The 144,179-nt window shown below is 36.5% G+C and overlaps 1 protein-coding gene across 1 annotated transcript; it reads left to right on the forward strand.

Annotated features, from left to right (window-relative positions):
* Nucleotides 1-799: 799 nt before the first annotated feature.
* klar (klarsicht) lies at nt 800-89,499 on the forward strand. Its single transcript, XM_090154512.1, has 22 exons — nt 800-996; nt 9,362-9,582; nt 12,031-12,431; nt 12,717-13,069; nt 13,141-13,317; nt 13,381-13,582; nt 14,864-14,988; nt 65,285-65,677; nt 69,847-70,786; nt 71,227-71,525; nt 71,595-71,914; nt 72,232-72,532; nt 73,010-73,183; nt 73,248-73,364; nt 73,509-73,715; nt 73,788-73,922; nt 76,676-76,793; nt 77,330-77,523; nt 79,306-79,457; nt 83,036-83,156; nt 84,808-85,073; nt 87,427-89,499. Exons 1-22 carry the CDS (start codon nt 952-954, stop codon nt 87,842-87,844), a joined length of 5,679 nt encoding a protein of 1,892 aa, XP_090010638.1. The 5' UTR covers nt 800-951; the 3' UTR covers nt 87,845-89,499.
* The last annotated feature ends 54,680 nt before the right edge of the window (nt 89,500-144,179 follow it).

A 144,179-nucleotide genomic window follows, 5' to 3' on the forward strand; every position in this document is an offset into this window, starting at 1 on the left:
CAGTTAATGGAATTTATTTTTAAAAAGAAAGTGAAGCTAATTTTAAAGCGAAAACAGTGACGCACGTGTCGGGCAGGTGTTTGGTTTCTCGGCCAAAAAAATCCGGGTGGAAATATTGAATACCAATAAGGCTTTTTGCGGTATCTCCATCGTCCGTACGCTTATTATTAAGCACTCAAATTTGGGTGGAGTCTCTCTCTTTTTTGGTTGCGGAAGGCGCGAAAAGGGGCCCCCTGGTTTTTTTGCAAAAAAAATTACATCCTTTTTAAAGGTCTTAATAATAGGAAGGTTAAAAATAAACCAGAGACTGAGATAGATCACGCGTAACACCTTCGTGTATCATTGGCCGCCAATGCGTTCGAGAAATTTTTCACCAATTCGTCTTAATCAATCAAGTTATTATTCAATTCCTCTGTCAAGAAATTTTACATTGTTTTTTTTGTACAATTTGTTTCAATTTAAAATTCGTGTTGGATTAATTTATTTCAAATCCAAACTATAAAACCTATCTATGGTCGAAAGTATTGGGATTAAGGAGTTGAATGGGGGATGCTGGAGAAACTGGAGCGAACGGTTCTCGTTAAAAATTCGAAAGAGGGAGAGAGAAAGATTTCCGAAATAAAAAGTTGTTTTAAAAGGAAAACGGCGTTTTGGCCTACTTTGTTCAGACGTCGTCCACCCGCGCTCGTTTCTCATTGGCTGGACAGCGTCGTCTGCCGCACTCTCTCGTTATAGCCGCGAGAGGATTATATTTTAATTGGCTCTCAATGGGTCGAAGATGACTCCCCGCAACTACTCTTTCCCCGAGCCGCCAGTCGAGAGGGTTGAAAGAAAAATCTCCGCTTTGATATAATCGGGTTTTCGAACGCGCTTGTCGAATGTTGACCTACCGCGTTAGTGTTGGTGTATTATTCGCGCTCCTCGTTGTGTTGTTAGTGGTCAAGTCGGACTATGGTGGCCGTTGATGTTCTGCTTGGGATTAACCTTTATGTTGAGGTATGACTCGCTTGCTATGTCTTTAGTATATTGAAGTGCATCTTTAACACAAAGAATAATCATTCTTAATTAATTACGAATTAATTCCTTTTCGATTTTTTTAATTAATTAGTTAATTATTCATTAAATTAATAAAAGAGTGGGTGTTAAAATATTTTTATTAATTTTTTTTCGGATTTAACTAATAGTTTAAATTTAAACAACTTTAATTTAAAATTAGACTGAATTAGTTAATTGAAATTAATTAATAATAATTAATACATTATTTACTTAATAAAATAGAAAAACCACTATTGTACAATTAAACATTATTTAAAAACTGCTGCAGCCGTTTCGACGCTATTTATTTATTTATTTATTTATTTGACATCAACAAAGACCACGAAGCCACAACAGGCTTATGTACGGTCTGAAAATGGTTACTTGTACTTTTATTTAATTAATTTATCATTAAATATTGAAGTGTAGCTATATCACTCTAAAAATATTGGTAAAGTGAATATATTTAATTTAAGTGTGGAATTTTATTTTCGGATTTTATTGGTTTAACTAATAATCTTAACTTAAATTTTTACTTCTGTAATTTCAAAATAGAGCGTAAAAGGTTGGGTTCTCTAACTTTAAATATCTTATCAAAATGTATCATTAAGTTTACAATCAATTATTCTAGCTATTTAAATTAATTGTCTCACGTTAAATAATTTGTGGGCCTTCTTCTGAATTCCTTTCGATTGATTATTGACTCGATTAAAAATCTAATCAGAATCAATCTATTAGTAATTGGTATTATCATCGTGCAAGTATGGCGTGTAAATTAACAGTGTAAGCTCTAACCCTAACCACTGTCCAGGGTTCTTATTGAAACATTCAACGGAGGAGATGATGGATGAAGTCGCTCATGGCGAACATCTGGTCGTCAATCACTTTAAATTATCATTTTCACTTCAAATTATCTAGTTACCTAGCTTAAAAAAATTGTCTCTTTACTCGGTTACAAAACCACGCCTCGGGTGTGATATATATCTGGGACAGAAACCCACGTTCGAATATCTCACCATTATTGTGTTTGAGTCTTTGTCAACCTCACACATGTCGTAAAGGCAATTGCGCTACGTCAGAAAAGACGCCCCGTATTTTGGTGTGGCCATAGGGGCTATGAGGGCTTACTCGTTACGGCGATGGTCGTAGTATTCTACGCTATCCAAACACTTGTGGCCAAATTTCGAATAGTGCGTGCAAAATATAGTTACTTTCTAAAACTATTACATCAACAAATATGATGTATAACGCTATACAAACACTAAAACTATTACATCAACAAATATGGTGTATAACGCTATACAAACACTAAAACTATTACATCAACAAATATGGTGTATAAGTAAGAAATATTCCTACGCAGTGTAATGAGCCGTATACATCCACATTTTGGCGGGAAAGGACCCCGCACACCGTCTATGGGAAAATGGCTTTCGGCCAATTTTTATGGAATTTGGATATGTTGTCCTCCTGATCATGCTGAACGAAAGTGTTAAAATGCCCAAAGTCGCCAAATCAATATCTTGGCCGCTACTGACCCTCAAAGATCGAAATAACCATAGTAATTCTCTATTGTTTTTCTAAATAAGCTCCCATTGGAAGCCTGGCGAAGGTGCATGTTTTAGCCGTTTATAGCCTCCGATAAGTTATATTTCATGTCCAACTAACGATGGCGTCGGAAAGGATTTACATAAGAACAATTACAGTTGAAATGCCTGTAATTAACCGCTACTTCCTTCCAGCGACCTTCTTGAGGGTCGTATAGTTAAAGTTGAAAAACACCGATGAGTGATTATTGAAATTTGCTTATCGATTATTAATGATGTATGGTCTTTCCGGTTAATTGTTAACGCGCGTTAATTGAAAAATAATAAAATAATATAAAGAACTTCCGATAAATACTACATAATTGTATATATCGTAATATTTGATGGTGCTTTCTCCGCCATTAGCGTAATGGTCCGTATCGTTTCAACAACAAGAAAACGCCATTGCCAGTAAGGATAGAGCAACGACCGACAAATCAGTGATTTTCATTATTTTATAAAGGCCGCTTCTCTCTCTTTTCTGGTACGTTATCAAGATGTCGATTAATTCTCTTGGTCCGGAACATGAGCGAGCTATTTTTCGCCAACTCAGGCTCTCATTCTGATATCCCACCCAAATAATCGAGCAGACTTCACTCTCCCCTCGTGCTTGTAATAAACTGCCTAGTTTGTCGTTTCTAGTTGGTTTGATGTATAAGATTGCTTATATATATAATCTGCCGGAGGCGATAAATTCCAAAGCTGGCAGTATTTGTAAATGGTTGGCAAAATGAATGTTATTATCAACACACGGACGCTTCTTATATCGGATTCCACCCCTGCGCGAAGGTGCGGTTATGGCTCGAATTAAGCCTCTAATATTTGACAAACGAGCCATCTTGAAAGGGTTCTAGGCCGCCATTTAATCTTAAGGTCGATACGTTTTCTCACGTTCGTTCGCGTTTTTTGGGGGGTAAGTGTCACGGGCTTTGTATTCTATGTCAGGATCTTTTTTTCTCATTCCCCATTTTTTTTGGGGTCTGAAACAAAGAGTTTCATTGTTTCTTATACTGTCGAATTTATGCTTTCGGGGGGGACCGGTTTGGAGTCGGTATCTCGCAACGTCCGTATCTCGTTTCGTTCGCTTATTTATAGCCCCTTCTTTTATTTTAACAATTGAAAATGTGAACCGTTTATTCGGCGATATTAACGGTAGATTTGTTTTGACTGTTGGAAAATACGTACCTCCGTGCACGCGCAAAGGTTTTACTCAACGGGGACTATACTACGATGAATCGTAATTTAGTTTTAATTATTTCCTTTTGCGAAGTGGTGGAAAGTTGAATGAATGTAGTTCTCACAATCTTATTTCCCGTTGGGAAAATTAATTTATACTTTTAGTCTTTCAATTATTTCATTTAATGTAATCTATGCCTGTATGAAATTTTTAGCTCTTGAAAATGCTAATTAACCTTGATGAGGAAAATAACTCCGTGAATTTTGGAGTGAGAGACTTTTATCAGTAATTTTTGAATTCAGAGTAATTACAAAATACATTAATCTATACGTTCTGGAATAAGAAACGTAGAATCTGGACGTTCTGGACAGTTGTAGCAATAAGCTTGACTTTCTGGACAGTCGTGAACAGAATCTTGACATTCTGGATAGTCGTGACCAGAATCTTGACATTCTGGATAGTCGTGACCAGAATCTTGACATTCTGGAAAGTCGTGACCAGAATCTTGACATTCTGGAAAGTCGTGACCAGAATCTTGACATTCTGGAAAGTCGTGACCAGAATCTTGACATTCTGGAAAGTCGTGACCAGAATCTTGACATTCTGGACAGTTGTGACCAGAATCTTGATTTTCTGGACAGTCGTGACCAGAAACTTGACATTTTTGACAGTTGTAGCAATAATCTTGACATTCTGGACCGTTGTAGCAATAATCTTGACTTTCTGGACCGTCGTGACAAGAATCTTGACATTCTGGACAGTTGTAGCAATAATCTTGACATTCTGGACCGTCGTGACCAGAATCTTGACATTCTGGACCGTTGTAGCAATAATCTTGACTTTCTGGACCGTCGTGACCAGAATCTTGACATTCTGGACAGTTGTAGCAATAATCTTGACATTCTGGACCGTTGTAGCAATAATCTTGACATTCTGGACTGTTGTAGCAATAATCTTGACTTTCTGGACCGTCGTGACCAGAATCTTGACATTCTGGACCGTTGTAGCAATAATCTTGACTTTTTGGACCGTCGTGACAAGAATCTTGACATTCTGGACCGTTGTAGCAATAATCTTGACTTTCTGGACCGTCGTGACCAGAATCTTGACATTCTGGACCGTTGTAGCAATAATCTTGACATTCTGGACCGTTGTAGCAATAATCTTGACATTCTGGACCGTTGTAGCAATAATCTTGACTTTCTGGACCGTCGTGACCAGAATCTTGACATTCTGGACCGTTGTAGCAATAATCTTGACATTCTGGACCGTTGTAGCAATAATCTTGACATTCTGGACCGTTGTAGCAATAATCTTGACTTTCTGGACCGTCGTGACCAGAATCTTGACATTATGGACCGTCGTGACCAGAATCATGGGACCTGGCTGGGATGTTTAGATATCCTTGTTTTACATTTGGTTTCGAGTGCTTTGGGTCGGTTCTTTGGTTGTGACTATCGTAACATCATTTCACTTTTTATTTCCTCTTCCCGCGTACGTCATTAACGCCCTTATCTTTAGCTGTGGCGATAATTGATGTGGAAACCACGTGAATCCAGCAACTCCGATGAAAGTAAACGTCTTTGATAATTTCGAATCCACGATATGGCTCCGGGGCAGATATTGCAGCTCGTTTCGCGTTTCCTTCGATATGAATTAATAAGGTTATACTCCGGACGGAATTCGGTAATTGATGAAGCCGCCAAACCAGCCGGCATTCGTCATACAAGGTGCCAGCCTCTGCCGTTCCCCCTTAATCCCCCTCCCTAAAATTCGATGCGCCGTGCCCAACTACGCCCTCTATCCAGAAATAATATTTTCTTTTATTAGCCGAGAAAAATAATATCTTTTCTCATTGTATGTGTTTTAGTTCCGGAAGAAGTGTGTTTGTGTAACGTTATTAGCCGTCAATGGATTCATTTTAACGCTCAATTTCGGGTCCCCGTTTTCCAAGTTGCAATAATGACAGAGAGTCGCATTATATTTGGAAGTACCGGTTCAAATCTATTTCACACTCTTGGCTTTTTTTCTTATTTCCTTGTCTAAGTTGTCTTCTATTCAAAACCGCTTTTCCCCGCGAAAGAAATATTGGCTACAACGGGATGTTGGTGTCCGTTCGCCGGTGATGAAATTTCAAATGAGTAACGACGTAATTTTTATTTTCTTCTACCAGCTGAATTAACTAGATTTAGTTTAATCTTCAGCATTGTTAATAATTTCAACTTTTACTTAATTAAATTGTTTAGGGAAATGATTGATGTGGCACGTTCGAAGGGATGTTATGGTTGTTGCTCAAGTTTGGGGAAATTTTATATATCCGCTTTCTTCTAAATTATACTTGTCTCTTAGAACCTGATTTATTTCATAACGCGTGGAGCGAGAATTAGCTACGCATTGTGTAATATTGATTATTACCTTAACGGGGGAAAAACGTTATTGTTGGCCATTTTTTTTACTTTTTAAAGTTTGAATAGATAATTTTGAACTACTTGCAATCGCCCCGTTTGGGATATAATTCTACCATATTTAGATTTTACTATTACCTCATCTTATTACCATAACAATAGCCACGTATAGTACGAAAATTGGAATCAACTTTATTCTTAAAATAAACCATCCAAACTGTGGGAAATATTCTAGGCACTCCAATTTAAAACACGATAACTCTTGGGGTAAACATAAACAGAACGGAGGGAGCAGTTTTATTGGGGGAATGGTTACGTTCCTGTAACCTTCGACCTCGTCCAATTTACCGTGGCATTCAGACGCCGGTATCGTCGTGTTACGAACCGGTAAATAGGCTCCGGTTTAAAGTATATTATTACGGTATAGAATAGGACGCAGTTTCTAAGAATCATCCGAAAAACCTTAAAAACGCGATGTATACTCACCCGTCTAGATGGCACATTCCAAAACACCATTCATTTCGTCATTTTCCCATAGAGTTCGATGAACCCTATGCACCGCATTTATGACCTCTCGAAGGTTACGTCTATTAGTAGGCTGCGCGGGTGCATCTAGTTAGGCCTTCTAATGACCACTAGACGGAGTCGCATTACGCCACCCATCATTGAGGACCCCCTCAATAGAAAAAAACGGACATAGTATTTTCGCGTAAAAAATATTTATTGAGAGTAGCGAGTACGCGAATTATCCCGGTTTCTTACCCGTAACAGTACCGTCAAATAGTATTGACTTCGTCTCGGGTAAATAATCGTCGTGTCTTTCACTGTTGTCCGTCACGAAGAAACGTGTAAAAGTCTGTAGTATAATTTTATCAGGATACGTATTTTTCTTCCGTAATTTTGTATTCGCGGTATAATTTCGATATTTATTGGCAGCGGACTGTTTTGGGTGCGGTTTTTTTCTCTTCAAATTTGTCCACAATCGAGGCGCGATCGGTAATTTCTCCTCGTCAGAAAAAAGTTGCCCCTTGGAATAAGTGATTGTTAACTCGAGTAAACCGAGCGCTATCATCATCATCCAATCCTTTCTGCTCCGTTTCGAGTTATTTAAAAATATACCGCGGAGACGGCGCGCCCGTAAAAACGGACTACGCGATATTCATCTCTCCAATTTTCTTCATTCCTCTTTTGTTAACTTCTTAACAACGTGATTGCTCGACGTTTTACTTAATATTTGCATGAGCCCCAAATCATCTCCCCGTTAACCTTAATACGTTATACGCGCTTGGCAGGGTTCAAAGCCCTTCGTTGGATGGCTAATTTTTTCATACTGGTTATATTTATTTGTAGGTTATTAAGTTCTCGGGTTACGTTATACTAGTTCCTTCTCGAAAATCTTCCTATTGTTCGAGATATTATTTTTAAGTAGCGTCTTCTTTCGCTCAAATTTGGCTACCCTAGAAAACTGACGTCTTGAGGGCGGATAAATATTAGGCCCAGCTTGGAAAAGGTCCATTTTTCACTCGGTTCTCCGCCGCAACTTCTTAACGTCGCTCATTCTGTTCGTTTTAGAAGAGGATACGTTTGGGAGTCGCGATGGACGCCGGGAGAACCCGGAGAAGTTGACCGCCACGACGTGTCTAGCGCGAAACGGTTAAAAACAAAAGCTAGAAACCTCCCTCAACGGTTGTTCGTCTTGTATTAAGAAGAAAGTGTGTTTTTGGAACGATTCGTAATTTAATCGTCTTTTTATTTAAAGCTTCTTCGGCACGCGGCGAACTCTTTTACAAAAAACATTAAAAATAGAAGAAAAAGACCTCCCTCCAAACACGATTCATGACTACTGATAATGACTGCCTCTAAATTGTCTAGGTGTAGTCTTGAAAAATAATAAACCGCTGTCATTTTGTTTAAAAAAAAACCACGAAGGAAACTTAAAATAATGATCTACTTTATACTATATAAATCAAAACTGTTCTTGGACCAATATCCTTTTCCGTGTACACCGTATTTCTCGTTATTTTTAGTACGGGGTATCGTAGTTGAAGTCGGAGTTATATCATGGTAAAGTGAAAAAATTAATAAATTTAGTTTTGGTTGAAACTGGCTACCAGGGTATAGAGGGGGAGTACCGCTTTCGCTGTTTGTCCAACTTTTACTTGAAATAAATGAAGATTAAAAATTTTAAACTAAAATTAGGAATTAAATTAATACTTACTATTAAATTAATAAATAAATCTATTAAAATATTACTTATTATGTGGAATAAATTAATACTTACTATTAAATTAATAAATAAATCTATTAAAATATTACTTATTATGTGGAATAAATTAATATTTGCTATTAAATTAATAAATAAATCTATTAAAATATTACTTATTATGTGGAATAAATTAATACTTACTATTAAATAAATATATTAAAATATTACCATTATTTATGTGGAATAAATTAATACTTACTATTAAATAAATAAATATATCAAATATTACTGTTATTATGTGGAATAAATTAATACTTACTATAAAATAAATAAATATTTTAAAATATTAATATTACTGTTATTATGTGGAATAAATTAATACTTACTATTAAATAAATATATTAAAATATTACTGTTATTATGTGGAATAAATAAATAATAAAATAATATTACTGTGCGGTTCTTACCGAATGTTTGGCTTTACGAACCTAGATGGCAACTTAAGCGCCGAACTATATCTTGCCTTTTGGCAACTTGTTTGGAGCAAAATTTAGTAGTCCAAGGTTTTACGTTGGCCGATATTACACTCTCAATGCGTGGAAAATTCATATTTCAAACCAGTTAACTATATTTGCGATGGCAATGAAATTTTTAATTACCAAGCCGCACGCTTCGCCAAAGGCTTGAAACATCGATTCGTATCGAACTGTGCCTTCGATGTTTACCGAAATAATTTTAAAGAGTTGGAAATTAACCCGGCCACCGAAATTGATCAATCGACGGCTCCCTTGGTAAATTGGTTTCTGGTCCGATTAACCAGGTTGGGGTGTGAAATTTTAATTATCTTCGCCTTTTCAATTTGTTCTTTTTGGATGAAAATTACGTAAATTCTTACGATGAGGTCTTTTATACGGAATTCTTTAAGATGTTACAAATTGGTTTCTTTTTGCAGGTTTGGGAGCGAAGAAACAGGCGCGTACTCCGAGGGAAACTCGGAAGACGACGCCATGTTCTCCGGAAGTGCGCCAACTGGGGATCCAAGTCAATTACTCTCCTAAAGAAGCGTTTGGCGGCCCAACCTGTCCACTGCCACAAGAATAACCCAAATTACCTCTCTAAAGAAACTAACGAAAACGAATACTACCGAAAGACCCTAACTACCATTTCTATCACGTAAGATTAACCTTATTTATTTATTGATTAACAACTTGGTTAGCTGTTTACGAATCCTTTATAGACTTTACATGGGTCTCAAAGCTAATTCGGTAATTCGAAACTGATTTTGAGATTTGCCTTCCCCAAAATTCGCATTTAGCACCATTTGAAGTTTGCAAAACTATGATTTAGTGAATGAACCAAATTTAAATCCCAAATTCAACGGTAAATAGTTATTTTAATAACTCTTTATTTAAATTAATGCGCATTTTTTTGTAAATTTAATTTCGATACGTAAAATATTACAGGGTTGCCACACGTCAGGGAAAAGTCTGGGAATTTAAAAATGGGCCTAAAAAGTCCGGGAAAGGTCAAGGAATTTAAGAATTTGTAAAAAGTCGGGAAATTCAATTTTTTCTTGACACTTTTTGTAGGTAATTTTACTCTTAGTTATCGGACAAATTCTATGATTATTATTTAGTTCCTTTAAAGTTTTGCTATTTTTTTAACGTTGCAATAATACTTGTGTACTGAAATGTAGGTTGATTTCAATTTATAAACTTCTGATAAAAGTAAAATATAAAGCTAAAAATGGTCTAATTTTGGTTTTTAAAAATCAGGGAAAATCTCTTAAAATGGTCAGGGAAAACAGGGAATTTGAATCTGAAATTATTGTGGCAACCCTGTATTATTTTAATTCGTTAATTCTTACCCGGCGGATCCGGTATTTGAACCAAAATATTCAAGGTTTTGAAACATCATGCATATAATTATTTTGCAAAGTATAAGATCTTAGCAGTCGGAGCTGTAGTGGTATCGTGTAAGGCTCTTAAGGAACTAAATACTTTCTTGATTGTAGGTATTTAGTACAAGCGTGAATATTATACCTAATATCAAGAATGCATTTGGTTATAATTATTGATTATGAATGTATAGGGGTCTACGTCACCAATGCTTTTTCGTATTGAGAAACCCGCTCAAAATGGCGACCATTACACTGCCAAAGCTAGGGAAAGCAGTCTAAGCAGACGACGTGAAATATCTCTATTGAGACTCCCATTATATATCAATCAAATCAGTCCGGTTTCTAATTGGTTCCCTAAAACTTAATTCTTCTGACGCCATTGTGCCAGGAGAAATCTAACTACAAAATTGCTTTAGGCTTAGAGCTTAAGAAATATAGCGCCATCTGCCATAATATCCGTGAACTAAATGTGTAGAAATAGCAGACGACTTTTCAATTTCTATGTTTTTAGGTTGAAACTTTCTTTCAGCTGTTGTGCAGAGATAATTTTGAGCTTTCATATATTCAATTTAAAACTCGGTCGGTAGGCGGCCATACTTATTACCAAAATTTAAACTACGTCGAAGCCTATTATTTATTTATGAATAAATTGTATTTTACTAATAGAACTTGGTACGTGGGAAACTAATTTAATTGAATGATTTGTCTAGTGTAGCTGTAACTGGAGCATGGCGCCGGATTGACTTTTGTCGGCGGTGGCGCGGCGCACCGATTTTTCTGAAATCCTTGGCAGCGTCAATTTTTTTGCGGCGGCGGCGTCGAGAGGATAGAATCCGCCTTCGTGACGTAATTCGGAAAATGTTTTGGAAAAAAGGTTACTTATAAAAAATCGGAAACTTTTCGGCAGCGGGAACAAACATTTTGCTAAATGAAATATCGGCGGCGCATTGTCAAGGAGTAATTGGAGGTATTTTTATCAAGTCGCCAAGCATATTTGACCAGTTATAAAGTTCTTTGCGTGCACTTGGCGCGCGCCTTGAGCACCCCGACTCGGGAAGAGGGGTGAGACGGATGCCAAATGGGCCCCAAAGTCAAGTGGTATATAGGCTTCGTACGTAGTTTCAATTTGGGTCAAAAGTATCACCTCCTACCGACCGAATTTTTAATTTAATATATGAAAGCTGCCTATTGTTAATAATTATCTCTGCACAACAGCTGCAGTTTGAAAGTGTAACCGAAAAACATAAAATTTAATAGTCGTCTGCTATTTCTTCAGATATTAAGGCGCGAAATTTGAAAACCGAGGTCAAATAGACACTTCAAGCTATTCTTTATATGGTCCTTACAAGGGTTGGTTTTCGAAAAGGCAAAAACGTCTGTAGTGAAAGCCTAGACGCGAAATATTGTCTTAGGCCTAACTGCCGCAATAAGGAGAAAATAGCTTTTAAAAAGGGAATGTGTACATAGTTAATTTAATTTGACTTGAGTATGGATTGTACTTGGCTTTATTGGCTAGCCAGACGAATCGGCTAACTGGCTACCTGAAAATGTTTCCTTCAGTAATCCCATGGATTAATTATCCATGGTAATCCCCTTTTTATTGAAGCGGGTATTAGAGTCGCGTAAGGACCATGCCTTCAGTATGGGAAGTATTGAGTTTTGTTCATTTACTTTGGTCATCAGTATTAAGAAAATTAACATATTGTAATTTACTTTTCCAGATTTAATACCAACTTCGACGTGAACTCAAATTCATACCAACTTAATTCATTGGAAAAGAAAACCATTATTGCAAATTACACAATATTATTTATAACCGCTAAAAGCGACTCATTCCTCAAGTGCAACCAACAAATTGAAGAACCATTCTTCCGAAACTCATCACTAAGATTCGTTACAAACCACCCATGGCTCAAGTTCTCTCCTCAAACTGGGGATATCTATGCAATTGCACCTCAAGCAACTTATTTCCAATTTATCGTGCCAAATGATTTCTCCGCAAATTTTTCTGGTTTAATCAAAATAATTCCAATATTCAGTGCCAAATTATCAAATATGGGTTCCAAACGAGAAAGTCCAACTAAAATTGACATTTCCAGAGAAAGCCAAATTAAAATAAAACGTAAGAAATTATTAATTTCTACGAACTTGTATTTTATTAAGCTAGATTATTCAAAATCTTATCGTTTAGTTTAATGACAAATTTATTCCCTTGAAAAGGGGAGGGGGGTGGGTTGAAACTTCGGCTGATAAAAAGGAATTTCTCCACACTCTTTGCTCTTTAGATAAGAACTGAAACTGAACCCCGAAAATGATAGGCAACGGTTTTTAGTTTAAATTATGTTAGTTCTAAATTTCAACAGTCTTCTTTAAGTTAACTTTCATGAGTTTCTAATTTTCTATGCAGCCAAAATGTCAAGCCCAAGTCATCTCCCTTTGCCTCAAAGTGGAGTCGAGACAAGGGAAATGTTAAATGCCAGTTTCAGCAGCCTTTTGAAACATTTGGAGCCGTTCTCCCCATCTTGCCGCGATGCAAGAATGGATGAGAAAGCAACTCCACTCAAGTCTCAAATCTTTTCCCCAAAAATACAACTGTCATCGAGTCGACTTCCCCTGGAAAGTCTGACCAGCAACGTCCCTTTGGCAGACAGAATTCGGACTCCCCAAAAAAGTTATTCTTCGGGCAGAGACGATTTCTGGGAAGCCTTGAGGTCTCATTACAATTACTTGATGGATGAAGGCCTTATTGCGACCTGCCGAGTATGTACTTTTAATTTATCATAAAATAATGTATCGGAATTGGCTTTAATAAGTCGCATTTATTATTGTAGGAAGCTAGTGACGAATTATCTTGGGAAGATGGAGGTGTCAACCAGGCTTGCTGCTGGACATTTACGGAATTCATCCAAAAATTCAATGAGCTCCACGATGCCTTGCACAATCTCCAGTCTGATGTCTTAGCCGCTTCGGAACTCATTCCAAATAAAGCGAATGCTGAAATAAGAAAGGTTAGTGTTTGCTTTTCTTATAATTTGATCGGATGGTATTTAATTCTTGTTTCTATTTTATAGGCTGTTTTTGAGAAACTACAATTGGTAGTTTTTGGATGTAAATCTTTCAAAGAACAAGCCCAGCAACTTGGTCGTCGGTACCCTGATATGAAAGACGAAATCAACCGTCGCGTGAACCTCTTGGCCAACAAGTGGGAGGCTGTGGAACTAGCGATCAATCCCCACGAACCATCACTGCCCAAGGAGGAAGGAGTTTTTCAAGGTATGCATTGTTAAAATGTTTCCTGCGGACCAATTTACGGAATTAGGTAAAATTATTTTAAAATGGTCTTTAACACTGCCTAATTAGCAGTAATAATAATAATAATAATTTGGTTTCATATTTGTTCTTTAAAATGATGCACTGGTGTCAGTCATTCAGTTTATTTGACAAATAGGAGTCTTGGGTTCCACTGGTCATATTGACCAGTTTATTTTTTAATTTTTGGAAATAGTAGTTTTATTTAGCTAATTAATGAACTGGCTATAGTTAAAGACAAGCTCAATTGACTTATTTTAACTCCTGAAACTTATCCTGGAATTATGGCAACTTGCAGTAGTAAGATAAGAAGTTAAAATTAAATCTTGTGGTCATGACCAGTTTTATAATTTTTAAGTAGAAATCTGTAATGGTCATATTGACCAATTTTATAAGTAATCATATTACCAAGATCAAAAATAAATAGACAAAAACCTTTGCTAAGATTTATGGAGGTACCAATAATTCCTTACATGAGATAAAAAATATTGTAACTTAAAAAATCAATTTTGGGGGATATCTACCTTGAAGTTTCAAAGCTTTTCACAAATCAGTAATGCCACATAGGTCTATAATATTGTAACTTAAAAATTTATATCAAGAATGTGTTTAAAAAACACAATTTCCAATCACTTAAAAACCTAAAAATTAAGTTTTTATAATAATAGGTAATTTCATACATTAACTTTCAAAATATTCAGAGCTATGATTTTTTTAAACGAAAATATTTCCGCGAAATAAGTACTATATTCTTATCTTAACGTCACTAAGTCGTTCATATTAAATGGGGAAGATCATATTTTATGTTATAAACAGTCACGAACTCGCGATGTCTTAAAGTTTTAAACTCACAAAAATCGAAATACAGTAAGATAGCGCCATCTAACAGGGTTATTTATCCTTACAAAGATTAATTTATTTAATTCCCCAGTAAAATTGACCCTTTTCTAAACGATTTGTTTCTTGAGAAGCAGAACAGAACGAAAATTGAAATTTAAAACAAATTTAATTAAACTTACGTTAGTTATAGAAAACGTATTCGGAGATGGCGCCAGTTTGGGAAAAATTTGGTATTGCTTCACCTGGCACCTAGATGGCGAAAGTGTACTTGAATTTTGGAACGGTGTTGCGTTTGAGATTTGAAATTTCGCGGAATACGGCGGAACTTTCAGTACAGTAGCGCCGTCTAGTGGGTATTTAAAAAACTAACGCTAGTGTTAATAAATGTTTCCTCTATTTCTCCAGAGATCGCGCAAGAGATGCGGTGCCTTCGCCGTTGGTTGCGAGAACTGGAAAGCCGTTTACACCCCCTCAGCATTTGCCCCACCTGGACTCTGGATGAATTGGAGGAAAAGTACAAAGAACAACAGGTTCGACTCAGTTCGCTTTTTTGGCGGGAAGAGGGGGGTTGGGGAGGGGATTAGAATGACGTTTGGTGTTTTTTGGCGTGGCAGTTGTGTCACTTTTTAACGCAACATAATAAACTTGTGCATGGTGGAGTTTCTTTAAAAACTACCCTATGTGTATACTTTTCGTTTGTTCGGGAACTATAAGTGTACACTTTCTGCTCTATATCGTAACTAGTGACGTGTTACTTTGGTGATTATTACTCTACAGAGCAAAACTATAGGGTCTTGGCAGCATGACGTATATAATACGTCACCCATTATTTTTCCAATTGGAAAAAAGATATTACCAGAAGTAATTAGATTTGATCGTTTGTAAAATCATAGCAGTCAGTTTGGGAGTTGTTTCTATTGGTGTAGCAGGTGAATTTGTTTTTATTTTAGAGTAAAAGGTGTACACTTTTAGTCAAGAAAAGCGTCCATCCAACGCTAGATACAACATGGTTGCCACGGTACTTGGAAATCCTGGGAAAAGTCGGGGAATTTGAATATGGGTATAAAAATCAGGGAATTTTAAAAATTGGTCTAAAAATTAGGGAATTTAATTTCGGTTGCCAATAGGAAACTTTTACTAAAATATAGATAAAAAAATACAAAATCTTGGCAAAAGTCAGGGAATTTGATTGTGAAAAAACTGTAACAACCCTGTACAATAAATTAGGGTTGTCACAAGTCAGGAAAATAGGCATAAATGGTCAGAGAATTTTAAGTTTGCAGGGCCCCCAGAGGTCCTATAATTCCTATAAAATGCTATATTTTCAAAAATGTCCTATAACATCCTATATTTTAGCAAAATCCCAGTAGTTAAATTGCTATTTTAGCTATAGGATAAATTCCTATACCAAGTCATTCTATAAAGTGAGTTGCAGGCTAAGAAAGACAAAATATATAGTACAATCGGCGCAAGGATGCCTCAGACCGTTTCCGGCCATTCCACCGCGCGAAATTTGAATTTGGCCATTTTACGGTCAAATTCGAATTTTGCTCTTTTTGTCGTCTTTTGGCGCCATCTAGAGACGGAAATTGGAATCTTTATTTTTTAATTTCATAATTGTGGTGGCGAGCAAATTTAAAAGATAAGGCATTCCTATCATTCTTAAATTTAAAATAGTATGTATAATTATTTAATTTTGTAAATTTATTTCTACGTCTTACCAGTTAAATCGGCAGTTTCTTTTAAAATAGTTACCACGCTTTCTTGGGGGTAACGTTGTCTTAATGAGCTATAGACGTTTAAAATTATATTTTTCTCTTTACTTGTTAACAATAAACCTTTATCATGCTTTTTATAGTAACCTCTTGGGCAATTTAAAATATTTGGAGCTTCAATTATCGAATTTTCTTTAGCTGCATTCAGTAATTAAACTCATGACAACATGAAATTAAAAAATAGATTCCAATTTCGGTTCCTAGATGGCGCGAAAAAATGATGAAACTCACGAAATTTGAAATTGACCGTAAAGTGGTCAAATTTAAATTACGCGCGGTCGACTGGCCGGAACTGGTCTGAGGTATCCTTGCGCCGAATGTACTATATATTTTGTCTTTCTTAGCCTGCAACTGACTATAGTCTATACTTTTGTTATTGTCAACATGGTTAGCTACTACTATATTTTCTGATAAAATGCCATGGTTAAATAGTTTCTATTTTTAAGTGAAAATCAAAGATTTATTTATCTAAATATAGATTTCGTTTTTATATGCATAAAGTTAGTAAATTAAATAGCATATATAGTCCTATAAAATCCTATAAAGTCCTACATTTTTATAAATATAATCCTATTTTTCCTATAAAAAATTGAAGATTTGAGTGGGGGCCCCGAGTTTGTTAAAAAGTCAGGAAATTTAAATTTATCAGTAAAATTTAATTTTTACTAAATTCTGTGTAAATTATTTATTTCCTTAAACGGTTTTGTTATTTTTTAAACGTTGCAATAAAACGTGTTTTAGTTCAAACATAACCTTAAGATCAAATTAATACTAAAATATATGGAAGTAAACTCATCAACCTCTGATAAAAATAAAATATAAAGTTCAAAGAAAATCTCTATATAAGGTCAGTGAAAAGTGAGGTAATTTAAATATAATTGTGGCAACCCTGTATAATGCGCTTTTATTTACATAGCCTTGATTCTTTTCCAAATTGCTATTTTCTTTCACTTTTTTTTTAACGAAAAGATGGAAATTCTGAGTCTGCTCTCCGCCTTTTCCCATTCCAGGGTATTTCGTTTTTGGCTTTTAATGGCTATTTAATGTTAAGATAGGTTTCTTTTTCGGGAATTCGGCGTGTCTTTTCGGGCACACGCGAGTTCACCATCCTTTTCTTCTTTGGGCGAACAATTGATGCGCTTTTAATGCTCCAAACATTAAACGCTAGAGACCCTTTTAAGTTTGCCGCTTTTTTATTGAATCCGCGCGAACCTTGACCAATTTGGCGCAATTTTTTTAAATCGTCCTTTTTAAATGAGCGAAAAACGCCCAATTCTCAGACATCATTAAACATACAGTTTCGAAATTTACCTAGCATAGCTGCGTTTTTGTACAAGTGGTAGCTTTCACGTGTCGTCATCATCCCTTTAGTGAAGGATAAATTCCATCCATCTTTGAAATTACTCACGATACCAAGATTCTATTTAGTTCAGGGTTGCCACACGTCAGGGAAAAAAGGGAAATCATGGAAAAGTCAGGGAATTTCAAAATGGGCCTAAAAAGTCGGGGAATTTTAAGACTTTGTAAAGATTCAGGGAAAAGTCAGGGAATTCTATGATTATCATTTATTTCCTTGAAAGTTTGGCAAATTTTTTCAACATTGCAATAACCTTTTTACTGGAATATAAGTCCATTTAAATTTATTAACTTCTGATAAAAGTAAAATATTAAAACAAATTGGCCTTAAAGGGGAACGGCCAAGCTTTTCCAAATATGGCCTTATTTCCGTATCAAAAGATTAACAAGACGATCAATATACTAACACGTACCTTTTTTTGTCTTGAAAAAATAGCTTTTGGCCCAAAAAGTTGAAACGAAAAATAACGCCAGGTGTTTGGGTTTGAATTTTCGCCGCCATCTTAGGGGCTGCCGCCAGCGCCCCTAACCCCGTATGAGCGATTTGCGAACTATCCTAACTTTTAAAATGCGCAATTTAGGCTTAAGTCTCTTATAACTGGAACGCGCGGCGCGTGCAAAACAAAGTTTTTGCGTCTTCAGCAGCGCGCGCTTTTACGTTGTTTTTCTGTCTCACTGACTTATCACCAGGTGTCGCGGCAGACGCGCGCTTTGCGATTTCCCGAAATTTCTTTATTTTATTAAAAATTAACCACTCAATATTTTTTGATGCGGTTTTCGCCGTAAATTTTAGTTTTTAATGGGCTATAAGGCTATCTAACTGGTTAAAGCTTGACCGTTCCCTTTTAAGAAGTTAGGGAAAATCTCTTAACATGGTCAGGGAATAGTCAGGGAATTTGAATCTCAAAATTTTGTGGCAACCCTGTAGTTAATATTTGTTCCCAAGGCCCAAGTCCAGGACCCACAGATGTCCTATAATTCCTCTAAAATCCTATTTTTTAAATGTCCTATAACATCCCAATTTTTTTGCAAAAATACCCAAAAAGTCTCATTTCAAATCCCAGCACTCTGTTAATTTGCTAAATTTAGCTATTGGATCGATTCCTATATAAAGTAAATCTAGTCTATATTGTTGTTATGGTTAACCTTCTTAGCTACTAGTATATTTTTGTGATCAAATGGTTAAATAGTTTCTATTTTTTAAGTGAACATCAAAGATTTATTTCACTAAATATAGATTTTGTTTTTAAATGCATAAAGTTAGTAAATGAAATAGCGTATGTAGTCCTGTAAAATTCAATCATTTGGAAAAAAATAGTGCTATAAAGTCCTATATTTTTATAAATATAATCCTTTTTTTCCTATGAAAAATTCAGGATATGAGTCATCAAGTGATTTTTAATGGTGGGTGGCGGAGTGGTTAGCACTTTCGCCTCGCAGCAAGAGGAGCCGGGGTCGATTCTAGCTTGTGGCACAGGGTGAAAACTCGGAACAACTCATTCCGCGTTGAGTTTGCAAGTGCTCTCAGCCTCTCCACATTGGTTTAAGGGGTTTTCCGCCGAGCTCTTCGGTTTCCCCTTCCATAAAAACTTGTTGAGGTTAAAGGTAATAGTTAGCTTAGGGGGCTGTGGCATGAAGGGCTGGTCACCACCCTCGTACGCATTGTAACCCGGCCACCTGAATTAATGGCTTTAAAAGTATCTTGATGATTTAGGCCTACGGTGGTGCCTTGGGTATTAGCCTAGCTATTGTTACTATTATTAATAGCCTAGCCAACAGCTCCCTACAACTTTTTATGGAAAGGGGAAACACAATAACTCAGGGGGGGGGGACCCTCGAACTCATCGAAATATTGTTTAAACTTAATTTTTATGAGATACATCTTGCAGTGTGACCAGACTTCCTATATTTCCTATATTTTCCTATATTTTTAATGCCTTCCTATAATTTCCTTTATTCTTACCTATTTTCCTATAATTTCCTATAATTTCACGGTCTTTTGAAAATGAAAGAAGTTTTTGTACGTGTCATCATGTAGTGTAAATACTGCCATTTTCGAACAAAATCATGAAATGTACGAGCTTTGTAAATCCGCAAATCCGCTAAGTGATCCAACAATGCAAGAAAGCAGTGTACAAAACATTATCAATATTCTAGGTGATTCGAGTCGAAGTATTCCGATATGTAATAATTACCTTATTATTTTCCCCATATTTTTCTTTGTTAGTTTCCTATAATTCGCCTATTTTAAATTTAGCCTATTTAATTTAGTATATTTTCCTATAATTCGCCTATTTAGTGTCCTATAATTCACCTATTTAGTTTCCTATATTTTCCTATAATTCGCCCCTAAAATTCCTATTTTTCCTATAACATTTTCAAAGCTTTTCCCTGGTCACCATGATCTTGAACAAACAAATTTAAGGATCCATGTTATTATTTTCCACATCGCTCTGATGCATCGAAATAGAACGGTAGAAATTATTAAATCTCTGTAATAAAAATACTCGTGTAAAAAGGCGCAAAAACTGTAAATCTGAAGGTCTATTATTCCGCCAAATGCACTTCTCGTATGTAAACATAAAGCGAGAACGGGTAATATCCTTTGATCTGTATAAACAAACCCGCGACGAGGAAAACAATGAAAGGCCAGAAAAAGGTATCTACTTTCGATATCATCGCGCGCTTTTTCTTAGGAAACAAAGAGCCGCTTTATTGAGCAGAACTTTCCCCCATTAGAGTCTGTTCTACATCTAAAATAATTGACTCGAATTGGGCTTTTACACGGGCTGATGATAATTTGGGTTATTCAATAAATTTTACAAGCTTCTGGACGTAATTTGTGGCCGTAAATACAATGAGAAATTGGGGTCTAGGATAACGAATTTCGCCGTGGTCAAGGATGAGAAACCACTAATAATTAAATTAAAATTTTGGATTACTTTGGGGACGCTACTTAGCTTTGTCTCTTCTTTTTGGACTGTGAAAAGCGCTCGATCGTTTGTTCTCATATGCAAATTTGGATATGGTGGTATTGAAAATTTTTTTAAACTTTCTTCTTTTATATATGTCAAATCGAGAACGTATTTACTATTTAGGTCAAAAATGACACAAATAACTGCTAAATTAATATTAAATTATCATAATTCACAAATTTTTCCGGTTGATTAGATATACATTTTCGTACTATAAGTTTATTTACTTTTTTTAATAAGCTACTTAGTTCACAAATAAGGTAACTCAAAAAAAAAGAATTATTACTACTAGGGCTTTTGCGTTTTAATTAACTAATTAAAAAATTTAATATATTACTTTTTTGAAGAATTACTTTAATTTATATCTTAAATTTCCACGCACAAATGCAGTTTCTAAAAATACTACTTTTTTCGCAAAACATACCATTGGTAAATAAGGGAATTTAAAATTGTGCTTTATATTGTATAATATGTGAAATCAAGAAAATTTATTCAAAAAAGGAAAATATTAACTTCATAAGATCTTAAACTTTATTTTCATTACTCTACAAGTCCGTTCTAAATTTTAAAGTTTTAATCTCCATAAATGAAGGTTTAAGCTTTAAATACTGTATATAATTATTGTAAAATTATTCTATGCCATTATTTACCACTTTCATTTTATACCATAACGTTATTTACCATTATTTATAACTGGTTAAATACCACTTATGACTTGGCTGTAAGGATTATATAGATTATATTTATGGTAACTTGAAGCTACATTATTTTTACAATTACGTTTTACTAATAATAATTTTACAGTATTTTAACCAATTCAACAAAATATAATTTTTAGTTAGCATATTTTTGTATTAAGTGGGTGTGATATTTTCAACAGTATATTTTCCATTGCAATAGAATCTTTTCGAAATATCACGAGAATCAGTTGGGAATCAGTCACGCTTTAAGCGCTATAAAAATTGTTGGTTGCTGCGTTGGGAAAACGGGGGTGGTATTTTGACAGTTGGGAATACGCCATGCATGCGAAATAGACGTCCTTGGACGTGGGTCAGTTATTCTGGTCGCGGTAAGTTCCATTACATACTCCAGTATGGGAATCTATCTCGTAGCCTCGCTCTAATCTTACCGAAATAATACCACAATTATATTGCGCTGAAAATATCTGGTCAACTTAGAAAAATCAAAAAAAAATCGGGGTTGTTGATTTAAGCCAGGCGCTCACGTCTGCGTGCTACCTTTCACAAGCCTTTGCTTCGTCACGGAGACAATGCCTTGTGGAAGGCAGGACGGATACGAAACGGAGAGCCAGTGGGCGCCTAGCCTTACTGGGAAAAATGGACGTATTTGATTTAAATATGTTTCTAATAGATTTTTGAACCTTAATATTGATAATTTGAATAGTAATTTGCGTACAGCCGTTATGTAAACTAAAATTAAATCTAAATTAGATTTAATTCTTTCGATTATTTTGTCATAAATTTTCATTGCAACAGCATAAACTTTTGTACGTTTTCATAAATGAATATACAAGTATAATAGGTGGTAAAAAATTAAATTTTATAATTATTATTTAATACTTACAAAATTCAGATTTTCTTGGAACAATTGACGTATTTGATTTAAATAATATGTTTCCAATTGATTTTTAAACCTGAAATGCCTCCTTAATATTGATAATTTTATTAGTAATTTGCATACAAAATTAAATTAATTTAAATTAGATTTAATTTTTGAAAATTTTAATTTTAATTTCAAAAATTAATATACAACGATAACAGGAGGTAAAAAAATTAAATGATATAATAATTATTAAATGATTTAAACCCTTAAAGTATACAGTATACGGAAAACGATATGACGATTTGTCAATTTATGGTATTATTTTAAATAATTTGGGTTAACTCTATTGAAACGTCACCGTATGGCTTGGATTACGTCAATCAAGTCGATACTCTGAAATTAAAAAGGATTTAATTTCAACGAAGCATCCGACACTTAGATATTTAATATTCGGTTACGCGAGAGTTATGGAAAAAGTTCAAAGCTCGCGTTAAAAAAATATCGCGAATTATGTTTGAATCTTGCCAAAAAATTCTTGAACTTTACATTGAATGTATTGGGTTTCATTCACCTTCTCTCTGGTACCCCTCGTTCTTCCTGGTCCCCCCTTGTCTGGGGTTCCGCTTAGTAAAAAAATAGCCCGGCGAAGAGGGGGTTTGGAAAGGTGCTTTTTTTGGGGTCCTAAAGAATGAATATACGCGCATGCGTGTAAGGTGGGCTCCTTTGTTGACCCTGGCGCCGGTAAACTACAGCCCGCGTCTGGCGCCAAGGGTTCAGTTAACCGCTCTCCAATTTGGCATAGTTTCGCGCCAGAAATCATCAAAACAACGCGGTAAAACGAAACGAAATGTAAAATTCATCGTGGCCAGGTAGGACCAAAAAACCCATTTATACTTCTCATTATTAGAAATAATTTAACGCTACCTTTAGTTGGGTAAATAAAATTTTTCTCTTTGTTACTTTAAAAAGCTTTAAACGCGGCCGAAGTTCCCTATTCCGTGTATTAAAATGGGAAAATTACCTAGAGTTGAAATACCATCTTGACCCTAAGCGAGTAAAAACGACTCTTTGTTAGTTAAAAGCTTCAAAAGCGGCCGAAAAAAGGATTTTAAAGTTTACTATTCATCGAGTTGAAATACCATCTTGACCCGAAGCGAGTAAAAAAGAGGGAATAATTTATACGTATCTATTTGGTACGTGTATAAGGTCAGTGTTTGAGGTTATATTTCAATTTAATTAGCGGGCCAGAACCGTGTAGGCGTTAATGGGATTTTTGACTCGACTTTGAACCGTTTCTACGTTAGTCTTTTTTCGCACGTTCGCCTCCGGCTCTAGGAAAGGGTTAGGTTTAAATCATAAACGAATTAGAACACACCGTTTTAGAAATCATCGGGTTATCAAAACGTAGATCAAACATCGCCCCGGGAAACCCGAAACCTTCGATGTGGAGCTATGGTATTTTAATTAAACTCGTTCTTACGGTGTTGGAAACGGGTAAAAGTTCTTGACCGCGACTAATAAGGACATCACGATCTGTATACCGTGTTTTTGAACTCGATACCTGGATGTTGTACGTTTTGAAACAAAATTTATTTATTATTTGCATATCTTTATAATATCCATTTCGAAGAAACTGAAATTTCATTATATTAATTATGGATATTCCAGTGACCCACTTCAAAAATCATCTTTCCTTTTATAAACCGCCTGATTTGCTTGACTATAGTGTAGAGTTATAGTTTAAGAAATGTATTTTTTTTTCTTCGGTATAAGGGGGGCTAGTTTTGGGCTTATTTGTAAACCGTCGTCATCTTTAAATCTCTTCGTTCCCGTAGGCCTGCTTTTTGTCCAAATTATTCGCGGATGATCTGCCCACGCTGGCGTCTTACGAATTTTTCCAGGTCAGGTTTTAGCAACCGGATCTATTTTCAAAATATTTTTTTTCTGTTATTCTTTATACATTTTTGATGGTAAAATCTGCTCTTGAAATAGCTCGAAAATTGTCGATTTGGGAACTGGTATCTCGAAATTTTCCCTCTCCTAGTAATGACTTCGATTATTACGATGATATTATAATTTTTTTTTACAAACCTGGTACTCTGATGATTAATGTCCATTTATTAATAACTCTGTTTATCGCCCGTGGCCAGTTGTTCTATCGGCGGGTAGGCTTTTGTTCTTAATATAGCTTGTTTTCGTCCCTCTTATAGGCGGTAAATGCTTTGTTAAATTATTTGGGAATGGGGTTTGGTTTTCTCTATCCAATGTTATTATTCGAAACAAACCGTACTAACTAAAATAACTGCAGGCGCTTTAAGTTTTCATTATAAGGCCCCTATTTCTAATGTATCAGTACGCGATTGAAAGTTATTTTTGGATATTATTTGTACGTAGACTCATTATTTTCAATAGCTTTATTTTCGAAAGACGAGAAATTTCGAAACTAACTGAAAAGTGACCTTCGTACGAAATACTTTTGAAATATTTATATTTTTCGACAGTGAAATTCTGAGTTCTGGTTGGTTTGTAAAGTTTTATTATATTTGAAATTCGTTGTAATTTTCTTTCAATTTATAAATACATTTTTTTGATATTATGGTATCTCTGGGGTAAAAAAATCCAGTTCGAAGTTGGATATTATCAGAAGTAAATGAACAGCAGTTATCGAAATAGCGCTCGGAATCGTACGGCGGTTTTCCTTATGAAAATCCAGTCAAATAAAAGCTAATTTCCACCCCCGTCTTTTGACGCGATAAATTGCACTTGGGAATTGTGGGTATAGCTATTTCTATGTATAAAAAATGGTTTCATAAAAACAAAAACTTTTTTTCGGCAAAATTTCAAATTCGAGGTAAAAATGTAACTTAATATTGAAAACGCCTCCAACATGGGGAGTATAGCAGTCTGATAACTTCGGTTTATTTACTTATGGTATTATGTACTGGTTATCCCAAATACGTTCTTGGTATAAGCAAGAATACATTTACTGCTAGTATAAATTGGTAAATTTCGTAATACGACTCGTGTACACACGCGAATTTAATAATTTCTTCGTAAAATCAATGGGAAATACTTTTCCCCCAAATAGTCGTTCTATTTCGAAACTCTCATTGTCTTGCCACGATCCTAGCAACAATGGGTTTGCGTGCCAACTCTCAATCAATCGCGGTTTTAAACTAGGCACATTTTCTTCCCCATTGACTTCCCCCCTTTTTTGTAGCAATCTAATGTTTATCCTATAATCTTTAAAAAAAGAGAAAACGAATATTTAGAGCGGAATCCTCCTATCTTTTGGATAAATCTCCATTTGGGTCTGTGTTGACTTCCCCCGTGCGCTGGGTGGCGTGCCGGGAAGAGGCCATTTTGGGCGTTCGATTGTTCTCTCGGGATCACGGGGGTCATCCCGAGTGGTTCCTCTCGAGCTCCGAGGTCCTTCGACGTCCCGGTCACGGGATAGGGGGATATTTATTAATCCGCGCAGACCGTACCCGCTTCCGTAGTTGAACTCGGAGGTGTCAGGTTCGGCGAGCGCGTTCAACACGGGAGTCGATTAGCGCGTTCGATCGGTTCAACCTGATGAACGTGCGTGGACCGACGTCGCGCCGGCCTACTGTTACGATAGTGTATTTACCTTACGCCGTTGTTTGAAGGTCGATTGTTTCTACTTCTGCTAGAGTACGTGTCCGAGAATAATGTTAACCAGCCCGCCGAAGTCACGAATCTTCAAACTCGCTGCCATGACAAAGTTAATGGGCCTTGACACTATCGTTTTTGTCTACAATTTTACCCTAACTTCTGTTCCAAAAAATAGCATTAAGGTATACCCCCTTTTTTAGTTTTTTTTTAGTTCAATGTCGTGGCGATCGTTTGCCCTCATCCGTGTGGGCGGTTATATTTCAATTTTTATACGATAGTAACTTGGTTTCCGTTATAAACCTAATTTTTATTCCGTTTAATGATAGTTTGATATACACACGTAGCCCGTTTTTGAATCGCGTGTTTTTCTAAGTTTTAAACCAGGGTTGACCAAAACTAGTGTTGTTAATTTTCCGTAAATAGGAAAAATAGAAAAATTAAACATAAATTACTTTTTAAGGGTTTTTACCGAGGGGTCGGACATTTGTACAAAATCCCGTACACTTCGCAAGAAATCTCCGACGAAATCTCGAAATCTTTGACGAAATCGCGAAATCTTTGACGAAATCGCGAAATCTTTGACGAAATCGCGAAATCTTTGACGAAATCGTGAAATCTTTGACGAAATCGCGAAATCTTTGACGAAATCGCGAAATCTTTGACGAAATCGCGAAATCTTTGACGAAATCGCGAAATCTTTGACGAAATCGCGAAATCTTTGACGAAATCGCGAAATCTCCGATGAAATCGCGAAATCTCCGATGAAATCGCAAAATCTCCGATGAAATCGCGAAATCTCCGATGAAATCGCGAAATCTTTGATGAAATCGCGAAATCTTGGACGAAATCGCGAAAAATCTTTGACGAAATCGCGAAATCTGACGAAATCACGAAATCTTTGACGAAATCGCTAAATCACAGAGATTTCGAATTCCCGTACGCTTTTTTTGGGAATGTCCGACCCCTCGGTTTTTACTGTTTTTAACTTTTTATCGATATAAATTGTTTAATAGCAGTAAACATACTACAAAATATTAATAGTGTTACATTGTTAATCAGATTAAAGCTAGTCTAGAGGTTTAGTTTTACTTTGAGATTCGAAAAAATGAGGCTAAAATGCCGCTTTATTTCAATTTGCAAACAATATATTAGACTAATCATGGAATGAAAACTTTTTTTTTTCGGAAAAATACGGAAAATTTTCCGGAGAAAAGGCCTGTGTCATTTTCCGGAATATTTTCTGACTTAAAACACTAGGCAAAACAGTTTTTTCCCGGACATGTGGGAAAACATGGAAGAAAGTGGAAAAAACTCTTTTCAGGTGAATTTAATCATTGATATATTTATGAAGTGACTAATTTCGCAAATAGGAGAGATGAAGAAAAGCCAGAAGAAGAGTGAATGGAATAGAAGAATATCACTGCTTTTATTATTTATAATTTAAAGAATTTTGACACTAGATGTGGATAAAACCATGGAAATACGTTTTTCCACACAGTTTTTAACGGGAAAACAACAGGTGGAAAAAACTACCCTTGGCAAAATCGTTTTAAACCAAGAATATATTTAGGTTAACTGTGAATATGTAGCGACAATTACAGCATCTGTTTTCATGATTCCCGGAAGATAGTCTCCGCCTACACGAAAAGAGAGCCCCAGTGTCTTGCCCCCCTTGCCGATAAAGGGGGAAATTTTACGAAAGGAAAGGCGAAGGGGCGTGGTTTATCTTTAGGGTATCACGAGGTCAACCGCGTATTCTTTGTACAGCTAAATACATTCTCGATTAAACATAACAGTGTATCGAATTTGCGTCTCCAAAGGTCCTCCGTTACTCGGGTACTGTGATGACGTTTGCGGATGACGGGACATCCTTCAGCGGCATCGGGCCAATTTCTGCCCCGGGCAATAGAGGGACTTAATGCGTACTGTGTGTGTGTTTAAATAATGGCCCGTTAGTTTGATCGCGTTAGTGAAGTGAAGTCGTTAGTCAAACACCCCCGAGAGCAGTTTGTCGGGATGAAAGCCCAGAGCGTCTCTTTTTTCCATTATGCGTTTTCGACGGCTCTCTGGCCATGTCGAATTTAGGATTATAACCTCGTTGCGTGATATTTTCGACATGAAATAGGTGTGGTTCTCAAACAGGCACGAACATTTAAAAATATGGCGTTTTACGTACACTTTTCTCCAGGTTTTTCGCCTCCCCACCCGACCCTAACTCGTTATAGATGGCGGGAATTCTATCTAGGCTATCTTTAATCCTTTTGATAAAGTTAGTTTATAGTCAAGTACAGATAACATTCAACGTACTCGTGCTAAAATCTAAAAATGGCTGTGCGAGTACTCGAACATAATCGAGTACTTGGTCCTCAATACTCGACCTCGAATAAGTAATTGGAGAATACTCTTCGACTACCGAGTACCAAAAAATTGCATATTCGGGTACAAAATTACTCGAATAAGCTGCTCTCTAAACTCGCCCAGTATTTGTTTTTTCTATCCTCGTTGCTTCAAAGTTCAAAGAGGGGTTTTTACAACTTTTTGGGGGGAAATAAACGGTACCTACAAAGTTGTAGAAACTGTGGTTCATTTAAATTAAAGGAATATTTTTCAGCATTGAAAGTTACTTTATATTCCTTTTAAATTTAATTTCATAATAACTTGAATAAAACCAGCTCCTAATCAAGTACTCGATAGCCCGACTCGTTAAAAATATTACTCGAGGTTTTTTTTAGTTACTTAACTCGAATAAGAGAAAGTTTCCCCTTAATCAAGTACTCGATTACTCGACTCTGACTTCAATATTACTCGACTCGAATACTCGATTAAAAACAAATTTGATACTCGATAACCGACTCGATTGCCTAAAACCACTATAATCGCACAGCCCTACATTTATAACTAGTGTTGTTAATTTTCCGAAAAAATAAATTCAGAAAAAAGTCCAGAAAATTTTCCGAATTGCGGAAAAATAAAAAATTGGAACTAAATTTACTTTTTAAGGGTTTTTAATGTTTTTAACTTTTTATCTATATAAAATGGTACTACAAAACATTAATAGTGTTAAATTGTTAATAAATTTAAACTAGTCTAGAGGTTTAGTTTTACTTTTAGATTCGAAAAAATTAGGCGAAATGCCGCTTTATTTAAATTTGCAAACCATATTAGACTAATCATGGAATGAAAACTTTTTTTTCGGGAAAATACGGAAAATTTTCCGTAAAAAAGACCTCGGTCATTTTCCGACTTACAACACTATTTATAACACTATTAAGATTATTTTAAACAGTTTGACTATTATTACTTTGTTGATTACGCCTTGCATTAAAAAAACAAAAATACGATTTAGTCGGTTTTGAACCTCGATTTAAACAATAAGACTTCCAGGAGTTGATTTTTTTTCGTTTATAGACGTTGTCCCTCTCACGGACGATAATGACCAAACACAATGCTCCTGATCATTACACGCTCGACTTGGCCCGCGTAGACTATAATATAAACCACTGTTTTCTTATTCTGGCCCGAGCGGGATTCCCGCCCCCTCATTCGTATTTCTAGGCAATAACAGTAGTTGGTCCAACTGTAATGGTCGATGAGACCAGTCGTTAAGTCACTTTACTATCGGTCGTTAGTCCCTCGGACTTTCGTCTATTACAACACGGACTTTTAATTGCGGGGTCTCTTTACTTTTCCCCAGTCAAGATATAATCATATCCCCGTATAATAATAAGGGAGCTATTATAACCAGGGTCTCCTCCTCGAATGGAGCGCCGTTTTCTATAGCTAACGCCTAATTTCCGGATAGTGATGGTCCCCCTCTATCGACCTGGAACCCGGTTCCTTTTTGGGTTGGCGTTAATCAGTCGCGACCACTGGTGCAAGAAATAAGCGGGCCGCCTTTTTTACTGAAAAATACGAGTACTTCATTGTCAGCTAGTCGTGGCGTACTCTTCCGACATCGGCCCATCCCCTTAAATCAACACTGCCCATTACGTGTTTAGCCAAAATCTAGGTTGTTAAAAAGATTGGACGACGTCAGATGTTTATCCGGGGGATTTGAACCCGTCTTATTCGGGAACAATAATATATTAGATTTGAAACTAAAAGTCCCTATTTTTCTTCAAGGTACTTAATCCACTCTTAAAATCGACGTATGGTCCCTAACAAGGGCTACCACGGTACCTGGAAAACCTGGAATTCCTGTAAAAGTCAGGGAATTTACTTTTACTAAAATATAGGTTAAAAATTACAAAATCATGGCACAAAATAAGTCGGGAAAATCTGTAAAAGTCAGGGAATTTTATTGTGAAAACAATGTGGCAACCTTGCTAACGTACGCTATTTTCCAGAGGTTTAAAATATGTTTATACCGAGGGGCTAACCACTTCCTCAAATTATGTACACCAATTACAGCGAGTACGGCCTTTGGTAGTGTTAAATCTGTAATCGATTACGTAATTATTAGTACAGTCAGCCCTCGGTTTATACATCTGCTCAAAGACTGTTTACTGAATAATCAAAGCCGAGGATTCACGTTAGAACCTAGTCCACACACTTGGTTACATAATTAGATCTTAGGAGTTTCCCTGCATGGACCAAGAATCTAAGGGGACTCACTGTTCCCGATATTTTGACACGGTAGGCGTGGCCTAAATCGGGGGGCTTACTGAGGTACGCCAGTCGCTTTTTAGTGCCTCAAGGTGTTAGTGTTATCTGTCTTGGGGATCTAAATACGCTCTCGATTGTAGGTTTTTAGTACAATCGCGAATGTTCTTCCTTATATCATAAGTAACATAATAAAGTTACTTATGCTTATATTAATGTAATTACATTTAGGAAAAATTACAAAATTAAGTCGATTTTTAGCGTTTGTCCCAGTCACTGTCTGCCAGTAAGATCCTCCTCATTGGTTCTGTAAAGCTAACTTCTGCCTAGCTTTTGAACCCCCAGCGGATTATGAATTTTCTTACGAATAAATACATTATCGGTTGAATGTTTAAAACGTTTATAATTTAATAGGAAACTGGAAATGTAAGCATCGCTATCAAGCATCTAAATATTCCGACATTTATAGCCTTGTTTTCAGTCAGCGGTGTTTTAACAATGGTGGTTTAGGGTGTATTGGTTCTATCGCTTTTTTTGTTATTGTACCCAAAGCGAAATCTCGATATCTCGGGTGTCTAATCTAGGCCGACCCGTATCGAAATTTTTTGCGCGTTTGGTCTATTTATAGCGGCGCCCAGTGTGAATTATATCATCGATTTGATTTGGCTCATATTTCTGATATGATACCACCTTGGTACTAGCCGCACCATCGGCAAATGAACCGTATTTTTACGCGATGATTCGTTTAAAACCGTGATGCACGAATTGAATAATTCCAGCCCCCTTCAACCACTAATGACCGCGTTATATCTTAATATCTTCCCAGCAGCCCAATTTCTTAAGTCGTGTAAAGGAACAATACAAGGCGGTAATTACTACCGTACTTTATTTCTAAGAATTTTCACCAGCGTGATTTCTATTTCGAAAATAAACAGCCCAACTTGAGCGAGAGCCGATTTTCACTGGCACTGCCTTTGAGACAAGGATGATATATTAACGTTCGCGGTGGGACTAACTAGTAGACCTAGTTTTTGGGAAAAGATAATCGAAAGAGACAATGGCGCTCCGGGATTCCAGGTCGTGGAAAATATAAATTACCACGTTGAAGGAAATCGAAATTTGACCTTTTTACATCCAGAGGTCATTCCACAAGTTTTTTTCACTTCCCATTACTTTTAACTACAAATTACCACCAGGAAGTTTGCGAGCGCTTACATACAGAATCTGCGGATAAATTTATATCTGTCCTTTTTTCTTAGCGAATTAAATGTCGTTGTTGTTTACTGTATTTTTTTGCGGTTAATGGGAGAGGGTTTGAGGATTTTTTTTCACTATTAATTCGAAGTTTTATTTTACTACCGTAAACAAGTTTAATCACTAGTTTCGCCAGGCGTATCGCGAACTTAGCTTTGTACCATAATAGACCCGTTCATTTTTAACGGCAAAGATATTTCTTCTATTTTGGTATTATTTATCCAGCAGTTTTTTTTTATATACATACGCGGTTTGTCTCTAGGGTCTTCCTCGTACTGGAATTCTTGACGTCTTCGTTTGATATATTGGTTTAAACGATGGGCAATAACTTAATTAAACGGTTGAATTTTGTAAAAATTTGAAATCTTTTCGACAGGTTAAAAAAAATATTTTTGATTTAAGAAAAATTTTACCCATCTTTTTAAAATAACTACTTGATTTATAAATATACTCGAAAATAGCTTACATTTTATACATTTATAATAAAAATTGAAACATCAACAATTTTGAACTCCGCGAGACCGTGAAATTACGGTAATTATAATCTTAGAAGCGTATTTACACTTAATTTGTAGCAGTTTATATATTTGGTAATTTTCGGCTGTAGGGCTGCGGTAATGTTTTGGCCAAATTGAAATTTTTGTTTTAAAAGATTCGTTAATTAACTACGTTCCGCCTACTTGGCAAAAGCATTTTAAAAGTAAGAGGTTTTCGAATTCATAAAAGTTGGCATTGCTACTATTTACATATCTAAGCTGGAATAATTCCAAGGTTCCTTTAGGTACATGGTGTTAAGGCCAACAACCTTTGCAAAGAAAAGGCGACTACCGCCAAAATATAATGTCAGTCTTGCCCGTTGTTATCCGTTTCCATATCACAACGAATTGTATCGATTGTGGAAGCGATACCTGTTTCTATAAGAGTTAGTCGATATTCGAGATGAGCGTATAACACCGTATTATTGAGCGTAGTGTATTATATTTCTGGGACTGGTTCAGTTCTCTAGTTTGACAATCGACGTTCTAACGCTACTCGAAAAACAAATTGCTTCCATCGAATGAGTACATCTCAGTTATGTTTGACGTGAATCGAAATGAAGTTGGGGGAATCCGGGGCTAACATGGTGGTCTTCTCAATTTTATAGTCATAATAATTCTGGCAGGAACATACTTGTCTCGAAAAATATTGTGGCCTTTTTTCAAATGACCTTAATCAGGGTTGCCACACGTCAGTGAAGGGCCTAAAAACTAAGGGAAAGGTCAGGGAATTTTAAGGATTTGTAAAATGTCAGGGAGTTCGGTTTAATTTTGAAACTTTTTAGCTAGATCTAGTGTTGTAGGTCGGAAAATTACCGAGGTCTTTTTTTCGGAACATTTTCCGTATTTTCCCAAAAAAAAATTAAAAACGTTTTTATTCCATGATTAGTCTAATATATTATTTGCAAATTTAAATAAAGTGGAATTTTCGCCTCATTTTTTCGAATCTAAAAGTAAAACTAAACCTCTAGACTAGTTTAAACTGATTAACAATGTAACACTATTAATGTTTTGTAGTATGTTTACTGTTGTTAGATAAAAACATTAAAAACCCTTAAAAAGTAATTTATGTTTAAACTTTTCTGGAAATTTTCCGCATTTTATTTTTCCGGAAAATTAACAACTCTAGCTAGATCTATAGCAAATCCTGCTATTATTGTTATTTTTATCCTTGAAAGGTTTCTTTAACGTTGAAATAACTTTGGTACTGAAATATAAGTTGGTTAAATTTATTAATTTCTGATAAATGTAAAATTTAAAAATTGACTAATTTTGGTCTTGAAAAGTCAGGGAAAATAACTTAAAACGGTCGGGTAATTTGCAGGGTTCGTACAGAACCTGGAAAACCTAAATAAGTCAGGGACCTGTAAAATGGAGGAAAAATGTCAGGGATTAAAATAATTTCGTAGAAAGTCAGGGATAAGTCAGGGATTTTAGTTAAGTCAACCATACCACACATTCACAAAGACTTTTTGAACTAAAATAATTCAAAAAATGTCCAAAAATATAACCAAAAAGGTCAGGAATATTGGCAAAAAATTGATAAGGGATAACCGGGAAAAGTCAGGGATTTTAGATCGGAAATTTTCGTACGAACCCTGATTTTGTGACGTAATAAGGAGTCACTCAGTTCGCTTCCTTTTCTTTTCATAATTTTGAGCGTATTTTTCTCCCAACCCTTGCCGTCATTATCGGCCTTTGTAAAACGGAAAATAAAGAGAGAGAAAAACGTATCATTATCCGGGTACACGGGCATTCTCGACTGCAAAGAGAAACGAGTGAAAAGAACGCGCCTTGTCTATTGATAGAAAGGTAGCGCCGCGGCGTAGAGTGCGCTCGTGACTCGCGTCACTTGCCGAACAGTCGAGGAAACAACTTTTCAATTTATATCTGGCCTCTAAATTAGACGTTGGATTCATTGTTAGCGGGGAGAGCGACCAAATCACACCTTTCCCAACAACAGTTTGCTTATTTTAATACTAACCCCGCGCTATACTACTGACATATGTCTAAATAAACGTGATAAAATTGCCACTCTGATAGATTATTATTTTTCTAGCGTTCGATTTGCCTATCCGCTATTGTAGTTTGTCGGGACTCGATGGGGTGATTCAACTCTTCCATCGAAACAACATCTGCAAATTCGTGTAGCGCGTCTATCATTCTCTCTCTTTTAGTGAACGCCCTTCGAGAGAGGCTTCTCCTTTCTACCACGAATTGATTGAAAGCTGTTCGCGCCACCCTACTCCGTTTCGTCTATGGTTTATTAAAAATAGGTATCGGCTAAATCAGGGTGGGAAAAAAGCCGGCTTTTTTTGAAAAAATCCAGACCAGTGGTTTTAATTGGCTATATCCGGTTTTTTTCGGTTATAACCGGCTAAAATTTAAACAGTACCTTTTACTTATGTAAGTAGAACTTGTCAGCAGTTATTGTCGTAAATAAGAATCTAAACAAGTAAAGCGAAATAACTGTATAAAATAACTGAATTATTTTGATTTCCTCGGAAAATTCCCCCTAGTTTTTGTGTATGACAGAAGCGAGGCAGCGAAGTTTGGAACTTTAAACCTACCGAAAAACTGGTAAAAGTAAACCGGTTTCTAAATATGAAACAAAAATAAACTAAATTTCTAAATAAAAACTATTAATTTACTAAAATATTCGTATAGTATTTTTTTTTTAAAAGCCACAAAAATCTGGATTTTTTCAAGTGGCTATAACCGGATTTAACCAGGTGGCTATAACCGGTATGGCTGGTTCTATGCCAACCCTGGTCGGCTTGATTATAGGTGGTTGGAATTTCATTTAGGTACGCTTGCCAATGTTGTTTTTGCTTTGTACGCTTTGCACTTTGAAATTTAAATGAGTCCGTTTTTTGCATATATCATTTATAGAGTATTTTAAATTTTTAAATATACTGAGTGAAATTTAGATTTTAGTCTAAGACTTCAAATGTTGTTTTGCTTCGAACGCTTTGCACTTTGAAATTTAAATGAGTCCGTTTTTTGCATATAACATTTATAGAAAATTTTAAATATACGGAGGGAAATTTAGATTTAGTTTACGACTTCAAATTTTGTTTGGCTACAAACGCTTTGCACTTTGAAATTTAAATGAGTCCGTTTTTTGCATATAGCATTTATAGAAAATTTAAAATTTTTAAATATACTGACGAGGAGACGACCCGAGGTGTAACGCACCGATTTAGTTCAAAGTCGGGGGATGTAACTTGAAAACCCCTAAAGGGAATTTATTCAATGGGCAACCAAAGATGTTTTTGACAACACAAAATGGAAATTTTCCAATTGAAAATAACATGGGAATCTGACCAATTTTAAGGGTTACCCCCTGTAAAAATTTGATCAATTTCGAACTTTTTCATTATTTTTTTATTTATATTTTCTATTTTAAGCATTTTCAAAAAATTTAATTTTTTACAGGGGGGTACCCTTAAAATTAGTCAGATTCCCATAGATTCCCATGTTATTTTCAATGGGAAAATTTCCATTTTGTGTTGTCAAAAACATCTTTGGTTGCCATGGCAAAACGGTTGCCCATTGAATAAATTCCCTTTAGGGTTTTTCAAGTTACATGAAGGTCTACCAAACCCCCGAGTTTGAACTAAATCGGTGCGTTACACCTCGGGTCGTCTCCTTGTGAGTGAACGTTAGATTTAGTTAACGACTTCAAATTTTGTTTTGCTTCGTACGCTTTGCACTTTGAAATTTAAATGAGTCCGTTTTTTGCATATATCATTTATAGAAAATTTGCAATTTTTAAATATACTGGTTGGAATTTCGTTTTTGTTTACGACTTCAAATGTTGTTTTGCTTCCTACGCTCTGCACTTTGAAATTTAAATGAGTTCAATCTTTCTAATTAGCATTTATAGAAAATTGCAATTTTTACATTTACTGTTGAAAGTTTTGCTTAGTTTGGAAATTAGGGCTGTGCAAGTACTCCGCCTTTTTTGAGGTCGAGTACTCGAATTCGACCTCGAATATGTAATTGTAGAATACTTTTCGATTACCGTTACCAAAAAATAGCATATTCGGGTACTTGAATAAGCTGCTCTCTAAACTCGTTAAGTATTTGTTTTTTCTATCCGTCATTGCTTCAAAGTTCAAAGAGGGGTTTTTACAACTTTTGGGGGGGGGGGGGGAATAAATGGTACCTACCAAGTTGTGGAAACTGGTTCATTTAAAGTAAAGGAATATTTTTCAGCATTGAAAGTTACTTTATACTCCTTTTAAATTTTTTTTCATCATAACTTGAATAAAACCAGCTTCTGATCAAGTACTCGATAACCCGACTCGTTAAAATTATTTATCGAGGTTTTTTTCTAATTCGAGTCAAAAAACTAAAAAAAGTTTCCGCTCGAATATTCGATGAAAAAATTTGATACTCGATAACCGACTCGATTGCTTAAAACCTCTAAATCGCACAGCCCTATTGTAAAAACATATCGTTTTGGAATACCTGTTTCCTACCAGTAAGTTTTTCCTAAATTGCGGGTTTTGGCGTCATATCTAGGCTACCATAACCACTCAACGATTTAAGCGTCAATTTTTCCGACTTGTGTAATGACTAAATATTTTGTTTACGTAGTACGTGAAACGGAATCACTATAACAACAGTGAATATTTAATTCAGTATTAGCGTTGCTCTTTTTAAAGCTCGTAATGGAAAGTTAGCGCATTAACCATTTGAAAAATAATCCGATTTTTGTCGGGACGTCGTGCCCCCTGGTAGGGAAAAAGGCGAGGGGCTGATCACTCCGCGTAATCGGTGTACAGAGCCGTACCTTTGACTGTACTAATGGGATTACGCGTAATCTTTGAAGTCCCTGCCTTTGGCAGTGCTAATATAAGCGGAATCCGGTGTACAGACTTTCTAAGAGTGGTTTGCCCCTCGGAAAAAGGTAATTAGATGATCCATTAATACGACGTTATTATTCCACACCCGGCTTTCCAGTTTTTTTTTCTGCGGGAGCAAACAGTGTTTAGAGATTGAAAGAGAAAACACCCCTTTTCCCTAAAAATCCTAAAGGATTACTACATAGCTAGTCTATTACTCCATAGCTAGTCGCGCGTCTCTCGTGTGTATTTGAACGGCCGAGTTTACTCACCCAAGTTTTGTCGCATCGATTGATTTTTGGAGTACGCGCCACACGCGAGGGTTGCCGGACCAGCCCACTCCCCCTTCCCCTTCTCGACGTAACGTATTTTGTCCCTCCGTTTTTAGGGTCCAAACGCGCTCGAAGGAGGAGGCGGAATTAAGGGGCGTACGTACTACTTCGGCGTTACAGCACCACCACGCGTGCCACCATCCCGCGAAACCTCGCATTTAAGCCGCGACCAGGATACTAGACGCCACTTTTTCTCTCGATACATAACGCCGACTCGAGTGTGGATTAATCGGGCATTATGGTCGAGACCCTTAAGAGGGTACATTTCCGCTTGGTTTTAGGATGGGTGGCGCTGACAGGTGAGGTTGCAACGGGTGGTTTTTGGGTGTTCCTCTCCCCCATTTCGTTGTCGATACCTTTAATGGTGTAAATGAGATTAAAAATGGCCATTCAGGGTTTTAAGCTTGCGGAGGTTCGATGCCGTGATAATGGCTACTTTCATTATTGATGAAATTAGATTGGATTTTGGTGTAATGTTCCGCGCGATAAGCTGACTTTTTGTTATTATTATATATAAGGGATACTGTTTATACGCTGTTGTTATTCCCCGTGATGGGTGTGTTAGTTATTTTCGAATGCTATTTTGGAATTGGCAATCTTTCGTTTAATTACTTGTTGGGGATGGTGGTCTGGAAATTCTATTACCATAATTACCGTATGTTATGTTCGCATGTTTTTCTTTTGAATCGAAATTTAAAATGTTTTGTCTTTAATTTCCTTGAAATGTTAAGAACAACTATAGTGTTGTTAATTTTCCGGAAAATAAAATGCGGAAAATTTACCGCAAATCGAAAAATAAAAAATTGAAACATAAATTACTTTTTAAGGGTTTTTTTTTAACTTTTTATCGATATAAAATGTCTAATGTATAATAACAGCAAACATACAACAATACATTAATAGTGTTACATTGTTAATAAATTTAAACTAGTCTAGAGGTTTAGTTTTACTTTAAGATTCCAAAAAATGAGGTGAAAATGCCGCTTTATTTAAATTTGCAAACAATATTAGATTAATCATGGAATGCAAACTTTTATTTTTTTCGGAAAATTACAGAAAAAAGGCCTCTGTCATTATCCGACAATTTTTCCGACTTACAACACTAACAAGGAGAGTACCCGAGGTGTTTATTGCCGATTTGGTTCAAAGTCGGTCGTAATGTAGACCTATACGAGATATGAAATTTCCCAAAAGGAGACGTTGCACTACCCATTCGTTTTGCTATAGCAACCGAAAATGTTTTTGGTCACTTAAAACGATGAAATCTCCATTTAAAAAAGCATGGGATCACGAAATGTGTAATTTGGACCACATTAAGGTAAATTTCATCAAGTTTGGGTAAATTGAAACATTTTCAGGGTAAATTTGTAACAAATTTTGGGTAAAATAAGGGAAAATCTTATTTTGGTTGTAAGTGGTCAAAAACATTTTCGGTTGCCATGGCAAATCGAATGGGTAGTGCTATGTCTCCTTTTGGGAAATTTCATATCTCATATAGGTCCACATTACGGCCGACTTTGAACTTAATCGGAAATAAACACCTCGGGTACTCTCCTTGTAAGAACAATCTTTTATTATTGAATTTGGCCATACATTTTCGAATACACTTCTCTCGTACGCCAAAGTTTAAAATATTGTGTCTCTAGTATCTTTGAAATGTTAAGCGTATATTTTACTAGCAAAATTTTATGATTAAAATTATATATAATTATACTTTTTACAAGTGTAGTACGTAATCACTTCGTAAGTTTATTAGATATAAATTTCTTAATTTCTGGTCTCGTTAATTTTTCATTTCGTCGTTCATGTAGACACCCACTTTCGACTCTATACACCGTAAGGCTTATAAATTAAATCATTAACATTTTACGTAAGAGCATTGTGTCGAGACTACAGGTATTATATCAACCATTCGCCATCACTCGTTAAAAATGAAATCGTTTAAAAATATCCTCATCACGAAGTATTTAGGAAATTACGATCGTTTAAAAAAGGGAGGCATATTTTTCGAATTAGGAAAACGGCGCTCCGCAAATCGTGTTCGATAAAGATTTAAAAGCCAAGTACCAGATCGGTAAAGCTAATATTAAAGTCGCCCGATGCAAAGTTCTCGAAAGTGGATTATCCATCACGGTAATTGTAAAATTCCCGCTTTAAAACGAAGTGTACTTTTTTGCTCATTTCCATTATCTACTTTGTAAAAGCACGCTTCTAGATCGTGGCCAGAGAAAAAAAAACCTATTCGTAAATAACCAAATAATAACGATCTGTGAAAAATGGCAAGATTTTGCAGAGATTAGATTTTGGCGAAATCACGCGCGCTAATAGATCCATTTTAACGCGGCCATTTTGTTTTTAACTTGGTAGCCGCCATTCGCGAATAATTTCCTTTAAAGGTAATAGTCGCTACCGGGTAGCTACGTCATAATGGATTCCATCGTAACTCGTCCAAAGGGATAAGCGTATTTTAATAGCCCCCTCCATATTTTGATGATGGTTATGTACTTTTTGTTCGCGTTGAAGTTGAATTAGCAATTACAAACGCGATAATCTTTTTATCTCGGCCGTAAAATAGGGGAACTATGTAAATAACTTTGCACGATTGCCTGGTAGCCGGGCCGTAAACCCAATTATTTACTATAGCTTCTTCTTGGCTACAGAATATTACGCATTGTAAATGAAACATTAACGGATGCTATTTTTTACCATCTTTTGAAACCAAGTATTTATTTATACCTAGCGAGAATAACTATCTCGAGACTATTGAAGGGTTGGGGGATGTCACCGGCGTTAGCTTCAATCGCGTTAATACTGTTAATTAATCTTACCTGTAATATACACGTTTTATATCTGGTATCCCTGCAAGGCTGTACGTAAGCTACCCTCACTTCGGCATTGGAAAAATATTGCAAAAGGTCAGGGAAAAGTCGGGGCATTTGAAAATGTTCCCAAAAAGGTCAGGGAAATGTCAGGGTATTTGAAAATGATTCCAAAATGTCAGGGAAAAAAAAAGGAATTTGAAAATGATTCCAAAATGTCAGGGAAAAAAAAAGGAATTTGAAAATGATTCCAAAATGTCAGGGGAAAAAAAGGAATTTGAAAATGATCCCTAAAAGTCGGGGAATTTGAAAATGATCCCTAAAAGTCGGGGAATTTGAAAATGTTCCCTAAAAGTCGGGGAATTTGAAAATGTTCCCAAAAGGTCAGGGAAAAGTCAAAGAATTTGAAAGTGTTACCAAAAGGTCATGGAAAAGTCAGGGTATTGGAAAAACGTTCCAAAAGGTCAGGGAATTTGTAAATTTTCTTAAAAGGTCAGGGAAAAGTCAGGGTATTTGAAAATGATTCCAAAATGTCAGGGAAAAATCAAGGAATTTGAAAATGATCCCCAAAAATAAAGGACATTTTTAAAATGACTCCAAAAAAATCCGGCAAATAAATTTTTGAAAGAAAATCTTTTCCAAGATTTGTACCTCAATTTATTCTACAACAATGGTCATGGAAAATTTTGTAATTTGGTCAGGGAAAACCTGGAAATATCAGGGAATTTTAATTCCGGAAATTTTGTACGAACTCTGCAGGAAAAGAGCTATTAATTGTATAAAAATCAATAAAATCCGATTTAAGTAAAAAACATCAAAAAAGTGCCAACCTGGTCTCCAAGTAAGAAATATCAGGGAAATTGGGTTGCCAATAGCTGTATAAACCCTGGTTAAACCAAATGATAACATTTTACTATAGCATAGGTAGAGTAATATAAGAAGGCTGCCGGGTTCTTGCAACGGTATTAAACCCCTTCATTACAGGTGTACGCCTTTGGGCCGTTTCTTTATCGAGCTCGTTCTGTTTTATTCACAACGGCGCCTATTATTTTTCATTCTCTCTCTCTCTCTCTTTCTTCCGAAGACGGGTCGTTGCCATGCGTCTATGAGAACTGCACTCTATACTATTACTTTATACTACTCAAAAAAAGCCTTTTTTTTCCCCCGAAGACCGGCTGGTTCTTGTTTTACATTGAAATTTTTTGGGCAATATTTTTTTCCCAACTCGGGATCAGATCTGTTCCATCATACGCGAGCGTTCGTTTTAACCTGACAGGTCTATATTCATCTTGATGATGTAAAGTTTCAACCGCGAACTGCATTTTAAAAATTTTACTCGTGGTTTTTTATATATAGATGAAGGTTAAGATAATTTTTTTTATTTATACCCGTGAATTTTCGTATGTTAGGTTTGTAGGAATATTTAAGTTTAATTTATCTGGTTATTTGTGATAAATTTTATCTAATACTTTAAAAAAAATAGTAATCTTGCCATCATGTAGGATTACGGTAAACATACGAGTGTATGTGAGATCTCTTATATAAATTTTATTTATATAATCAGGCAAGAAAGCGATTTTTATTTTCTATCCGGAGCAGGTGTGAATGCTTTTTTATATAGCCTTCGATAATTTTATGGAACCATTTATTTTTTGAGAGAATTTTCAATGAATCTATCGATCAAGCCGAACTATATAAGATAAAATATACTGAGGGTGTAAAACCTCGATCCGATCTGCTGGAATATCGCGTTTCAGAGACGCGTTTTAAATTTAGCCGCGAAGGGGCATAGTGGTTCCTTTTAATATTTTGGGTTCTGCACCTGCTTTGAGGGGCGAAATTTAAACAAATGCGGATGAACTTTGTCTAAAAATGGGAAATCGTGCTTCGTCAATGAAACCCCCCAAAATACCATAATGGTTTTTATTACTTGGCGTATATTCGAAGGTTAAGGATGAGCCATAGAAAGAGAAAATGCATTTTTTACTTCGTTCTTTGTTAATTATAATTAATGAGCGTCAAAATTGCGTGGGAGAACGTTGAAGTGTTTTTTTGTTTCTGTCAGGGTTATTTTCGCACTTTTTAAAAAATGTCTTTTGATATTTCATTTTAGAGCGTATTTTCTGTATTATAGACAAGTTTGGTATTACAGGATTCGTACACTTCCTGGAAAACCTGGAAAAGTCAGGGAATTTGAAAATGTTTCGAAAAGGTCAGGGAAAAGTCGGGGAATTTTAAGATGTTTCGAAAAGTCAGGCAATTTGAAAAATATTCCGAAATGTCAGGGAAAAGTCAAGGAATTTGAAAATGATCCCAAAAAGTAAGGAAGTTTTAAAACGACCCCAAAAAAATCAGGCAAATAAATTTTTGAAAGAATATATGTTTCTCAAACCATTCATTTATTCTACAACAATGGTCAGGAAAAATTTCGAAATGTCAGGGAATTTTATTCCGGCAATTTTGTATTAATCTTCAATTAGTTATCGAAAGTTAGATTCTGTTGATGTCGGAATTTCTTAATTTATTAGATCAATCCGTCTTGTCAAAAAGGTCTTATTTATCTGGCATTGTTTCGAGGGGCCCTCTTGACTTCTCGCTCGTGTTTTGTGGCTGCAGCACTCCACCTGGACTTAACATATCTTCATGGTGAGCCATTTCGTAGATGGTGAAATGAGAAAATCACCTGCTGTCAGTTTGAGACCAACGAGCTTTCGGTTTTTGAACTTTTGTCAAGCATCCGTGACTGTATTTGGCGTCCAAATATTGCCGTGTTTAGCCTGTAATCACGCTACACTTTCGACGTTAGCTAACGACGAATATTTTCCTCCGTCATTTGCCGGATATTTAGCTGAATAAGTGGTGTGGAAACCAGTTTACTAGCAAATATACACCTAAATAGCGACCGTTCTACGAAGTGGCGAAACTTACCGACTTCTTGGGTCTATTTTTGGCCTACGTAGTGCCGTAAGAGTTAAGTAGTGACCGCCTAAGCCTTTTAGCAAAACGTATTCTCCTGGTACAGTCTAGAATAGAGATATATTTTGCTTTGGTTTCCGAACACTCAAAGAAGCCGTATATATCACTGCCCCTCGTACAGAAAAGCATATTTGTTCTTCCTCTCTCTGCAATGGTAACGTTCCTGTTGGCCATTTTCTGCAGATAAAACTTTGACGTGTTTCGATAATAACTTGAGCCCTGTAGCGTATCACAAAGTTGGCTCTGTTTTCCGCGTACAGAGCCATATATACTCGTTGATAAGCTTTGTTTTCTCACGTTTGCCTGTTTCGGAGAGACTCGTACGTTATTAGATTAGCGGTACCGAACAAATAATCCACAGGGCCCCCAGAGGTCCTATAATTCCTATAAAATCCTATATTTTCAAAAATGTCCTTTAACATCCTATATTTTTAGCAAAATCCCCCAAAAGTCCTATAAAATCCTATAATTTTGATATTTTGCCCATTTAAAATCCAGCCACTCAGTTAAATTGCTAGGTTTAGCTATAGGATAAATTCCTATACCAAGTCATTCTAGTCTATACTTTTGTTATTGTTAACATTGTTAGCTACTAGTATATTTTTGTGATAAAATGGTTAAAGAATTTCTATTTTTTAAGTAAAAATCAAAGATTTATTTCTCTAAATATAGATTTTGTTTTTAAATGCATAAAGTTAGTAAATTAAATAGCATATATAGTCCTATAAAATCCTATAATTTTCTAAAAAGAGTCCTATAAAGTCCTATATTTTTAGAAGATTTGAGTGGAGGCCCTGATTCCAACCTACGCTGTTCACCAAGCTAACATTCATTACTTAGAGTAATAGTTCTTCAATTGTATTTAATTTACTGAATGTATTGTTCCTACTAAAAATTATTTTTAAACGTCCAATTTCCGAAATTCTCAACGAAGTCATCCAATTCGTGTTATGTTAACTTACGTATTCGAATTTAATTATCATTTAATGGGATTTCTAATAAAAGAAATATCTTCAAATTGAGAAGCGATTCAACAGCCCAGAGTAATAAGACATCCGGATAATTTTTGAAAGCCGCACGAACTTGGGTCGGAACATTAGTAGTCCGCGCGAGTTTCATTTTGTCCAAGTCTAGTCGCGATTGAAAAGAAACAATGTTCTTTTTTCATTTAAGTACTGATATTACGTCATTAGTTTCCAGAAACGTGTTTGATGAGGCGACTCGAAGAATCTCTTACGTTTCTACTTATAAATTTACAAACCTGTTCTTACGGGAAGAAAGTCTAATTCTTTCTTTACAGACCGTAGTTGAGACAGTGATAGCCGCGATCCCATACATATATACATATAGTTATTGTTTCGGGGCCCCAAAACGCCGGTGATTTCGAGGCACTGCATCTCCCTGATAATTACCGGACGCGCGCCACGATGACCGGCCAAAAAGGTGTACCGGGGTTTCGAAATAATGGCGGGAGCGGCTAAGCCTCGGCGTCCTCCATTGTGTGGCCGGCCTCTCTTTCTACTCCCGCTGTACAGGTAAAACTAGAACTACAAAAGGTACACGCGGGCGGCGTGGAATTATCAAAGGGAGGGGGGGGCAAGCGGCGTGCAATAACTCAGGTGTGACGCCGTTGCTGACGTCGTATCCCTTCCCCCCCCCTTTAATAGGCTCCCTCCCCCCGTTTGATCCGCGCTAGAACCTCTTAATACGAGCAGTTGGCTGGCTCGCGGCGGGAGTTCCTGGCAGCGAAATATCAGCCGGCTTTCGAAACGAATTTTATCGCTGTTTATTAGTGAACGAAGTCGAACGATTCTATACTTCGTATGTCCAGACGCGCGGTGTTGATTTTAATAAGAACCCGCGAAAACTTGTGATTTTTGGGGATTAAGAATACCCCCTCTCCTTTTGGTCTTTATGTTGGAAGTGAAACCGGTGTATGGACAAATATCCACGTCGAGTATGTTTATTTAGGTGAGTTCTCTATCGCTCTCTCGTCTGCTTAGTGCTTAGGCTTACCGTGGTATTTCCCTAACTAGTTACTTTATGCTGGCTAGTAAAGAATTTAATAATATCGTGTGATGGTAATAAAAACCCTTACGCTCGCTCCACTTCCCCACCTCTGTACCGGTTTGTGGACGCCATGGTTGTATTTATCAGTTTCTCTAGTTTTGTTTATTTCCTGGAAATAACGAAAATGAAGTTGCTCCTCTGGTTTTTTAACGTTATTTCATCCCGCGTAATTGAATACTCAATTTCGAATGCCCTGGAAGGGTCCCTATCACTTATTTCATCCTGGTGTAATTGAATACTCAATTTCGAATGCCCTGGAAGTGTCCCTATCACTTATTTCATCCTGGTGTAATTGAATACTAAGTTTCGAATGCCCTAAATTTTGTTATTTTGGCGAATATGATATTTGTATTTTTTTTGACGGTTTCAATATTGAAATGAAGTGAGAGAAGCGTGTTTCCGCAGGATGAAATAACGGACCGTTTTGGCATCTTTTAGTGGTCACTGCATCCGCCCACCTCGTATGACTATCGGGAATAAAACTGTAAATATAGGCAGAGTAGAGTCACTGTTTTCGATCTGGGTTCCCCTCCCCATTCGGCGCAGCTCGCGTCTTCGCAAAGTCATCCATCAAATGGTGACTGGTCGTTTGCTTTACTAAACATCTACAACAACGCGCCGTTATAGAAACGTCCAAATCGAACGGATGGTCCAATCTTACTTGTCAACAGAATTTATGCGGGAATTAATTTATAGCTAGATAGCAAATTATGGTCTGTAAGACTCGAGAATTGCATTTCTGCCTTTTCGGATAACAATAGCTCGTTGGTTGCTTTATGACGTAAAGGTAAGCGGTTTATTTATGCTAGAAAAACTAGACTTAACGAGTCCTGTCTTCAAGGTTAAGTTTCTTTTTAAAATGTAGGAATTGTATTGATAGCTATATACATGTATTTATTGTTTAACATTAAGAATAATATTCGACTGGTACTTTGAAGCAACACATCTAATAGCTTATTTTATATTTGGTAATAACCTTTTAGTTTATTTATTTATATTGTAGTATTTTTTTACCTTAATACTTTCATTTTGCACACCTTAACGATAGACGTGAAATTATAAGTAATATAGTTAACCATCAAAATATGTCAGGAGGAGTACGTTGATTTACATTCTTACAGTAAAATATATCGCGGTTTTATATAATTACAGCCGAATTTTCGGAATCTGAATTATTTAAAGTATAAAAGTTTGTAATATATAGATTTGCTAATCCTTATATTTATCATTGGTGGACTAACAAAATGGATAGTCATCATACTTTTTTGGTTAATTATCTTACTTAGGGTAGAACCCGTAATAATACTATTTCAATTCTATGACAATGGGTTTTTTGATAATTCCATTCTTTGGCAATGACAATACGCGTGGTATAACGACCTTTTTTGTTCAAAGTTATTTGTGTCTGACACACAAAAAAAAAATAGTCGTACAGCCTAAAAAAGTAATTTCCACCAAAACCCACTGCACCAGGAACCTTTAGGAATGCATTAGTCTCACGCGGGTCCATCTCGCCCCTCATCAACCACCAAACGAAAAATATCTCAAGCGAAACTTTAGCGCCGCGCCCTACCGGAAAATTTAAGAAAGCTCGACACTCCTCCCGAACGCTGCAGACGCAAATTTGTGTATTTAAATATCCTTTTCCACCTGACTTCAAATATCCAGCCCAAGGTTGTCAAATATCTTTAGCGAAAAGGGGGCTATCGAATGACTAACGCGGACGACATAATTTACCCACCACCCTTTAATTTAATTACGTACGCGGTGATTTGCGTAAAGGGTGTTTTTTTAAATGCCCGAGTAGCGTTTATCGCGGGTCAGCAGCCTTTGCTATTGTCGCCAAAGCCGAAAAGTCTAATGAGCCATAGAGACGGTCACGCAGGGTTGCCAACTCGCGATTCGGAAATTCGCACAAATTTTTTTCAAAGTAGCGCAATTTTTCGCCCAATGCGTATTTCCAAAATAGCCCAATTTTTAGACCAAATTAAATATAACATTCGGTTATAGCCCAATTTTTAGCCCAAATTAAATATAACATTCTGTTATAGCCCAATTTTTAGCCCAAACTAAATTTAACATTCTGTTATAGCCCAATTTTTAGCCCAAACTAAATATAACATTCTGTTATAGCCCAATTTTTAGCCCAAATTAAATTTAACATTATATTATAGCCCAATTTTTTAGCCCAAATTAAATATGACATTCTGTTATTGCTCAATTTTTAGCCCAAATTAAACATAACATTCTGTTATAGTTCAAATTAAATATAACATTAGCCCCATTTTTAGCTCAAATTAAATGTAACATTCTGTTATAGCCCCATTTTTAGCCCAAATTAAATATAACATTCTGTTATAGCCCAATTTTTCGCCCAAAATAAAACACCACCAAATGCACCAATTAGGCTTAACGAAGGGGACTTTTATCACTTTGTTTAACTATCAGACATAAGAATATTAAATTTTAATTAATTTCCAATATTGGATATTCAAAACACTTCATTTTTAAACTTTAGTGTTACATGGTTTGGTTAAAAGAATCTAATAGTTCTTTCGGAAAGCGAAGTAACCTGAAGAAGCCACAACTTGAAAAACTAGTAGTCCAAATCGCCAAACCGTTTTTTGTCGCTATTCGGTTTCAAAAGTAGCCCAAATTGTGCGACTTTTCGCCCAAATGGCAACCCTGAGTCCTGAGACTGTGTTCGCCATTGCCGGTTACCGTAAATTTGGCTGGTTTTTATACCACGAAACGGGTTTTATCAGAAAATATTATTCAAAAAATGTTTTAAAAAAATTTATATTTTTTCTGTCGGGTTTTACAAGGGGCTCCTCTGGCGGTGATGGCATCCGTTTGAATGTCTCTCTCTCTTCAAATCTTTCTGCTTTTTACCCTCCTTATAAATATTATGGAAGATGATGGTATTTCTACGAGACCAGTTTTTGCGGATAGCGGTAATTAGGGTTTCGTCATCAGTTTCTGCGGAGACCAGGTTATTTATCTCCCCCCCCCCCCTTATAATACCGCACAGTCGTGCTCGTTTATTTACCCTGAACTTCGACGAAGGTTAAATGTGTTATCAATTAAAATCGAAAGAACGTATTTACTTCTGAAATTAATGAGAAAACCTGTTTTTTGTTTTGGAAGATTTCTTATCGGTTTTTATTTCTTAACTTTGTCTTAACTTAATTTTAAGAGCTGGCATATTCTAATATATTATTTTATTTATTTTGGAGTCTTATGAAGAATTACATTTTTTTGTAGTGGTTTGAATTTAGTATTTTTCTTATGTTTTGGTATCTCTTAATGGGGTACTTTATATCCTGGTCAGAGGATGGTAAATCAAGCAGTTTTTAAGTCAAGAAATTTAAAGTTATAGTTAGCAACAGTGGTTTATAAACCAACTTTGGTTTTATAAGGGTATGTGATGGTCACTTCAATAAAAATTGTCCACCAGATTTCTCTATTTCAAAGATTTATATTTCCTTAGTATTTTTTAATTTTCCGAGGTTTCTTACTTATATTTCTTGTAGATTTTTAAATTTTCCGAAATAATTATTTTTATTTCTCGCTACTTCTACAACATAAAATAATGACGGTAATTAACTACAGATAATTAATAGAAATTACGGAAATCACCGAAAAATATTAGACATCAATGTTGTTCGAAAATCGGTAATTACACTTACAACAGGGACCCCAGAGGTCCTATAATTCCTATAAAATCCTACATTTTCAAAAATGCCCCATAAAATCCTATATTTTTAGCAAAATCCCACAAAAGTCCTATAAAATCCTATAATTTTTGACATTTTGCCCATTTCAAATAAGTTAAATTGCTAGATTTAGCTATGGGATAAATTCCTATACCAAGTCATTCTAGTCCATACTTTTGTTATTGTTAACATGGTTAGCTACTAGTATATTTTTGTGAAAAAAAGGTTAAATAGTTTCTATTTTTTAAGTGAAAATCAAAGATTTATTTCTCAAAATATATATATTTTGTTTTTAAATGCATAAAGTTAGTAAATTAAATAGCATATATAGTCCTATAAAATCCTATAATTTTGTAAAAATAATCCTATAAAGTTCTATATTTTAGTAATATAATCCTATTTTTCTATAAAAAAATTTGAAGATTTGAGTGGGGGCCCTGACTTACAATGTTACGAGTGACTACCCCCTCGATTTGAAATCAAACGTTAAAATTAATTTAATTTGCGGCTGTTCAACACCACAGTCATTCGAAAGCAATTACCGAGTACCAGTTCCTCCTTTCCTGCCCTTTTAATGGACATCGATTGAATAATTCTAATTACCGGGCAATGATTGTCATTTCCCCGTCGTAATAGCCGAAATCCAGCGGCGTTTACCATGCCAAATGGCGGTCACGCTTAGTTTCACGGCAATTTCTCTTCGCGAAGTAAGACTATTTTTAGCAGTCCATGCCCCAAGGGGGAATTTATAATTACGAAGACTATTTCAAGAGAATAACTTTGAAGTTCAATGTAATGTTTTGATCGCGTTTAACGACCTTACCTTCGAACCACGAAACCCTCTTTTAATTCCTAGAAACGCGTGGTCTTTTATTGAAAAGTAGTTTCTGGACAATGGTTTTTAATGTCAATTTAGATATATCCGCGAATTAACGTCACATTTAATTTCGTTTCATTGTCGTTAGGTAATGATTTGTGGGAACTAGTTTTTAGAAATTTCGTTTTCGTCTTTATTGGTGTAATTTAGTTACTTAATATTGGTTTAATTTTTAACGACCCTAAAAACAATGCCATTGACATTTTATACTCTCTTCCACAGTTCCATTTTTTTGACGAGTAATTATCGAAGTTTCCCACTATATCTTTGACAATAAAATTGCCGTTTACGCCAAACTATCAGGCCGTATAAATAATAGTGTGCCCCTTTTAACACGGGTGAATTTCTCGTAGTTTTCGTTTTTTTTTTTTTCAAATCGAGAAAAAAGTGTGTCACTGATTCTTAAACGCTAGCTAGCGGGACCTTTTCCCAAGAAATGATTCGTACAAGGTGCGAATTAACCGACTGTCCCATGGCAAACTTGTTATTATTAAAACACCGTAATTGTTTTATCTCCAGGTGATGTTTTAAATTGCTTTAAATAAACCCCGGTAACGTTTCAAAATTATCGATATTTTGAAGACACACCGCGCTAATAAGATATTTCTGCTTATTGCAACACTAAATATATAACTATAAAAAGTGTATGAGGCTTTTTATGTATTCGTAAACCATTTTTCTGTATTGAAATAGCGGTAAAATTCAAGGCTGCTTTGATATGTATTTTGTAACTAATAATGATATTCGTTTGAAATATGTACCTTCGCCAGGGCTGCCACGGTACTTGGAAAACCTGGAAAAGTCAGGGAATTTGAATATGCGTATAAATGTCAGGGAATTTTAAAAATTAGTTTAAAAGTCAGGTAATTTAATTTCGGTTGAAAATTGCCAACTTTAACTAAAATATAGGTTAAAAAAATTCAAAATCTTGGCACAAAATAAGTCAGGGAAAATCTCCGGAGATGGTCAGGGAAAACCCTTTAAAAGTAAGGGAATTTGATTGTGAAAAAACTGTGGCGATCCTGTTCGCAGGCTTCAGCTGATTTTTCAAAATTCGTTTTGTAAACAAATACGAAATACTTCTTATACCAACTTTCTAAAACAATAACCGACTAAAAATAAGGTTTATAAATAAGTAAATGTCCATAGGAAGTATCATTTTTAAATCTTACGTAATTCATGGTTTTTTGCAAAAATTGGCTTTCATCAAACACGCGAAGGTATGTTTGTTCAGGGTTGGCTCGGATTATTTCGGAAAAAATCGAAAAATGCGATTTATACGATAATTATCCGATTTTTTCAAAAATAACAAATCGGCGCCTTTTTAACCGCATTTATGTACGAAATTGTCCGATGTGAGTCGTCAAATTTCTGTGTAGAGTAAAACTATTCTTTTGCTTCTCCCTATAAATAAAAATGACACTTGGAACTCTTATCCCTCACTCTGAAATGAGACTAATTACATAGAAAACAACTTAAAATTTGATAAAATTCCATTTGGATAGTTGTAAATTTAAATACTGCTATATATAATGCTTACAACCTGTAAGTATTGCCTGGAAATTAAACTCGTACGGCAAAATCCAGCTCAACATGTGTCGCCAACTTCATTTAAATTTAAATTTGATAATTTCATAATTATCATCATTTATTTGTCAATGTTAATTACCCATCGATAATTATCAACCAATCCTGTACTTAGACGTATACTTATCTCGTAATATATATTTAAAATACTTCTGGTAACAATAACAGTTCCATTTCGTCGCGGCACTTTAACGATGTCGCGTACGGTTTTATATTCAACAATATTTCTGTATCTGAATATAAAAGTTCCCTTTTACAATTGGAAGATTGAAGAGATACGTGGGAAAATTTAAATAAGTTCTTTTGTGAGAATGGTGTCTAAACAGATGTAGGCGCACTTGAGCAGCGCGTATCGAATACGTTATCGTCCTTATAGTAATATAGAGTGGAAAAAATAACCCTTACGATTTTTAATCAGGATGTGAGTCACGCGGCCACAAGACGGTAAGTGCCGTATGAGGGGAATATTGCGGAATAGAAAAGATACGGAGGCCTAGTAACCAGCCAGGTATACGTGGGGATAAAAATGTATTGAATTTATTAACAAAAGGGACTAATCATAAGGTACTGCTCTCGGATACCTGGCAAGGCCCCCCTTTTTGGTATCGTATCGTGGTATAATAATATTCCGCGGATATTTTAACCCGAATAACACCTGCTCGATCAGGATGGTGCGTTGACATCGTAAGTTAGTGAATTTTTTCTCGGACTATATTTACGAGCTTATTGGGGAAGTTGGGAACAACTTCGAATTAAGTTGTCTCTCTTTTTGAGAAACGTTCTGAATTGAATCGACTATCTCTTTTTAAGGTATGTATGAAAAAGGGTCTTATTTTATTCCCTAAGTATAGGTCTTTGATTAAATTACAAGGAACAGTTAAGAACGTTTTCCATACGTTTTTCCCCGTCTTTGAAAAATGATGAGAAAGTACGAGCTATAGAGCATCGGTATTGAGCGCAATCTCGTTTATTTTAAATCACTATTGCTCATCCTTGTGTAGCGCGCTGACTTCGACGCAGCCTCTGTACTCTGCTCCAGATTATAGTTATCAATTACATCTACCTGAAATGTGTTCCGTAAAATGTTAAAATACGCTATTTCACTTTCAATGTATTTCTGAATTATCTGATTGAGTTATTGCCCGAAGTTATAATTTCGGTTATTAAATTTAAATCCTAAATAGAGCTAGGTCTTTGGTACCTTAGTTTCGAATTCTAAGAGCTTTCTGATTGACAGTTTTGTAACGAGGCCCCCAATTGACCTCCGAAAAATCGGAGGTATTGTCTTTTATGACGCGCTGTTGCGTGTACAATAAAGTTGGCCGTTGTCTTATATATATAGTTGGTTAATTACCATGGTAACTATGGAGATAATATTTTCTGAGTTCTGGCAGAAAGTGGTAAAGGCTATTGATGCAGTGATTTCGAATCTAAGGTACGAGGTCTCTATCTATGGTACCAGGCACCCGTATGATAGTAGACCTAATGAACTGTCAATTGTAAAGCACTCAATGGCCTTCGAACTTGGCCCCGTATGGCAATTTTCATCGGGAACAACCGCTCATTTCGTTTTCTAGGTTAACTGTCAGACACTTTCTACGATAGGAGAGAGAGAGAGAGATTTCGATGTAGGTCACGAGACAATATGGATCTCGTTGCGTATTTATTCGACAAAAGAAATTTGGGAAAAGTGGAAAAAAGATATATTTTGATTTTTAAAAACGCCCCGCGGTTTTCGCCAATTCGAGTCGTGGTAACGCGATATTAATGGTCCGGGGGGTCTCTTTCGCGGCCTCCCAAAGCTAGAAAGGTCGTTACGGACGATTTGGTAAGGCACCTTAACACTTGCACGGCCAACTACGATATAATTTGGACGCATGCTCGCGGGGCTGACGTCGCCGCGTACCGGTTCCCAGATAAAACAAAGTTGGCCTCTTACGCGATACCTACTAATAATAGTCGGGTCCGTTTTCCATCACATTTCTCCGAAATTTGGCGAATCGTGCTCCGAGAACACCTTTCGAGGTTCGTTTTGGGGTTACCCCTTCCTCCTAGGGTCCCGTGGGGATACCCGTTAACAATACCTCGTTGAAATGATCGTTAGATATCACGATTTCAATGTACGAGGTTTATAGGGGATATCTCCCTCGAGTTATATTGTCTCCGAAAATATTCCTGTTTCTTTTTTATCCGTAATTCCCAACGGAGCTCCGCTTGGCGGCAGAAAGGGGAGAACTTTATGGGAAAATATCTCCTTAAATGAGGGACGCGTGCTGGGGCCAAATCTAAAAGTCATTGGATGCGCGTGATTCACGCTTCTCGTAATTTCGAGGACGCCGCGATATGTGGAAAAAAGTAATTGTTAATTTGCTGAGAGATAGATAGAGATGACGCTTAATTTGTTTTCTAGAAGGATCACCACCGCGAAGACGTGATTCGACCATTTCGGATTTGCGGCCCTTTTTAATTAAAAGATATTAGTTGGGCGTAACGGCGTCCTAACCCTGTTATTTCGCGTGTCCCTGGAGGCTCTTCTCTGGCCCTTTTTCCGCCGATGCCGCGAAGAGTTAAGATTTATCCTCTCCTGATTCTACGCATCGTTTGGTCGTTTAATGCCAGCGTCTAGGTCGATCTCTGGTTTGTAATCTAATTAGCACGCTTGTATTTATGCGCAACCAAGATATGATATACTGCATTTCATTATGGTGAAATTTCGACGTTATTGTAATAGACCCTTCTATTAATTCCTCTGCTTGTGCTTTTCCGCTTTTGAGTATGAAGGGGTGAAGATTTGGCTAGCCAGATTGTTTTCTGTGATAACTTATTCTCATTTATCCAAAAAAAACGAAACCCTATTGTTAAATATGTATATATTAGTGCAAATCCTTACCCGTTTAACGGTAAAAATTTTAAACAAACAATTATATACCGTGTAATAACGATATCTTATTAATTTTGTAAATATTTAATTTATAATATTGCTATATTTTGAATTTTACTATCTTCACGTTATTTACTTTAACTATAGAAAATTACAACTAAAAAGAGAGCGAGTATAAGCAGAATCTTTTAAACTAAAGTAGTCGATGTTGCGAATCTTCGTGGAAGGTTTCTTTATATTCTTTGTAATTTTTCAAGGCTGAATACCTGTATTGATTTTGAAAAAGCAATCTTTGATTGATTTCCAATTATTTTCCGCTAAATTTTCGTGAAGCCTGCCTCCAAAAACTTTAATTTTAATAATGAGCGTTAAACCGCGTCGAATGGTAATTTGGTCCGTTACTCAGTTCTTGGTCCTAACGATTATGATCATGTGAAACCCGATTAAATTCGTGTATTTCATTATGCAAATTTTTAAAATTGTTTTTTCCCCCCCGAAAGGTTCATGGTTAACTCGTTCTTAAAGAACCAGATTTTGAATTTACCACGTTCTGTCTTTTAATTTACCGTAACCGCAATTTTGGAAGAAAATTACTTTCTCCGGCTCAAATGTCGGATGGGATAGTGGCCTGTTGAATCCCGTAATGGACCGAGTCCCCTTCTGATGTCATTTGCTGTTCTTTTCAAGGACGATCATTTTCTTATTCTTTTAAATTAAATATCGCGCGTAACCAAGCGGCAGAATGTAAATGAATTGCTTCAAACGTTTATACGATAAAAACTTTAATGACACGGACTATTGCTGGAGGGTGAAGGCTAGGGCCTGCCAAATATTTTGATAAACCCATCCGCCTACGCTTTATATCAATAATGGAATTTTTACTTTTGGGAAATATAATTGTAATTACTCGAAAATACATTTAGCACGTTCTATCCTTGGCATTCTGTCGGTTCTATTGAAATGTACACAGACCAGCATCCGGTCTGGAACCGAAATATTTTACGATCATAAAAGAGAACGAATTTCAATGGTACATAGTGACGCAATATTTGAAATAATATCGTGTACAAGGCGTTCTTATTTCCAAACGCGCGTGTTCAATATATTAATTATCTTCATTGTTTTATAAAATACTTGTGATATTTTGTATTGCAAAGCAACATGATGCATACCATTCACCAGAAGTAAATGAACCAAAGTTATTGAAATGGCGCTCAGAATCGGAGGGCGTTTTCCTTATGAAAATGATGAGAAAATCGAGTCAAATAAAAGCTAATTTCCATCACCGTCTTTTGACGTGATAAGTTGCACTTGGGAATTGTGGGTATAGCTATTTCTATGAATACAAAATGGTTTCATAGAAACAAACGGTTTTTTTTTTCGGCCTAGGAGCGCGCAAAATTTTAAACTCGAGATAAAAATGTAACTTCATAAGGAAAACGCCTACAACATGGGGAGTATAGCAGTCTGATAACTTCGGTTCATTTACTTCTGCATTCACTGATTGAATTTTATTGACAATGATGCTTTGACTCATCAGAAATTTATAAATTTTGAAACTTCTGGCCCCCGCGCAGGCGTAATATTCCACCGAGGGAATTTTTACCGCTAATAATCCAAGCGTTTACGCTCTATAATTGTTCTCACCTTGGGTAATGCTTCACTCATCGGGGTGCTCGTATTTGGAGCTCCAACTGGGTCTGTTCTATAGGTGATTTGAACCAAATTCGTAAATTGGGTGTTTCTCAGCGGGCGAACTGTTCAATTCTCGTTACGGTTTCGTTTCGTAAATAACCGTTTAAATTTTTGGCCAGTATACCACTCCCGTATCCTCCTCCACTTTAAGTGGACCTCCTGGCCAGTGCCGCGTTTGTTACCCCGCTGTTATTCGAATCGTCTTTTTATCCGAATAAAATATCGAACGCATTTCAGTTGCACCGAGCGGTCTGCGGGTTCTTGAACTCTCGACGCACGTTCCAGCTTTTGAGAGGTTTTTTTTATTGTTGGCAAATTTCGTACGCTTTTTAAAGTTTTATTTTTCATCCTGGATCCTGCAGAGTTTCTTCAACTTCAGGGTCGATACGAGTCACCATTCTAGTCTTTTGTTTTGTGTATTTAGGACCGATATAGCGATGGTTTTGTATATGCCTTAAGATTTGGTAAAATTAATAATAATAATAATCAGCTAGGCTAATACCCAAGGCACCACCTTAGGCCCAAGTCATCTAGCGACTTTTAATGCCTTCAATTCAGGTGGCCGGGTTACAATTACTTTATTCATGTATAAGATATTATATTGGACAAATATAGTGATGGACTCTTATCATAAAACTATTCTTCAAATTGCACCACCCGAAACTTTTCAAACCAAATAAAAAATAAAGTGTGTAAAAACGTTCAATGAGGATTTATGCCGAATAACAGAAGCAAGAGGAGCCGGGTTGGTTTCCGGCTTGTGACACTGGGTGAAAACTCAGAACCACTCCTTCCGCGTTCAGTTTGCAAACTCTATTCCCACTGGTTAAGGAGTGTTCCCTTGAGTTCTCCAGTTTCCCCTTTCCATAAAAACTTGTAGAGGTTAACGGTAATAGTGAGTGTAGGGAGCTGTTGGGCTCGCTACTACCCTTATACGCATTGTAAACCGGACACCTGTTTAAAGAATTTAAAATCGCTAGATAACTTGGGCGTAAGGTGGTGCCTTGGGTATTAGCTATAGCTGATTATCTTTATTAGATTGTGCACGTGTTTAATATTTTTTGTAGATATCTTTCCAATATCGGACACCGTGGCGCTACAAACATCGAAGCTCTAAAAGAACAAAACGTGTAATCTATATTCGGGTCCAGTAGTTTCTTTGTCCAAAATATGACTAATGTCGAAAACTCCCCTGCGAGAAAGTGCTTCCTACGCTTCTAATTTCTTAAGACTGTCTTGGTTTGGGAATGCTATCTAAACGGTCTTTATATAGAAATCCAAAATTATTTTACTAGTATAGTGTCGCGTTGTTGAAGAACCCTTCTTAAAAAGCGAATCCTATTTTAGTATTCACTAAGATTTGAATTCCACGTCGGTGGAATGTGTATTCGAACAATACGAAGGATGTCCCGGTATTTGTGTAAGGGGTATAGTTGAAATAAAAGGGACAACGGGCCGAAAGGAAGTGAATTGTCGGACAGAAGATAAAAGGAACTTAGAAAGCACGCGCGCGGGGAGATACGTCTGAACCATTGCTGGCGCGCGGGGAGATACCGCATTACTCGCTTTGCTAGAATCGCGCCATTCAATTTGGGACGAGACATCGCTGCGTTCCTCCACCGCCGTTTACGTACGTATATTAAAATGAAATTGCTTTTCGTGCGACCACCAAAGATTTTTATCTCCTTCTAAACGCGCACGATGCCCGCGTCTTCGAAGATAATAATTTATATTTGCCGGTTTTGTGGACAAAGAAACGACGGTACCCCTCAGCGCGGTACCACCCATTGAGGCGCTTCTCCGGGGACCCCTTATTGGGCTCCGTTTATTTACGCTCGAATCTATATTATGTACGCCACCGTAAATATGGAAATTTCATTTCCTTTCCATTATATAAAAAAAATTTCTTTAAAAATTTTAAAGACAATAGAATTATTTAATATTTTTGTTCTATATATTGTATGTTTTTTTTTCGTTGTTACCACCCTTAAGTTATTTATGTTTGAAAGTGTTTTATAGTGCACTTTTTCTGAGGGAAAAGGGTGTTTACTTCGAAAATTTAAAAAAGGGGTGCGATTATTTCGTAAATTTAAATTTATCCCTTTCACCTTTGACTTCAATATATCTGAGGTTAGCGTTCTATTTCGTATATATATATATATATAAATATATAAAAGCAAGATTTTTTCGTTATATTTCTTTTCGGCCACCCACGTGTTTCGTGTTAGATTCGCTTCTCGCGAAACCATTCGTTTCAACGAAATTTCTCTTAGACAATTCCCATAGAATTTAGCCACTTGGCCCGCGATACTCCAATATATTTATTTTCATCTCCATTGATAAGCGCCCTAATTTCAAAAATCGTTCCTTTCATCACTTATTTTTCCGCTTTCGAATGTGTTAATTTATTTGAAAAATCTTCCAGCTTTGGGCGTTTTTCACTTTGCGAATATTTAATTACCGTATCCCGTTTAAAATTGAAAAATATAGCACGTTTCTTAATATTTTATTACGTGTTGGGCTTCCCTGTTCAACTTTAATTCTTTTATATAAGTCGATATTCAACTAGCTAAATATTTTCCGCCATAATTTACCGTCATTTCCTTCTTCGTAATTATTATTATTTTATACGTATTTTTCAAACACTTTTTGTCTTAATTTTACTGAAAAAAATGGGGCTTGATTAAACTCTTACCCCGGCAAGTATATAAAAAAATAACATTGGGTGAATTATATTTTTTATGAAGATCTTCATATCCGCGTAGTTAATTTATTCATCGTGATTTAGCCAGGGATATCTGACGAGGAAGCTATTTTACTCCAATGTTATCAGATTCGTCATTACAATGGTTCTCTTGTGAATATTTTAAATTATGTGGGGGTAGTGATGTCTGCTATAAATATATATTTTCTGTCGTGATTTATGTTAATTACGTTGCGTATAAGGGATACCCGTTTAACAAAAAATCCCGAATGTAAAATTTATACAAAGAAACCATTGTGAATAGGACTTACGCTCTGTCGAACGGTATACCTTGACTTTTGGTGTGGGTTAACGTATATTACTGGGTCTAGTTCGACGTAAATACATATGTATTAGGTTTTTTTTCTCTTCAATTTTACTACATCCCAAAAAACTAGCGAAACTAGTTTGAATTTCAAAAACTGTCCAAGTTTAATCCGTTTTTTTCTTATCTTGGGCTGGAAACGTAATCTACTTTTATATTGAAAGTATCTGGGCGTACCTGATAGTTTCTATTGTCGAAAGAATTAACGCCCTACGACTTAACCGAAATCGTTGAATATTGCTACTTTGACATAATTTGACACTTGAAGTTAGAAAGCACACCCTAAAATTTAAAATAGGTTCATCCGTGTTACCATGATGTTTTATTTGCATTTTATATTACCATAAAAGGATTAACTTTACCTTGCCAATATACTGTATTTCTCCACCCGAAATATTTATGAAACGGAACAAAAAATATTTATCTACGTCCAAGCTAATACCTAATTCGTGTCTTGTCAGTTAGTATTACTTATTCGGTTAGCTTTTCAAGGACGTTGTTGTCCTTAGTTAACCAATGAAGCAATGACAAAAGCTTCCACACCCTTTAATTTTTAAGAATATTGATCATTCATAAATTTATACAAAAATGAAATAAGTTGTGTTTTAAAAATTGTAATTGAACTCCAACTGGAAAATAATCCAAAATTCTTAAAACGTTTAAAATGATTTTGAAGAGTCGCTCGGCTGAACGATTCTTAATGGTTTTTGATGATTTGATCGGATTTTTATGGCTAAATTTCTTTTTGCTTCGAGCATAATCGTCGCTTAAGCCGTGAAATTTCTTCATGCTCGATGTAATGATTTTTCTCACCTTCCAGTCGGGCTACCGGAATGCTAGGCCAATTACTGTCGACCTAAAAAACTGTTAGCAACGGTGGTTCTTTCTTTTATCCAGGAATTGAACTTTCGCGCGATATCTTTTGATATCATTGCGAAGCTCTTCGTCACTTTTTTTGTGTTGAATCGGCACGTATTAAATTTTTCTTAAAACGCGGAAGTCGTTTAGTTTTTGAGAGTTGTTGTTTTTTTTTGGATTTCACGAAAGCAACTTTTTTTGTCTTTCACAAAATTCGGTTTTATTCAGAGTTATATTGAATGGTTTCTATAGGTATATATTTTTTTCTATCTTTAAATTGATTTAACAAATTATAATTATATTTCATTTTAAAAACTTCCTAACAGATCGGTTTCGCTTGAGCGCGTCTTGACGGAAATTATCGGTTGACTTTCTTTAGATCTTTTATATTATTTCTGGTGTGAAAATCGCTTCTTTTACATTGAAGAACCTGCGCATGTTGCGATAAATATAATTTTCTCGAAACAAGAAGCAATCAGATTCACTCGGAAGGTGTTATTGCTTATACAGGGTTGCCACACGTCGGGGAAATCAGGGAAAAGTCAGGGAATTTTAAAATGGGCCTATAATGCAGGGGATTTTAAGAATTTGTTAAAAGTCCGGGTATTCAATTTTATCTTGATACTTTTTGAAGGTAATTTTACTCTAGTTCTATAACCATTTCCCTGATTATTATTTAGTTCCTTGAAAGTTTTGCAATTTTTTTTTATGTTCCAATAACTTTTGTACTGAAATATAAGTTTAGTTCAATTTATTATCTTCCGATAAAACTAACAAATAAAGTAAAAAATTGTCTATTTTGCCCTTAAAAGTCAGGGAAAATCTCTTAAATTATCCAGGGACAACCTGGAATTGTCGGGGTATTTTATTCTCAAAATATTGTGGAAACCCTGTTATATTCATCTAAGAGTGACGTGTTAAATCATCACAAATGTTATCAATGTTTTTAGCTCCATCTTTAAAGGTGTAATGATTTACCCATTTGAGTGATGAATGTTAAGTCAACTCAAATCTCAACAATGTCTTTAGCTCCATCTATAACTGTGATAAAATACTATATATACACTTTTTAGTTCAAGCTGCAAACATAACTGGTTTTGACTTTTAAATTTATTTGACATTCTTGATGACTTTCTCCTGATTTTCATAGGAGAACCATTATTACTCCAAAAACCGTTATGTAGTTAACTTATCTCGGAACAAAGGAAATTTTATTTTGAAGTGATAAAATATAGATGGTCGTAAAGAGGTTCTTTTAATATTTAACAATATAACGTGATGTTTATTGATGGCTTTTGAAACGATTACCCATAAATAGTCCCAGTTTATCGAACAGGGTCTATCAATCATTGAAATAAATGGCATTCTGTCTTTATACCGTTGGTTCTCCACCCTGATAGTTTGAGACAAACATTTAGCCTAGTTTAACGTTTAATGGGTTAAATGTAGATTTCGTTTAGTACGAGCGTCACCTAAATAATATTTTGGCGAAGCTAATAAATGATAAGATAGTCCAAAATAACCTTTTACGCTTTATCTTTCTCGAGGATTGTACCAATTCCAAGAGCTCTGCTTTATCTCTACGTAAAACGGAACGTTTTCTGAAGACTTAACATATCTTGTCTTGTAGTTTTCTTTATTTAGTACCCTTTATTTTGGTTGCATTTTTTCAGTATGAGAGCCCAAAATAGTGTTGTATAACGATGTACGTGGTGGAATGGAATCGTAAGCTTATGTCGGTAGAAAATTGTAGCATGTCCTAATAAATAAATCACGAATTGAGGGCTACGTTAAAGGGAATATAACCTGCAAAGCAATCTTTATGGAAGACCCCTTCAATTTTTCAAATTTCCCGTACAGTGGCGCCAAACATTTCTAAAGCCAAAGGCAAGAGCGGCCAGAGCTGCAAACGTTGGTGTTCCACACCAAATACTTGAGGTTGTATTCCCTTTAAGCTCTGTCTCGTGACATTCGACTTGAAATATTTAATATTGATAACGAAGTCGTAACACTTCAGTTTTTTTCTTGGACAAATAAACTACTGGACCCGAATAGTAAGGAAAAACCTTAATTTTGAATATCCATCACCCGCCAGTTCTCCTACAGAGAGAAACGCGAAGCATTTCCACCCAAGCACGTGCCGAAAAACGTTAGACGTCAAGCTAAAGTTAAAAGATATTAAGCTTTACTTACGCGAGTGTTTAATATTTGGGTGGAAATATTTCCAATATCGGACACCATGGCGCTTAAACTGGCGCGCGGTATAGATTCGGGCCCAGTAGTTAATTCGTCCAAGGATTTTTTGTCTACTTCCAAAATCAAGATATTTTCAATTTCGGAATTTCCCCCCATTTTATCACAAAATGGTTATGCAAAACTTTTATGGAGTTGTACGGGGTGAGTTTAGAAGTATGTCTGTTTTTGTCCCATTTTCCTACGATGAGTTAAAAGTAGGCTGCGACAAGCGCAAAACCAGCAGCAGGGAAATGCGAACATTAAGGTTTGAGTTCGTGTGATAGGTAAAAAAGAACTTTGTAAACAAATCGAGGTAACGAGCGTACAAAAGTAAACTTAACAGTATTTAAAGTCCCTGCTTCTTGTTGCAGCCTACTTGGCCCTTAAACCTTAAAATGTAACTCTATTGATAACTATTAATAAACTTGAACTTGAACTTAACTTCCAGGGGCTAGTAGGCCGCACTTTGAAGCTCTCTGGCGCTCTTTTAACTCATCGTAGGAAAATGGTAAAAAAACAGGCATACTTCTCAACTCACCCCCTACAACTCCTTAAAATTTTTGCATAACCTTTTGAAATACCCCTGCATATTTAAAAAAAAATATTTCCCAAAACCCTTAATTGGCTCGTGTAATTTTTCTTCTACGAACTGTTTATTTTCCTTCAAGCTTTTTACTTAGAAACCGTTCGAATCGTAATAAATTGTCGCGTCGCCTTGTCCGACTGACATTCTCGTCTTATAATTGTTACAATCATCGCGGGTCTCCATCCCGATTCCTACCGCCGCCTCGAGCCATGGTTCGAAAATTGATGGTTATTTCGGGGGCTGGCGAGCATTTGACGTCGAGACCAACGCGCAACTTCTTTTCGAATCGCGTCACGTAATGTTAGGGTCCGAAGAAGCGTTTGTGTTTTAGTCGGACACCAGCTCTGGCGGTGGCACTCCGCGGGGCGCGCTGGAAAGCGACTTGGTTGGTTGGTCCCCGAGGCGTGGGTTTTCTCGGATCTCACCCAACACGTTAAAAAAAGGTCGTGACCCAGCAACGGGTGGCATCCTCCCAGACCCTCTCACCCAGACTGTGTGTAAACAGCGTAGATCCCCGCTGAAAATATCGAAAGATTCTTTAATACAGGGTGATGATATTTTCTTTAAGATTAAAATGGGTTTTCAAAAGTTGAAAAAAAAGACCTAAAAATGTTAAGACAAGCTGGAATACTTTATTTCTTGAGTAAACTCTCGGATTTGTACTTTTTTTCTTCGCGAAATACTTGAAAGGGACCGTGCTAAAATAGCGAATTTTCTCACCGTATTAAGTAAATTCCGCGTTGAAAATCCCTTTTGATAGGTTTGACCGGAATTACGTCCCGAGCGTGATCTCGCAATGTAATGTCCGATTTCAACCGCCTTTAACTATAGTACAGTCTTGAAGGTTTTTTGCTGGTAGAGTATCTAAGGAGTGAATAACTCTTGAACCCCGCATTGTGTACGTTCTTTGGGTCGAGAATGTTTGGATAAAGAAAAGTTCTTAAAAAAAGTGTTTGGTTAGCGAAGAGAATAGGGACAATACGGAAGAGAATTCTTTGTTCTTTTTCTGAGAATTTATATCGACATCACGAATGTTTTTTCTGTGGATGCGTGTTTTTGGTCATTACGCGTTTTCTAATCGTCTTCCCAATGTACCGAATTCGCGTTGTTTTTAACATCCTACTTTTGATTAGGGATGCACCGATATGGGCACGGACGATATATCGGCTATTCGTGGGGGATAATATCGACCAATATTATAACAACGTTATCTATCATAACAGTACTTTAGTGTGTATGATAAAATTATTATAAATGACGGTTCAGTGTAGTCATACCATTTTTTCTAATTTTTCATTAAAAAAAGTTTGCAAGAGCATATCCGAATGTTTCTTTTCATTTTACGTTGTACATATTTCCCATCACAAATCGAATAACGTTGTTTATTATTGGTTTACACTCGTAACCCCCGGTCTAAAAAAATATATGATCTAGCTTCTGGCGTACATGGCGCGGCCAATCTAATAAAGTATTATCATTAGTTAATCGATAATTTTCTTATTTTTAAAAGCTTTTCCTAAAATATTTTTCTAATTCCGGTATCGGCCAATATCGGCTTAAAGGCCTAGGTTTTTTCTGCCTGTCCCCCTTTAAATTAACTTAGTGGAGCACAAATACCCTGGTGGTAGACCAACAGCTGAACATGTTGGCCTAATTTAAAGGGGGACAGGCAAAAGAAAACCTAGGCCTTTAAGCATCCTAACTCTCATCTTTAGAGGTAAAAATAAAATAATTTTTCCAATCTACAATGGAAACCAAACTTAGGAAGTAAATGGCAAACACACGACCAAGAACTCTAGGTTGAAACTTGCAGCCTTGAATTGATAACAAATCTAAATAAATGGCAGTAGAAATGTCTGCACGAACTCGCGACTCCACATTGATAACAGGGTTGCCACAATATTATCAGATTCAATTTCCCTGACTATTCTCTGACCGTTTTAAGGAATTTTCTTATTTTTAAGTTTGTCCTGAAAATATTTTTCTTATACCGCTTTCGACCAATATTAGAAAAATAGACCGATATATCGATGCATCCCTACTTGTGATATAAAATCAATACGTTCATTTCTACATTTTGTCCGAAAATATAATTTAGACCATAAAATGTGAAGCGTTTCAGCTGGGAACGTGGTGTCGTGTGATGTCTACCAGCTGCGATTCTCTATTGTGATCCGATTTTTCGCCAACATATCCTCTACATCTGATACGTAGTACCACGTGACTTTACTCATTTTTCGGGGGTGAAAATAGGAACCCTGGTGTCGGGGGATGGTCTATCAGCATCCTCGTGGCGCGGGGGAGGCGCAACGGGTGGGGGAGGGAGGAAAAGAGACCAGGTGGGGAGCGAGGGGGTGCGATGTAGAGTGGGGGGGGGAAGAGGTTGCGTTGCGTGGCTGGCGAGTTGTATGCCCGGGGGTGGGCCTCGCTGGTTACGCTATTTGGTGGCGGCGAGAAGAAAAGAGAGTGGTTTATTAGTTCCGAATCGGAGGAAAAAGCAGGAGACCACTCCGAATCTCTCTTCGCGTTATCGAGTCTCCGAAACTGACGGTCGCGTCTTCTTCTCTCATTCACAGATCTTGCAGAAGGAGATCGAATCCCGAGGAAAGTTCGTCTCGTCGTTGCTCAAACTCTGCGACCAACTCGGCGAAGGCGAAGTAGTCCGTTCCATCGGACACCATCGAGGCGCTGATCGTAATTCGGGCGGACAGCAGCCCGCCTTCCAGCCGGATGACCAGCTCGAGTTCGCGGCCAGAGGCGGTGCGGATGGCCTCTTGAAGGAAGAATTAATCGGGGATGAACCCGGCGGCCGGCCAGTTCCGGGCCAAGAAGTGAACCAGCTGCAGTCCTGGGACGCCGAGAGAATCCGTCGCTTGGCTTCCAATCTAGAGAAGCGCTGGCACGCCATCTGGCTGCGATCCTTGGAGTGGCAGTGCATCGTCGAAGAACATATCCACAAGTATCGATCCGTAAGTGCAGTCTATGTTTCTCTATTCGACTTATTGAGGGGTGTTCGCTTAACGCCGTGTCCCGATAATGATACTTCGCTCTGCTCTTTTCATTCACAATGGACGTTTGAGAGGCTATCTTATTGTCAATTTGTTTCGGCATCTGCCGCCAAATTTAAACTTTATATTTCGCCATACCCTTTCAGAATTAAGTGTTTTCGGGTCTGTAGCTTTTGGCTATTTAATAATGTTTTGAATGTCCACCATATGGCTTTTCGGTTTTACTATGTCCACTCGTTGGAAGTGGATTGGTCCTGACTACAATTTGGTTCGATTTAGCGTGTCTCTTCACCGAAGCCGGACAACTTCTACCGAAGAGACAGAGTACACTGAACAACCAATGTAGTAGGCGATCATTTTATATTTAATATAGTTTGTATCAAGGTGTACGGTTAAGTGTCTCGTCTAGAAAAATTCTTCGTTCTTAAAAAGATACTCAAAAGTAAATAGTTCCTAAGTGTGTCAAACATTACAGTCCTGTGTATATTTAATGTAGCCCTATATTTTCTTCAAGGTGTACGGTTAACCGTCTCGTCCAATCCTTTGCGAACATATTTGCACGCGCCAGAACCAAATTGAACTCTACGATTAAACCTTGGCGCACGTATTCTCAAATCATTTTAAAAGTATAGTTTATCGTGGCTTTAAAAGCGTTTCGTTTGGAAACCGCCTTCTTTAATATCTCTATCGGAATGAATTGGTAAATCGGGTCATAGACGTGCTTGGCCATTAAGGGTGCGCATCCGGGGACGCGGAAGTACCATTCCCAGACAGCAACGGGCCTCGGTCGTACGCCCGAAATAAAGGTCAAGGATGATGGACACGCGCCCGCTTTCGAGAGGGGTTCATCATTCAACGCCTCAATCTCGAATATTGGTGAGCGTCGGTTGAACGATAGACTCTCAGATTTAATCAGTTGTAAAAACTTTGGAGTTGAAATAACCGGGCCTACGTGTAATTAGGGGCGCACATCGAACGTTTTCTAAAACAGACCAACCTCTATTTTAAATTATCAGTGCTGTAATTTTGGTAAATTTTGGATATGGTTAAAATACTGATTAAATTGCCAATCAACTTGGAAACGGCTTCAACGATTATCATCTTCATTATTTTTTAGGATATAATTGGTTTGGTTGTCTATCAGATAATATCAGCCATCTTCTTTTTCGATTTGAAAAATGGAAATCCAGGGAAGGGTCCGTAATTGCGTAGACTTATTACGGCGTGTTTTCCCCCAAAAGTTGTTTATTTATTTGCCTGTGTAGAAAGCACGATCTAGGCGCGTCAAACACGATTTTTTCTTTTATCTATTAAATATAAATATCCTCTTTAATTTGGTGGCATTGTTTCTCCGGCAAACTTTAGACGATCTAGATTTATGTTTGTTTCTAATTTGGGCCACCGAGTAATTTCCAAGATTAATGAAAAATGGCTGTAGAATATGTATTCTCAATACGTATATATTTATCTGGTGATCGGGAGAGTGTAGGTCATCTGTTCATCCGTTATTTTTAGGGCACGTATAGCTTTGGTTCTCTTCAATCCGAAAGCGTGATTATAATTAGAGTGTCATAAATGTAGGCTCGTCGAAAATCGTTTATGTTCGATGGGACTCGGTCGCCTCCGGCATCGAGCGTATAAATACATATTTGAATTCCCCCTCTTTTCTCCTCCCGACTTCCTTAACTTTGAAGTCGTTGCTTCTTTGTATGGAAATTATATCGATTTGGTGGCGCTGATCATATCGTAATAACCGATCGTTCGTATAATTAATGAACTTGGGACGGGGAGGTTTAAGATTGCAAAATACGATTTAAAATCTAGCTCACGAATTAGCGCGAGGTGGTTTCCTTCCTCTTTAATGAAACCCTGTCTCACCTTACGCCGGAAGGATCGAGTTAATTTATTTTTAATTAGGACCCATTGACTCTGGTTTCTTCAAAATGTGGATAGTACCGTTTTTTCCCTGATGTCGAGGTGCTGATCACTCTTCGAAATCCGTGTACAGGGTTGCCACGGTACCTGGAAAAGTCAGGGAATTTGAATTTGGGAATAAAAATTAGTCTAAAAATCAGGGAGAAGTCAGGGAATTTGAATATGGGAATAAAAATTTTTAAAATTAGTCCAAAAACAGGGAATTTTAAAAATTAGTCTAAAAATCGGGGAATTTTAAAAATTAGTCTAAAATTGTTTAGTGTGAACTGGGCTTTAACTTGCATCTTACAAGGAGAGTATCCAAGGTGTTTATTTCCGATTTTGTTCAAAGACGGGCGTAATGTAGACCTATATGAGATATGAAATTTCCCAAAAGGAGACCCATTCGATTTGCCATGGCAACCGAAAATGTTTTTGACCACTTAAAACAAAAATAATATTTTTTCCTTATTTTTTCAAAAAATTGTTACAATTTTACCCCAAAAATTTTCCAATTTATCCAAACTTTATGAAATTTACCTAAATGTAGTCCAAATTACCCATTTCGAAATTTTTTTTTAATTTTGTGAAACCGAGAAAATCTCATGCTTTTTTAAATTGAGATTTTTGTTTTAAGTGGTCAAAAACATTTTCGGTTGCCATAGCAAATCGAATGGGTAGTGCAACGTCTCCTTTTGGGAAATTTCATATCTCATATAGGTCTACATTAAGCCCGACTTTGAACAAAATCGGCAATAAACACCTCGGGTACTCTCCTTGTGAGTATCTAGGAGCAACAAACACAAGGAGAACTCAGATAGCCCTTACGCACACTAACGTAGTGTTGTGTACAAATTTCATTGGTCGAGCCTGTACGCTGAACGTTTTATGGAAAGGGGGAAGACAATTTCCGAATATTCCCCTTACGAGTTACGACGGCAGTAGGCGCCAGACTTGTAAATAGTGTATATTTTTAAGAGAGTCCACTGGACCCGGACCCCTCCGCCGATTTATTTTTTCGACGAGTCCCGGACTCTTCCCTCTTTCTTCGCCCCCCCCCCCTCGTTTAAATTTAGATGTTCTTTATTCTCTATTTATTCCTCCATATTATATTCGAAAATAAATGGCACCTAACCAGGCAAAGCCTATAAAAATTTTATTGTAATTATAAAAGAGACAGTCAAAGTTTACATATTTTCATATATAATCTTGATCGGGTAAATTAAAATGCTCGTAAATATTATCACAATTAATTTAACCATTAAAGTCGTCATTCCAAACCCATGGAGCTTAAATTTTTGTTTTCTACCTTTATTCATTTTAAAAAAGCAAAATTTTGATCTTCAATGGCACTGTTACAATTACTGTGCATAATGGAATACAGAGCAAGACTATTAATTATGGACTACTAATTTCCATACTTCGTTAATTTTAGACTAACGAAGTATGAAAATTATTCCCCACTCTTCGTCTTAGACTAGTGGAAATTATTCCCCACACCTCTTTAAGTTAAAAGAGGTTTTTCCCTGGTAGGTCCAAGTTTTCCAAATCTTTCATTGGTCATTGTAAATTTCTATAGGCCTCGCAGATAAGTAGATAGGGGAGCTCTAGCTCCGTTGGGAGTCCGACTAATATTCGGGGAGCTGAAATAGTGGCGGTCAGTATACACTATACAGAGGCCTCAAAGAGAAAAATAATTCAAATTTTTATTTAATTCTCGAAATTTTCCCTCTTTTTACACAGCTAACGATACAATTTGAGGGAGTCCCGTGGACTCTTTACCCCCTTCTAGAGACATTTTTTTAGGAGTCCCGTGATTTTTTTCAGGGGTTTTTGACAAGTCTGGTAGGCGCTAAAGCGTCTAACCAATTTAAAAATATACACAAGAAAATGCACGACTTTTGACGGGTTGCGTTCTCCTTGTGTGAGGTGCTGTGTTTGTTGCTCCTAGGTGAGTATAACAGACATATTGTAACGACTTGGCGTTATTTTTATTCGCGTCTCTATCTAGTGATTATCTATAGCGGTTATTATCTGATGCTTGTTACAAAAATGGTGAAATCTATAAATTTTCCCGGAAATGAGTCATCGGTATAAATAATGTTGACATACCGGCATTCGTAACAACCAACAAGTCGGATAACCGTTTCCAGAGTTTAGGAATCATTGATCGTATTTAGATAGTAGTTGTTAAAACTGTTTTTCTTCCTTCGCAGGGTAACGTGGGAAATAGCCTCTTGGACTTCAGTTTTGGAGAAGAACCTTTGCACAAGTACCCGCGCCTGAGTGGAGATTGGGACCAAACCAAATTGGCCGTCAGGCCCAAGATGACTGATCTGCACGCCCACCCTCAAGACCCCAACGACCCCGACTTAGCAATAGCTCCTTCGCCCACTTTCTCTTCGTCGTCGGATCTCGGCGAGCAAGGCTGCGACGCCGTTTCCTTCTCGCAACAGCACCCGGGCTCGTTGACCACCGACCGCGGCGTCATGGTGGGCAGCACGGGAATCGCCCAGCTCAAGGCCCAATGCGGCGGCTCCTTCGGCCGCTTCGAGATTATTCAGGACGTCGGATACTCCAGCGAAAGCTCTACTCAGCTGTCCAACGACGAAAGGTCGGAATTTGTCCGAGTGTACAGCTACAGCCCGGCCGATCGCGGCAGGGCCCTGATCACCGAGTACAGGCTCGATGAAGACCAGCTCAAGAGTGGCAACCTGGGCCGACGAAACGACCAATCTGAAGGTGGCATTCCAGAGTCCACCTTGGGGATGAATCCGAACATTATGGATTGGCAATTCACCTCCGAGGACGACCACTTTCGCAAGCATTCCAACGACGACGACGACTCTCCACGCAAGCCGTCGCGGCCTTTCGACTCTTCGACGCCTCTCAGAAATCGGGACGCGCGCCCGCCCTTGAAATCGGTTGTGGAAGACAGCGATCTCTCCGACGACGAAGAATGGCTCAGACGACATTCCCGCTCGGAATTGGAAGTCAGCGGCGTTACTCTGGTGCCCAGCGACAAGGACTCCTTAGACGAAACGGATGGACATACCATACCCAGCGAAGTCAAGAAACTCGTGGTTAAAGCCGATCAAATGGTTCGAGAAGAGTCGAGAAAGAGAACCGCCGAATCAACTACGCAGCTCGCCACCAGTGAGTAACGCTTCAACTTGTATTTATAACTCGTAGCGCTTGACGTAGGTGTAGTCTTATTAGATAACTAGTGTTAGTTTATATTCGTATTACGAAAACGTGTACGCGGGGGTTCTAAAAGAGTTTCTCCCCCATTTCAATCCTCTGGTGTTTCTAGCGAAGGAAAAGGGTGGGGAAGATTCGCTTCCGTTTCTAAAAATAAGATCTGGCGTCAAATCCACAATCTACACGTAGAGCTACATCAAGACGCTTTTAAAATAAATAGCTCCCGCATTCGGTCTGGGACTTCCGGGGCTCCCGCAGACTTCGGATCATAGTGTTTAGCGCTTAGTGTCTTAAACGACAGTGAAAGTGTTCCTGACCTTAAATCGATCGGTATTAATTAAGTTTTATCTATCTCTGACCTTATCTCTCGTATCTCTCTTTTTCCGTGGGCGAAGATAAGCAACAACCGCAGCAGCTTCAGTTCGGAAAGTCCGTCAAGGAACAAAGTCAGAAGAGCGCCCGTGTGAAAGAATGGCTTCGAGATTGTCACCCGGCCAGCGATGAAGTGGTCAGCGGCGTAGAATCTACCGTGGAGGAAGAAGGCCTCGAAGAATGGCCGAACGTTGTCTCGGCCAGAAGCGGCCCTAAGAAGAAACCAATCGGGGTCGTCGTCGATTCCTCCTGCGACGCTAGCGGCGAATATACCACCAACGATTCGGATTGCGAAGCTTCGAGTAGCGCCGACGAAAGTCAGGTACCTAGTTTACATTTCAATTCGACCTTCAATTCCGCCTAGCTAACCTCGATTTTGAAATTATTTCAGAGCCAAGGAGACGGATTGAACGAGAGTATCGCCCTGAGTAGATCTGGCACGGGATCGGTAGAAACTGTGGTACCTCTGGGAAGGATCGAAGACCCATCTGGAATTAAATGCGGAGAAGCCGGAGCGGCGTCAGGCCCTCGGGTCGTCTTGAGAAGCAAGAAGAGAGGTTCCCGACACGTCGGCGATCGACCTTGGAGTGTCACCGAACTTCACTTACTGACTAGCCAGTTCGCGGCCTCGCCCTTTTCGACGTCGGAAGGAGCCCTCAACACGCTTATCCATTCTTCTTCCTCGTCCAGCGTCCGAGCCAAACTGCTCAGGTACATAGACCACTCCCCCACGCGTGTTAAAACCTTCCGCTTCCTTCCGTTTGGGAGTTGGATAACCACTTCCCGCGATAAATCTTAACTTTTTTGTCTTCCTCCCTTTATCTTGGGCGTACGAATTTAATCTCGAGTGATTAATGAGAGCGAAAAGCAAATAAATCAAGTGGGAGACAGTTGAATGGGAAATTTACATTTGGAGTAATTGAAGGAGGGACATAGGTCACTGTTGGGAAATGTTATATAATTAATGCGCTAGAATACGTTTAGTTAATAATCTTTATTGTTAAACCTTCGACTTTTATATGTCGCAGGGGATCCTCTTTGCCCAAGTACCGCAAGTCGTCTCAATCTTCAAATCCGCTCTCGAATCAGACATCTTCATCTTCGCATCAGACGCTTTCCTCGCGCAAGAGCCGTCGTCATCGTAGTCGCGGGAGTCTCCAGTGCTCGCCCGGCTCCCCCGTGGCGCCCTCCAGCGGGCCTGCCCCCTTGAAGACGAGCGGATCGGGACACACTCCGCCCGGAACCAGCACTGCCAACACCACCGATTCGGGCTCTGAAGGACCGTCACCTTTTCCCGCTCAATCACATCCTACTCGCAGTAATCAACACGTTAGTATTTCGAACTTCCATTTTTTGTACAGTTGCAACTTCAATCTTGATTTTTCATATTTATGAAGTATAACACGCCATCTAGGTCCAAATTAAAAATTATTGAAACTTTTTGCGTTGAAAATAAACAAATCTTTATTTTTTTTTACCTTTTAAGGCAAAAATTTTATTTTTGGAACGCCCTTCTGGTTAAAATTATAAAAAGAAAAATATTTTTGGGTGGGAAATTATTTTTCTTCAACCAAGTAAAATTATTTCCACCAATAAAAATCATTTACATTTTAATTTTGATCCGTATGGTGTACCATACATAAATAATCGTCGAATCAAAGGTAATAATTACAATTATAAAACGGCAAATCTTAGTATTTATCAAAAAAGGATATTTAAACAAAGTGAAAAATCGGGATTGTCGAGCGCAATTTACCTCCCAAAGAGACAGAACTAGTTTCTGACGCCCACGGCTCGTTCTCGCAGAGTCTCTCCGGATCGGATTCCGCTCAGCAGTCCTCGGCCGGAGGCGGCCTCACTTCCACCAGTTCTCAAAAGCATTCGGGAGGCTCCTCGGAAAGTAAATCCAGTCGTAGGCGCAGATCGTCGACAGGGCGCCGAAAGAGCTCCCCTCGAACGTCCGTCTTGGGCCTCGAAAGGGTCAGTACTTCCCCCCTGCCTTAATTGCGACCATTACTCACCGTTTCATTCGCCCCTATTCTAGGTGAAGGAAGTCCCCGTCATCGAAGCCTGCGCGAAGCTTAACACTGCCCCGCCGTCATCCGCTCAAACCACCGAAGACCAGAGCTCAGTTTCCGACCAAGTCTGGGACGGTTACGAGGTTAGTCCATCGTAATAGACATCTCTAGGCTTAAGTGTACGCGAATTGATGGTTTCAAACCGTCCATCGTGTCAAATTCCCACGATACCCTCCCCATCTGTATGGAATATTTTCTGATATCTCTCGCGTGTTTGGACGTGATAGGACTCGCCCTATTGGAGTGAGCCATACTCGGAACAGACAGCTGACGAGGATCAGGTGAAGAGACTGATCAATTTCGGCGACGATTACAGAGCTTTCATCGGCAGCCACTCGGACACGTCATCGTCCGCCGGAGGATTCCAGGCGGCCAATAGCGAGGGCTCCATTCAACCCCAATTCAGGGCTCGAGGAGGAACCGTCACGTCCCAGGTAGGTTCTTCTCTCGAACCATAGGCAGAGCGTTTTCATTTTTTGGTGACCACTTTGTTTGGTGTCGTCTAGGATTTCCACGACGACAGCGATTCCGACTCTGACGTTGAAGAGCTTCAACATGTCATGACTGAAAGTTTGAGGGCTCTGCAATTCGCCGAGAGTACGCTATGCCAACATAAGAATGCTCCTCCTCCATCCGAATCCGTACGTATACTCCATTTCATCATTTATAACTGATCATCTCAATTTCGAGCGAACGTTTAATTTTTACTACAATTAGGTTTATTTTCACGGATTAAATCGCTTTATACTTTACATATGTTAGTAAATGCGTAAAATTTTCTACATTTGCGTTATTATCAAAATTTTAAACCATTTTGCGAAAGCTTATGCGATGAAATGAAAATTTCAAACCATTTTGCGAAAGCTTATGCGATGAAATGGAAATTTCAAACCATATTGCGAAAGCTTATGCGATGAAATGGAAATTTCAAACCATTTTGCGAAAGATTATGCGATGAAATGAAAATTTGAAACCATTTTACGAAAGCTTATGCGATGAAATGAAAATTTAAAACCATTTTGCGAAAGCTTATGCGATGAAATGAAAATTTAAAACCATTTTGCGAAAGCTTATGCGATGAAATGAAAATTTTGGAAATTAAATCAATATAAAATATTCCCTTAACGTTTTAAATAAAAAAATTAGAGATAATTTTGAATGACAACGTCGAGAGTCACTTGCTCACTCCACGGTTTTCTTTTCGCGTTTATACTTCGGAGTCTGAACCTTTTAAACTTGAAGACAAGACCATATTTGTCTGGAGCTAATGTGACACTTACAATGTTAGTATAATATCTGTAGTGTTTAAATGAAAATACTGAATATTACAATTTTCCTGCTCAACAAATCGAGAAATAATTATGGTAGGTTGTTCCTTTTCTCGCAAAGTAAATACTGGTTTAAATTTAAATACTTCAAATCCTAAGCCTTGTATATTTTTTGGCGAAATCTAAGAGATATTTTAAGTAAAGCAGGGTACACGAAAACAAATATTTATCTTTAGACAATGCTCGCAGTCATACATAAGGCTCGTTTTAGTATTGGTTGAACACGTTTTAAATTTCGTCGTGTACCCAGGTTTAGGTAATATTTGTAAAATGTGTTGAAATTCTATAGAGGTAACTTTTGGCGATGGCCGCTATTTTGAGGGCAGTTTTTGGTCTATAGGAAAAATTATGGGTGACGTCGACATTCGTCACGCCGATATTACTCTATTGTAACTGTACAAGTTTTCTTTAGCAGTCGAAGTGAAAGCAACTGATTTTAATTAACTTAACCCCCGACGTTGTTGCTCAAGCTATAAAATAATATTTTATATTCCGTTTTGGAATTATTAACGTTTAACAATAATCCAGTATAACATTAACAACTTATTCATAATGAAATTGAATAATTTTATTCGGTTTGGAAATTTAGTATTTCGTGTTTTGGGAATTCTCGATTATATTGATTCGTATTTCGTAACGCCCGCAGATGTCGCTACTTAGTTGGGCCGTGTACGTCGCCCGTTGTATAATTTATGGTTGCGTATGAGGAAGTGGCCGATGGTGTGGGTGGGTTGGAAGAGGGGCGTTGAACGTCTGGAATGTCTTTTGCGCAGTTAGTACACCTGCTCCCTTTCTGATTACGCTATCGTGATGGAGTTGAGCTCGTTTCTCTTCGATTATAACCGAACCCGAGAATAATCGGCCATGAGCAACTATGCCCTTGACCAAAGGTCAGTCTTTCAAGATAGTTGGCTGTAGTTGGGAGGGGGTTAGTTTCGAAAACCAATTGGAAGAATATTTTGGCTGACGGTAGTTTTTTCGGGTTAATAAACTTTCAAAAAATTATTAGATAACTTTTAATAACAACCAAATTTTAAACTAGTGTTGTTAATTTTCCGGAAAAATAAAATGCGGAAAAATTTCCAGAAAATTTTCCGAATTGCAAATCGAAAAAATAAAAAATTAAAACAAATTACTTTTAAAGGTTTTTAACTTTTTATCTATATAAAATGTCTAATAACAGTAAACATACTACAAAACATTAATAGTGTTACATTTTAAATCAGTTGAAAGCTAGTCTAGGGGTTTAGTTTTACTTTTAGATTCGAATAAATGAGGCGAAAATGCTCCTTTATTTAAATTTGCAAACAATATTAGACTAATCATGGAATGAAAACTTTTTTATTTTTTTCGGAAAAATTGTCTGGAAAATTTTCTGACTTGCAACACTATTTTAAACCCTTTAAACCTGTTGAATTAATTGAATTAATTGCTGACTACGTCAGGGATAGAGTTATTTCTGTGTTGTTTATCACTCTATTTGATTGAATAAGGAAAGATTACAGTGAAACTCCTTTATACACGCATCTTAATCAACTTTTGTTTATCACTTGTGATAAAGTAATTCCCTTATACAAGTATATTAACTTGGTTGCAACGACGTTTTTAATTATCATAACTATCGTATTTATAATCTGTTAAAACCTGTACCTTATCCCAAACGATGGTAAAAAAGGGGTGTTTTCAAATTACCGTCGTGAACGCTAATGTCTAAGAAGGGTAATTAGTTAGTTTTGTTGTGTTTGCCAAGTAATTACGTCAGCAATTCACGATATTTCGTGAAAGTGTAGCGTTGTGGAAAAAATGTATAGATTCATTTCTTGTTTTTAAAAAAGGGATGATTCGTCACAGGCACTTTTCGTGACCTCGTAAACCCACTGGCTCATTCGCTTTTGCGGGACAGGCAGGCCGTGATGTATAAGATGGTGTTATCCTTGAGAGAAATCGGGATGTATCGAATGTCTTTCTGCTTATTATTATAATTATGTAAACGCAATCCGATTTGGGATAAAGCTCGATGTGGTTAGCGTGATGTCTCTTAATAATGAGTATTTTCCGTTTCGTAGGCGGAATTGCTGGCGACTTGCCAGACCAACCTCAAGTGCCTTCAGGTCATCGCCGAACACCTGGACACGGGACTGAGCCTGAGGAATCTTTCGTCGGAAGATCTTGTCCATTTGCAAAGTGAGTCGACATCGTATCAAGTCTTTTGGAGTTCGTCTTTGGCGTTTATCCCAAAAACGGAATCTTTAGGTTTTTTTTCGCGTGTCATTTTCTTTTCATCGCGCGTGACGTCGGAGTTATAAATATAGCCCCTCGCGCCTCTGTGCTCATGGGTTTTTTGACTGGTTTAGCTACCTCTTCAGTTTACTTTTACCTTAAGAGAAACAAGTGTTAGTTTGTCATTGGAATGCGCCGAATATAGAGAGAGATTTGATTTTTAACGGTTTTTTTCCTCGTTCCGTTTTGAATACAGGAATTTACAATGTGCGTTTGTAATTCTATTTATATTGATGGGTTGGTCATAATTCAAAACTATGGTACCTTACCGGCGAAATCAAAATCGAAATTACTGCCAGAAACGCGAATATGATTTCGTAATCTTTTTTTTGTAAAGTTACGAAAATCTTTTGTAAAGTTACGAAAATCTTTTTGACCCCTCAAATTATATATTGTATTTTTTTAAAGTGTATTTATATTATATTATTATATTATTCCAGGTTTGATCTGTGGCTGGGAAATGCTGCAGTCATCGGTCCTGTCTAGCCAGACCAACGGTCAACAGTACAAAGACGTCCAACTAGAAATAGCCAGTCTACGCGATAAAATGGCCGATCTGGCCTTGGTCGCCGGCTCCAATTGCAAACCCTTCACCGACGTGGCTCATCTGGAAAAGAGCATCGCTACTTTACAGGTAAATTCCTCAGTTGTACCTACAATACCGCTCCTGAGAAGTAAAGATTTGGGCAAAAGAAAATATAGAAAAGGAATAGAACTGTAGTTTCCGGTAGGCGTTAAAACTATCTCAACATTTGAAAGCTATATAGATCGATTTCGAAAGTCAGTGGATTAAAATGTCGTTAACCCTATCTTATGAAGACTCTCTTCCCCATCGTCATAACCAAGCCTATGAGAAGATACTGGAACCTAGAAGCAACAAACACAGCACCCCACACAAGAAGAACGCAACCCGTCAAAATTCGTGCATTTTCTTGTGTACATTTTTCATTGGTTAGAAGTATTATCGCCTGCACTGCTGCTGCCGTCGGAAGGGGAAAATTGTCTTCCCCCTTTCCGTAAAACGTTCAGCGTAAAGGTTCGTCCAATGAAATTTGTACACAGGCTAGCTGGAACATACGAAGTTATGACAAAAGGAATGTCAATTTTCACCCACCGACTTTTGGAATCGACTTATGGCTTTTGCGTCATAAAGTTAATAATATCAAAATAGACAAGGCTTACGTCATAACACAACCGGAAGTGAGTATCCCCAAAAGATCCCGAGCAGAAATTTCTATTCCTATCTATTTTCTTTTATTTAACCCCAAAGCAATAGGTAGATTTGAAAAGTGAAAATTCTCATTTCCCTTTTTAACGAACCTTCGCTTCCCCAACGTCATAAGTCATCTTTCGTCCTTCCCTCCCGCTTAAGACGACACTATGACGTAGGGAATGTGAAGCTCAACCAATAGGGGAAAAACAATTTTAACCCACCTACTTTCGTGGGACAACGCGATACACAATTTCCTAATTCCCCCTATAGATGGCGATACGTGGTCTGCTCGGTAGAAATTCCCAAATAGAGGGGGGGGGGGTGTTTTTACGTTATCTTTCCCTCTGTCGATCCTCTTAAGAAGTGCCTCTGTTTTTAGTACGTAAGCTCCCATTTGTTAAATAAGGGAATAATACAATTGACGTAAACCCCTGAGCTTTGAAGACTGTTATTCAATAAGGAAAATTTCAGTCACAGGTCAAGGATGATTAAAAATGTCAAGAATTTCAATTGTCTTTAAAGTGTTTAATATTATTTTAGTTTATTTCCCTTCAGTCAAAAACTATGAAAAGTATAGATTTAAATGTTTTCTATGAACTAAGCTTTTAATTTTTTAATCGGAATATTCTTAACTGGGTAGTATGCTAAAGTTCTATTTGACCGAATCCCATTCAGCCGAAAATATAGATTTTTTTTCTATTTCTACGGTCGAATGGGAATTTCTTCATTTTTATTTCTTTTTATTTGATAACTGGGTATATGTGGTAAAAAGAGATATGAGGTGTTTTGATTTTGAGAAATTTAGATTTTTGGGATAAATTAGGTTAGGTTAGGTTTTGTTAATTGCGACGAAAACAACTTGATAAAAATATATATACATTTTAAGTTATTAGCATTTATATAAAAAAAAACTAAATAATTGAGGGGTATTTGATTGAATGGGAATATAAAATATCGAATATTACATGCAAAAAAAAAACTAAATAATTGAGGGGTATTTGATTGAATGGGAATATAAAATATCGAATCCCACCAATGGGATTCGATCCAATGGTACCAAAGCGGTAGTATCAGTTAATTGTAAGTAATCATTAAATCAAGAAACATTTCCAATGTATATAAATTTCATTCAGAGAGGCTGTAAATCCTTCGGTACCTTTTAAGCAATTTTTATTGATTATCAAAATTTTAATTTCGTATTAGACATCATTGTCTACATTGCACGAAACGAAAGCCACCCTATTGGCCGTGAACTTGAAAGTCCACCGCCTGCTGACCGAGGCTGGACTGACTCTGTCTGGATTGAAGGATGACGTCACGGATCTCTATCGACGATGGGATGACGTCTACGAACAGTAAGTGTCCCCCATTATACATCGGGTATCGCGATAGTGGACACGATAGTGTCCAAGGCTAAACGTAGGGTGTGACGTCACCATTCTTAATTGACCTTAAAAAAATTACAATGATTATTTTGGACATGTACATCGTACACCAAACAAGAAAAAATTGGGAGCTTAGAAAAATAATAATTATGAAAATTATTAATCAAATATTAAAACAATAAGAGTAATAAAATAATAAAAAATAATTAAAATTAATTTAATAATTAATAAACAAGAATAACCAAATAATTAATAAGCCAGAATAATAGAATAATTAATAAGGCAGAATAATATAATAATTCATAAACCAGAATAATATAATAATTCATAAACAAGAATAATAAACTAATAAAATAATTAACAAATCAATAATAAAATAATTAACAAAACAATAATAAAATAATTAACAAAACAATAATAAAATAATTAACAAAACCATAATAAAATAATTAACAAAACAATAATAAAATAATTAACAGAACAATAATAAAATAATTAACAGAACAATAATAAAATAATTAACAAAACAAGAATAATAATAAAATGAGAAGAATAGTAAAATTAATAAAACGAGAATAATAGTAAAATTTTTAAAACGAGAAGAATAGTAAAATTAATAAAACTAGAAGAATAAAATTGATGAAACCAGAACAATAAAATTGAAACAAGAATAATAAAATTGATGAAACAAGAATAATAAAATTGATTAAACAAGAATAACAAAATTGATAAAACAATCTTGAATAATAAAATTGATAAAATAAGAATAATAATATTGATAAAATAAGAATAATAATAATACCCTAAAGTATCAATGAAATAATCCCCATTGTCTTGGCTCCCTCGCGAGTATTCTACAAAACCCATCGACACCCAGGGACCCAAAATGGACGCTAGTCACGCTATTATTATTGTTAAAGCAACGGCTAAGTGTCGTGCGATTTTAAAAAAACGCGAGATTTCTGACTTTCAAACCTCGCTAGGTAACTAGCGCCAGTTAATCTGGTGGGAGAAATATGCAACTTTTCCTCCCTTTAAAACCCTATCACCTTGGAGGAATAAAACAAGTATACAGGAGTTGCGGAGAGCTGCGAAATCGGTTACGTCAGTGACCGTGAACTCGAGCGAGACGGAGGGGTTCAAACGCGACTAGCGCCAACTGCACACGGAATTTTGCAACTATTATCATTTTATAGCATTGTTTTCACGTCGTCTGGTTTGTTTTGAAACATTTCTAAATTCTTTGCGCCTTTTTCCAAAATTACTCGTATATGTTTGGAGGAATAAAACAAACCAGACGACGCGAAAACAATGATATAAAACGATAATAGTTGCAAAATTCCGTATGCAGTTGGCGCTAGTCGCGTTTGAACCCCTCCGTCTCGCGCGAGTTCACGGTCACTGACGAAACCGATTTCGCAGCTCTCCGCAACTCCTGTATACTTGTTTTATTCCTCCAAGCTATCACAATCGTATTTCTACGTCTCCCTCTCCGTAGAGGCAACTATAGTTCTTCGAAAATCCGCCAGGGCATGGAAACAATCCGGCATTGGTTTTCTTGGCATATTATTAACGAGTCAAATAATTGGGGAGATACGAAGGACTCGCTGCGAGAGACATCCCCAATTTATCAGCGCGTAATTTTTAGCGCCAGACACGGCTTTAGCTAGTTGCGTGTTCTTTTCCTTTCCCTCGCTGCAATTTTTGGAGATTCTTTCGGGGACCATCGGAGCGAGCCGTTATAATGGAGGTACTTTCGAACGAGAATGGGAATTTGAAATCCCAACGGATCTCCGACTGCATGGAAATGGCCTAATTATCGGCTACCTCCAGTGGCAAAAGTCTTCTTTATCACTATGACGAATGACGCCTGCGCCCTCTAACGCCTTAACTGCGCGACCCCTCCACGCCCGTGGCTTCCGTCGCCTTAATAGGCCACAAACTAAAGAAATAAATCTGGACGGATCACCGACGCGTCGAAAATATTTAAAAATGGGGAGATTAGATTTCCCAAAACCCGCTGTTCCGACGCGAAAAACGAACGGATTAGAACGCCTTGTTTCGCGTTTTTTTGCTAGGCCTAATCGTAATATATTATTTAGAATAGATAAAATTAGGGTGCACGTAACTCGCTGGACTTCCGAAAACGGTTTTTTTGTATCGCTCAGCGGGATGTCGTATTGGGCTGTTGAGATTTTACGATCCATCTACCGTTCCGCATGCAAATTAGCCACCACTTCTCCTCTGAAAGATTCTTGGATGGAGGCTGATTTGTGGACTGTGGGGGTCCGCCGAGTTGCCTTTTATAAGACCGGAAAACCCTTTTATTAGCTCCCTTATTTTGCCGACGTTTACTTTCTGTCCCTGCCATTTCTCGTTCATATTTTAGGCCTAGCTTTTTCAAAGGCTTAATAGCGGCTCCCGTATTCATATTTTAATAGCCTGGATTTACTGATGTCTTCCCAACTTTAAAATACGATTGGTATTAATTTTAGTTGCGTTTAAAACTAACTTAATTAAGATGTCAAAGAGATAACCTTAAGTAAAGGTTTGAAAGTAATAAATAGTGATTTTCAACGTCCTCGACAAAAACATATTAATGCGTCAACAGTTCTACCAAATGAAACGAGATGGCGCTAGTGTTTCAAGAAACTACTAGAAATGACACGAGAGGATTATTGAGGCAGGCGCGGTTTTCAATAGAATGTTTGAATTGTGTTTAACCCAGCATTAAGCAAATGCCCATTTGCGCGAATATATGCACATTTCTAAAAAATTTAATTCATTTTAAATAAAAGGTGAATTAATATTATAATTTTCAATGTTATGAAATTATATTTGTAAGAGTGTCGAGAATATCTTCAATATCCTGGGGTTGATTCAATCCCACTGATGGTCTATTAGATCTGAAATGACTACTTGGTTTATCCTCCACATTGAGTCACGATGTACCGATATCGAATGAAATCAGCCAACGTGAAACCTCCGAGTGTACCCAAACACGGGGACTTTACCAATCTCGTGGGCTGTATCCGTACATTCTCTTAACACGTCCTATATTAGACCCTCTCCGGTACCCATTGAGAAGGCGGGTTTCTTTCCGTGGCAGTTAGACTAAATCCAAATTTCTTTTCCCTCTAGTACTTAACTCTGTCTCGTCTAAATCCAGCGCACTGAGCGTCCTTATCACCATCGCGATATTTTTTCGGAAATCGACCTAGTATCGTTCGATTTACCCCTTACCGAGGGTCACCGTACAGATAACCGAACTGCACGTTTTGTACATTAAGGGGCATTACATTTGGGCGTTCGCGGGAGGCGATTGCCGTTGGGATATATTATATTATCAGTTTTGTTCCTCGCCGATAATTCCTCGTAATTCTCTTTCTCCCTCCGTTTTTGGGGACTGGTTTATTTACTGTTTACGATTCGTGAATTCTTTACCACTCGGGTCCCCTTGTTTTTACGACTTATACCGTGTCCTTAGACGTATCTCTAATAGATCGTAACGATATTATTTTATTAAATCCACTCTTTTTAATTCGCAGAAGTGGCGCCAAGTTGAGCGAGTTGCAAGAGGCTCGCGGAATATGGAATAGATTTAATCAAAAGCGACAAAACTTATTCGACCTTTTGAACTTGGAAGAAAAAGTGGACAAGTCATCGGAGGTATTTATTTCATTTATTATACCAAGTTTTTCTCAATTTCATTGATTAAAAATGGCATTCAAACTAGATTTTAAACTCTAGTGTGGTCGTGGCTTAAGAGAAAGGTCAGGATATACCCTTACTGGGAGAATGGGGCGTGGTTTTTCTACCGTAAATCACAGGGTGATTCGTGGTCTCAGTTCGCCTGAATACGTTCTTGATTATCATCATATCTATAAAGTTAAATAATAAATAAATAATTTTCTGAAACCTGTTAAGTCGACGTTTTCCTCAAACATTTTATAACCTCAAAAAGAAAATATCCAAAATCGTGATTCCAACAAATATATATTAAATTTTAAAATTTTCTAAGTTGAGTTTATATTTTAATTGGCCGATTGACGTGATTTTTAAATTGGAAGGTAAATTAAAATTTGCGAAATGTCTCGGGTCCTTTAGTCACGTTCGATTGAATATTAAAATTTATAAATGAGTCTCCGTTTAAATTTGACCTTTATTAATTCCTTTCCTTAGCTATTTTAAATAATTTTTTTGACTATATAGAAAACTACATTTACGTACTAAATGAATGGGGTTGAGGGTTGAAAAATCGACCCAAATAATACGGTATGTTTTAGGTTCCTTGTCATAGCTAAATCTCTTTGAAGAAATTAAAAGAATTGCCTTTGAGGTGGTGGTGCCCCCTTCCGTTCGAGTTGAATTTTCGCTAGGTTGTAAATTTGAAAAATACAAAAGAGTTAAAATATTTTCGCCGCTCTCACCTGGGCCCATTTGCCATTCAGAATATTTATGCAAATTTTTCTCTTTTGAAAAGTATTTTTTCTTTGCTTAAATCGGAGACCGGCACCCCGTTCGGAAGAATGAGACCACTTGACCTCCGCTTCTCCCATTTGACCTTCTTATACAATACAGAGGCGCTCTCTTGAAATCGGTCTCTTTGAGAACGTGGGGTCCTTTGTGTCATTATTACATTCTTATACCCTACTTAAGAATACTTCTTTTGCGGTGATGGGCTCTTCAAATATCGTGACCTTTCTGTGGGTATACTGTCAAAACATGGAAAACGTTGGGGTCCAACTTGGGGTCTTTTGACTCCGCAATTTTGAGCCTTTGGTTTTTAATAGTTTCCGCAATTTTAAGGGCTCCCACTAAATCCATAAAATACCTAAAAGCCCCTACTTTTTTTCGAGGTCCCTAAACCACCTTAAAATCGGAATTTGGTCCCTAAATCACCCTATTTCTAATACATTTGGTGAAAAGTACCATCAGCTTATAATATTGAACCAGAATTGTTTCGATTCACTTTTATATTTACTATTTTTGGTGGCGCCACGTCGTCGAGCTCGGCTGAATTGAAAAATTCGGAAAGGTTTAACTATATAATTTTGAGCAAAGATAGGTAATTTTTGTGATGAAATTGTTTTACAAATTAAAACTAAGTTTGTTTAAAAATATCCCATTTTAAGTCATTTTTGTTAAAATAAAGAAATTTTTTATTAAAATGGTTCCTATTTGGTTCCTACTTTTAAAATTTTGGTACCTATTTCACCCTGAAAAATGCGCCTATTTCCCAATTTTTTGTCAAATATAGTACCAAATTTCTGAAAATCTCGGGTAGTATTTATACCATATCTGTGTTACCTTTTTTCAGCTTAATGACGTAGTAAGTGACCCTTATCGTAAGTTGGCCGAGAAGTCAAGCCGGGCCAACGAAGCTCAGGAACTGGTCATTGGTCTTCACCAAGATTCTAAGACTTTGGAGCCTTTTTTCGGCAGTTCTGGCTCGGTCTGGAACGAGATTACTCGAGACCTGGAAGAATTGGGAGTTAGAGTTAACCGTCTTCAACAACAAGTGGCGCTGGCCTGCAGGAGACAAAGTGTCGTTGAATCGCCGATGGATCTGGGTTCAAGTTTTACGTGAGTACCTTTTATTTTTCATCTTACGCACGCTTAACCCTGGTGGCGGTCGCGTAAACTACTCACCCGCACGACCAAACATCACCTACTGGACATATATATATATATATATATATATTTAAAGCAAATAAGAACTTTGAAATGATATAAAATAGACGAAGTAGGTATATTACTCCACTATCGAAATTGCGAGTGTCTCAAAGGGAAAAGAGCAGGTTTTTAGGGACGATTTCAAAAGCAAAGAAGCTCTTTTTTTTATAGCGAAAAGCACGGGAATGTGAACCTCGTTTCGGCAAAAATCCCTTGTTTTATATCTGTTCTCGCGAAAATTTCCTTTCCTCCCAACTTAATAGTTTTCGGATTTTAATGGAAAACCGGTCTCGCTTCTTGGTCTTATCAGATAAAAGCTAGAACATATTTCAACTCTTGTAAAGGTTTGCAATTGGCGCTGGTGAAAAAAAAATAAATTCCTAAATTTCACAGATAAACCTCGCTGGAGATTGAAATTTTTTTTATTTCTCTAACGTAAATTGTTAGAATTATTTTAATTAATGTTTTAACGTGATGTCACGTCGGTACTTAACGCGTCCAATTAGGATATAGCCTAAAATTTAGTCATTCAGTTAATTTCACGGAAATTCTCTCAGTCTCGTAAATTTATCCCCAGTGAAAGTTGTAATCCGCGGTAGGACGTTTCAGCCCCGAATATTTCCCGAAAAGGAAAAGAGAATGATGTAAGGCCGTGGACCCCCTGTGGGTACTCGGTGATAGCTTCGGCCATTCTTTGCTTAGAGAAGAGGTGTAAAAGGGATGGTCGAGGGGTTAAAGGGGCGGTTAATGGGGATAGGAAATGGACCGTTATCAGCGACCGGAAACTACCTCTTATTTCTGGCAAGCAACGGGAAGACTGGGACTTTGGTCTCCGGCGGACCACCATCCGCTTACAGATGGCGCTGTTTCGATTCTCTTTTCTTTCAGCCCCGTCGAAATTCGTTACGTATTACGGCCTAAACGTTCCTATCCTCCGCATAGAAACGACCCGCTTAGACGGTGGCTCCCCCCCGCGCCCGTGACTTTTCTTTTTGATTTGTAGATCGTTCGCGGCGATTGCCACCAAAAATAATCTCTCCACCCCATCCCAAACTTCGAATTAACGTTCAAGGCCAGGGTAGTGTTTATCCCCCCCCCCCCCCGGGACGGATTTGAGAGGCCATTAGGCTTTTTGGGGTATTATCTATAGCAATTTCTGATTTTTAACGAATTTATAAAGAGTCTTACTACCGTGCTTTTTTGGCCATCTGCATTGGCTTTTTTGGAGTTGGTGTGCATTGTTTTGCTTGTGTCTTTCCTTATGGCCTCGCATTCTCCTTTGCACCAGTTGGTGATGAACTTTGTAATCACGCTTTCATTAAGAGTTGCTTTTAAGTGATATTTTGTCCCATATGCTTGAGGCGTTAACATACCTCTTCGTATGCTTGAGGCGTTAACATACCTCTTCGTATGCTTGAGGCGTTAACATACCTCTTTGTATGCTTGAGGTGTTAATTTACCTCTTAGTATGCTTGAGGCGTTAACCTACCTCTTCGTATGCTTGAGGTGTTAACGTACCTCTTCGTATGCTTGAGGTGTTAACGTACCTCTTCGTATGCTTGAGGTGTTAACGTACCTCTTCGTATGCTTGAGGTGTTAATTTACCCCTAAGTATGCTTGGGGCGTTAACGTACCTCTTCGTATGCTTGGGGCGTTAACGTACCTCTTCGTATGCTTGAGGTGTTAACGTACCTCTTCGTATGCTTGAGGTGTTAATTTACCCCTAAGTATGCTTGGGGCGTTAACGTACCTCTTAGTATGCTTGGGGCGTTAACGTACCTCTTCGTATGCTTGAGGTGTTAACGTACCTCTTCGTATGCTTGAGGTGTTAATTTACCCCTAAGTATGCTTGGGGCGTTAACATACCTCTTAGTATGCTTGGGGCGTTAACATACCTCTTAGTATGCTTGGGGCGTTAACATACCTCTTAGTATGCTTGGGTCGTTAACATACCTCTTAGTATGCTTGAGGCGCTAACGTACCTCTTAGTATGCTTGAGGCGCTAACGTACCTCTTAGTATGCTTGAGGCGCTAACGTACCTCTTAGTATGCTTGAGGCGCTAACGTACCTCTTAGTATGCTTGAGGTGCTAACGTACCTCTTAGTATGCTTGAGGTGCTAACGTACCTCTTCGTATGCTTGAGGTGCTAACGTACCTTTTTGTATGCTTGAGGTGTTATCATATTTCTCTTATGTTTGATACTTTGTCATACCACTCGTATATACTTGAGAACTGAACCGAGTAATTGTTTTCCGCGCGCAGGACCCAGGCCTCGACCTTGTCCGTCAGCAGCGACACGAGCGTCGTGACTCGGCGTCTCCAGAACTCTTTCTCGGAGGACAAGGCGTCTCCTCCCTCCACCACACTGTCGACTGAAATACCATCCGCTCGAGTGTCCCCGCAACGGAAGGTGGCCGTCTCTCCAACCGCGACTACGCGCGATAAAGTGGTCGTGGCGCCTTCGACCAAGGAGCCCCTGGCCAAAGGCAAAAGCGACGCTCCCCCTCGTCGCTCCAGGTTCTGGCGCGTGGTGCGAGCCGCCATCCCCATCCAGATGGCGCTGGTGCTCCTCTACTGCTTGGCTTGGCTGCTGGAGCCCCACTGCTGCGACGTTCTCAACAACATGAACTTTTCCTTCACGCCCACTTTGCGCTACACCCGGGGCCCGCCCCCAGTGTGAGGTTGGCCCGTCGTCAGCACCCCTCGTTCTCCCGCAACGGGGTGCCAGGAACGTCCTTTTAAGTTAGCCCGTCGCCGGAATGATGAACTTTCCGAACCGCGCGACGAAGGGTCCGCGCCCGTCATAGCTTGGCGCCCGTTTCGATTTGAAATAGTAAAATTGTCATTGTACTAGCCAGCCCACACACGCTTTATCGCATGCAGCGCGTGAATTTTCGGGAATATAGCGCCCTTTTTGTAGTATAGATGGCGCCGTGGCGATCGACGAGTAATAATAAAATGAAAACCGTCCATTTTTATACCGTAATTCTTTGTTACACGATAACGGAGGCGAACAATGGCGAGGTTTATTTTTAAAAGCGTGATCCCGATTACCCTGAAAAACTGGCCCCATGTCCCCCTCATCACGGTACGTAATTTTATTTTCACTCGATTGGCGGTTAGCGCGCGTATTTAGTAGCTATTTGTTTGAATGAGAAAATATCCGTTTAAGTTCGCGTTGAGCGTAAGAATGTCTGCGGCGCGCATGCGCGAGTATGTTATTCGTCAATCGCGAGCACGCGCGTGAGGCGCGAAATTTGAAATGTATAGCGGCACGTTGGTCTTACACGTGGGTTTTTCTCCCCCCCCCCCTCTGGTTAAACGTAAGGCCTTTTTCTACCGCTGTGTTATTTTTCCTAACTATACTTTCTGGAATTTTAAGGCAACTTCGCGATGTTTTATTTTATATTTAAAACGCTCGATTTATTGAGTGTAGCCACTTTCTTTTTCCTATTTGTGTCCCCTATTTCGTGTTTTTGTACTTATTTATTGATTTTTTTATTTTTACCCGAGTATTTTTTTTTAAATCAAAACTCGGGTTGACCAGAGAATCAAAGCATATCATATCTTATGGTTTTTGAAATAAGACCAATTAATTATATTAAGCGTTTTTATAAAGAATGTTAAAAGTATCTATACGCTTAGTTTCGTGTGCGCTGTGTAATAATCGTGGCACAACCAAAAACAGCTTTGTCGGGAATTTATCAGAATTACAAAATACTAAAATTAAATTCTTTATTCTAAACTGCCTTACGACAAAAATTAACGAATTTAATAAAATATTGGATATTACGATTTTTTATCCGACGAATTTAGTGGTTCAAATTAGGATAATTATAATGTTGCTTGAAGCGGATTTTTATAGCTTTTTCGCTTATTAAAAATGGCAGTTGCGTTAAATAGCGCTAAATATAGAGGTATTTTATTACCTTTAGTAAAATAGTTTTAATCCATATTGGATATTTCAGAGAGGAAAGAAAAATTAAAAGTTGGAAATTTTATATATTTTTTTACACCTAATGGAATTTAAGGTAAAGACACCTTAATTTTCAATCGATATAAAAAGTTAAATTTTGTGCAGTAATTTTTAAAAAAAGAACCTTCAAATGAAAAATAATGAAAGTACGAAGCACTTATAATAGATATAGCCAGGTTAGATTTTTCTCAAATTCTAGTCTTAAGAATTTAACACGATGGCAGAACGAATAGATCGTTTGCGGTGCGTTTGTGTTACGCACTATATATTGTACACACTATATAAATGGTGTTTTTCGACTACGAACGAACTTAAGGTAAGATTTTTGAAAATCTGTGGCGATTGTATTTTTTCATTGCACAAATAAAAAAAATATGAAAATCTTCATTGCGTGTTTCCTATTTGTATCGACTAACTATAAGGGGCAAATTTAGCAGGGTTCTTACACGACCTGGAAAACCTGGAAAGTTCAGGGAATTTGAAAATTGTTTCCAAAAGTTCAGGGAATATGAAAATGATTCCAAAAGGTCAGGGAATTTGAAAATGATTCCAAAAGGTCAGGGAATTTGAAAATGATTCCAAAAGGCCAGGGAATTTGAAAATGATTCTAAAAGGTCAGGGAATTTGAAAATGATTCCAAAAGGTCAGGGAATTTGAAAATGATTCCAAAAGGTCAGGGAATTTGAAAATGATTCCAAAAGGTCAGGGAATTTGAAAATGATTCCAAAAGGTCAGGGAATTTGAAAATGATTCCAAAAGGTCAGGGAATTTGAAAATGATTCCAAAAGGTCAGGGAATTTGAAAATGATTCCAAAAGGTCAGGGAATTTGAAAATGATTCCAAAAGGTCAGGGAATTTGAAAATGATTCCAAAAGGTCAGGGAATTTGAAAATGATTCCAAAAGGTCAGGGAATTTGAAAATTGTTTCTAAAAGATCAGGGAATTTGAAAATTGTTTCTAAAAGATCAGGGAATTTGAAAATTGTTTCCAAAAGGTCAGGTAATTTGAAAATTGTTTCTAAAAAGATCAGGGAATTTGGAAATTGTTTCCAAAAGGTCAGGGAATTTGAAAATAATTTCAAAAGGTCAGGGAAAAGTCAAGGAATTTGAAAATGATTCCCAAAAGTTCAGGGAAAAGTCAAGGAATTTGAAAATGATTTCAAAAGGTCAGGGAAAAGTCAAGGAATTTGAAAATGGTTAAAAAAAGTAAGGAAATTTCAAATTATCCAAAAAAGTAAGGAAATTTTAAAATTACCCCAAAAAAAATCAGGCAAATAAATATTTTTCAAGATTTTACCTCAAACCATTAATTTATTGTACAAAAATGGTTAGGTAATTTAATTCCGGAAATTTTATACGAAACCTGTTTAGATAAACATATTTTAAACACTGGGATTCAGTAGCGCGTTAATTGAAGGTAAGATTTTGTTATAAAAAAAATATATGCACCTGCGTTTTGGCTTCAATTTTTGGGGATTTTTTACGTCTTTTTCCAGACCTCATCCGTTTTTCATCTCGTTAACTCCGGATACGTGTCACGATATCGCATTTCTATCTAGACATGATCTCTATTAATGCATCATCATTAGAATAGAAATTGATTGTTTAATAAGTGTTATCACGGGTAACGGTTTTAAATATTTATGAAAATAATATTTTTAATTTTGAACTTTTATTCTGTCTCGCTCCTATAATTAACAAGTTGGTTAAGCCAATTTATATACTTTCGTTGCCAACTTTTTAAAACGACCGCCAAGTGTAAGGATTTCAAATATTATATTTATATCAACGAAAACTATTATTCGCGACCGAAAACTATGGTTACGCCCCCTTTAGGTAGCGGCTAAAACAGACTATTATTTTTTCCTCATCGTTATTCGTAAATTTGACTATATAAATAATGATACTTGCATTTTAATATAATTTTCGCATCGTTTGCTTATATTAAGATACGATTATTTGAGTAAAACGTTCTTATGCCCCTTTAACTTGTCTGTAGCAGACGGTAGATCATAGGCGCAACCTCGCAGAAGCTAGACTCGTTTCGATCGCGAATAGTTAGTTTTATAGGTTTCTCGCTAACAACCGCTCTTTATACGAAATTTAGTCGAGACAAACGGGGCAAATTGTGAAGATGGGATAGAAGCTCTGGCTCTGATTAATCGTTTTTCTTTCGGCAGAATATTTGTAGTCTTCCCCATCCCAGATCTCATAGATGGCGCTGTTTGATGAGAGAGAGGGAAAACCACTCCTTCGGGAAATAGGTAAGGTATGCCCCCTGGCTAGAAAACGATAAAGACAATAAGAAAATTTCCATTAGAAGCATTTGGGCCGGAATTACTCCGGAGTCTCTTCCGAAAATTGCCCTTCTCGCGTGGTTATAATATCACCGCGCGGCGAACCCCCTCTGGTGGGAAAGCAGCGCGAAATATAATAGCCAGATCGTTAAAGGGAGGATGGAATTTGCATATTATCGAGCCAACGCCTGTCCATTTGGACTCATTATCCAATCGTGTTTATATGCTAATGAAAAGGCCACACCTTCCCCCTTTTCAATCTGCCGCTGCCGAGGAACCAACGACGAACGGGGAAATCGATCCCGCCCTCCCCTTTTCGCGGTAATTTAGTCCACGCTCATTATGGAAACGCGACATTATAGAAATGATGATTCCCCGAGATCCTTCACCCGCTTGCCTGCCTGCCTACCTGCCTGGAACCCGCGAAATGGGAGGAGTTTACCCGCTAAACGTCCCGTTCGCATTGGTCCGATACGAAGGGACTACCCCCATCCGCTAGCCTATTGTTTCAATTTCTATCTGCCCTCTGCTAGGTCCCAGTCGTTTCGAACATTATTCAAATGTCAGATTTAAAATGTGTTTACTCTTGGCTGATATTTATATTTGATTACGTATTTTTTCCATATAAAACGACTGGTTCGTGATAATGGCGTTTTCGCCATATTATTTGGGAAAAAAGTTGGGTTATAAATTGAAAATCGTGTCAAGTGTTTTTTGGGAAATTAAGTGTCGATCTATGCGTGGAAATATTCTTGCAAAACAACGTCAATTGCCTATCTGTTAATTATTATGAATCGCATTTGAATATAAATTATTTTGGTCTTTGGGATAAAATTATAAGATCCTTAACACAAAGTTTCCAGAAATTATTTTCCCAGCAGAAACTGCAAACTTAAATTTTATTATTACACCAAAATTCATATGGCAAATTAAATAATTAATTGTATTAATCTATAGATCTGTAATTACAATTTAAGTTCTTTCTTCTCGTACGACACTATATACACGAATAAAAATTAATTTGGTAATTTTTATTAAAGAACTATTTAAATTCATTTTTTGGGTTTTCGATATTTTCAAACATACACTCGAATAAAAACTAATTTGAGCAATAATTTTAAATTTCTGTACTTAAATTATGCCATCCATAAAATTTGGACAATAATATAAAATTTCTGTATTTAAATTATGCGATACATAAAATTAATCCGTTGGTCCTTAGATATTTTAGAACATACACTCGAATAAAAACTAATTTTTACCCTAATATTAAATTTCTGTACTTAATTGATGCCATGCATAAAATTCGTCCCTTGGTCTCAAGATATTTTCCAACATACACGCGAATAAAAACTAATTTAACCAATAATATGAAATGTATCTATTTAAATTATACCATGCATAAAATTCGTCCCTTGGTCTCTAGATATTTTCCAACATACACATACATTTTGGTCAATAATATTAAATTTCTGTATTTAAATTGCCGTATGTTGGTATTTAGATATTTCCGAATAGTTGATTTTATAAAATGTCTTTACGCTTGCCCAGCTTGTTGAAATGTTGCCCTGGAATGGTTCAGCCAATGCCTAAGAATGAGTTCATAAACTCTTTAGTGGGAGAGAAAACGGATCCACAACTGAAGCGGGGAGGCAACATTTCAACAAAATGGCCAAGGTTATTTTATAAAAAGAACTAATGGAATAATCTCGACCTAAACCATCGGCTTTCTTCACGGTGCGAACGGGACCCAATCTCAGTTTCTATCAGATAATAATAGGGGGTATAATAATAAGCTTAAAGAACGGGGGAAGGCGGGGAAATTTGATATTTTCCATTTGTTATCTATTAGAGAGAGAGAGAGAGAACCAGTTTTAATTTGGAAGTGTTTTGACGAATCAAAAATGTGCGTATTTCAGCGCATGCTCCGTGCGATTCTACTTGTTTTTTTTTATTATTCTGAACACGTATTTACTGACTATAACTCTTTTGTTAAAGAAAAGAGAGGAGATGTGTTTGAATTCGTTTGACAGATTTCAAAATGAGTTAGAAATTAAACTTTACATTTTCTATCTCTTTTAATTGTCAGCCGGTTTCTATCTTGGAAGAAACCTTCCTTTCAGGGGATCCTACCGCAATGAGCTAGCTCTTCACTTTATCTTTGTCCATCTTAGTGAACAATTCGATTTAACACAATAGACCGCGTTTGCTTTGAAATTAAATGAAAAATGCCTGGGTGGTTTGTGGTAATTTTAATCGTTCCTATTCTTTGTCCGTCTTTTTTGATTAATTGGAGAGACCGTCACAAAATTGCGCTTACGTAATATCATATATACAAGTACGTATTTATTATATTTTTGCTTGTTTCTCAATTTTTACATAGCTGGAAGTAACATAGAACACGTGACGAAAAGAAATAGTTTAGACAAAATTAAATTGAGTAATTTCTACATAAAACGGTTTTTCACAATACATGTGATTTTCCCTTGGTATAAATAAATATATTCTTGATAGTAACGACAAACCTAGCAATTTGCCATAGAAGCTGAACAAATAAATATTAATTGTTGAGCACTTTAAAACCCTGGTGAAAATTTACACGGAAGGAAGTGAGTTAACCTTAGGGCTTCCAAGGGCCAACTGCTCAGGTTATTCAGGTCGTAATTTTCAGATATCTGGAGGTAATCAGTTAATCAGATCATGTTTATCTTCTACATTCCCCACCCAATATTCTGATTTCAAATTGTATTTGATTAATTATCCAAAGTAACCGATTTGAACTGATCCATTATTATTTCTTTCATCAGATTAAGTTAGCTGGACTTATGTTTAGTGGATATATAATCCAGGGTTGCCACACGTCAGGGAGATCAGGGAATTTAAGAATGGACCTAAAAAGTCAGGGAAGTTTTAGAATTTGTAAAAAGTCAGGGAATTAAATTTTATCTTGGCACTTTTTTAAGGTTATTTTTTAGACGAGATCTATGACAAATTCCACGATTATCAATTATTTCCTTGAAAGTTGGCTAATTTTTTCAACATTGCAATAACCTTTTTACTTAAATATAAGTTCATTAAAATTTATTAACTTCTGATAAAAGTCAAATATAAAATAAAAATTTGGAAATAAAAAGTCAGGGAAAGTCTCTTAAAATGGTCAGGGAATAATCGGGGAATTTGATTCTCAAAATTGTGTGGCAACCCTGTAATCGTTTAAAAGCAAATTAAAATAAATTGTCATTAAAATTTCGAAAAGATAACTGAAATGTGCTCACCTTGTGTCTGTTGGCTTACAATGAATTCAGATTAGTTTCGGATTTAAACTATCTGGTTTGCATTTGGACCCATACCCACTGATCTGATAATATTTGAACTTAAATTCCGATAATCTAATTTTTAGGAATTATTTTATCGTTTCAGATAACGAATATGTTATTTAAGTATCGATTAGAAGCACTAATTGGCTTACTTAATTAAATTCTTAATCACCATTTAGAAGCTAGATTTATCATATTATATTATTTAAATTTAATAATTTTAAAGAATATTCGTTAAAATCTTTGAAAGCGTACATTTAACTTTTCTACACAAAACCTGCGGGAAATTTGTCTGTTACGTAACCAACTAAGGCTGCGTTCAGTAACTAGTCATCGAAGCCAGCGCTGAGTAGATGAAAGTTGTTGAACGATTTATCGAACTTCCGGTTGTAACGTCCCGCTTGTCAGCGCTGATCAATCGTAGTCATTGGCTCGAAACCCCGTTGATTTCCGAAATCATCGCTGTTTCTTTGTAAAAATCAACTCCGTTAAACAACTTTTGACGTATTGTTAGCTCGGAAAATTCGGAAACCATCGATGATTCAGAGATGGTTTTAGGAAAGTTTTACTGAATGCAAACTATGTATCCCTCAGCTAGTGGACGCTGTAGCGCAGGGCTGCCATGGAACCTGGAATTCCTGGAAAAGTCAGGGAATTTGAATATGGGTATAAAAGTCAGGGAATTTTAAAAATTGTCTAAAAATCAGGGAGTTTTCAAAATTAGTCTAAAAATCAGGGAGTTTTCAAAATTAGTCTAAAAATTAGGGAGTTTTCAAAATTAGTCTAAAAATTAGGGAGTTTTCAAAATTAGTCTAAAAATCAGGGAGTTTTCAAAATTAGTCTAAAAATCAGGGAGTTTTCAAAATTAGTCTAAAAATTAGGGAGTTTTCAAAATTAGTCTAAAAATCAGGGAGTTTTCAAAATTAGTCTAAAAATCAGGGAGTTTCAAAATTAGGTCTAAAAATCAGGGAGTTTTCAAAATTAAGTCTAAAAATCAGGGAGTTTTCAAAATTAAGTCTAAAAATCAGGGAGTTTTCAAAATTAGTCTAAAAGTCAGGGAAATGTCAAGGAATTTAATTTCGGTTATAAATAGGAAACTTACTAAAATATAGGTTAAAAATAACAAAATCTTGGCAGAAAATAAGTCAGGAAAAATCTCCGGAAATGTTCAGGTAAAACCTGGAAAAGTCAGGGAATTTGATGGTAAAAAAGTGGCAACCCTGTAGCGACTGAGTAGGTTGATTCGGTACCATTTAGAAGCAAAACTGTAACGAGAAGAAAACGTATCCTTGTTTAGAAGTCCTTGGAAAAACAAGCGTGAATTCCTTAAAATAGTACCACGGCATTTTTTTCATTTTCTTTCGGCATAACGCTCATTTATTTCTTCACGAACGGGGAGGAGTCTGCTCGGAAAAATTCCTCTTCCTTTTTTTTAATCGCGAGGTGCGTTATTATACACTTTCCATATAATAGAGAAAATCGTCGAGAATCCATTTATATCGGCTGCGCGCGCGGCTATAGTTGGAAGAGCGACGGCCTATTTCGTAAAATAGCTCTTTTTCCGAACGCCCCATTTAATTATACCGCGAGCACGGGTTAAGAGATTTATGGTTTCTCTTTCGGCCCAACGGCTCTAGCAAAAAGAACTTTTTTCCCCTGGCCGCTTCGGGTATATTACGAACCCCCCTTACCACGGTCCCCCGCTCTTATAGGTGTAATTGGTCAGTTTTTGGCTCGAGACAATTACCGTGTCAAGAATAAAATGGGTGCCTGAAAATTAATGTCCTTTTCCGGAATTCGACGAAGAAGAAGAAGCCTAAAAAAATGGAATTATACGAATCAAGCCCCGCGGTCATCACGGCACGGGGGAGGATTCCTTAATCGTCTAACCAGTTTTGGCTCAGTTTTTAGCGGCTTATTACGCCGTTTCTCTACTAAATTTAATCGAGATATTGAGTGAAACGACCACTCTACGAAATAGACTTTACGCCGTCCCGGGCCTTCGAGAAAGTTGCGAGGGGGAAGCGGGAACTTCTACGCGAAGGCAATTTACTAAAATGCGCCGTTCGGAACGCTACTATAAATCTTTCGTTTTCTTTGTACGCTTATAAAAATATATAGCTTTATATTTGACTCCAAATATTATCGTTGTCATGATTGAATGACGTAATCTTGTTAAAATATATTTTATTTTAGGTTATTTTTTTGCTTCCCCAGTAGAAAAAACGGAGTTTGTTTACCTTTATTGTATGTCGTTGTTAATAAACTGTCACAGTCGGTCCAAAATTAGCCTGTAAAATAGGATTAATGAACGAGAAAAGCCAGTTTTAATCGGGTAAAGGTATACTCTAAAGAAAGTACATTTATTTATTTGGCAGCTGATGTTGATTTCCTGAAAAAAAAAGGTTTGAGCAAACAGTAATATTAAATGTACTGTCAAAACTCTGGAAAATTGGGTTTTCTCGCGATATCTCAATTTATTCAAGTGATCATTGCTGATAAGAAAAGGTTGTAAATTTAATATTTAAGACACGATAAAATTATTTGTTTGGTTGACCTCGTTTTCTTCTATATGTAGAAGTATTCTTAGAAATGGGTTCAGCTAGTATTTCTCATCATTTTAACTTTAAAATATTTTAATTCAGTACAACGATATTCTATCGTGAGATCCCCCCTGACATTCGTTGGTTTTGTATTTGACTATCAAGGTATTCAATCTCGTAGCTCGGAGGCTGAGAGGAAATTTAATTAGTTCATTGGCAATTTGTACGTTTGCCAACGGTTAATATTATTCGCGCTGTTAAAAAATATCTTTATATTTTGTAAAAAGGGGGTTCCTGTTATTTTTGTCCGAATGATTAGGTTTTTATTTCGGTGTCATAAATTTCCAAACCTTGGAAATGTTTCCTGGATTTATAATAGACTAATTCATCACCCCTTTTTCCTTGTTTACTAAATAAATTTCTGAATTTATTCGAAGATATCTTATCGCGGCCGTTCCCATTAGATATTCGAAAATTGTAATTTGACTTGATGATGCGGGAAAGAAACCTTTATGGGGGACCGGTTTACGAAGGTCTTTTTCTATTTTTCATTTTTGAAAGAGAAAAAACATTGAAACTAAATAAAATTATCAAAGCAGTCGTTTCGATTGATGGCGTAATAATACCTGTATGACGTCACTTCCGTTCCCATTTACTTCGCGGATAATTCTTCTTTTTGCATTTTCGGTGAACATTATCAGGGAGCCCAGAGGTCCTATAATTCCTATAAAATCCTATATTTTCAAATCTGTCCTATAATGTCCTATAATTCCTATAAAATCCTATATTTTCAAATCTGTCCTATAATGTCCTATAATTCCTATAAAATCCTATATTTTCAAATCTGTCCTATAATGTCCTATAATTCCTATAAAATCCTATATTTTCAAATCTGTCCTATAATGTCCTATAATTCCTATAAAATCCTATATTTTCAAATCTGTCCTATAATGTCCTATAATTCCTATAAAATCCTATATTTTCAAATCTGTCCTATAATGTCCTATAATTCCTATAAAATCCTATATTTTCAAATCTGTCCTATAATGTCCTATAATTCCTATAAAATCCTATATTTTCAAATCTGTCCTATAATGTCCTATAATTCCTATAAAATCCTATATTTTCAAATCTGTCCTATAATGTCTTATAATTCCTATAAAATCCTATATTTTCAAATATGTCCTATAATGTCCTATAATTCCTATAAAATCCTATATTTTCAAATATGTCCTATAATGTCCTATAATTTCGTGAAATCTCCTATAAAGTTCTATAATTTTGAGTAAGTGTAGGTCTTCCGAAAGAAAATTGTGGCGTAAATTGGAAATAAAACTATCTCTACGCTGTAAAACCTAAAGCGTTGCCTATAAACACGCTGATACTTTTATCTCGGCTTATTTTCGGCCCTTTATCATCGAAAGCCTCTAGAACGCGTCGTCTGCTTTTTTGGGCATAGTTTTTATTTTTTTTAAATTGAATTTACATTTTTTCTAATGACTGTAAATTGGAAAAAGATGTAGTTTTGGAAGCTGAAAAACTTGAAGGTACTTTATTTTCCGATTGCATTATCCCTTTAAGCTGAAATTTGCTCGACAATATCATTTATTTACCTTCGTGTAACTTGAAAAATCCTAAAGGGATTTTATTCAATGGGCAATGGGTTTGCCATGGCAACGAAAAATGTTTTTGACAACATAAAATAATGTGGGATTTTGACCGATTTCCCTGTTAAAAAAATTTAAAAAATTGTTCAAAATGTGACCAATTTTATAATTTTGGTATTTAATTTTTTGATTTCAATTTTGTAAAATGTTTCACACGAATCGGTCAAAATCCCATGTTATTTTCAATGGGAAAATTTCCATTTTATGTTGTCAAAAACATTTTTCGTTGCCATGGCAAAACCGTTGCCCATTGAATAAAATGCCTTTAGGATTTTTCAAGTTACATGAAGGTCTACCAATCCCCCGAGTTTGAACAAAATTGGTGTGTAACACCTCGGGTAGTCTCCTTGTCAGTGGCGTCGCTAGGTTGTTTCAGGCGGCGCTTGAGCCACCTGTCAAATTTCTGAAGCGCCTCCTAAAATTCCCAATTTTTCCAATTCACTTGTCGAAAAGTTTCTTGGAATTTAAAAATGGGCATCAAAAATTTAATTTTTCCTAGTCGGCCTCAATGTTTCAACTTTACAAACCTTTTTGGGAGCTCCCCCCCTCCTCCATATTACTCACTAGGACGCCCCTGACCAGTGCTTATGGCTTAAGCGCCACCAGTTTTGAAATCCTGGTGACGCCACATCATGTACCAACTAATTACTTTTCAGTAACAAATGCGTTTTTATGGAATTGTGGTCCAAACTAGGGATAATTCGTGATTTTAACACTCTAATTTAACCCGAATAAAATATAAAAGTTAGATTTAGCTTGTCAAAATTATTTGTCAGTTAGACAAACGGAGAAGCATTAGCCGCGGTATCAATAATATCCATTTTATATAATAAGAAAGTTTCAAACTTCCCCGTCAGTGACGTCACCTAATAACTCAATTTCATTGGTTGAATTTTAAGTAGTAGGATTTGTCAAAAACATTGTACGTCCTGAAATCGGTCACCTATCCGAAATGTGTATTTACGTTGCTTATTTAATTTTAATTAATTCCACAAACTTGGTGGCCAAACTAATTGACCTTAAAACGTTGAACAATAAAATAGGCCTTTCTATAAATTAACGTGGCCTTTTTGTTTACTGTTTTTTTCTCACTTCTACAATGCTTCCCCAGCTCGATAGAAGGCGCTCAAAACTGCCAGCCTTTTACTAATTTCATTGGCTTTTACGGCTGACTAGTGTTTTGAAATGAAAATGTAATATTACTTTAATACATATATCTAGTCAGAAAGTCCATGATAATTTCATATTAAATGTGATTTTACTATTAACCAAAGTTGGTTTAAAAGCATATATTTTCTCTTTATTAAAATTATTCCTATAATTTCCTATAAATCCACACTTCTCGAAAAAGTGTAGAGGAAACTTGTAGGAGAACAGGTTGTACAGAATAAAGCTACGTCTACAATACTATAAGTTTCCTCTACACGTTATCTAGCGTTGGCTTAACCTGTCTAATATCTAAGACAAACATCTACAATTTCACCCAGCAAAGAACTTACGAATTCATAGTATATCCTAGATACATAACAAGCTGGACAAGCGAGCTATTTTTGCAGTTTCTGTAAGTCACTTAACATTTCAGTTACTACATCAGTATAAATATTATCGTTTGCATTTATAAATCTCCATTTTCATGATCCACTTGTACGCGGTCGTCCCTTTATTTTTTTACGTCCCTTTTTACGAATATCCCAATCCGATAATTTTACGATTAATATAATCAGTTAATTTTACGAATATCCCAATCCTATAATTTTACGATTATTCTAATCCGTTTTTTTACGATTGTTTTAATCCGTTTTTTACGATTATTCTAATCAGTTAATTTTACGACTATTCTAATCAGTTAATTTTTCGAATATCCCAATCCGATAATTTTTCGAATATCCCAATCCGATAATTTTTTGAATATTCCAATCCGATAATTTTTCGAATTTTCCAATCCGACTATTTTTCGAATATTCCAATCCGACTATTTTTCGAATATTCCAATCCGATAATTTTTCGAATATTCCGATCCGACTATTTTTCGAATATTCCAATCCGATAATTTTTCGAATATTTTCCAATCCGATAAATTTTCGATCAAAACGATAAATTAGCCTCGATTTAAGTATTCGATAAAGAGCCCAATATTACATCACGTCCCCTAAACGTATTTAATTTCGCAACCATACAAAAAAAATTACGTTTTAATATTATTATTTAATTATCGACTTTGTAATTTAACCCCACTTGGTTGGCTGGAAGAGTTTATTTAATCATAAATAACTATGACGGTGAATTTAAGGCGATTAAAAATCCGAACACGAATTTCCCAAATACCGTATATAGGATCTTTAATACGTAATTATTAGTGGCGCGAGGGAAGGGGGAAATCTAATCCGTGGTACGCGGGGGCGTTCGACCCATATAATGCCCTCGCAACGCCAAATAGCGTCTGGCACACGCTGCGTATAAAATAGGATTAAAAGGAAATGTGGCTGGCTGCGGGTGTTGAAAAGATAGGTCTGCCGCCGGCGAACCCGATTGAAATTCAGTTGGCAAACGACGACCTCTGGCGGAAGAAATTAATAACGCTTTGGGTAAAGGCCAACAGAAAGGAGCCGAATCATTTGTCACTGTTCCGCACCCTCCTCACCGTCCTTTTCCAAATCCACCCGGGATGTATACTCGAACCAAGTTTGTATTTAGGTTAGCGGAGAATAGACAGCTACTATCCTGTTCGTCTCGTGATTTCCCGAAGAAAAACCACGCCTCTCAGCCTTTTCGCGCGCAATCTTTCCCCCTTTTATCTCAGTCTGGGGGGAAGACACTCCGTTACGATCGCGGACTCTCTCTCCGCGTGTAGGCGGGAATCATGAAAACACAGGGTATAGCGGCAGTGACGTATTCTCCGCGAAACCTAATACATTCGTGGTCGAACATATGGATAGGTCAACTCGGCGATGAAATAAGAGTGCAGCGTGTGTGTCCCACTCGGAGTTAAATTGGCAACACTGTGTACGTCACTGTAAGGAATGATCTTGAGAAATTGTCCGCGCATTGGGGAGTAGCTTTTGACGGGCTACTTTACAAACGAACTTTTAAGTACTGGTAATGGAACCCGTCCCTATTGCCGAAATGCTTGGGCCCCCTGTTATCGAGACGAATACACATTTGACGAGGGAGAAGATCCTTTTACGGGGGTAACGCCATTAGGGGTAGATTTTTAAATACCCTAAGTCTTAACAGATGATGCCACCGTGTAAATTTAAAATTATCTAAAAAAATATTATATTTTTTCGTTTCTTTTATAAGCCAAATTTTTTCCTTTTTTTAAACATCGGTATTTATTCCCGTCCAGCCAAAAAAATGTAAACTCGCGCCATCTAGTATAACTAAAAGTATTAAAATTGAACCTCTAATGGCTTCGCTCGAAATGTTGGTTTTCGTTTAAGCAATTTGCGAATCGGATTGTTTAAAAGCAGAAGGACAGTGTTTATTTTTGCGTGACGATATAGACACTGTCGTACAGATGTACAGATACAATTTCCTCTGTATTCAAATGAGAAACAATTTGAAGGCAGACAGGCAAATCGAGAGTTATTTTCCCCCTTTGATTAGCATATAACAAGCTCCAAATTACCCGACTTTCTAGGCGCCCATTGTTATAAAACTGCGGTTTCTTAATTTGAATATCCCTTCTGTTAAGTATTATTTGTATTGTTCATGGTTTCGATTTTTATTTAAATAACTGCAACATACATAAATAATTTCAAAGGACCATGTCCAATGATTATTTCCCTAATAATAATAATAATAGAGTTTTTACAAATAATAATTTTTTTCCGATAACAAAAATAAGGCGGCTAAAATTTGTAACACACTTTTCTCGAGACTTTTTCGAAATTGCATCTCAGATTCCATGACACCGCTACGAGGTCCCCTCGTAATTCATTTTAGGCGTTACGCTATAGAGCTCGTCAATTGATATTTATCTAACTTTACCTTGGATGCCATTATAAAAAGCGTTTGGTCGAAATTTAATTTGTCGATGGATAGTAATGGGTTTTGCCAGTTTTTACCTAATTCTCGGATTGAAAAATATATTCCAGCCACTGGTCAGGGAAATGACGGGAAATTTGAAAGTCAAGGAAAAGGTCGAAAATTTTTAAAATACGCCTAAACGTCAAGGAAAAGTGGGTAAATTTTAATATGGGCCTAAAACGTTTAGAAATTTTAAAATAGGCCTAAAACGTCAAAAAAAGTTGCGAAATTTTAAAATAGGCCTAAAACTTCAAGGAAAAGTTGGGTAATTTTTAAACAATCATAAAACGTCAAGGAAAAGTTGGGAAATTTTAAAATAGGCCTAAAACGCCAAGGAAAAGTTGGGAAATTTTTAAATGGGCCTAAAACTTCAAGGGAAAGTTGGTAAATTTTAAAATAAGTCTTAAACGCCAAGGAAAAGTTGGGAAATTTTTAAATAATCCTAAAACGTCAAGGAAACGTTGGGACATTTTTAAAATAGGCCTAAAACGTCAAGGAAAAGTTCGTAATGTTTTAAATGAGCCTAAACATTCGGGGATTTTTTTAATAGACCTAAACATTCATAGAAAAAGTCAGTAAATTTAAATTTGGCGTGATTAATTTATCGCAATTAAAAATTGGCTGATTTGTTTCGTTCAAAAAGTCAGCCAATTTTTAATCTGAAAATATTTGGTTGATCGTAAATTCGTAGTATGTTTCTAAAGGTATTCAATTTCGTTCTATTTGCGTCGCTTACTTTACTGACTTTAAAATTTATTGAACAGTTGAGAATGATTGCCAATTACTATTCTGACCAACTAAAATGAGTGATAAATGATCTTTGGTAAAGGGAACCTCAATTTCGACGTTTCCTTATAAATTTATTTGTCCGATTGTGGAATTATAATCCGACTCTTCCCTCGCGATGGCCCGCGTGGGTGTCACTCGTAAAACCGCCTTTTCACAAATATCTTATCCTCTACGTGTACCTAGTTATTTTACCCGAGAGTAATCGACTTCTTTGGGTGTATCGCGCGCTTATTTCAACTAAAACATTTCCAATTTGATAAAGGGGCTGCTCCATTATGCGAGTATTCCAATTTTATGAGAAACGCTTACCCGTTTCACCCTAAGTCTATAGTATTGTTCCATAAGTTTGTCACTTTGGAGAATATTTTGCTGAGAGCTAGTAACGGAGTAACGTCATCACTAGAAGACAATCTCCCCCTAGCGAGGCGCTGTCAAAGGCTACGTGTGACGCGTTAGCGAGCGGACGCAAAACGGCGACGAAGCCCGTAATGCAGTCTGTTTTGGGAATAGCTCTCAGTAAAACCTTTGCAAGGAAGTGTCACACTTATGTAACAATATTATATACTTATGGTTTAACTCATTAAACCGATCGAGCATGTATTAAAATAGAAACGCTAAAAATTAAAATAATGTTTAAACGTTTAAGTCTAGCTATTTATCGAAATGACGATAGTGGTAATAAACACGTTCAATTCATAATTAGTCATATAAATGCCGATGGTGTATTTAATTTCGGCTATTAAATATTTTAATTTATTAATATTCCATATTTTAAATGACGTTTTGGTTTTATTTAAAATGAACTTGGCGATATATATATATATATATATATATATATATATATATATATATATATATATATATATATATATATATATATATATATATAATTTTGATGGAATAAAAGTAACAGGGAATTCGGATCACGCGTCCGTTCGAAGGACGTTGCTTTGGAGATGTCGAGACAACATTTTCCTCGACAGCTTTTTCGTTTTCATCGAATGTGGGGGATAAAAATTTAATAGTTGTTAGTAGTTTTGTCACTTCTTCCGAGCGAGTGATTTTTCTAATAAAAAGGACCTTTCGAATATCAATTTCGCGATTCAAATGAACTAATGATTCAAAAATAATTGAATGGTTTGCTCGGCCAAAGATTGCGAACGTGACCAATGGGATCCGTCAATTGGAACAGTTTCTTAAAGACAATTTTATTATTTGTCGATTCCTAATGAAACCGCTTTATATTTAATTTACGAGGTTTCTAGCTAGGTAATTATTTTTTAACGATAATGGTTTGATCACGTTCGGTTTTGCTACCTGAAATCCTATTAAGTGGTTGATATTATTAATGGGCTGGAATATTATTACTATTTTTATTGAAGTTATTACCGACTTCAATATGGAACACACTATGAAATATCAGCTGATTTGTTTGAAAGGTTGAACATGTCAAGTATACAAACCTGCAGGTTCTGTCGTGAGGAAACCCGAAATTCGAATTGTAACCTGAAATATTTTAGGTCGAAGTTTGCAACAATTTTTTAGATGCTCTTACAAGGAGACTACCCGAGGTGGTTATCACTGATTTTGTCGGAACTCGGGGGTTAGGTAGACCTTATGGTAGTATGAAAATTGCCAAAGGGAAAAGTTACAATGGGCTTTAGTTAACAAAAAAACCCACTTAAAAAAGCATGGGATTTTCTCGGTTTCACAGGGTACTTACTTACTTAAAAAATTTGAAAAAGTTAAATTTTTCAAAACTTACCCAAAAAAAGACGAATTTGACCTACTTTGTTTAAATTTGATCAAGGATTTTGGGTAAATTTTAATAAAATTTGGGTAACTGAGAAAATTTCATGCTTTTTTAAATGGAGAGAAAAACATTTTCGGTTGCCATATGACAACTAATGCCCATTGCAACTTTTCCCTTTGGCAATTTTCATACTACCTTAAGGTCTACCTAACCCCCGAGTTTCAACAAAATCGGTGATAACCACCTCTGGTATATCTCCTTTGTTAGTAATATCACCCTCGAACAACCAACTTAGCCTATCTTGTTGGCATTTTAAACATGGTTAATTAATAAAGGTATACACTAATTAAATTAAAGGCAGATGATTTCTACTTGAGAATTAAAAGCTAATTTTAATGACAAATTAAGTAATATAACAACGCATCAAGTTGGTTGTTCGAGGGTGATAAGAGCAACTAAAAGATGGTTGCAAGTTCGCGACATTTAAGATTTCATTTGGGAATTTGAGCTTTGAGATATTTTAAATAATATTTGCTTGATTACCACAATTTGTAACGAAACCTAGTACCAAGTAAATTAAAGGTTGCCATAGCTTTGGCAAATCATGGAAAATTCAGACAAATTTTGAAAATAGACCAGTGTGTTTTACATTAAGTAGTCCGCAAGCATGAACAGACCAAATTATTTTTAAAATTGATCTGTGAAGTTAGGTATTTAAGATCAAAGCTCATCATATCAGGTTGTATACTATTGGACCGAATCCCATTGAACCGAAAAGTATTTTCGTTTATAGCCCAACATGACGGGATTCAGTTGAATGGGAAATTTAAATATGGTTCGTTTTCACTTCGGGTAGGTTAGGTTAGGTTAGTTCCGGTTGGGTTAGGTTAGGTTAGGTTAGTTCCGGTTGGGTTGGGTTGGGTTAGGTTAGGTTAGTTCAGGTTGGGTTGGGTTGGGTTAGGTTAGGTTAGGTTAGGTTAGGTTAGATATGGTAGGCAATTATTTCACGTCGGGTCTTATCAAGGTTATTTTCCAAAATTAAACCCGGAAAATATCAAATTTCAAGGGAAAAAGGTCTAAAAATACACGTCGGTACGAAATAATAAATATTTAAGACATAGTTTAATCCAAATTAGATATACTATCGTCACGTAACCTACGATATCTAAATATGTATCACTAACGGTATATTGAATGAAAACCGCGCAAAACGCGGTTTTCGGTCGATTGGAATTCGGTTGAATGGTACATTCGGACGAATGGGATTTCGGTCCAATGGTCTACAATCATCATATCAGGTAAAGACGCAGTAGGCTAGGTTGATAAGGCGCTGCAATTTAGGGCGTCGTCCATCATGATAAGGGCACCAAAGCAGTTTATCGAGGCAGGCTCGTACCATGTGAAGTCAATGGGAATTTACGTCCGCGTCGATCAATCTTTAAATTAACATGAAAATACCAATTGCTAGGACGTGGGAAACCCCGAATATCAGTGCTGAGTCACTTTTTTACTATTACTATTTTTGAAATAGGTTATTAAATGTGATTATTTTTTAAATAGCTGGTTACAAAATGTGATTATTTTGGAAATCGATGGTTGCTAAATGTGACTATTTTTGAAATAGCTGGTTACTAAATGTGATTATTTTTTAAATATCTGGTTACTAAATGTGATTATTTTTGGAATAGATGGTTACTGAATGTGATTATTTTTTAAATATCTGGTTACTAAATGTGATTATTTTTGAAATAGCTGAATACTAAAAGTATTTTTTTAATGAGTTACTAAAAGTTATTAGTTTTGAAATGGGTTACTGAAAGTTTCTATTTTATAATTTGGTTACTAAAAGTTACTATTTTATATTTTGGTTACTAAAAAAGTTACTATTTTATCATTAGGTTACTAAAAAATTTACTATTTTATGTTTTGGTTACTAAAAAAGTTACTATTTTATAATTAGGTTACTAAAAAATTTACTGTTTTCTAATTTGGTAACTAAAAGAGCTAATGTTGTCTAATTTGGTAACTAAAAAAGCTAATGTTGTCTAATTTGGTTACTAAAAACGTTAATATTTCTAAATTTCAGGTCATATCTCCAAAAGTATTCTTTTTTTTCCTAATTTTCTAGTTAAAAACCCATAGAAAACGTAATATTCTGGCATAGTTGGTTATTTAAACTATAAAATATGGTAACTCGTATGCCCTAGACTAATATATTAAGTTGAAAAATTGGTGAATAAGTAGATAAGTCCATAATGAAAAGGGACAATAAAGCTAAGCCCTAAACAAATTTGAAGAAATTTAAAAACTTACTAATAGCTCGTACCGATAGGTCTTCGAGCGGATGAAAACGCGAAACTCGGACTAAATAGATCTTCGAGTGAATAATAAAATTAAATTAAATTAAATTAAATAGCCAGAAAATCCAACGGTAGACCGGTTTCGTCCTATTTGGGACTCGTCAGTACCGTGCGGGAAATCTGGCTTGCGACTATAACACCGAATAGAGAAACTAAGCCTAAATATAAAAAATTTCAAAACGAGTTGCATAGCAACGGAAAGCCGAATAGGGGTTATATATATATATATATATATTAAGTTGTCCATGCTTGAAGTTACCTTCCAAGTTAAACAGGTGAAAAGAATGAAAAATATGCATGTTTTATTAAAATCTATTATAATAATTACCAATATGTCAAAGAAAAAATAAAAAAGACCTAATGAAGTAAAAAAAACTACTAAGAAAGTTACGTTTTGGTAGTATTTTCGAAGTGGTTAGTTACTAGTTTCGCTAAAATTTAGGCCAAAATTTGAGTATCAACACTGTTATCCCAAAATTTCACAGGATCAAATATTTGATTTAAATTCTATCTCGCTTAGCCTCAATCAGTATTGATAACCTAGTTTTTACGGAACTTAAGCGTAAAAACGTTCGTAACTAACTCACCAGGGTTGTTAAAAATGCATTTTGAAAAAGCAAAATACCAAATACCATTTTGCATTTTGAGTTAGAAAAAGTATTATGAATTTTACATTTTACATTTTGAGTTTCTAGGAAACTATTTTGCATTTTACATTTTGAGTTTCTAGTAAACTATTTTGCATTTTACATTTTGAGTTTCTAGGAAACTATTTTGCATTTTACATTTTGAGTTTCTAGGAAACTATTTTGCATTTTACATTTTGAGTTTCTAGTAAACTATTTTGCATTTTACATTTTGAGTTTCTAGGAAACTATTTTGCATTTTACATTTTGAGTTTCTAGTAAACTATTTTACATTTTACATTTTGAGTTTCTAGTAAACTATTTTACATTTTACATTTTGAGTTTCTAGGAAACTATTTTGCATTTTACATTTTGAGTTTCTAGTAAACTATTTTGCATTTTACATTTTGAGTTTCTAGGAAACTATTTTGCATTTTACATTTTGCATTTTGTGCGTTTGATTTGTGGAATAACATTTTCAAAATGCTTTTTCAAAATGTTTTTACTCTGGTAATATTATTGCAGAACTTGTAGAGAAAGCTCGTCTGCTATTTACTCCCAAGTAATCATAGATGACGATACTGAACTATTCACTTACTCAGAAGCAGACGAACATTCCTATAGTGCCACCGCTTTATTTTCCACGCTGGCTGCGAGGGTGGTATTGAAACCTCAACGTGATTATTATTAATTACTATTTAATAATTATTAATTAATAATTAAAATATAAATAATTTAAAGTAAACAGAGTGCATTTGTAAATACATTTGTATTTTGAAAACCATTTTACATTGCATTTTGAAAACCATTTTACATTTTGCATTTCGAAAAACCTATTTTCAAAATGCATTTTGTATTTTGCATTTTGAGTTACGTAGAAAATGTTTTGCATTGGGAGTTATGGAGGAAGTATTTTGCATTTCGAACAACCTTGAAACTTACAACCTACAGAAAATACTTGTGTATGAGATATTCCTAAACATTGAACATGGAACTTGCTTATGATGCTTATAGTGTTGAAGTCAATGTTTATGAAATCAACACATTTGTAAACTGTCTATACGTTTCGTCGTAAGCTTATCATAAAGTCAAGGTCTGATAATTATTTATTTATTAAGTTGTAGATATTATAAATCGTCACCTCCTGGTGGCTTTGTCCTCAACTAGAATTTATTATTACATATTTCGAGTAAGGCATCTTGATTAAGCGCGAGCCATTTGCAATTTTAGGTAAACAATCTTTACTCTTTTAATTTCAGATTTTAACACTTTTTGTTGGTTTTTCGTCGTTGACTTAACGGGGAACGGCCAAGCTTTTCCAAATATGGCCTTATTTCCGTATCAAAAAATAGCTTTTGGCCCAAAAAGTTGAAACGAAAAATAACGCCAGGTGTTTGGTTTTGAATTTTCGCCGCCATCTTAGGGGCTGCCGCCAGCGTCCCTAACCCCGTATGAGCGATTTGCGAACTATCCTAACTTTTAAAATCGCGCAATTTAGGCTTAGGTCTCTTATAACTGGAACGCGCCGCGCGTGCAAAACATATTTTTTGCGTCTTCAGCAGCGTGCGCTTTTACGTTGTTTTTCTGTCTCACCGACTTCTCACCAGGTGTCGCGGCGGACGCGTGCTTTTCGATTTCCCGAAATTTCTTTATTTTATTAAAAATTAACCACTCAATATTTTTTGATGCGGTTTTCGCCATAAATTTTAGTTTTTAATGGGCTATAGGGCTATCTAACTGGTTAAAGCTTGACCGTTTAACCTGGTAGTATATTTGGAAGGTAAGAGAATGCAACTAGCATATTTCAAATCTAGTTATCTTTTTAAAAGACATTTTTAAAAGGAAGATGTCTCTACTATCTTATTAATCCCATTAATTTCTTCTCGCGTGGACAATATCGCGTGACCTTGACTTACAGGGACCTTATAGGTCATGGACAAACTACTGAAGGAGATTTCTCGGGATACTTTTTTCACTTCACGCTAATGTCCCGTGGCAGCTCAGAAGGGGTTAGTTCGCGATTTTATCACCAGGGCACATTGGCTCCGACTTCAGAGGCTAATAATATGTCACGTGACGTGGAAATTTCCACGTGCCTCCGTTTTTGAGCATTGTGAATTCCACACGTTCGTTAGTGACATAAAGCTCACGTGACTGGCACCTGAAAAAACAATGTTTTTTTTTAATTAACTAAAAATTATTCCAAAATGTTTGTACATTTTCTTACCCAAATTATTACATTTCTAAAACATTTACAAGGCGACCACATTTTCTATATTTTCAATACCTTCCTATTAATTCCTTAGTTTTTCTCACGTAGTATATAACTCGAAAACATTCCGTCGTCGTGTACCCTTCTTCATCCTATATTTCACTTTATTTTATCTACTGTTTTCCGATAAGAATCCTTATTTTTGCTTATGGTTTTTCCTATATTTTCGTTCAATTCGCTTGAAAATTTCTTATTTTTCCTATAAATTTTCGAGCAATTTTCCTCGTCACCCTGCATTTAAAAACAAAAACTTGGTTCTGGTGACACTTGTAAAAAACGAAACTAAAACTAAAACTTTTTCTGGTCACGTGAGACTTAATTTTTAATTGATTTGTAATATGTATGCACGGTTAAAAAAAGCGAAAAATAGATTAAACCTAAAATAAAGCAGGGTTTTAAAAAAACCTGATTTAAACAAAAGGAACCTGGTTTAAACAAAAAAAAACGGTTTTTTGGGTTTTTCTAATAAAAACCGGGTTTTTTTCCACCCCTGCTTTGCCGGTAGTGGTGTTGTAGAAGGCTACCCAAGAAGTGTCCTTTAGTATTTCTTCCGTGGACAGGTTAAGGTTTGGTTATTTGCCAGCTACGAAAACCGCGCGACAACTTGTTTTTACTATTAATTAATTTCATTGACGTTTGCCTTTAATTAAAACCATTTATTTAAGTACCTCGAAGATAAATTTTACTGCCCATAATCCGTGTAGCGTTGCATCTCTTTCCAATCGGCAAAGTACGTCTTGAACGCTCGAGTTTTGAATCTGAATCTTATAGGGCGAATTTATCCATCCCGGGCACCCAATGGTTTTACTTTCCTCCGAAACTATCCATCATTTTCGAGTGACGTTAATTAATGGTATCTATCAAGCCGACACTGGTGCCCGTGCCGCATCCTCATTGGATGCTTTCGCTGGAGTTCCATCGCGTCAATCATTTCTAAATTGCAGCCCATAACTCTCCGTCTAGCCAGGCAAATTGTGGGGGTTTGATTCACTCACGAAACACTCCCAGTCGTATTTCCATCTGTCAGAAGGGAGGCACGATATACGATTTAAATTGAACCGGAATAATTCACGGTAAAAGCAAATATTTCAAACGAAATGTGTTGGTTTTTTTTTTTCGTTTTGACGTAAAAGGTTGGTATTATCCTCATTGACTGAGTGTACAATAACAAGCGTACCTGTAAAGGTTTTAAATCACGCATTTAAAGGGAATATAACCTCAGGTATTTGGTTTTAAAAATGTTTGACGCTACTGTACAGGGAAATTTGAAAAATTGAAGGGGCCTTCCGTAAATATTGCTTTGCAGGTCATACTCCCTTTAAAGTGAATATAACCTCAGGTATTTGGTGTGGAACACCAACGTTTGCAGCTCTGGCCGCTCTTGCCTTAGGCTTTAAAAAAGTTTGGCGCCACTGTACAGAGAAATTTGAAAAATTGAAGGGGTCTTCCATAAAAATTGCTTTGCAGGTTATATTCCCTTTGAGCAAATCGATTTTGCTGTTGGTTTTCATTATAGCATTTTTTTAACGTAGCTTTAACCCATAACCAACACAACTACCTTATACGTGTTGGGTAAATTTTTTATCTACGAACTGATATATGATGCTTGGATTTCGGTTTAGATTTAGAAATTTCAACAATTGACCAGTTTTGGACATTTTTGGTCTCATTGGTACTATGTTCAAGAATTCTGTTATACCTCAGAGTTGCGTAATACTGCGATATCAGTAAATCGAAAAACGTTTTTTGGTTACTGAGAATGTTCAAGTCTTAACTCGTTTACGTACTGTGAAGCCCTGAATTGTCGGCTTATATTTACCCCATGTACGAGAGACCAATATTAAATATAAAACAAAAACTTTATTTACCAGTTAGGCATAGTTGGAATTTGGAAAGAGAAAAATGAAATGAACTAAAGCCCCTTTAAGAGAGGGAGAAAAATGCGAGTTCGTCCTTCGCTGGCTCCAGGAAAAAAAGATCCCCTTTCGTCCCGCGGCACCCCTATTTATAGGGGTCCCCTCGGATGACGCCACCGTCCTCTAAACCGATTGGCTAGAGGAAAAAGCCCGCCAAGAAATCTTGACGGACCTTCGGAGGTGCTATAAAGCGTCACCGGCGACTTCACCTCGCTCTTAACCTTTTGGGTCAGAGGTCGCCGCTTTCGGAGAATTCCGAGAGAGAGACGACGCGAGCGAGGGTGAGTCGTCTTGGCCCTCCCTAGCAGCGTTCACCCAAAACAACGAGAATTTTCTCCGAAGTAAAGGGAAAGGCGGCTAGGGACAAAGCCTACATTTGCGGTTGCAAATGCGGGCTTTACAGTACTAATAGTATATTGAAACAATAATGCCATCTGTTGGGGACTTCACTTAAAATATTTGGTTCTTGAAAAATAATTCAGAATTTTTCTATTAAAGTTTAATTAAAATCTGAAATCGTTAAATTCAGCTTTTATTAAAGTATCACTAACTACATTAATAGTTAAATGAAATAAGCTTGGTAAAACTAAAAACGGAACAACTAGACCCTTTGTAAGCTGTAGCATACAGTTTCAGATGAAATTCTTCACCACTATTGCATGGGCGGTTCGAAATTTGTCAAATAATGTTTGTGGTTGGGGTTTCGTCAAAATCCGAAAAGCGTGACTAGCGTCACAAAGGGGTGCGCACCTGGTGTCACCCTTAGAGGAGAAACACTCATCATAATAAATTCCATTTCTTTCCATTTCGAAAAAGTTTAAGTTGCATCGCTCTTCAAAATTTTTTCCGTGTGTATTTAATTTCCGTATATATAGACACAATTTTGTTGTAAGATTTTCATTTTTGATTGTATCATTATAAATACTACTGCATAAAATTAATTATAAACTGCTAGTATTACATCGGGAACAGGGGTGCCCAATTGAACGATCTTGAGTAAATGGCGATCTCAACCTTGAAAATGTCATTCACGACCTTCAAAATGTTTATCTCAAAAATATATAAAAATTTTATAATAAGAAATGACTACTATAACCATATGGTGATTTTGACCTTCGTAAAGGCTATTTATAGGATCGCAAACTTTGTTTAGCACTATATTAGTGCTATATTGTGATTTATTGTCTATAGCCAGAATAGTTCCAAAGTTATTATTTACGAATTACAAATCACATTAGTACGAAACCATTAATGTTCTTTTATGATTTGGTAAGTTTGGTGCAAGGGTACAACGGGTGGCACTCACAAGGAGACGACCCGAGGTGTAACGCACTGATTTGGTTCAAACTCGGGGGTTTGGTAGACCTTCATGTAACTTGAAACACCCTAAAGGGAAATGTCTCCATAGGCAACCGTTTTGCCATGGCAACCAAAAATGTTTTTGACAAAACAAAATGGAAATTTTCCCATAGAAAATAACATGGGAATCTGACCAATATTAAGGGTACCAACCCCCGAGTTTGAACCAAATCGGTGCGTTACACCTCGGGTCGTCTCCTTGTAAGAGTTACTGCACAACCACGTACAGGTATAATACCAAAAAGCAATAGATGAGCGCCGAAGAATCTATCGGAATGTCTGTCAAAATATTTGTTGGTTTGGTTAGTTTGAACCATTTACACAGGTTCCATGGTATCTAAATTGATGTTTATATTACCATTCTCTATCGGTTATGAATGGGCGTTTCGCATTATTCCATCTTTATTGAGAAGAATATGAAATTATTTGTCAGATGGGCTTCTGCGTTATTAACTGTGACAACAAACCACCCGCATTCGTCAAATTACCCAGATAATTATACATACTTATATAGACTTAATGCAATTTGCTCCGCCGTATATTTGGGAAAATGAAATTTGATGATATTGGCCGTATCATAAGTAACGTAAAAACTATAAGTATGACCAATAGCCTAGATTATCGCCGAACTGATTTTCAGTTTTTGCGCAATCCAGGTTTCGTTCATCACAGAGCCTTCTAGTGTCTAAAATATGCCCCAATATTAATATGTTACGGATTTGTAAGTCAAATAAAAAATATTTTTGGGAGAGCAAACCGTATTTTTTAATCTCAACTGCCAAATCGTATCTGTTCAACTTCTCCTTTTCAGTTTTAGTTTTCACGGCCACTCCAAGGAGTGACTAATTTTCCGAGAAAGCACATGTTATTTTCTAGTAACAATATGAACAACAAAGCTGCGAAAAAGAGCGAGTGAGATTGGTTACAAACATCTTACGTTTAAAGGAATTAAGAAAATTCCAATCCAATCACAACAATTACAGACATATTTCAAACATTTTTAAAGTAATACATTAACCAAACATCAATACGAGTTAGGAAAAGCTAATCACTATCATTAATGGCAAATTTGAACATAATTTCTGAACGACTATGTAATCAACTGCGCTGCAATATATTTAATTAGCATCCCATACTCATTGCGAGCACACATGTTTGGACTGCATTTGTCTTATCAGCCAGGGCCCGTTGTGGCCCTACACTTTGCGTATTTGCACTTTGCTAGTCTGCAAGTCGTTGGGCCCTGCACTTTGCGTCTTTGCACCTTACGTGCCTACTTAAACGGATGCATATAATAATATTTCATTTCCATTTTTTTATATTATTAACAGATCAACTACAATACACTACACAACACACAAATGATACCAAACCAATGACAATAATTATATATATTTATATATTTTATTTATCTATTTATTTTTATATTTTCAACAAAATATACCAAGGACGAAAATATACTACTCCGTTTAGTTGCGGGTCCAAGTCGGAGCTGAACGGGAGGGGTCCGTGTTGAAAATAGGTTGAGTTCGAAAATTAGTATTGAAACAATAGAAAGTGTCATACTTATGGGTATTATGTTACTAATGTCCGTACTAAAAGGAGGGGGTGAAACTATAACCCAGGCTATTTTGGCAACTCGTTTCTCTCTTGGGAAATTAAGCAAAGATACGTGCCCGCGAAGTGTCCCTTCGTCTGTCCATTCCTTCAACGAGTCAAGTTCCTCCTCCATCAATTGGTGGTTTCTTTTCGCCTGTTCTCGGGCTAAAAGTGTACTCTTTTTACCCTAAAACGTTTAATTCGTTGGTTCCGGGGATGAGAATTACTCCGGCCCTTAAACTGTTCGCTTGTTCCGGAGTATTATGGCTACTCTTTTTGCTCCTTCTGTAATGGAGGTGTAAAGGAGAAGATTGGACTTTGTCGTCTGTTAGCCAGAATTTATCTGCTGAAAAGGCCACAGGCAGCCTTTTTGGAAAAAACGTTTTTACTCCGACTAAAACTATTCTCCATCATGGAATCGGAGTAAAATGACATCATAGCCTTACTCTTCTTACCCTAGTATTTTCCGAAGGCTAAATAAGATCGAAAAATACACCTTTCATAAACAGTACGTAATATGAAATCTTAAGTCAAATTCCAATATTTTAGAAGTAAGTTACGATACGGGTTACCCTTCTTACCCTACTCCGAACTAAGCCATAGAATGCATTCCGTTTTTCATAAAGGTGTAAACTTATTTAATTCATTACAAATAGACCACATAAAACTCCAGCAAGTTTTAAGAAAATTGCGGGAGATTTCGTTCGAAATTTTATTTAAATAATGTTACCACGCCAATATTTTTATATGTTCTTTTTTTTTATTCCATTTTTTTCCCGTGTAACATTTTTGTTATTTAATTTAATTTAATGTATTTAATTTATTTTTCCTTTTATTTTTTTCTTGTTTGTTTGTTAGTTAGCCAAATTTTAACAATATCCTTATTTCTGTATGAACTGGGCTTAAAAGTCTAAATAAAGACTTAGCCCAGCACCCAACTTATGTGAAACACATAAAGTTATGTATTATTATTATTATTATTTATTATTTTTAAATCCCGGAACAAGCGAAAAGAAACCATCTAATACTAAGCCTTTGATTAGGACAAATAGGCGGCCATCATTGGGTTTTGTTGACGCTGGGCTCAATTTTGATAAACTTCCGTCTTCTTAACATTTTTGGCAGTACGGGGGAGAATCGCGCCTGATCCTGATTGAGACAACACGACCGGTCGAGCCTCAACCTTTTTTTTTTCTTTCTATCAAACGCACGTGCGCCAATTTTCGGCTTAGGGGGACTGGCACGATTCATAAATTACGGGGAATATCTCTAGTTTTTTGTAAGAGGGGCACTTTTCCGCCCCCCTGTTGATATTTAACCTCTTTTCGGCGAAGGTAAAATTTATCTCGCCCAGAGGTCAAACCTCGAATATTCTCAAAATATTTCCAAAACTAATTAACAGGTTTTTTTATATGTTTTTTTTCCTTCACCGCCGCACGGTGGCGTTCGCGAATCCACGTACGCGTTTCCCGTATCACGTTTCTCCACAGCTAGACTCAACCCTCCGGTTATACGGTTGCAGGGCATTTGATATAAGTACTTATTGGAAAACACCGACATAGAGGTAAATATTGGATTGGGATTTATCTTAAGTGTAATATTTTTCTTTTGTTACTTTCAAAATCCAAAGGGCAAATAAAGATACTGGTTTCGTTTCAAGGCTGTTAAAAAAGTATAAGAAGGTCTTAGCGCCAAAATCAGACGAAGATTAGGGGCGTGTCCAAGCTCAAGTTGAAGGATTGCAATCGCGATTTTGGAGCCCGCAGCCCCGTAATTTCGATATTGCTTTTAGTTTCAAGAGGCCGCCTTTTCTAAATGACCGTAAAATATTATCCTCACATATCGCTCGTTTATTTCTTCCGTTTGGGCTCTAATAAAAATATTTTAATTTCTTCTTTACTAAATTTTGAGTTTCGTTATGAATATATTTATTTGTGGCTCGGTTAAATTGGCGCCCCCAAATGGTATTTTCAAAAACTAAATAACTTAATAAAAAGCACCCATTATGCACCACCAAATTTTTTTATTCACCCCTTCAGTTTGGTTGCAAATTTAAACTTTAAAGGGGGGGCTATCGTAATATCAGCCCCCCCCCCCACTTTGAAGAAACACCTCCAATTTTGTACTCATTAAACGCACCCATTACGCACCATTATGCACCATAAAGAAATTATTATACACCATCGTAATTATGGAAATAACATTTTTTTTTATTTCGCTAGCCCTAATATGTAACTTGACTCCAGCGCCCCCTATACATGCATCGCCTTAAGAAGGTGCCAATCAAACGCACCCATTTTGCACCATTATGCACCACAACGAAATTATTACACACCATCGTAATTATGGAAATAATTTTTTTAAATTTCGCTAGCCCTAATATGTAACTTGACTCCCGCGCCCCCTATACATGCATCGCCTTAAGAAGGTGCCAATCAAACGCACCCATTTCGCACCATTATGCACCACAACGAAATTATTACACACCATCGTAATTATGGAAATATTTTTTTTTAAATTTCGCTAGCCCTAATATGTAACTTGACTCCCGCGTCCCCTATACATGCATCGCCTTAAGAATAAAAAAATACTCAAAATAAAACGTTATTCAAATTTCAAAGTGGGGGCGCCAGGTTATCCTCAGCGCCCCCTATACGTGTATCACCCAAAAAAGTGCTAATCAAACGTACCCATTACGCACCATTATACACCACAACGAAATTATTACACACCATCGTAATTATTAAAATAATATTTTTGTAAAAATTTCGCTAGCCTTTATCTGTACTTATGGAGAGGATATTTAGCATTGCTACCAAAATCACCCCCCCCCCCCTCAATTAAAATCAGCCAGGTATTTCATTGGTTCCCTAAAATTCACGTTATCCGACGTCATTGACTTTATCCCCACTCGTGGCGGGGAAAAATTCGACCACGATTCGAAAACATTATTTTATAAGTAATAACGCGTGTTTGAGTTCTTTTTCACTAAACTCGTTTAAATTGTTTCGGAAAATCTCGTAGTTATTTGTTGAAATTGCGTAATATTATTTATTGCGCGAGCCGCGCACGTTTCCTTTGCGGGCCGCCATCTAGCGGTCACGATGGCGTCATAATAAATTTGGGATCTGAGAAGGATGTGATTCACGACGTGAACCCCTTTCGCGGAGAGTTCGTGACGGCCCCGAGGCCCCGCCTCCCCCCATTTTTCATCTTCGAATTGTCTCATTTCTTCTTCAGCTCTTTGCGCGAAATCCTTGTTCATTTTGCATATTTTCCTTCACACGCCTTGTTTGGGTCACGCTTCCGCGGCGTTTTCAAAAAAAAACGCTCGACGCTAAAGCCGCCAATTTTTCACCCTCGAAACGTTAATGCCAAAAAACATTTATTTTAATTTTAAGTCCTGCGCTAAGAAAATGCCGAGACGTCCAATTTTATGCTATTTTTTCAGTTTCCTAAAATTATAACCTACGTTTTGGACGTTTTCGTTCACAGGCCGATACAACGTTTAACGTCATAAGCAAATTCCATGGCTTTTAACGTCATAAGCAAATGCCATGGCTTTTAACGTCATAAGCAAATGCCATGGCTTTTAACGTCATGAACAAATTTCATGGCTTTTAACGTCATGAGCAAATTCCATGGCTTTTAACGTCATAAGCAAATGCCATGGCTTTTAACGTCATGAGCAAATTTCATGGCTTTTAACGTCATAAGCAAATGCCATGGCTTTTAACGTCATAAGCAAATGCCATGGCTTTTAACGTCATAAGCAAATGCCATGGCTTTTAACGTCATGAGCAAATTTCATGGCTTTTAACGTCATAAGCAAATGCCATGGCTTTTAACGTCATGAACAAATTCCATGGCTTTTAACGTCATGAGCAAATTCCATGGCTTTTAACGTCATGAGCAAATTCCATGGCTTTTAACGTCATAAGCAAATGCCATGGCTTTTAACGTCATGAGCAAATTTCATGGCTTTTAACGTCATGAGCAAATTTCATGGCTTTTAACGTCATAAACAAATGCATTGGCTTTTAACGTCATAAACAAATGCCATGGCTTTTAACGTCATGAGCAAATTCCATGGCTTTTAACGTCATAAACAAATGCCATGGCTTTTAACGTCATGAGCAAATTCCATGGCTTTTAACTTCATGAGCAAATTCCATGGCTTTTAACGTCATGAGCAAATTTCATGGCTTTTAACGTCATGAACAAATTTCATGGCTTTTAACGTCATGAACAAATTTCATGGCTTTTAACGTCATGAGCAAATTCCATGGCTTTTAACGTCATAAGCAAATGCCATGGCTTTTAACGTCATGAGCAAATTTCATGGCTTTTAACGTCATGAGCAAATTCCATGGCTTTTAACGTCATGAGCAAATTCCATGGCTTTTAACGTCATAAACAAATGCCATGGCTTTTAACGTCATGAGCAAATTCCATGGCTTTTTACTTCATGAGCAAATTCCATGGCTTTTAACGTCATGAGCAAATTTCATGGCTTTTAACGTCATGAACAAATTTCATGGCTTTTAACGTCATGAACAAATTTCATGGCTTTTAACGTCATGAGCAAATTCCATGGCTTTTAACGTCATAAGCAAATGCCATGGCTTTTAACGTCATGAGCAAATTTCATGGCTTTTAACGTCATGAGCAAATTCCATGGCTTTTAACGTCATAAGCAAATGCCCAGGGTTGTGGAAAATGCATTTTGAAAAAGTATTTTGCGTTTTAAGTTTCTCCGAAACTATTTTGCATTTTGCGGGTTTGTTTGTGGAAAAACATTTTCAAAATGCTTTTTTACTCTGGAAAAAGTTCGTCTGCTATTTACTCCCAAGTAATCAATAGATGGCGATACTCAGTTTCTCACTTACTCAGAAGCAGACGAACATTCATACAGTGCCACCGCATTTGTAAAAACATTTTGCATTTTGAAAAACCATTTTTTTATTTTTTTTTGAGCTGCAAAAACCATTTTACATTTTGATTTATGGAGAAAGTATTTTCCATTTTGAAAAAAAAGCATTTTAAACAACCCTGGAAATGCCATGTATTTTAACACCATAAGCAAATGCCATGACTTTAAACGTCCCCAGTTAAATGTCATGGCTTTTAACGTCCTAATTAAATGCGATGACTTTTAACGTCATAAGCAAATGCGGTGTTTTTTTAAACCGCTCACCACACGAGGGGCTAACCATTTCCTAAAATTCTGTACACCGATTACATACACATGAAACTGAGTACAGCCTTTGGTATATCTAATTCTGTAATCAGTTACGTAATCACTTTAGTACAGTTAAAGCTAAAAGTTTGTACACCGATTACGGCGAGTTAACAACCCTCGTCAGCACAGTGAATCGTATTTATTTAATTTTATTCCTACTTAGATATAATTATATCTTAGAACTTACGCGTCGAGGCTGAAAAAATATGAAGCGTGATAAAAGAAATATTCCGAATTTTAAAAAGGATCGAAATATTATGCTCCCATGGACGACGGGTCGTTTGTCGAATTTCGGAGGTGAATCCCCTGTTGGTGATAGGACTCCATTTAAATTAAAACCGTATTCAAATTGTAATTACGCTCTACAACGTGGTTTCCGCGAAGGTTCCAAAGAGATCGATCGACCCCGCAGCTCTCCAAAGTTGTCGCGAACATTTTCTTTATCGGGAGTCGCGTTGCACTTACGTCCAGCGAATCGGTCGAGAAGGTGGGATATATATTTTGGAAAGTGCCTCGATGTATGTCTCGGTGCAGTTTGGTCTTGGCGGACTGTGGGATCAAATCGATGAGTGAATTCGGGGCACGTATCGTCTGAGAAAGCAGAACCGTGTATTTTTTGGGACGCGCTGGACTGGCCGCCGAGAGACGTGAGCTTTCGCCAAAGGGTCTCCGTACTGAGAAAAGAGTCCAGAAAATATAAGGATCTCTCTTATCGTGGAAATTCTCTCCTTTCAACAACTGCCATATTTGCCTTCGACAGAAAATACTTTCGCCTCGTGTGAAAAACCCTCCTCTCTTCTACACTTCTTTTCCTTTGACTCATCTCGCTCTTCTCATTTTTATTTTAGCTGATGTATACGAAATCGGCCATTGAAATCATTCGATTTTCTCGTGTCATAGAGGTTTACTTTGAGCTTAAGTTCGAATAATACTACAACCATTGCCTTATATATTTCTACTTCAAATAGTGAAGAAATACAAGAAATATAAGACAAATAGACAGAGAAGACGATATTTTTTACAGAACTAAGATCGTGGTACTTTTGACAATCTTGTATTGTGTACAAGATTTAAGTTAATCTTGTTATATTAATGGTTCAGGTCGAACTTTTTATTTTTATATTTATATTCGGAAACCTAGTTTTCACGAAGAGAGTACACTCTTCTCTAGTGCCTAATAATTTTGAAAGTAAATAGTTATTTAGTTATGACGTTAGAATAAAAATGAAAAATAATGTGCACGTGCTTTAATAAACCACAAATTTTTCATGTGCACATGCTTTAATAAATAACGAAGTTTTCATGTGCATGTACTTTAATAAACAACGAAGTTTTCATATGCACATGCTTCAATAAACAACACAGTTTTCATGTGCCCGTGCTTTAATAAACAAGGAAGTTTTCATGTGCACATGATTTAATAAACCACAGAGTTTTCATGTGCACGTACTATAATAAACAACAAAGTTTTCATGTGCATGTACTATAATAAACAACAAAGTTTTCATGTGCATGTACTATAATAAACAACAAAGTTTTCATGTGCACGTGCTTTAATAAACAACACAGTTTTCATGTGCCCGTGCTTTAATAAACAAGGAAGTTTTCATGTGCACATGCTTTAATAAACCACAGAGTTTTCATGTGCACATGCTTTATATAACCACAAAGTTTTCATGTGCACGTGCTTTAATAAACAACAAAGTTTGCACGTGCTTTAATAAACAACAAAGTTTTCATGTGCATGTACTATAATAAACAATAAAGTTTTCATGTGCACATGCTTTAATAAACAACAAAGTTTTCATGTGCACGTGCTTTAATATACAAGGAAGTTTTCATGTGCACATTCTTTAATAAACCACAAAGTTTTCATGTGCACGTACTATAATAAACAACAAAGTTTTCATGTGCACGTACTATAATAAACAACAAAGTTTTCATGTGCACGTGCTTTAATAAATAACTAAGTTTTCATGTGCACATGCTTTATTAAACAACAAAGTTTTCATTGTAGAGAAGCTTAAAAATACAAACGACGTTTGCATGTGCACATGCTTCAAAAAGTGAATTTAAATAACCCACCTTCCATCAACAAGAAGGTGGATTCGCGTAAAACTAACCTTGATTTATGATTCTAACTAATAAAATATAGTTTGTGGGTGTAAATATGAAATCAAAGACGTTCTATTTGGAAACAACTTATTGAAAATATTACAATTTGCACTTTAAATGAAAATTACGTGTAGTATTTTTCAGTTGTCTCAGTACCTTGACCCTCCATGGATGGCGATCGAATTCACTTTATACCAATTTTCCCTTAAGCATTACTTGATCTTGTAATTTTTAATATTTCAAATATTATTTTGATACCGTACTTTTCTTTAAATTTACAAAACTCTATTATGCTGTAAACGTTCTACCTTTTATACGTAATATTATAAATATTCCCCCCCCCCAAATTCTGCCTCAACTCAAGTTCATTGTGGTTATAATTCATGTTCGTTTTGTTGACTTTATGGAAGACTTAGAATCAAGATTCGGGATATTCCAGGTTTCCAAATAAATAAATAAATAAATAAATAATGTTCTGGTGATCCGAGCCCGTACTTCCTTCGGAATTTTGCGTTATTTTTCATTCCATTTTATTTTGTTTATTACGTCGTTCCAGAGGCTGTTGTATCTGGTTTTTCCTGACGAAGCAGTCGGCCATCAGTTCGTCTACCCCGTTTATTCGACAAAACATCTTCTTTTTTTTCTGACTTGCATTTTGATTTTAACCGCGAAATAAGTTGTAAACGCGGAAATTAAATAGCTCGTTTTTGAATCTGCCATTTTTCAGCTTGTCGCCTGGAAACCCCGATAATCCATCCCACATACTCGGGTTTCGCTTTTATTTTAGCCCGCGTGTAAAAAGCGTTGATTTCGAGACTATTTGTCAACTCCAGTTTTTTTTCCTAGCTTTTTCGATAATTATACGGAGTGATAGATTTATGAAACCGGTTTGTAATAAACATATTCGTTATCGCCAAAGATTTAGAACGGCAAGGTTTAAAATTGCGAAGAAAAAGTATTTGGCAACATTCTAACTCGTTACTCAATTGGAAACGTTATACCGCTATTAGGGAGGTCTCTTTTTGATAAATCTCACTTTCAATGCTTTGAACTTAACGCTTTCTTTGTTAATTGTTTTTCGGAGATTTTGAATGTAATATTTATTCGCAATTTAAAGAAATTTTAAAATTATCTGGTTGGTTTCTAAAATATTATTAGCAATTTGGGGTAATCTCATAAATTATCTGGTTGGTTTCTAAAATATTATTCGCAATTTTGGGTAATTTCGTAAATTATCTGGTTGGTTTCTAAAATTTTATTCGCAATTTGGGGTAATTTTGTAATTATCTGGGTGGTTTCTAAAATATTATTCGCAATTTGTGGTAATCTCATAAATTATCTGGTTAGTTTCTAAAACATTATTAGCAATTTGGGGTAATTTAATAAATTATCTGGTTGGTTTCTAAAATACTATTAGCAATTTGGGGTAATTTCATAAATTATCTGGTTGGTTTATAAAATATTAGCAATTTGGGGTAATTTCATAAATTATCTGGTTGGTTTCTAAAATATTATTCGCAATTTGGGGTAATTTCATAAATTATCTGGTTAGTTTCTAAAATATTATTAGCAATTTTGGGTAATTTAATAAATTATCTGGTTGGTTTCTAAAATATTATTAGTAATTTGGGGTAATTTCATAAATTATCTGGTTGGTTTCTAAAACATTATTAGCAATTTGGGGTAATTTCATAAATTATCTGGTTGGTTACTAAAATATTATTAGCAATTTAGGGTAATTTCATAAATTAAGTTGTTTGGTCAAAATGTAATTCGCGTTCGAAATATATCGTTACGCCCTCTTTCGGTGACCCTCAAAAACTGGGTGTTGAATATTAGCAGATATTACGAAGCGTTATTAACGTTAGCGACTTAAACTGACTCGATACAGGGATCAAACCTTTAGCAGACAATAAATCTCTCGCCCCGCAGAGCTACGTGTAATGTATTTGTATATACTTATAGAAAATGACTATGTAGAGACTATCAGTGGGCATCATGGTGTTCTTCAATAGCGTAAACTTTAAGGAACAAATGAAATAGGGGCTAATCTGATTTTGTTTGGGCAAAGTAGTTTAATCTTCGAGCATAAGGGGATTGGGAGCAAATCTAAAATTAGATTTAAACTTCGTCATTCTATCTAAATATAAATAAAGACATTATTGGTTTTAATAATAATAATATTTGTTTATTAGTCGATGTGTTATGTTACAGAAGTGGGGCTGGGTTAAGTCTTGTTAGACTTATAAGCCCACGCTATATTGATATACAAAACGTTAAATAGATTTGTTACTTAAAAAAAAAGTTAATGATAAAAAATTAAAATAACGTGTACGTTTCGTTCTAAATTTCGTTAAGCAAAACCATTTTCAGGTTTTTAGTCAACACGGAATGCTGTTTATTTGTTATTTATTACCATTTCGATCAAATCTTTTTCTTTAAGTTAAAATAATGCCGAGAGTAGTGGCTCACTCCTGTAATCCCAGGCGTCCGGGAGGCAGAGTTTGTGGATGGCCGTGTGAGGACGACCACTAATCCCCCAACGGGTGGTTGTCATACTTCCGCCACGGGTGTCCCAACCCTATCCCCAAGTATCCCCCCGTTGGCGTGGCCGTAACACATATCTCGCACCTGATTAATCAAATGGACGAGCGGACTGAATTGTCCCACCCGTTACAATCGCTCATAACGAGCTTCTAAAAAAAAAAAAAAAAAAAAAACGTTAAAATAATTCGCTAAATCCTACGCTTTTTAGGACTTATTCGTCGTCTGCTCTCTCAAATACCGGAATCTCAACGTTTCCAAAGTCAGATAAATGTTTCAAATGTAACGTAGACGTTGCTAAAACTGCCTAATTATTTAATCTAGTATTTGACAGATAATGCATTAAATATCTGGACATTTATAATACGGTAGATGTAAAACATAAAGTGTGTGTTATCTCTAGTCGTGGTTATACCGATTCGTTCGTGACCATATATCCTTTTCCCGCGTTGCGAATTCCACGCTCATTCTGGGTGCTGGGGATGTAATTGGCCCATCAACTTGTTCCTGGCTACCTCAGCGAACGATCTCTAAAGAAGAAGTTTGTGCCACTCTGGCTGATAGGAAACGCGAAAATACCCCGAAAATAATCTACTCAGTAGCTTCGTAGCTGCGCCACTTTCATTAGGGTTCCCCGGCCTGTTTATCTTTTTGCGTGAGGAGGGAGAGGATATAATGGGCCCGTGATCGGTGCGAGCGAGCTCCTTTTTTCCCAGCATCAGCAGGCGCGCGCGGACACCGGCTCAACGAAATGCTGATAGCTCCGCGCGACCGGTCCACCGACTAAATTACAGCCTTCGATAATCAAATGGCATTTAGTTTTGCGGCGTGGCTCGCAGCTTTCTAGCTACAAGTACCTAAGTGTTCGATGTGTATCCAAATGATTATCGTTATTATTTCCCCTCGAAAGTTGAAACGCCGGCAGATGGTGCCTGTTAACGATTTCCCGCGAGTCGTAACCTTTTAAAGTTGGGAAAATATGGCGCAGTCTCTTCAACTTGCTCATTGTAGCGTTAACGGGTTTGATTTATGCGAGAAACGCGTTGTTAACTGGAAATGTCACTGGTGATGTTTGTTTACTATTTATTTACGTTTATTTTATGGTACACTTATTTCTTTCTAAGTTAAGCTAATTTTTATTACTAACTAGAATTATTTTTAATGAAATAATGTTAAGGTTTGTAGTTGATTAATTTACAGACGATTATTAAACTAGTTAATGCGGAATTAACTTAAAAATACTAACAATGTAAGTATATTGCATACTCAATTAATTATTAATAAGAATCTCTTGTTAACAGTGCCGTTTTATCTAATGGGCACATAGACAAAGTGCCCAGGGCCTATACGAAGGTTCGAAGGGACCTATACGTAGGTTCGAAGGGGATTATACGTAGGTTCGAAGGGGATTATACGAAGGTTCGAAGGGGATTATACGAAGGTTCGAAGGGGATTATACGAAGGTTCGAAGGGGCCTATACGAAAGTTCGAAGGGGCCTATACGAAAGTTCGAAGGGGCCTATACGAAGGTTTGAAGGGGCCTATACGAAGGTTTGAAGGGGCCAATACGAAGGTTCGAAGGGGCCAATACGAAGGTTCGAAGGGGCCTATACGAAGGTTCGAAGGGACCTATACGAAGGTTTGAAGGGGCCTATAGGAAGGTTCGAAGGGACCTATACGAAGGACCACTGGTCTTTGTCTAAGGTTTAGATCGTTATTTAAATTTAACTATTTCTTAATAAAACACAAGTTGTAGAATGGTCTGCTTCAGAAAGCAAGGTTTGTTTTTGTTGAACACCAAAAACATTTCACGGCGCCACTTATGTTAATTTTCGAAATTAGGTAATGAAAAAAAATGTGCCCCTCACAAAAAGCTACTGCCCCCTTAATGACATTTTTATGGCTACGGGCCGTGTTTGAAGGGGCATACGAAAGCTTATGAGTATGAAAAAATTCAATTTAATACATTTATTCTTAGAAATAGTTCACTGCTTGTTAATTGAATGTGAATAAACACTCAGGTATTCCAAGGTTCATATTTATTCCAATAACAAAACGATAAGTATGCAATTAGAAATAAAAATATTGATGGCTCAAAAGTGCAAGATTCAAAATTTCATTTAAAAATATACAAATAACCCCACTATAGTTTCGGACTCGTTATAGGTCCGTCATCAATGCAATGACACGTTTACAAAAATGACGTATATTTATAAGCTTTTACAAATGTTTCTTAACAATATCTTTTGGATTTACTAAAACAGAACAATTAAAATAATAATTTTAACAAAAATTAAGATTTTTTCTACGCTTCAGATATCACCTTAGGCCTAAGTCATCAAGCTTTTTTTAAGATTATAAATTTATGAAGAAATTAAGAAAATTAAGCAATCAATTGGTTCACTGTATACAGGGCAACGGGGCTGGTTCGACATAACGTTACCACAAAAGCGGGATAGTGACTGTGAGAGGCCATTCCTTAGGCCCCAACAGTTTAAGAGTTCACGAGCTTCTATATTTATCAAAATGAGCGGTGAGCCTGTACGATTTCGTGGTATTATATGCTATTCATATAAAATTTATCTGTTGAGCTTTAATGGTCACTTAATATTCGAGGTTAATGGCCGGTTAGTATTAATTTTAATGCTTCATATATAAGTTCTTGGTTATACATAATTAAAACAATATTTTTAAAAGTGAAGAAGAAATATTAGCATATGGATTTAGGGTTTTTTTGAAACAATTGTGTTAGCTATCGCACTGAAGTTAGAAAATTCCTGTATAAAGCACTTTTTATGCTTAAAATAATACTTTTCTGCCTTAAAACATTAGAATTCGTTACTAGGGTTTGATAGATCAGCGGTTCCCAAAAGGTGTTCCTTGGAAGGGTCACAGGGGTTCCGAGAATTCGCAGCGCGGCCATCTTTGTCTTCTAAGATAAGAAAAAAAAATGAGTTGGGGTTCCGCCAGTATTAGCTGCATAATTTACGGTTCCATAGCAAAAATAAATTGGGAACCGCTGTGATAGAATAATAATAATAATAATAATTCAACTCTCAAGGTTTGTTTTCTATGGTTGGATTTCATGTTGTACTTCGGTAGGGAAAACGTCTATAGAATGGCAAGCATTTCCAGAGCATTTTTGAAGCCCAATGGTGGAAACCTAAGAACGCTTTGTTACGCTATAGAAGAAGTAACGTAATAAATATAAGCATGATACGGAACGATTTCTGTGTTTGGTATTCCGTTATAGAGCGATTTAGAAATCGATAATTTCAAAAGAGGAATGTCATCATAATAATAAGCTAGGCACCACCTTAGGCCCAAATCATCCAGCGACTTTTAATGCAAGCCCTTCATGCCACGCGAGACAAACAGCTCCCTACAATAACTATTGCCGTTAACCTCTACAAGATTTTGTGGAAAGGGGAAACCCCTTTAACTAGTGGGGAGAGAATTTGCAAACTCTACGCAGAACGAGTAGTTCAGAATTTTCACCCAGTGCCACAAGCTGGAATCGAACCCGGCTCCTCTTGCTGCGAGGCGAAAGTGCGACAGCAATAACTACAATTTTAAACCACTTTAGGACTAAAATTCTGAAATAATTGCCTTCAAAAACGAAGCGAGTGTTTATGATAGTTAATTTTATCTTCCGATTAAAACATTATCGATAATTTTACCAAACTTTTTACTTTGGCAGGTGTTTAAATTTTCAATAAGCCTTGGTTGTTCCATTAAAAGGTCGGTCGGGGACCCTTTCTAGGGCTAGAAATAATCCTTTTTAGTCACCTTGTTTTATGAAAGTTAAATTGATACCATGATTTGTTGTTGATTTTTTTGTTATTCCACCCTGTCAGTTAGTTATTATGTTTTTCTCGCGCTTTTGGTTGCATTATACTAAAACATCAAAGAGTGCGTCAAGAAACTTAGCTATCACAACCCAAGAGCAACGCGTTGCGCGCAAAGGTTAACAGTGAATGCAGTCAACCTCAAGTTCTGAAACGGTGGTAGGTGTGAATGCTATATTAACTGTGGCGGTGCTAGCAATAGGCAGGGCTCGGCTGCTGCCTACTTGAGTTACGGAAAGGACCTTCAAAATTCAAAGTAAGGGGTCTCCAAATTCCAAAATTAAGCAAACAATACTCGGAAAATATTAGGTTTTCAACAAATTGTTTAGAAGGATTTTTTCCAGGTGTCAGCAGATCCAAGTTTAATATTGGCAGAGCTATCACAGCGCTTCAGTTCGCTTTCATTTTTGAGTGAACGACGCAATACACTGTTTTTTAAAGCAATGTTGCTTGTGCGTGATCAAGTAACAGGTGGCCGGGTTACAATGCGTAGGAGGGTGGTGGCAAGCTCTTCATGCCACGCGAGCAAACCGTCAGCTCCCTACACTTACTATTACCGTTAAACTCAGCATGTTTTTATGGGGAGGAGAAACCGAAGATCTCGGGGGAAAACCCCTTTAACCAGTGGGGAGAGAACTTACAAACTCTACGCGGAAGGAGTGGTTCCGGATTTTCACTCAGTGCCACTAGCTGTGATCGAGTCGAAAGTGCTAACCACTCCGCCACCACAATTTCCACAAAAAGTGCAGCTACACAAACCTGTGTTTTTCCTAAACTTTTAAGACAAACGTCTACGTGTTGAAAACAGAAAAACCGAAATTTAAACACATCATACGCGTTGTGGCGCATTTCGTACCATTTATTTCCTTAAATAAGCCGTTTTTAGACGCCACTGTGTACGCCGCGGCGTTTAGAAACCGCGCGCTGCACCATTAATCGAGCTGAACCGAGTAAAAAGGTGAATATTTTGAAGATCGCTTTTATGGTTAGTATTGTATTTCTTTTTTATTTCGTTTCACAATATTATAAGATATGAGATGGTTAATTACTATTTTCTACAATTACTACTTAAGTTAAATAGAACTCTCTTCCTTGCCATTAAGACTCAGTTTTTAATCCTGGTCCTTCTTTAGTTAAGTTTTATGATTTGGTCTAGGTAACTAGGTAATTGGTTTTCCTAAAAAACCTTATTTATGGTACTTTGTCGAACTGTAATTAAATTATTAGAGAAAATATGCGTAATGTAGTCTGACCAAAAATAGTGTACTGATGAATTTAATTCTTGTGTTTTTACTTAAAACGTAATTTAATTATGCAGTTAAATCAGATGGTAAATAAATTTATTATTATTGAGAAATCAAATTGCGCCATGTTTTGGGCATTAATTGAAGTTTTTAACTCAAAATTCTAATGATAAGGGTTGTTTGACTATCTATGGGAAAGTATTTTAATTTGAGATGTCTGGTGCCAAAATCCTTATTTAAAAGATTTTATTCCGTTATTGGTTAACATGTAAACTCGTTAAAACAAGACCTAAATATAATATTTCTTAGTTTGAAAGTATATCAATACATATAGAACAATTATTTCTTTACATAGATAAATAAACCAACTGCATACTATGGAATGTTTGCCCATGGTTAACGCATGAAACCTAGACTCCCACAAAATTAGGTAAACCCGATGAAAACCTAAACACATTTAAAACTTCAACACCTGTGAAAAGGTAAGCATGCTTAAAACCTATACACTTAGATTTTAGACATGTGTAGAGCCTAAACCTAATGGGTCTTAAACATGTTTAAAACAGAAAAAGGGTGACCATAAACATGGCATAAACCTTAACACTTGAGTTGTTAAACATGTTTATTCGATAAACATATATAACCTAAACATATTGAGATTTTATATGTGCTTTAAAAAGTGTTGCATTTTGGCGTTTAGGAAAAAGTTTAGATTCTAAACGTTGTTTTTTCTTAAAGAGGAACGGTCAAGCTTTAACCACTTAGATAGCCCTATAGCCCATTAAAAACTAAAATTTATGGCGAAAACCGCGTCAAAAAATATTGAGTGGTTCATTTTTAATAAAATAAAGAAATTTCGGGAAATCGAAAAGCGCGCGTCCGCCGCGACACCTGGTGAGAAGTCGGTGAGACAGAAAAACAACGTAAAAGCGCGCGCTGCTGAAGACGCGAAAAATGTGTTTTGCACGCGCGGCGCGTTCCAGTTATAAGAGACTTAAGCCTAAATTGCGCGATTTTAAAAGTTAGGATAGTTAGCAAATCCCTCATACGGGGTTAGGGGCGCTGGTGGCAGCCCCTAAGATGGCGGCGAAAATTCAAAACCAAACACCTGGCGTTATTTTTCGTTTCAACTTTTTGGGCCAAAAGCTATTTTTTCAAGACAAAAAAGGTACGTATTAGTATATTGAACGTCTTGTTAATCTTTTGATACGGAAATAAGGCCATATTTGGAAAAGCTTGGCCGTTCCCCTTTAATATTTCCTCTTTGTCGAGGGCCAGATCACTATCCGTAATCGGTGTACAAGCCTATAGCTTTTACTTTACTAAAGTTTTTATGTATTCGATTACAGATTTAGCACTAGCAAAGGTTGTACTCGCTGTAATCGGTGTACAGAATTTAAGGAAGTATAGTTAGCCCATCGGTCTTTGTATAGTGAAACGATAGAATTTTATGTGTCGTAAACTTATAAAATAGTTTATGGGCTTATTTTGATAATTATGGAAACTATGTAGGTCGCAGGTAGACAGTTAAGCTGTTGTTGGCCAAGTAATGGTCCCGCTTCAGGCTGTAATTATAGTGCCGCGTTTTTGGACATGTTATGACGGACAATTCCCCTTTGGCTGTACCAGCGATACCCTCTTTTTCTTAGTTTGTATATTTATATATTTAAGCGAAAAGATCCTTCCAAGGGTCATAAATGTTTAAATTGGACTTTGACCGTTTTGCTAACCTTTGTATGTCTTGTGGGGGAGTATTTCGAAAGTCACGTGTTAGTAGTTGACACGGCTTTTATCCCGAACTTTAGGAAATATGCCATAAAGTTTTGGAACGTTATTTTATCTTAGATGCAGAGCCTAGAGTCGTATTTATTTCCACCCTCCCATTTCGGATCAAGTAGGTCACCAGGACCCTCAACGGTTAACAGTTTTGAAAGTGTCCGTGGTAGTTTGGAGTGCGTGATTGGAACTTCTAAACCGAGGGGCTGATCACTCCGCGTAATTGGTGTACAGAGCCGTATTGTAATGCGAAATGTTAGTCCATATCGCCTTAGCTTTATTTTTCCAAAATTATCAGCCATTTCCCAATATTTTAGTCGCCGGCCGAATATAATAGAGGGATTTGTATTGTAAGGTAGGCAAAGGACGTCAGTGATCAGGGCCCCTTCGTCGCCATCAGTTCAAGGTTGTTTCCCCTTTTGGGGGTTTTAAAGTTTACTGCGCTTTGGGGGTGTGAGATTCTATTATTGGCGTTATACTTTTCCCCCTCTCATTTCCTTCCTTATATTAAGAAAGACTCAAAGAGGATTGCCCAAAATATTTTTACCGTGTAGTTTCCCCATTGTAAACGATAAAAGCCCGGGTGGTGTGTTTTTCCACTTCGGGAGAACAAGAAGCACGTGTCCCGTGTGTGTATAAAATTCCAGAAAATAGTCAGTCCCTGGGACGTCAGCGAGATTCCCCAAAAAGTGGGAGCGGAAAAGAAAAAGAAGAAAAGAAAGGAGAGGAGACCAGGTCGGAGTTCCAGAGGAGCGAGATGAAAATTTAAGTCTCCGGTGCGAACTAATAATTTTTAAAATAATTTAAAGTCGGAAGTTTAATTTTTGAACAGTCCTAAGTAATGAAGGCTTCGTGCTAAAACAACAAAAACAAAAACTGTACGCGCAGTGTTACGACCTTATGGGTCAGCCTCAAAGGCCCGACACCAGTTTGATCGCCACACCAAGACCTGACTACGCCGAACTTACGTCGGACACCCGCCGCCACCCCACGTTGGACCGCTTGACCAGTACGACGGACTCTCGTTCTCGGCAGCGATGGATTCTCATCACCAGCAACGCTTAAGTATCATTACGGTATTTTAAAAGAACCGCTCGTAAAATGTTGCAAACTGTTTACGAACTGTGAACCAATGTTTGTCCTTTTATTATTTTATTAATTTTGATATATATCGACTATATAACTTCTGTGCCCCAAGAAATAATTCCCCCGCGAATATTTGATTTGTATATTACCGATTTTAGTTTATAAGTTAGTTTTTTTTACTAGGCCTAGTTGTCAGGATCAAGTGTAATGTTTGTTTATCTTTAAAACTTAGTATGGTATTAAATAACTGTAATTCTTTGGCAATCCTCAAATTAGTTTGAATTTCTTAGTATCTTTAAAATTTACCCCTAGACAACAACCCTTAATATTCATTTATGCAGTTTAAATCCCCTAGACACTATAACGTTAATTTTGGACCCTCGCTAACCCAATCATAGCAGTTACGCGAGTACAAGGGCAAGTTAATATGTAGCAGCACATAACAAACTCCCTAATATTTTTAACGCTACAGTATCTTTGACTGTACTAATGGGATTACGCGTAATCTTTGAAGTCCCTGCCTTTGGCAGTGCTAATCTAAGCGTAATCCGGTGTACAGACTTTCTAAAAGTGGTTAGCCCCTCGTTCTAAACTGTCAGGGGTCAATAAGAATCAAATAGATTGGGGACCGAGAACGCTGAAGAAGTGTCGGACGAATTCTTAGTCGACATTACAATCGTGACCGCTGATTCACGGAATCCCGAAGTCCAAAGTCCTGATCAAAAGAGTCATGGTGTCTATCTTTCTAATAAAAAATCAAAGTTAAGCGCGTTGGTCCCCAGATTTTGGTCAACCACAACCATCATGGTGACGTATAAGGTGGTTTCTTTTCGCTTGTTCCGGGATTTCGGAGTAGGGTAAGATGAGTAAACCTAGGACGTCATTTTATTCCGATTCTGTGGTGGCGAATAGTTTGAGTCGGTGTAAAAACGATTTTCCAAAATAGCTGCCTGTGGCCTTTTTAGCAGATAAATTCTGGCTAACAGACGACACCTCATTTTCAGAAGGAGTAAAAAGAGTAGCCCTAATACTCCGGCACAAGCGAATAGTTTATGGGCCGGAGTAATTCTTATCCCCGGAACAGGCGAATAAAATGTTTTAGGTTAAAAACAGTACACTTTTAGTCCGAGAACAATCGAATAAAACGTTTTAGTTTAAAAAGAGTACACTTTAGTACGAGAACCGGCGAAAAAACGTTTTAGTTTAAAAAGAGTACACTTTTAGTCCGAGAACAGGCGAAAAGAAACCACCTATTGCCAGTAGTTGTTTGTTACAGACATCTTTCGTAGATTTATTGTTATAAACTGAGTATAACTTAATGTAGGGTCTTAACGAAATACAGGGCTCGGATGTTTGAAGTGTAGTTGTAACTGTATTTGTTGGAAATTTGAATGTATTTGTTATTGTTGTAAGGGCTATGTGATGTAATATCTATGGTGTTGGTATGGGACTATTAATTATTTTTAATGTCTGGGTAATTTATTATTGTTTTGATCGTGCAGTGTCTTATCGTAGTACAACATTGTTTTGTCTTGTGTTTATATTATTTAACTTGTTCTCGTCTCATTTTGTTACTCGAATAGAATTGAGTTTGGCATGGTAAATCGTATTTGTTATTTTGGTCTTCTTCAATTTTAATAGTTATTATACCTTATAAACTTTCCCTTGAACACCTAGATTTAAGCGTGAAATATTCATAACCCTAGACAATAACACAGTTATTTTAACTTTCCTATATTTAATTACACTTTGCTAACAGTGGTAGTTACTCGAACAAAAACCAGGGAGCAAATCCAAACTATTGTTTAACCTCTTTTGAAAGTGATATTTAGTGCCTAATATATTGGTTTGATTAGAACAATAGCTCTAGATATAAAATACGAGACGTCACGTGATTACGTTAGATTCATCGTGCAGTTAAAGTTAGAGAGCGCGCGCGCATATTTTATTTTTGTTGAGCTCGCGCGAAAACGCACGAGACCCTCTACACGGAAATATTATAGCGTTTTCCATTTGATTGCTCGAGATTCGCTCCTAGTCTGTCACTGACGTCATAGATCTCGCCCCAATTGACTAGAGTAAAACCGCAAAATGGAACATTCCATGAACATATTCCCGCGCTTTGTTGTTTTTCGTCTGCTAGTAATTTGCCAAAAATCTTAAAGGAGCACGCGAAAATTTGCTCCGATCTCGATCTCGATCCGTTGATCTGTTGAAATCGGCAGATCGGTTTTGGGTGATCTCGGAGCACCCGAGAGCGGGAAATGGAACACGCAAAACTTGATCGGAGTAGATCCGAGCACGCTAATGGAACATAAAATGTTGATCAGAGCGATCTAGAGTGCTCGAGAGCAGACAAATGGAAAACGCTATTAGGCGCGCTCCAAAAAATAACACTTTTTATACATGTATGCGTATATATTATTTTATAGAGCTATTGAAGTAGGGAGTTAAAATTGGTACAATTGGACAAAGAAACTCAGTTAAATATTTGTGGAATAATGGTAAGTGGCATACCTATAATTTTTTGTTATTTATGGCTATAGATATTTAATTTCAGTGACAATATTAACATAATTTTCAACGAAAAAAATGGCATAATTAATATTTTAAAATATTTTTTACTGGGCTCGCGCAAATAAATTCGGATTTTGATTCGGGATAGCGAGTACGAGTACTTAGAACAGTAGACGAATTAGTTATATTTAAGTTTAATGATATTAGGTGGTTTCTTTATGCCTGTTCCCTGATTAAAAGTGTACTCTTTTTACTCTAAAACGTTTTATTCGCCTGTTCCGGGTATGATAATTACTTCGCCCCATAAACTGTTAGCTTGTTCCGGAGTATTAGGGCTACTCTTTTTACTCCTTCTGAAAAGGAGGTGTAGAAGAGTAAACTGGATTTTGTCGTCTGCTAACCAGAATTTATGTCCTAAAAAGGCCACAGGCAGCCATTTTGGAAAAACGTTTTTACTCCGACTCAAACTATTCTCCATCATGGAATCGGAGTAAAATGACATCATAGCCTTTCATAAACAGTACGTAATATAAAATCTTACGTCAAATTCAAATATTTTAGAAGCTACGATACGGTTACTTGAGATAATATTAATTAGTGTTGTAAATTTTCCGGAATAAAATGCGGAAAAATTTCCAGAAAATATTTTCCGCTAATTGGAAAAATAAAAAATTTAAACATAAATTACTTTTTAATTAAGGGTTTTTAATTTTTTTTTAACTTTTTATCGATATAAAAATCAGTAAACATACTACAAAATATTAATAGTGTTACATTGTTAATCAGTTTAAAGCTAGTCTAGAGGTTTAGTTTTAATTTTAGATTCGAAAAAATCAGGCGTAAATTCCCCTTTATTTAAATTTGCAACCAATATTAGACTAATCATGGAATGAAAACTTTTTTTATTTTTTTTCGGAAAATTTTCCGACTTACATATCCTGACTCTATACAGGTAGTAAAGGTTTTGATTTCATATAACTGTGTGGGCATAAATCACGCGACATTCGTCATTGTCGGGTCGCGTTCCTGTCTAGATATTGTTGATTATTGGAAAGCGCTCGAAACGAACGTGAGAGTCGTCAAACTAGAAATTGTCGCCTCGTGATCCGAATATTTCGAAAGAGACTATACAAACGCGTATACCACCCGAATTTTCAGAATTTTTAAACGTACGTCGTTGCTTATCGGACTATTTTTTTGTACGGCGGAGAAATTGGTTTCCTATAAAAATGCAACCTGGGAGAGCGTACGCCGGCATCACATCCGATCCCCGCCTTTGCACGTCTCTGTTACGTGAGATGGAATCTCGATGTTCCCCTCCCTCGGCCGCGGCCACATCCCGAATCGAGAGTGCCTGATCTCAAAATTCATCGGCATTCTCGCAGCATCTCTTCGATATCGGTAAGAATTTACGCCATCCGATCTCTCGGGTCGTAACAATGATTTTTTACCGAGTAAAGGCGATTTCGATATCGGATCAGGGGCGGGTGGCGGAGGATGGCCCCCCTTCTCTCTTAATTTTGGATTCAGTTCCCGATTTTATCTGCGAGCCGCATCGGCCTTGCCTGGTAGACTGTAAGGCTCGGCCCTGGGTATCGTACTAACCCATATCCGTATATACATCCCCATAAGGCGCATTTCTCCACGAAGGCCCGCGCGATCCGATCTTCCTGCTCGTTGCGAAGACTCTCTTTATTTTCACGCCGCGGCACGATTTCACGCGTGCTCAGATTCATTAGATTATCGTAACCGCGGTAGCTATATATTTCTTTACTACCTTTTTTACTACCCGTAGCTACACTCAAACACAGGGTTTTTGTTTACGTTCGAGTACGTGATATACCGATTTATTTTTACCTCGAAATTTGCCCAATTACGCTCTTTACACGACGTACAATTATCGAAAATTAATACCTTATTACTTAATAATAATCAGCTAGGGTAATACCCAAGGCACCACCTTAGGCCTAAGTCATCAATAGATTTTTAAAGCCAGTAATTCAGGTGGCCAGGTTAAAATGCGTATAGGAGGGTGGTGGCGAGTCCTGCAAGCCACGTGAGTCAACAGCTCCCTATATAACTATTACCGTTAACCTCTACAAGTTTTTACGGAAGGAGAAACCGAAGAACTCGGTTGAAAACCCCTTTAACCAGTGGGGAGAAAACTTGCAAACTCAACGCGGAAGGAGTTGTTCTAAGTTTTCAATTACGTTATTTATTTTTCATAAAATATTTGTGAGGGAAAAATAAAATTCTATGTATTGGGCCCGGTTTGGAACACCTTTCTAGGGCCCGGAAGACTGTTAACGCGGCCCTGAAAATCAGTGGGATATATTTATATGAAAACTATAGCAGTTATTGTTAAAAATAACCATTTATTATAGCTACACCAAAACCTTCTGTCAAAAACTACAACAGTTATCGTTATACTTATTTTGAGACCAAAATGTGTTCGACCCCCATAATAAGACTACTGGCTAGAGTTCGGATTAAATTTGTAAAGATAATTGTAGTCTTTGAAATCTTAAAATAGTTAAGATTTCAAAATGACTAACAATTCACTTCGCTGTTTTCTCTACACTGAATACGGATCGACTATACGGCGATTACAAAATGATTGGGGAGTTTTTATAGGATGATTATAGTTTTATTACGGAGCTATTACCGTAATCATTTCAGGCCGACTGTACACCAATTACGACAAGTGGTCAGTCCCTCGCAATTTTACACTGTTCACAAATGTTTTTCGAATTAATGTAGGTGGAAATTTTTCGCTTATCCAGGGATAGTTTACTGCAAAGAGAGTAAAGATGTTTTCCAAGATGGCGTCAGAGGTTTAACCTAAATGATCTGTCGAATAATTCGTAAACGTGTAAACAAAATTTAAAGTAGTAGACCCCCCAACTTTTCCAATATATTACGTTGCATCGTAGTTAGTATAAAATAAAGGCTAAATTTTGGAAAAGCTTAAAAAGTTAAAAATTCTAAACTTTCGTCCCGGTGTAAGCGAATAATTTTTACGTTGGTCAAACTCAATTTGAAGTAGAAGACTAATTTATATATTGGATAACCATTCTGATCACGTTACACCGATTGCTCGTACTTTCGATCATGAACAAAACGTTTTTCTCTAAACGGTCCAAAACCATAGATTTCTACCTACAGTTTACGGTGTAGTGTAAGTAGAATGAATTGGGCAATGAAATACTTTAAAAAATATCAGTAAATGAATAGTTTCCAACTAATATGTAAAGTAATTTCGTTTCGTCATTTTGAAATGAAATAACTATGGAACGCCGAACCGAAAAAAAGGAAACATAAAATATAATATAATATAAACAAATATATAGATTATGACGGTTTAAAAAACTATAAAGTATGAAATTTACAAATATAAAGAATGAAATTTACAAATATAAAGAATGAAATTTATAAATATAAAGAATGAAATTTACAAGTATGAAGTATGAACTTTTACAAATATAAAGTAGGAACTTTTACAAATATAAAGTATGATATTTACAAATATAAAGAATGAAATTTACAAATATAAAGTATGTAATTTGCAAATATAGAGTATGTAATTTGCAAATATAAAGTATGGAATCTTCAAATATAAAGTATGGAATCTTCAAATACAAAGTATGAAATTTGCAAGTATGAAGTATGGAAGCTTCAAATATAAAGTATGAAATCTACAATTATAAAGTATGAAATTTCCAAGTATAAAGTATGGAATCTTTAAATATAAAATATGGAATCTTTAAATATAAAGTATGGAATCTTCAAATATAAAGTATGAAATCTTCAAATATAAAGTATGAAATTTGCAAGTATAAAGTATGGAATCTTCAAATATAAAGTATGAAATCTACAAATATAAAGTATGATATCTACAAATATAAAGTATGTAATTTGCAAATATAAAGTATGAAATTTGCAAATAAAAAGTATGGAATCTTTAAATATAAAGTATGAAATCTACAAATATAAAGTATGTAATTTGCAAATATAAAGTAAGTAATTTGGCTTTAGCTTTTTGTAAATTTAAAATATAGAATAACTTAAAATTTGACGAGAAATAATTTAACAATAATCTTATTTTAATTCTATGTTCCTTACAAAACAAAAGACGAAAATTATGATAACCGTTTTTAAGGTATATATATATATATAAATATATATATATATATATATATATATATATATATATATATATATAACAAAATTTACGAGTTTTTGTTAACAATGAACTCGCGGGGGAAAGAAGGGTGGGGTGTGATCATTCGAATGTATTATAAAAAAGACTAGCTTGGAACTGATACTAAACTCACTCTGCCGGATTATGTCCATACGGATAAAAAATAATAGTGCGAATAAAGTGGATGGGGGGGGGCGCAATGGTAGATATAGTTAGCCCCCTATGGCTATTTTGTTGAAGAGCGGCGTATTAAAAACGTCTTTGCCACCTATCATTAAGCGCTATATATCACTATGACGTTTCAAACCCCAACGATGGCGGTAGGGGGGATTTCTGGATGCGAAATGCTTTTAGCCGCGTAGCAGTTAAAAGCTATTTGCCGCTACTTTCGCTCGAAATCGAGCCTATCTCTTCATAAAAGAACGCTTTCTATATTGTAAGCGCACAGACTGATTAATCGTTTCTGAATACACCTATTCCGAGGCGGGGAGGAGAGGCCTACCCCGATTTTCAAGTTCATTCTCTTTAGTTTGTACGGTAGAATAGTCTATTTTTGGGTTCATATATTGTTTAAATTTCAGATTCAACACGATTTATATCTACGTTATGTGCGTTAAAACCTAGCTACAAACACTATATCTAGGCTTGACTTTTGTGGCCTTTTCTGTTAGATTAACCAGGGCTCAAACCTTATACTCAGTTTATACAATTGCACGTGTCCGATGCTGTGCTGAAAATGCGATCGATTTTTGGTACTATACTTATACTCCATTTCTACATTTGCACGTGTCCGATGTTGTGCAGAAAATGCGAGGGGCCGGACATTTACCAAAATCCCGTACACTTTGTCTAAAATCGCAAAATCTTTTAACTCTCTCTATGGTAAATTAACATTGAAATCTAAAAATAACTTCAGCAAGTAATGATAAAATCTCCAAAATCTCTACGAAATCCTGAAATCCCGTACAAAATAATGGCAAGTGTCCGACCCCTCGAGAAAATGCGATCGATTTTTGAAACTATGTTTATACTCCATTTATACAATTGCACGGGTCCGATGTTGTGCAGAAAATGCGGTTGATTTTTGGTAATATACTTATACTCCATTTAAACAATTGCACGGGTCCGATGCGCTGCTGAAAATACAGTGGATATTTGGTACTATACTTTAAGAACCAAGATCTATTAGAAAATGTAAAATATTTCTGTAACGCGCTGGGCACTTACGGTTCCATGTACCAAGGTAATATTCTCAGCTGCAGCCCTGTAGAATGCTGGGCCTCTTGGGTACCTCCTTGTTTGCCCTCGTGAGCGTAAGAATTTAGGAATAAAAACTGAATGTTTAATTGTTTATATAAATCAGTATTTAAAAGAAAACGCTGAATGACAATTTGAAAATTAGTAAACTTAGCTCTCAAAGTAATCGAAGAAATTCATTCAAGAAATCCAGAAGGAATGCAATTTCAATAATTCACGTAAAGCAATGACGAAAGTATATTACTTTTATTTTCCCACATTTCGAACGTCAGCATTATTTTTTATACAATATTTAATTTAAACGTCCGTTCCAATTTCAAATAGGTATTTCTTAATTTCCCACAATCCCAACTTTTTTGTCTTTCTATATATCAATGTATAAGGTATTCTCGTTATCCAGTATAGAGTTTTACTTCTAAAATCATTTTATATTTTGCTCCTGCGATGTAAAATGTCATCATTAGTGTTAGAATGATTCTCCCAGGGTTTTCACGCGTCAGGGAATTTAAAAATGGGCCTAAGAAGTCAGGGAAAGTTTAGGGAAATTTAAAAACTTGTAAAACGTTAGGGAAAAGTCAGGAAATTCGACACTTTTTGTCAGTGGCGTAGCTAAGACCCGCGAGGCCCCCCCGCAAAACAATATTCGGAATTTTATCCGGTATCTAGTATATACTTTGATATGAAATTAGGGGGCCCCTAAAGCTCCGCCCCCCCCCCGCACTGCGGGGTCTGCGGGGGCCTTATCTACGCCACTGCTTTTTGTAGGTAATTTTACTCTAGATGTATGACAAATTCTCTGATTCTCATTTATTTCCTTGAAAGTTTGTCTAGTTTTTTCAACATTGCAATATCCTTTTTACTGAAATATAAGTCCATTTAAATTTATTAACTTCTGATGAAAGTAAAATATAAAATGAAAATTTTGATCATAAAAAATCTCTTAAAATATTCTAGGAATTTGAATCTGTCTCCTCTACACCAGTGCTTTGTGCTCAGTAAATATCTTGACTTCATACTGTATTCTTTGGTATAGAACTTTTCAACAAACGTAAATCATTCAAAAAGTACCAAAACGTAGTACCGCGTGTGGATATGGTATCTTCGCGACAAAAGGCTTCCTTCAATAACTCAACATGTTTATCAACTCTACGCTTATCTCGTTATAAATATAACAGCCAATTCTTTCAATACTCCGCTTATCACCAAGTATCCCTACACTTTCTGACGTTATTGGTGAGCAAACACCAATAGCAATAGTAAATGAACCGAAGTTATCAGACTGCTATACTCCCCATGTTGGAGGCGTTTACCTTATGAAGTTACATTTGGACCTCGAATTTGAAGTTATGCGCGCTCCTAGGCCGAAAAAAGAACGATTTTGTTTTTATGAAACCATCTTTTATACAAAGAAATAGCTATACCCACAATTCCCAAGTGCAAATTATCGCGTAAAAAGACGGGGATGGAAATTATTTTTTATTTGACTCGATTTTCTCATCATTTTCATAAGGAAAACGCCCTCCGATTCTGAGCGCTATTTTGATTACTTCGGTGCATTTACTTCTGCTATAAGACAATTAATTTAACACGGAGAGAGAGCCACTTAACAATCATATTAAATTTAAAGAATATATACTTATTTTTAAATATTGTTGCATGATCTTATTAGTTGTTAAGCATAGACTTAAAATCTTACCTGGAGACTATTTTTATACTTGATTTCATTATTAGTAACGTCTTATATTTTTCAAAGCGCTGTTGGAAGTCCAATTAATTTTAATTATTAGAAATTCTAGTCTAAACCGTAATTTCTGCACTCTGAAGGGGTAAACGTACGGGTTAGTCTAAACCGTAATTGTAAAGACCGACTGTACAACAAGTACAGTATAAAAGTTACTTTGAATAATATTTAGTAATTGTGAATTTACCTCAAATTATCATAGATATTTTATATTGAATTTACTCGCGAGTAAAATGCAAATGATTCTAAAAATAAATATTTCATAAATATATTAGTAAATATTTTCAATGTTCGTTATTTTGATTATTTTAAATATCGAAATATCAATGCTATTTGCAAGTGATTTCAGCTCCTAAAACTTAACAGAAAATTAATTAAATTCTATTTAGAAGATAGGTGTATTGTTTTAATAATTATTAATAATCCGCTTATAACAATGGTCTATATAGCTTTTCTCTCATCATGAGGTAATTGCTTTATTTTGTCGAAAGAAGCCGGTGTTTTTTGGGAAAGTCAGCGCTCGCCCACCGACAGAAGCGATTGTTCCCTTTCGCATCAAATTGAGGCCCTGCAAATATTCCGACCAATCGCGGCCTATTTCGTAACAGCCACTTTCTTCCGCGAAAGACGCGGAGACCAGCTCTACAACTGATAATTAAATTCCTAGAAGGATGAATGGACGAAAAAATCCGTCCGAAGTTCTGTGGATTTTTTCTGGTGCCTTTGATATTAGAGAGACGGCGCCAGGATAATCATAATTGAGTATTTGAAATGGCCTCTCTCCTCTCTTTTTAATGGTTGTTAACGACGCTGGAAACCACGTCTGGGACTCGCGTTCGGTCGCTCTTTTCACTGAGAGATGCGACGTTTAATTGTGGACAACGTCTTTTAATTTCTGGTTACTCTAAATCGGGATAATTTTCTCCCTAATCGCTTTTTTAT

This window comes from Leiobunum rupestre, chromosome 7 (assembly GCF_980474605.1).
Source record: "Leiobunum rupestre chromosome 7, qqLeiRupe1.1.hap1, whole genome shotgun sequence".
Classification (NCBI taxonomy): Eukaryota; Metazoa; Arthropoda; class Arachnida; order Opiliones; family Sclerosomatidae; genus Leiobunum; species Leiobunum rupestre.

What these genes read in the sequence shown, in the direction of transcription:
- klar (XM_090154512.1), top strand. Translation starts at nt 952, where the DNA reads ATGGTGGCCGTTGATGTTCTGCTTGGGATTAACCTTTATGTTGAG. An exon ending in GCCTTATTGCGACCTGCCGA is followed by an intron (nt 13,070 to 13,140) that starts GTATGTACTTTT and finishes TTATTATTGTAG; the next exon opens with GAAGCTAGTGACGAATTATC. An exon ending in GAGGAACCGTCACGTCCCAG is followed by an intron (nt 73,716 to 73,787) that starts GTAGGTTCTTCT and finishes GGTGTCGTCTAG; the next exon opens with GATTTCCACGACGACAGCGA.